Source organism: Rattus norvegicus, chromosome 3 (assembly GCF_021556685.1).
Source record: "Rattus norvegicus strain SHRSP/BbbUtx chromosome 3, alternate assembly SHRSP_T2T, whole genome shotgun sequence".
Taxonomy (NCBI): Eukaryota; Metazoa; Chordata; class Mammalia; order Rodentia; family Muridae; genus Rattus; species Rattus norvegicus.
The window spans coordinates 56,718,176-56,862,354 of NC_141536.1; the positions used below are offsets into that span (position 1 = coordinate 56,718,176).

Genomic DNA, 144,179 nt, shown 5'->3' on the forward strand with positions numbered 1-144,179 from the left:
TTCCCCAGAGAGCCACTGAGCTCAGTTCGAACGGTGACAAGTTATCGCATCACCAGTGAGAACCAGAACTGCCTGCGACCCACAGGATGTGTCCTCTCCCTCCTGTGTGTGACCCCCCCAGGGGAACCAGAGGTTTACAAGGCACAAAGGCAGGACGGCACCACAAACATCATTACGCTCACCGGTTAGAGACATGAGATTTGTATTTTATTATAAACACCCGCCATTCTTAGTGAAAAGTGGAGGAGAGACAACACCGTGTTTTGAGCATCCATGAAGGCTTCACAGCAAAGAACATGCTCTTGAACCCGCCGCTGCACCCCGAGGGCCTCCAGATTCTGGCAGAGAAAAAAATGTTAATGTTCATGGGGCTCTTAGCTCATGCATGAGGTCAAGGTGGATGCAGTCTCACCAGATCTCCTCAGTTTGTACAAACAGTAAGAACTGCTACACCTCCACTCCAAGGATGGGTGGACGGAAGCCCACAAAGGACAATTCTCCAGACTTGCCAAGCCTGACAATCACAAATCTGAATGGAGAAACCTGAATTCTGGCCCGACATCTGATTTATTTTTCACCAAACCATGCCACTTATTAAAATGCAAAAGACAGGAGAGCTTCCACTCTATGCTTAGAACTAAAATGGCATTTAATTTTTTTAATTGTTTATTGGTTATTGTATTTATTTACATTTCAAATGGTATCCCCCTTCCTAGTTTCCCATCCACAAGCCCCCTATCCTCTCGCCCCTTCCCTGCCCCTATGAGGGACATTTTCAATTCCGGGGTGGGGGGGATCCAACCGAGGTTCTCGTGCGTGCCAGGCAGACAGTCTAACGTTAGACCACAGCCTGAGCCTTGCTATTTATTTTTTATTTTGAGACAACTTCTTCCCATGGAGCATAAGCTAGTTTTGAACTTGCAATCTTCCTGCCTCGGCCTCCTGAGTAGCTGGGATTACAGGCCTGTGCCACTAGGCCCAGCAAAAATTATGTAGCTCATGAATAGTAACCATGGAAAATGAAGTCACATGGCGAATAGGTATGGAAGTGCCATAGCCAAACCTGTCGCTTCCTGTACTTACCCACAACATTGATTTTAACCAATTCAATAAAACCCATTAGGAAATAGCTAGCTGTGGTCTAACTCAGCCGTTCAGACATTTTTGCTGTATCCTCCCTTTGCTCCTGGAGAGAGCAAACCTGAGATGTACAGCATCTGACCCAGGGGGAGCATTTGAGGTCTTGAAAGCTGGAGAAGAATGGAGTGGGGGCTCTGTCTCCCCAGGTCTCCTCACTTCTCCTCTGGCTGGCCCTGCTGGAGGTCAGTCCAGGCTGAGGGCTGTTCCTCTGTTACAGAACCACCTGGCCCGAGGCAGGGACCATTACCCAGAGAAACAATGGAAAGTGAGCGGTTTGAGGAAGGACAGTGAGCATGGCAAAGCATTTACTATAGAGATTCAAACCTAGTACTTCATAGATGTAGTAAATCTAGGGTGCATGCAGGACATCTGGCTCTTAGGTGTGCTGGACAGACACACGGACACACACTGCTGTTGGGAGACCAGAACAGAGGAGGAAGAACAGTACAACCTGAGGAGAAAATGACTCCATTGTAGAGAAGAGTCTGGCTGGTGCTTTAGGGGGTAAAGAAGAGAATCTCTCTCTTTCCATATTACAAACAGCCCTAAATTAATAAATAAATCCCCTAGTCTATAGTGATCACCCTTAACTATTTCAATATTCTATTTTTTATAAAAAGTGCACCAAGGCACAGGCAGCACTGAGAATTGACAAGAACCAGCAACTTTCACTGGCTGACCCAATGGCATGCAGACAGACAGACAGACAGACAGACAGACAGAAACAGGCACACACAAACCCCTGCAGAGAACACAAGTGGCTAAGAGAGGTGGCTTGCCAATGGTTCATTTCCAGAATGCCCCGTTTTAACAATCTAAGGAATGAAAAGAATATTTTATCATTATTATGCCAGAATCATTTAGAAATTACAGCAAAATGGTTTTCACTTATTCCTCTGTAACCCAAATGAAATGTATTGGCAGTTAACAATTATGCTCTGCTATTTCTGCAGCCCACAGTAACTGTGGTGGACATTAATATTGATGTGTTACCTTTGCTGTTACCGACTGGGCCAGGCCTGGTCCCTTGGTCCTCATTTCTCTATTCTGAGAGACATAAATGGGAGTTGCAAGTGAGTATCTAAGGATAAGTTTTCAACTGCTATAGTTTGTCATTCTTCTAGTTTATGTCCTGAGAGCTTCATAACCATGAAACCAGCTCTCACTCTGGGAATGGCCTTAAATAATCGGAAACCATAAACCGACGGACCGAATGCCTCAGAGCCGTCCTTATCTTAAACAGCGAAGGCACGGCGCTGTCCTTCAGAAAGCACCAACAAACTATCTAACTGTCACTAAACTGAACAGCAGCTTGCTAGTCATCTCTCCGTCTGTCTGCCTGACCAAATGGACTTAGCTTCAGGTGTTTGCTTTGCATGGTGATGGGGGAAACAAATCCTTTTTGCTTCTCGGGTCTGCGTCTAACCCTTGCCATCTCTTTAGATGCAGAGACAAGAGCATCCCTTCAATGGGTCTGCTCGCTTCAGAGGCCCTTCCTGCTACTGTCAAACCTGCTTTGGGGAATTAGGAGATGCCTACATTTTAAAATAACTCAGCCTTCAGAAATATATTTTGCATAAATGCTTAGTTTATATTATGCAAATCCTAAGGTGAACTACTTGGTTGTTTTTTTAGAAAACAATCTTGAGTGTTTATGATGGATGAAGAACTCCTATCACTTAAGGAAAGTATTGTTATATCAAATGGTTTTAAAGTGATATCATATGTTGTTATTCTAAATTAGTAAATTTGTCATTTAAGGTGATGGAGGATATATATATATATGTACATATATATTAAAATAATGGGACATATGCATTTTATTCACATTTTAATATGTGTCTCAGTGCTTCCTTTTATTTTTTTATTTTAAAGTATTTTTTATTTATGAAGAATAATGAGCTGGACACCCATGAGGCAGAGGTCGATGGATCTCTGGGAGGTCAAGGCCGGCCTGATCTACTTAGTGAATTCTATGTTATCCAGTGCTGCACAGTGAAAGGCTGTCTCAAAAACAAAAGATAACAACATACCCCCGAAAGAAGAAGACTACACACAAGAACAGGAAATAAGCATGCATGTGTTTTAGTCATGTTTATGTCTTAGTGCTCATTTTATAAATTATAAGCACTGTGACATTTTGAAAACTCATTCTTTTTTTTTCTCCATCTTTATTAAATTGGGTATTTCTTATTTACATTTCGAGTGTTATTCCCTTTCCCAGTTTTCGGGCAAACATCCCCCTAACCCCTCCCCCTTCCCTTCTCTATGGGTGTTCCCCTCCCCATCCCCCCCCATTACCGCCCTCCCCCCAACAATCACATTCACTGGGGGTTCAGTCTTGGCAGGACCAAGGGCTTCCCCTTACACCGGTGCTCTTACTAGGATATTCATTGCTACCTATGAGGTCAGAGTTCAGGGTCAGTCCATGTATAGTCTTTAGGTAGTGGCTTAGTCCCTGGAAGCTCTGGTTGGTTGGCATTGTTGTTCATATGGGGTCTCGAGCCCCTTCAAGCTCTTTCAGTCCTTTCTCTGATTCCTTCAAAAACTCATTCTTGACTGCCGTTCTTTAATGGACTTGCGTGTGAGTCGTTAACCTGGCCTGAACCTACAAGCCCACTTGTTGTTCTAGACATGTACACATGCTAAACGGCATCCCTCCGGAGAATATGGTTCCCAGGCACCAAGCCTATTGCTCTGCTCCAAGGCAGCTCTTAAAATTCCGGTCAGCACTTCCCAATCAGATCTGGAAAAGTGACGAGGCGTCGTAGCAAAGTGGCATCAAATTAGTAGCTTATAGATAAATACATCCTCAACATTACCTGAAAGTAATAACGTGGGGGGAAATAAACAGCACGTCAAACAGTCTAACCCTTTAGTGACTTGAGGTGTTGTACCTATGTGCAGCCATTTTCTTTGAAACAACGCCCCTGCTCCCGTGGATGAATAAGTGTATAGAATACCTAATGCAAACAAAGACAGATAAAGCATCCTTCATAGTTCTTCAGATAAAAAGTACTCGAGGGGCTAAAATAACTTCTCTGAGGAATTGTGACTATTCCCCCAATGGAGTCTGAGTCCCAAGGCTTTCAACAGTGAAAATTTTCAGTGGACAGGCACAGTTTCAATTGGCCCAATCGTTAGGAGGCAAATACGTCTCCCCTTTCTCTGCTGTGATGTCTCTTCGGTTCTACCTTTATCCCAGAGCAACCCTGATGCTCTGTCGTATAACTCCTGTGTGGTGACTGCTGAACCAGAGCAATAGAAAACAGAAGCAGAACAAGAGAGTAGAGGTGAGGGACTCGAGCCATTGTTTGTCAAATTTGAATCATGTTCAGGTGGGTACACAGTAGTTTTTTAGAAATGATCATCAAAATTGAACTGTATGCAGGTTGTGGGTCAATGGTAGAGTAGCTCCTTTAGCACGTATAGGGCCCTGGGTTCTGTCCCCAGCACTGGAAAAAGAATCATAAAATGAAAAATCTCTCAAACATTTGCAGTCCCCATAGACTTCAGTTTGGTTCATATTGATTTAAACTTCTTCATGAGCGGTACCTATCACTGTCTTTATTTTTGTTGCAGGAAGTACTTAGAATGAGAATTTGTAGGCCGAGGGCTGAGGAGATGAGGGCTGAGAGCTCTGCTGCTAAAGGGTTTGCTCTGCTAACACAAGCACCTGAGTTCAATCCCCCAAACCTATGTAAAAAGCTGAGCACAGGGCCAGCCAGATAGCTCATTCCAACAAGTTGGACAACCAGAGTTGGATCTCCTGCACTTGTGTAGTAGAAAGACAGCACCAAATGTCCTCTGACATAAATGCAGAGAGAGAGTAAAACAGGAGCAAAGGGGTGGGAGGAAGGGAAGGGGAGGGAAGGGGAGGGGAGGGGAGGGTAGAGGAGGGGAGGGAAGAGAAGAGAAATGTAACTAAAAAAAGAAAGTAAGTAGCTATGTTTGCTAGTACATGCTTGATACATGCTAGTACATGCTTGGTAATTCCAGTGCTGGTCATTATGTCAGTGCTGGGGAGGTGGAGCTTGCAAGACAATCAGCATAGCCTGCTTGGTAAGTTTCAAGGCAGTGGGAGGAACTGTTTCAAACAAAACAAAGAGAAAACAATTCTGTAAATTGACCTCTGGCTTCCACATGATCTGATTTCTCTGTCTCTCTCTGTCTCTCTGTCTCTATCTCTCTGTCTCGCTCTCTCTGTCTTTCTCTGTTTCTGTCTCTCTGTCTCTGTCTCTGTCTCACACACACACACACACACAGAGAGAGAGAGAGAGAGAGAGAGAGAGAGAGAGAGAGAGAGAGAGAGAGAGAGAGAGAGGAGGGCTAGGCTGGGCTGAGAGGCGTAGTCCAGTACCCTGCCTGGGGTGCACAAGACCCCAGTACATTATAGACTTTCCAGAGTCAAGGAGATCAGAAGTTCAAGGCCATCATCAACTGTATGAGGGGTTAAAGGCAGCCTGAGCTACATGAGACCCCGTCTTTAATAAAATGTAGCAACTTGTTCTAAACTTAAAGTAGTCTTAAAGTTTAGTTTGGAAATTTCTGGGATACTGCTAGTTCTGAACTTAGTGACTACATGTGGTCATTACCCTCTAGATTGTAAGTTAGTCACATATTCTAAAGTAATAACTAAGCTTCCCGGATACCATTATGACTACACTCTTGCTTAAAGTTCTATTCATTCAAAGAGTTCCTACCCATTTCCTCGATAGTTTCTTCCTATTTTTTAAAGTAAAGGACTTGAATTCAGAATCAAAGTCTGGCCTGTGTAGCACTGTCCGGGCTGTTGTGACACAGCACATACGCCCATGGTAGTCTTCGCTGCTATTCTTAGGTGAGGGAAATGGTCCCATAATGTCTTCATGAAGAATCAAGACGTCAAATGATTTCTTCCCTCACACATGTAACATACCCCAACCCCCACAGGGTGGTGCCTGGGGCCATGAACCGACTGAGTCCCAACTGAGTGCATAGTGCACTGTAGGGCAGGGTTCACTCGTCCATTCCTGCCTGACCTGCCCCAAACAGCTCACTGACACGGTCATAGAAACACGTGATGTCTTGATCTGTGATAACGTGTGGTTTGCTCCTTTCCGAGTCTGGTTAATGACCAGCAGGGCAGAAGCCTTCTAAATGAGGCAGTGTCATTGCCTAGGGAGCATTGACCCCTCTCCTCCCTGACTCACATTAGCTGGTGATACCGTTTTCCTGTCTGCTTTTAAAATCCCCGATCTGGATCTGCTGCCTTCTCTTCAGCACAGCATTATGGGGCCCCACCCTCCCTCATTATGCTTGTCAGTGGGGTTCCTGAGCCACCCAAGCATCCATTTCTACATCACTGCGCTTTCCTGCCAGATGCCTGTCCACAGTTCAGTGAGTTTCACCAAGTAGCTCTGGGTTTGTTCCTTAACGTATGATGTCATACTGCATTCCAGGCCCATGGTCTGGACAGAGCATGTGTTCCCAGGCAAGCCACCTAGGACGCCTTCTCAACGCTTTACTCCAGAATGACTTCAACTTTGTCACACTCTGTACTTTTAATATTGGCATCCCAAGCACCCATTTATGATCTTTCTCTGCTACATCATTGCCAATGGTGTTTCATTCTGCTTTATGTCTAAAGCACTGTGTGTGTGTGTGTGTGTGTGTGTGTGTGTGTGTGTGTGTTTTCAAAACAAGCTTCAGTACTCTCATACAATCTCATTTTATATTTCACAATCCAAAGTTTCTTCTATAGCCACCCATCTCTGAAAGATCGGACCAAAGTTTAACGTCACCATCTGAGTCTCAGGGTTCAAATCCAGGATGCTCCACTTCTTCCTGTTTCCATGGCTCGCATCAATCCTTTTCTGTCTCTAGTTCTCACATCAGTAGACAGATACTTCTCAGAGGATAGCAGGGTCAAGTGAGATAACCACACAGGGCACGGAGGGTTGGGAGTGTGTACACGGTGTCGTGTGATGCTGGGTATTACTAGATAGCACTTTTCTGTCTTTACCATGAAATATTAACTCCAGCATGGTGAGCACAACTAGGGAAAATCCAACGTTTCTAGTAGAGTGAAAGTCTAGGGCAACAATAAGCTTGGTGAGTATCGTGGGAGAGTCCAGCACTTGCTCAGAGCCGCTCTGTGTTCATGTTGCTGAAAGCTAACTTCTAGCATGCTCTGTGTCTAATCGAGCCAGAAGGACAGAGGGCAGCTGTCCGGTGGTACTAATCCATGTCAGGATCCTCTTAAATACAGTTTTCCCAAAAAATGCAGCAGTGGTTTTGAAACTCACGTAGGTCTTGGTTGTCAGAATGGCTAGGGTTTTTACTTCTTCACGCTGGCACATTCTCCATCCACAGCATCATGGTTTGCAGCTGCTGTTTGTAACTCCCTGTGGGCCCTCAGCCCATCCAGACAAAAACTACCAGAGCCAATGTCTGGCCTGGGAACGCTGCTGTAGCAGGTGAGGGAACTGCTCCTTTCGAAGGGCAGCAGCCACTTGAGTGCAAACAGCATTGTTCAACCCACCAGCTGTACCTTATCAGGGCGCCAGTGGCCCACCAAGAAAAAGAAAGGCTCTCTGCCAAAGGTTACTTGTTGGAGAGCGGCATGGTTCTCCAAGAGAAGGCAGCCCTACCAAGGGGCTTAACCTGGACCCAAGCTTTCAGAGCGCCAGGAGTAGACACTGAGTTGCAAATGCTGCAGCTGTTTTCTCTGGCTAGAAGAGGAGATGCCTACCCCAGATCCAATCACAGCATCTGAAGGACAGCAGCATTCCACCCTGTGCAAGTCAACGGAGGAAGGTAAGGAAGGGTCAATGCCCTTTAGTAGTTTACAATCCAGTAATGAGCTAAGACAAGTTATTTTCACCGGCTTGTCCTCTGTGCCCACAAAAGGACCGAACCAGGAAAGGCAAGTGTCTTCACTTCTCAACAGGAGCAGACTCTCCCTCACAGGAGCGCAGGATGCAAGGACACAGACATGCAGAGCGACTAGAGTTCGTCAATGTGCACACAATGGCTTGTGCTGAGGGTCATTACTAGAAAGTTTTGCCTTCCTCTCAGTCTTTCAAGATGTCTCTGTGTAGCCCTGGCTGTCCTGGAACTCGCTCTGTGGACCAGGGTGGCCTCAAATTCACAGCGATCCTTCTGTCTCTGCCTGCCAAATACTATAATTAAAGGTGTGCACCACCGCTGCCTTGCACAACTTTCTTTTGAGAGCAGAGGTCTTGGGCGCTCTCAGACTTTGGGAGGTGTTGCTAGGGATCCCACCTTTAACTCTCTGCTCTGAGGGAAGAATCACAGCAACTCCTTGCATCATTTTAAACTTTTTATTGTGAAATCACTTTAAATTTTACAGGAAAGGGTGAAGAAGAATATACCTTATATGCTTTACCCAGATGTGCATGGTAACTTGCTTTAGCACTCTTTTTCCCACATGTGTATACATACATACATACATTCATACATATATACATATACATATTCTTTCCTATATGAATCAACTAAAAGCTAGTTGAAAACTCCTAAATATTGATAGCGCTTCCCTCCTAACATTTACACTTCATTAATTGTGCAATAATGGTCATAGCAACTGAAAAAGAATTCCCTCTGTGTTCTTTTGATTCAACCTAGGATTGATCGTATTTTTTGTTCATCTCTTTAGTTTCCTAACCCTGGGACACCCCTCCTCACTCTCTGACTGTCTTTTGTAACCTTGATGGATATGTATTTTTACACCAAAAGATCAAAGGCAAGATGTCTTCCTCGGGGAAGGGACAGGATGTCAGTGTCTTGTGGTCGGTGAGGCTCACTGCGTTCACTTGGTCAAGGTGGTACGTGCCAGGGTTCTTCACTCTAAAGATATTGTTTGATTTCCTGTGTAATTAATAAATATCTTGGGGAGAGTATCCTTGAAATCCGGTAAGTATCTTACCCTTTGAAACAGCTTCGTTCATCACCCTCGGATGATTCCTGCATGCATAGGGAATTACCACGATAGCTGCCACATTCTGTTGTTTCTAATTTTATCCTTATTCTGCCTTCATTACTTGACTTTTTGCTGGAAGCAAGTGATTTTTCCTTTCCTCCTATTTGTTTGTTTATTTCTAGCAACAAGTTCTATACCTTACAAATGCGTGCAGCAGACTGTGACCTATTACGTCATTACTTATTTTCACACTCAGATTGTGACATATTTGTCTACCTCAGACCTCTTCAAGGTGATTTCTGTGTGGTGGTTTTTGTTGTTGCTGTTGTTTTTGGTCCCTTCTTACTTTCTGTAACAACAGGATGTTCTGAGTCTGTCTTGTACTTTCCCTCAGTCTGTCATTGATCCTGTCAGTGGAGAAAGAGTTAGAAGTGACAATCTACAACACTGCGTGTGCTCATGGCTTCTGGGGTATCTCACTGGACACAACTAGGAAATATTTATATATTTGACGTTACACAGATAACTGCATATATGTATCTGCCTAAATATAAAAGGCTGTTAATTCAGCCCAATAATTTCTATTTTAGTCCAACAGCATGTTTATTTAAATCATTGCTCCTTCTGTAGTCATAACTCCCTTCTTCAGCTGTAAGAGGCTCTTGGTTTCCTTCAACTTGTCATCTATCTATCTATCTATCTATCTATCTATCTATCTATCTATCTATCTATTCATCTATCTATCTATTCATCTATCTATCTATTCATCTATCTATCTACTCATCTATCTATCTATTCATCTATCTATTGATTCATTTATCTATTGATCTAGCTATCGATTCATCTATTCATCTATCTATCCATCCATCCATCCATCCATCCATCCATCTTGTCTCTTTAAAGACGGGATTTCTCTGTGTAGCCTTGTCTGTCCTGGAACTTTTTCTCTGTAGACCAGGATGACCTTGAACTCAGAGATCCCCTGCCTCTGCCCCCTGAGTGGGATAAAAGGCGTGCTCCACAACAGCTAGCATTTTGTCACTTCTTATCCTTGCCTTGCCCAGCCTCCTCACTCATCCTCTTCCACTCCAGCTCTACACACTGAGTATGCCTCCCCCTGAGATTTTTCCTCCACCCTGAGAGATTCCTCCACCCAGGTCCTACAGCTCTTGCAAGCCTGCAGGTCCTGCTGCCTCACGTTCAGGGAAATGAAACCATGAGTATAGAGAAGAAGAAAGGAAGAAAAAAAGAATTAAACTGGGAAAGAAGAGTAGGAAGGAAAGAAAAAAGGGGGGATGGGACGGAAAAGGGAAAGAAAGAGGAAGGAGCTGGAGACTAAACAGGAAATGAAGCATTCAGGCTTTCTTCTTGTACCTATTCTTCTCTTTTATTAACATTAATTTCACTTTTCAGAAACATAATGTTGATGGAGGAACAGATCGTTACTTAGTAGGGTTGCAAAATGGTTGCAGCATCCTGGGTTGGTACAGACTCAGCCCCTAAACAAGCTGTCTAGCCACACCACAGCTGTGGCTCTGAACAAGGACAGGATATTCCAAATGAAGAATAGTTCATTGATTTGACTTGACATCCTCAAAAGACCTTCATGGAAGCCATGCTGTTCTGTGGCCTGTCCTTCAGCAGAGGGCCGTGTTGATGTCTGTGGGCTGTATTGCCACTGGAGACCAACGGGAAGTCCTTGATGTGTGCTCATGCTGGAGACCATGTGGATATTCATGGGCGGGACTGTTGCCAGGAACCATGTAGATGCCCAGGATCTGTGCTCCTGCTGACTGAAAAGGGCAAGGAAGCTATTGTTGTAGTAATATCGATGACTGCAGACTCACCGTTGAGAAAGAGAGTCATAGAAGGCTTCTGTGACAACCCCTACCTCCACCTACAACAGCCAAAAGGAAGCCATCAAAGAGAACTCTTAAAAATCATGATAGGGATGCAGAAGTATATCTCTCCACAATGGATGGCTTCTGGTGGAAGTGGTGCAGTGGGGAAGGACTCAGCTTTCCTCATGGGGCTGGCCACTGAGAGATTTCACCATGCTCCAGTGCTTATATGGGGGTCACACGGGAGTAGAAGTGAGGGTGATGGGTGCGTGATGTGAGGTCCCCAAATAATCAATAAAAATACTATGTTGGAAATAAAAAAAAAAGTAGCTGGCTGAACATGAGCCAAAGGAAGCCAGCATTTCTCCATGCTCCCTACTTCACTTCCCGCCTCCAGGTTGCTGTTTGAGTTCCTGCCCTGACTTCCCTCAATGATGGACTCTGGTGTGGAAGCCAAATAAACCCTCTCCTCACCAAGGTGGTTTTGGTCCCTATTCTATTACAGCAGCAGAAAGCAGGCTAGGACAATTGGGGACTGACTTATACAATAGAAAATTTGGTTTACATCCTTTAATCCATCCTATAAGCCATCCTAAGGATAATCTATTTCCATACTGGGTAGCCATCTCTCTGTGGGCAGGGCTTCAGAGGAATGAGGGATACCATCTGGAGGAGAGAGATTTGGGGACTTTAATCTTTGTAAGCATTGAGAAAAGAAGGAATGTTTCCTTCCTTCCTTCCTTCTCCAGAGTCAACAGAAAAGGGGCATCCAGCAGAGTCTTGAAAAGACCGGGAGTGTCTGGAAGGCAGAAGGTGTCTGTAGCGCTTTACACATTGCTTGAATGACTACCTTGCTAGCAGATTTGTTGATCTTCCCTATATAGCACCAGAGCAGAAGGAGAAAGAGAGAGTGAGTTGTCCTTGCTTCCAGAAGGATGTAGAACATGTTTCCTGTTTGCCAGGGGCCTAAGAGCTTATCATGAATTATTGATGAGTCTCAGAGCTATGCTTTGCCAGGGGAGTTGCTTCATGGAGGACAAGGAGGGACACAAACCAAGGAAAAGGAACTAGGGATCCTCTGAGCCTAGAAAGGGAGCCACTCAAGCCTAGTCAGCCTGCCAAAAGACTGTAGGCTCTGTCGCCTGTGCACCCGGCCCCAACACAATGGGAAGAGTGGCTGCAGCTGTGGCTGACCCCACAAGGCACCAACTCATCAGTCAGAGAGGAAATCTCCCCTAACAGGAAGAGGGAGATGGGTGGGCTGAATGCATTTGGACTGTCCTTAGGAAGAATATTCCTCAGTGCTCAAAGGCCAGAGTTGTTCACACTGACATCTGTTAAAAAAACAAAACAAAAAAAACCAAAAAACAAAAAACCGGTATTTCCTAATGCTGTTCCAGTTTGGACAATTCTGCCAACAAGCTTTCAGAACTCATCCAATCCAGCTATCTTCGATGAAATTCGAGAAGCATATTCCTGATCAAGTGCGGTGGGAATGGAGAGGAGGGAGAGATGGCTTGCATGTGGAGGCTCCCCAGCGCTCGTGACAATAGGAAAGCTGTTAGATTGAACCCAGATGAACCAAGCCTCTGACTTTGATCATCGTACAAGTGAAATTCCTTAGCTTCCTCCCCCAAGTCCAGGCATGTCCTGTACTCGCTGTCTCTACATGAAGTCTTCACTTTTGTTGACTTTGGTTTACTAGTCAGAACAGAGGAGAGTGGAGACCGACTCACTTTGAGTCTATTGTCGCAAAGCTATTTACATCTTCGGAGTGCATTGTGAGTGATTTAATGTAATTTTAAAAAAGAAAGAAGACTTGTTTGATGTGTGTGACTTTATACCTGGTGCTCACAGGAGCCAGAAGAAATGTCTGTGTCCTCTAGAACTGGAGTTACAGACAATTATGAGCCACCATGGAGGTGCTGGAAACCAAATCTGGTTTCTCTGCACAAGAACTGCCCATCTCTCCTCAGAAAGCATGTAGTGATTATTCTCCAGCACCGGTTCTAGCGGGTCTCAGCCTGCTCGAACTGGAACGGAAGGGGGCACTGGTTTTCTGTTGCACAGCTTGGTTTGCAGCTTGAACCTAACAACTGTTGCTCTGTAACATCAACTTATCATGATGCTCCTGTTCTGCTTCTTCACGACCTCGGATCTCAGTCCCTAAAGTTAGCTCAGCTATTTTCACAGGAAGGAGGAAAAAAAAAATCTTAAAATTCATATGAAACCATAAAAGACACCAAATCAGTCTTGAGTAAACGGAACAAAGACGGCAATCGCACTGCCTGGCTTCAAAATGTATTAAAAGCTGTGGTGATCTAAACAGCGTGTGCTGGCACGAGACATGCTAACCAATGGAACTAGTCAAAAGCTCAGAAAGAAACACATTCCTATAGGGAACTGGTTTCCAACAAAATTGCCACAAACACGCTCTAGCTCCAACAATACTATGAATGTGCAAGAATGAAATTGGACTTTTACGGCGCTTTTAGAAATTAAATGGAAATAAATCAAATGCAGGTCCTGAAGTGGCAAGATTACTTGAAGCGAACATATGGTAAATGCTCCGCGATGCAAAGCTATCTTGCATGTGAGATCCAGGGCATAGGTAACCAAAGTAAAAATGAAAAGATGGTGGGGTTGGAGAGACAGCTCCGTGCAGCATAAGAGTACTTACTGCTATGGATGGGACCCTGAATTCGGATCCTAGCACCCACTGGATATGGCTGCATGTGTCCTGTAAGCCCTGTGCTGTGTTGAGAGGAGGCAGGAGCATCACCAGGGTTTGTAGGCTGACGGTGAGCAACCTCATCTGAAGGGAATAAGGCAGTGGATGACTGGGCAGGATACCTGTTGACCTTCTCTGCCTTCCACCAGGTACACACACGGGTACATGCACTCCCCCTCCCCCACATACACATATCCACCACCCCACAACATATCACAGAAATAAAAAAGCTTCTATAGAGCAAAGGAAAAATTAGAGAGAGGAGGAAAAAACACAAACTAGGAGAAAATATTTGCAGACCACGTATGTGGTAAAGCTGATATCCTGAAACAGCTGAGATATGTGCTCTCCTCAAGCTCACGGCTCGACTGTTTGGTTTTCTGAGGTATTTTTAGAGGAACTTTAGGAGCAATGGCCTAATTGGAGGAAATGGGTCGTGGACGTGTGACTTTGAAGAGCATACATGGTCCTTGGTCCTATCCTCCATCTTTGCTATCTGTCCACCAGGAAATAAAGGTGCTCCTCCACTAATGTCCTCACAGTCACAACGTTCTACTCAAGCACATGAAGTCAAGAAACCATAGCTTGAACTCTGACAATGAGAGCCAAGATATCCTTCCTCCTTTAACTTGTTTGTGTCTGGTATTTTGGACCAAGTAAAGAGTCCAAAAAGTAACTAAGAGAGAAAATTGACGACAGAGAAGGGTCATTGTTGAATCTGACCACCTGACTCTTAAGCCTTAGGATTTGTGTTTAGAAGGATTTGGAAGTGTTTGCAGAAGCAGGCTAGCAAATGCTCCAGTGGCCGGAAGCAGAGCTTGAGCGGACCTGGTATGTCGCAGAAATGTGGCCAGTGAGAACAGTATGCCTAAAGTTTACGGCTGTAAAGGGCAAAGCCATAGGGTGAAAATAGTGCTTGCCAGAGACGAGGAAGGGGTAGAGTACAGGAGCCAAGGGAGAGGAGGTAGGCTACAGAGAAGGAGAATTCACAGGTGCTAAAACCCGCATGCTATGATTAGGATAGTGATTACATGATTATATGCATTCATTGGAACACCAGACTTTAAACCAGTAAAATTACATTAGTAATTTTCTATTAGCAATTTTTTAAAAGATAGCTAGCTATAAACCATGTGATACTCTGCGGTGCCCCGGGACTCTGTTCTTCCTCCAGAACTGTGGGTTAAATAAGCTTGCTTTCTTTGAAAAGTTTTTAACACTTTTTTTTTTTGCTTTAAATTTAAGACATAAGCTATGGACCTTAAATTTGACCATGCCTGAGAAATTATATCTGGGAAGTCCTTCTGTCAGACAAAAGACACAAATGTTCCAGCTGTAAGCCACTGATCCTTCGTGTTCTCTCAGCTAAAAACTAGGAGCCTACAGCTTCCAGTTATTTTCTCAACCGCCTGATGGCCTGGTGTGTATGTGTGTGTGTGTGTGTGTGTGTGGTGTATTTGTGTAATTGTATCTGTATGTGTTTGTGGAATGTATGGATGTATTTGTATAATCATGTGTGTGTATGTATGTGTGTGTGGTGTGTATGTGTTTGTGTGTGTGTGTTTAACTTTATTAATAGAACACTTGTGGCAGAGGAATTATGACTTCCCAACGTTTACATTTCACAGATAATCTAGGACAGATGTTATTACTATTATGTATTGTTGTATAACTCAATACAATCAATGATCTGAGGTGCTTGGGCAACATTTGACCAATTCTTTCTTAAGATTATTGTCTAAATAATTAACCCAATGTTCTTACTGGTAAATATTGGTGTTTATGTGAATTTATACATTTATATGTATTTTTATATATGTATATTTATATTATATTTTTATATACTTATATGTATCATATGCGTTTATATGTATGTAAATTGTTAACTGTATACATGTCCAAGTATTGAAATTTAATAATACCCATATAAAATGGCCTCACAGCAGAGAACTATGTATCTCTCCATATAATCTGTGTATGTTGCTGACCTTTTTCTATACTTATCTATATGAGAAGATGATCATGTGGTCTTATGAACAATTTGGTCAGTTCATGGACCTTCTTTGAGTGGATAAGAAATCACACAGAACCTGAGTGGACTCATCATCGCCTCTGTTTTCCTCTGCAGCAGCTCCAGAAAACCAATAGTGTTTGTGTTGTTGTATTTTTTTCTTTCAGAAGAAAAAATACACACAGGATTGGAATGTTAATAAGAGATTTGCAAATGTATATAGAAATATGATAATTTGTACTATTTTGTGGTAAGGATCCTGGCTGGCATTAGTGATGCATCCTATGATTGCATTAATTGCCAAGAAGAAACTCAGAATGGCATAATTGTGCTTGATGCTCAGGTAATAAAAATGGAATTTAAAGTGTCATTAGAAAATGGAAAACGTTACTGAGGGGAAGAGACTTTAAAAGCACAAGTGTAGAGGCAGACAGTTAGCACAGGTAACCCTGTACTCTGATAAGGAGTGCATGGGGAGCTCAATGGACTACTGTTGACCCAGCCGCTGAGGAGGGACAAGAGCAAGGTCAACAGGGTCAGCGGCAGCCTGTGGTATCTCTGAGCACTCTGGGAAGGTGGCTGCAGAAGTCATGAGGCTGAAAGTGACTGGGCTGCTGACTGTGGTCCCTCAGCATGGCCTGGTGGTGTCGTGTCTTACAGTGCATGCTCAGGGATAAGTTCTATGTGTGATCCATTGCTTGGGCTTACGTCTGCCTACGCTGATGTCCAGAGAGGTCCCTCTAGCCATCACTGTGTTCTCTGTTGGATGTTATTTGTAGAATGTGGAATCACTCTTTGATACTCGCTTCATCTAATTTTAAGGACGGAGTAAGTATATACTATAAAATTCTTGGGATGCCACTAGGCACATAGTAAATCTGTTTTTAGAGTTAAAAAAGTAGTTTAAGTTAGAGTTGGGGATGTAGCTCAGTTGGTAGGGTGCCCTTCAAGTGTATAGGAGCCCTGGGATTGATCTCTACTACTACATATACCAAGTGAAGTGGCTCATATCACATAAACCTAGGAAAGCGGCTCATGCCTATAATCTCAACACCAGAATGCAGAATAGGAAGACCTGACATTCAAGGTCATCCTACATACTGAGTTTGACATAAGCCTGAGTTATACGAGACCCTGTCTAAGAAATAATAAAATGCTGAAATGATTATAAAAATATGGACATGGTGTGTTTGTGACCAAAATAAGCTATCCTTGAAGCTCCTTCTGGGGCTCTTAGCTAATGAATTTTAGGGTGGGTACTGACCTTCCACAATCCGGATTAGATGGACATGAGTTCTCACCATGGTTAGCCACAGCTTTTCTCACAAAGAGGATTATAAACTCAAGGTCAGCCCATGCTATACAGGGAAGCTTGTCTAAACAGAAGTGGGGACGTCGATGATACATAGATAGATAGATAGATAGATAGATAGATAGATAGATAGATAGATAGACAGACAGACAAACCGATAGATGATGGATAGATGATAGAATGAGAATTGGAAGGAAGAGGAGAGAAAGAAGAGAGACAGAGATACAAAGAGAGGAGAAAGACTAAAAGGGAGAGAGAAAAATAAGAGTGAAACAAAGGGGGAATGGGAGGAGGAGGAGGATAAGCAGAGGAGGAGGAAGAGACTGGGGGGGGGGATGGGAGGCGTTTCTGGCATTTCCACCATCTTTCCCTCTATCTCCCTACTAGGAAGACAAATGGGGATTTCTGTTACCCCCATTCCCATGAGCCTCAGAACTCTATTCATCATTTCATAAAGTTGCAGAGAAGGAGGATCTAGTTCAGGAAGTAAGAAAGAAGAAAGCAGACATAGACGAGAGGGGAAGGGCAAGGCTCTGGGTCCGCTGCTTGCCCACTCAGACTGGAATCATTGTTCTGGTTGTCTCAGTGTGGGAGCGAAGCCTGTGTGAGCAGGGGAGATGCTATGGTTGTGCATGTTCTGTCTCCTGACACTCAAAGCTATGATTGTGGTCATCATGGACGCCACATTTCCACGGACCCTTGGTGTGCAGGCATTTGCCAAGACTGATGAGAAAACCCTAGGAAAGAGCATTACCTCTGTGATATCTGTTTGGTGAAGGTGTTAATGTTTCCAAGAGGTCATACTTTCTATTTGAGTCAGACTTTACTTCCAACACAGAAAAAGAGAGGTGCAGTGGAGGGAGAACGGACTCTTTAGCAATATAAATGACCAAGGAGCTGTACCATTTTCTTTCTTACCCAAGTCATGTATGTTATTCAACCATGTCTGCTGGAAATGATGGCATCAAAGGAAAGAGAAAAAACGGGTTAACCATAGTTCCTTATCCTTTCTGTCTGTCCTCACTTTTAACAAGCTGAAGATAGAAAGTTGGTAGAATGAACACTTACTAAGTAAGAAGCAAAAGAAAGACTCGTGGTGGTTTTGTGTGCTGCATAAAGTTTTCATCTTGAGGTAAGAATAAATTACATATGCATGCCATAGCTACAAGACACAAATTGTGTCATTTCAATGACTCCATGTCCACGGTAAATATTCTGATATTTGCATTAAAAAAGGGACATCACACAGAATAAAGATCTATGTCAACAATTTGAAATTTGATTTTTCTTTCTCTAGAATGACATTAACTAAATAAAAATTACCATAATGAGATAAAGAAGACCATGGGAGAAAGGAAAGTCTTCTCTCTCTCTCTCTCTCTCTCTCTCTCTCTCTCTCTCTCTCTCTCGCTCTCTTTGGTGTTAGTAGATATTAAAAAAAATTAATAATATTGGCAAAGGTCCAAATTACAAAAAATGCTCCAGAATACAGAGTGTTAAAAAAAATCTTAGAGATGAAATAAAAACTCATAAAAAAAAAAGCGAGCACCCTAAAAAAGGCGACAATCTTTAGGATAAAGGAACTATTCTATCAAGGACACTGAGCTTGTTTGCTAGAAGTACAGAGTGGGGCACCTCCATCCACAAAGGCGCACCAGGAGGATGCTGCCCGTGTGGTTCAAAGCACAAATGAGGCAAACCCCGGTGGGTCTGGCATGGACCACCTCCAGGTACCCAGAGTTTCCCACGATTCTCTTATAGGACGGAATTAATGTACTCTCTGACTGTAGGGTGCCCTTGGAAATGAAACCATGCTGGCATGAGGAACAGGAGTGACGGGTCCACACAGCAGGAGAAACGGGATGGGGACATCCCACATCACCCATGCATGCCGCTCCAGCTGTCATTGCACAGTGCCTGGTCTAGGGGGAGGGATAAGCTGTCTCCTTTAGGAACTACTTATTCCTTGGAAAAATTTAACAGTGCTATGTGACCAGCAAACCCAAGATAAGAAGCTAGAACCTCAGGGGTCCCCTACCCTCCAGAGGGATAGTGTGCTGCTGTTCTGTGTGAGCAGGAAAGTGTGAACCGAGGGGTACTGATCATCTGCTGGACACGTGCCCTCCTCAGCCTCATGTGAACAGGTGAGAGGTCCCCTCAACTTTGCAGCAGATGTGTTCGTGCTAGCTTCGTTGGGTGCTATTTGTTTTCCCAAGGGCACGACAGGGTATGCTTCATTTGGGCCAGATACTCGCATCAGTGTGTCTGCTCATCCTTACTAAGAACAAGAAGCAATTATTTATATGTCCTTCTAGCCCGTGTAGCGGCAAGGAGCGGCTACTGAAATTCTGTAGATGACAGAACTGACACTCCGGTACAGCCACCCTCACTGCAGAAATGGAGAGACATTCACCCCAGCTCCGTGGGCAGTCCCTTAGTTTCCAAATCAAACTAAATCAACAGCTAAAACCGATGTAGATCCATGTGACGGTAGAGAAGATTCGAAGTTTCATATTCTTTAGACACCTATGTGTGCTGTGCTATTAAAAAGTCATGAGAGACTTCAAGATGAAAGTTGGGGAGCCCCTTGGGTGCGTGTGCAGGGTGGGGTGGGGGGTCAGCTTCAGGGGCTTTAATGAGACGAAACTCATTGCCAAGGCTTCTGACTCGGTTGGCTATTAATCAAATCAGAGTCAACGACAATCTTGGTGTGAATTTTCTGAACGTAACCCCAGCCAATTTAAACAGGAGCCTAGCGGCCACTGTCTCCTTGCTGTCGTGGAATTTATCCAACATGAAAATAACTCGTTTATACCTGCCTGGATGATGACTGGATTCATTACATGGAAACAAGGCAACATTCATACTGCAGCCCTTTACATCAGCAGAATTCTTGTTCATGATGGCGTTCAGCTGGCCATGGTGCACATAAGGATATTTAGTATCCGACTTATTTTCTTCTGTTCTTCTCCAAGGCAACAGGTCATCGCCGCACCCATTTGGGATTCCATTGTACCTGATCCCAACCATCTTGCTTTCTGTATTCACGATGCAGGCTCTCACCTGGGAACTTGGGTCCTTGCTTCTTTGTGCCAACAAAGGCTCCTGCCATGAAATACTCCGGTCACCCCAGATAGTCATCCTGTTATTTTGCAAGAAATGTCACTCATGTTGTGTGTAGAAGTCATATGCCACATCTGCTACGCCTGGGTGCAGACTATATTCTCAGTGTCCACCCCACACTGCCGCCGCTCTGCGCCGGAAGGAAGTCCAGGAAAAATTTTTATGTTTTAGTGTTTAATGATGTTTTCATTTTGCACAGGGACCTGCAAATCAGAGAGCTAACCTTGATCTCTAAGATACCCTCTTGAATTGAAAGCCATGTTAATATTGGGGGACCATCCGGCACACCAGGGAGGGCGCTCTGAGCTGAAATCAAAAGGACATAGACACAGTCCCTAGGCAAGAAGTCAGGCAGGCCTTCCTGTCCAATAGAAAGGATTTGAACATAGGGACTGATGGATTAATGAAGTAGACTTAGCAGCTTCTACCTAAGATTGGAACAGACTAAGGACACATGTCTGTGCTCCTGAAGACTTAGAGGGATCAACCAGGCTTCTTTGACCACCCCCGCCCCCATATTGCTCTCACTTCCCCAGTCAGAGCTGACTAGTGTTTGGTAGCAAGAGGTCTGGGTCAAGCCTAGGAGATCTCAGCATTTGAAAGGTGGGAGGGGCCATCCTAGACAACATAGCTTTCATCCTCTTCATAGAGTCTCTGATTCTATAATTGAGCAGGAGAGGAAACTGACCTGGTCCGCATTTTCTTTCAGGGTATGTGACACTAGACAAGTCACCTGTCCCTTCCACTCTTCTATTTTCTTCACTTCAGATAGTGGCTGTTGGATCTGAAGTCTCCCAGGACTGGTCCCCTTCTGAGAGCTGGCATTTGAGTGTGTTTCATTGACCCCAAGCATTGACTCCAGGTGACATGGGGTAGAGCTGCTTCAGTCAAGCCTTCTCTCAGGAAGCAGAAGCAGCAGCAGCAGCAGCAGCAGCAGCAGCAGCAGCAGCAGCAGCAGCAGCAGCACAACATGCTCAAAGCCTTGACAGGGCTGCCTCAAGGAAACACCAGTCTCAGTCCAAGTCATTTGGCAGGATCTTGTCTATGCTTTGGGGAAGTCTCTATGACTGAGCAATGACACACCTGCCCTTGCAAACATCACAGCCTAAAAGGAGAGTAAGTTTTACGTAGATGGTATTTAAATGTATAAATGTTCTTAGTCAACAGGAGAATAGCAAACCATTAACCAATTCCCACAGGGAATGAGGTGGTTATCGTGACATGGTCAGATATTAGAGCAGTAGGGGTGTTCTGGTGGTCTCTGTAAGAAACCAAATAATGAGCTTTTTGTTTGGTGTGCCCCTGATGTGCTGTGGTGAGGACAGTCCAGGATCTGGGAGATTTTTGTAACTGGCTAATTTTTAAAATATTAGAAGAAGAAGAAGAAGAAGAAGAAGAAGAAGAAGAAGAAGAAGAAGAAGAAGAAGAAGAAGAAGAAGAAGAAGAAGAAGAAGAAGAGGAAGAGGAGGAGGAGGAGGAGGAGGAAGAAGAGGAAGAGGAGGAGGAGGATGAAGAGGAGGAGGAGAAGGAGGAGAAGGAGGAAGAGGAAGAAGAGGAGGAGGAGGAAGAGTGTTTCTATTTCCATGTCTCCTTGTTCCTAGAACAAACGTCATGGGTGAGCTTTCTTGCAGGGGGAAATGGTCCTTTTTCTCCACAAAGCTCTCTCGATGAGTGTGCTCACATTGGTTTAATTTCCTGTGCACCATCCTTGGCTCTTTCTGCTGTGAAGGATTGACAATGAACCAAATTCGGTAACTCTATAAAAGCAAGCTAATAAATCAACGAACAAGCACACAAAAATGCTATACTCTCAAAGCCACAATCAAGTACCTAAGTGGCATTGAGTGTCTATTGCGTCAAGTATTATGAATCGAAAAAGACTACTGAGGGCCTGAAGAGATGGCTCAGTGGTTAAGAACACTGAATGCTCTTAGAGGTCCTGAGTTCAATTCCCAGCAACTACACAGTGGCTCATAAACCTTTTTGTAATGGGATCCGATGCCCTCTTCTGGTGTGTCTGAAGATATCTACAGCATATGCCATATACGTAAAATAAGCAAATAATTCTTTAAAGAACACTATTGAGTTGCATGAGTATTGGCAGAACAGTTTCCTTCCTATGTAAATAGTTTTCTATTTGGATGAATGTGAAAAGAGATTGGTCTCTCTCAGGAGGAAAGACGCAAGCATGGTGTGCAATGTGCTGTGTTAAGAGGGTGGTGCCAAGTGTTGAAGCCTGAGGTTCTAAACCAGGCTCTGATAATTATTAACCATAGACCTTGGACCGTGTCCCCCTCATACAGCACTTGTGAGTTTGAAATGAGTTGATGTGTGCACTCAAAGCTTGAATGTAGTCATTACTTAATAAATACCAGCAGCAGCATTGCTATTTTATACGGGGAGGAAAAAAATGGAGTAGAAATTCAGAGACAACAGAGAGAAAGAAAGGATTTCTTAAAGTTGCGGCGAAGATCTAGGACAGAGTAAGATTCAGGAGAAGTGTACCTATGGTTTTGTTTACTAAAATCTAACATTCATTTCAAACTCTGAGGTCTTCCTCGGCCTAACTGTCCAGTTCCCCGAAGGCTCCACTTTACGATTGCAATTACGGTCAAGTTGGTACTAAGCCAGTCAAACGAGCCTGGCCCTCCAGTCGTACAGTACATTTCAATGTCATGTTCTCCCCTGCCCCCGCCCCCAATCCTTTAATTTATGGTATCTAATGTGTGCTCTGGATTCTCTATTAATTTGGCTCAGTTAAACCCTTTTAAAAAGTTTTAAGCCCTTCTCAAATATTGGCTGTATCCACCAGCTAGGGCGACTGGAAGGTGGAGGACAGCCAAGAGGGGGTGCTTCAGAATAGTGGGCCTTTATTCCTTTTGTCATATTTTGATCCCTTTAAAATTGCTAACTTGCATTTAAGTCCCTAAGAGCCATGAACATTATGTCGGACAGTGGCGGGGACTTGTGAAAAGGCCCCACAGAAGCGCCTGAAACCTTCGGGCTCTTGAACCTTTTTGCATCCTGAGACATCTGACATGCTTTGTGAGAGGCAGCCACCTGCAGGAGTTCGAAAATAGATGCTTCCAGCAAACAGAGAGCTCTCAGAAGTGATGTGTTAATATCATGCTCGTAACTACTTGACCTCTGACCTAAGTAGCAGTAGCAAGCTGACTCAAGCCGCAGTAAAAGAATTGGAGCTGTCATTCATATATTTGGGGCCACAACTGAGAAGAGGGGAGGGAAAAGACAACTACAGATTTTTTTTAATGGATCAGTTTGACAGATTGTCTACCCAACTGAAGTTCATCGAGTAATTAGTTAATCTCCGGGTTTACTTTTTATGAGTGTGTCAGCCTAGACACTCTCCTCTCTCTCCCTCTCTCTCCCTCTCTCTCCCTTCCCCCTCTCTCCCTTCCCCCTCTCTCTCCCCTCTCTGTTCCTCCCTCTCTCTGTCCCTCCTCCCCCTCTCTCTCCCTCCCTCCCCCTCCCCTCTCTCCCTCTCTCCCTCTCTCTCCCTCCCCCTCTCTCCCCCTCTCTGTTCCTTCCTCTCTCTGTCCCTCCTCCCCCTCTCTCCCTCCTCCCCCTCTCCCCCTCCTCCCCCTCCCCCCTCTTTTTATCAGCTTAGATTTTCAACAGTTTACTTACTGTTTGGGTGTGGTAGGAAGCCAGTAATGGATCAGGAGTAAGGAAAATGTGTATCTCAGTGATTTTGTTTATGGAGAGTTTTCAAAGCATGGAATAAAATACATAGAAATAAATACTGGTTCTTTCAAAAAAATGCTTAGAAGCCCTGGGAGAAGGGAAAAAAACCTCCAACATAATATAATGGAAACTTCATCAGAGCTAAAAAATTATAGTTCTACAATTCAAGATAAATCAGTAACATCCACTGATCAAACCAGGGCTCCCTATAAGGGGGTCACATCCTAGCTGCTTGCCTCCCATTAGACAAGGCTTTATTCTCATTCTCTCTCTCTCTCTCTCTCTCTCTCTCTCTCTCTCTCTCTCTCTCTCTCTCTCTCTCTCCCCTTCTCCCCCACCCCCCAAACTGTCAACACTGCAAAGCCAATCCAGCTGTGAAGAAGGCAGCTGTGTGATATTCTGCCTCCCACTTCGTCGTCAGCCAAATTGTCTGCTCAGTGCCCCCACCCCCCTCCGACCCTGTTGCCGTGCGGCTGCAGGGATAGAATCAAGCAATGGCTGGGAATGCTTTTGCCAGTTAACTCTGTGTTTCTCAGGCTTTCTCTCTCCTAGACTCCTTATCTCATCTTTCTTCTCCATGTACTCCGGTGTCTTCCTTTTCTTTTCCTTTTTAGAGAAAGATCATGTGCACGAGACCATGCTGGTTCCTGGTGCTTTCCTTAAACTCTAGTCATAAGCATGATTCCACAGCTCATGGCCTCCCTCTCTTCCCCTATGTCTTCTCCTCCTTTTCCTTCTTGGTTGATGGCTATGTAGTATCCCTACACAGACTGCCTCCACTTCGCCGTTTTTGGACTTAGCCATAAGCAATAGTACTGTGAATATCTCTGCACACATCCCCATCTTCATTTTTGACTATTTTCATCAGGAAGATTGTAAGTGGCACTGCTGACAAAATGGCCATCTACTTTCTAAAGGCTTCTCATGAATAGTTCAAAATAGCTTTCCTTTCAAGATCTATGAGTGTGTGTCAGTCTAAGCCATTTTTAGTGGCTGAGCTACATGAGAGAGAAATGTTTCCTTTTCCCTCAGGGATAATGTGGAAACCATTGCTCATTTTCGGGCCCTGTGTCCCAGTTGTGTCTGCTACAGTTTTGGAGTCATGGTGTCCCTGTCTGAGGACTCTAAGGCACTGGCTGGGATTCTGTCTCAGGACTTGGGACACTAGCAGATTCTCCAGGCATGCCTCAGGCCAAGAAGCAAATAGGTATTGGTGGAAATTGTGAGCACGCAGCAGGAGGGGAGGGTTAGCATTCAAGGTTCATCCTCTGAGACAATGGCTGGGAGTAGGGGATCAGGCCAACTTCCTTAATCAATCAAGCTTCTCACCAAAGGCCCTGGGGAGAGAGAGGATGTTAGTGGAGACTGAGATCATTTTGAGGGAGGATTTGAGAAGGGCCAGTGGAAGGGAACAAAATCCTTAGCAGGACTCCAAAGGACTGGCACAAAGCTTGCTGGCTGAGGACCTAAGGATTGTTTGAGTTTTCAGTTTCCACGCATTTAAGTACCTCCAATTATACCGACGATATTGACAGTTCTCATTTCAGGCACAGGGGTGTGACCATGTGCAAATGTGTTTGTAATACAGGCCACATCCTAAACATCATCTGTGCAAACTATGTGATTTCATTAGATAAGAAATGCATGACTTCCTTTCTAGAGAACCTTGAGACACTGGAGACAATCGTACAATTATCTTTAATCACGACCACCTAATGTACCCTCACTGCCTGTGCTATCAACTTGCTGTGTAAACTTGCATAGAGCCTGCCTTATATTTACATTCATGCCTATGCCTGACTAAAATGTATAAAATAATAATCAGTGTGGCCACACTTTTATTGATATGCCATGGTGTGTGCATTGTCTTGTAACTTTTGGGGGAGGACACACATTAAAATATTTAAAAATAGAGATAAATCTCAATTCCTAGTCAAATATAAGTTCCTTGTCAGTCATTCCAGTAGGAGTTCACTGCACTTTCTGGTGGCTTGTTCTCTCATAGTTTGAAGGGAAGGGCATCTCCAGCAGTGGGTTTGTACCCGCTCTGCATCCCCACTGGCTTGTCAGCATTGAATGTTACCATAGAATCTGAGAGCCAGAAAGATTTCCTGTTAACTCTCTGGCACGGCACATTTATGTATTGGCTGTGAAAATAGATCAGAGGCCTGATTTCAGGTCTTACCTATCACCTTGGTCTTGGTTCGTGTGATCCTTAGTTAGGGGTGATCATTTCCGAATAGATTCTAGAAAATTCCATGCAAGTGACTTAAACCAAAAGCATTCCTAGTAGCAACTTTGCTCATGGACAATCTCTGACAATCTCTTTCACCAAGATTTTGGCTTTGGGAGAAAAGCTTTAAAAAAAAAAAAAAATCTAAGCCAAGCAGGAACATGGAAGGAATCGAATGGAGGAAGAGTGCCAGCCTTGGGTTTGACTTCCTGATTCTTCAGGTGAGATGAGGCCTCTGCTTTACCTCTCAGGACCCCTCAGTGAGCAGGGCTTTTATTTAAGGCTGGCCATTTGAAGGTCAGCTCCCACCTTTTACTTTTCTTATGATGTCAGAGGCAGAGAGAGCACAGCTTGCCTCTTGAATTTCAGGTGCAGGACCATTTCAGAAATAAGCAAAGAGAAAAGAAAAGGAAACAAGAAAGAAGAAAAGAGGGAAAAAAAACCCTTTGGCTCACAAAGTAAGAATCTTTGAAATGAAAGTTGTGCAGACAGTAAATATGGAGGCACACAATACATCCAGCGCTGCAATTGAGAACACAGACCACTGCCGCTCTGCTACAGAAAGCCAAGAGATGCTATGTTCCTTAATTAAAACGGAGCTCAAGAGTCGGTGGGAGGCACCTGCACAGCCCCTACCTGAAGACGCCAATATACAGAGAAACTTCCAGCCGGGGGATTCACACAGAGGACGTGTGCGCAATTGTAAGTTTCTTTCAAACTTGGCCTCTGTCTGTCATACCTATGTAGTTACAAAATCAAAGGGGATAATAAAGTTCAATTGTATATTCACAGTTTGATAGTTCTATTGATAGGTCTCTCACACACAAAAACGCCATTTCGGGAAACTGAATCTGTATCCCTCCATGAAAAGCTCTGAAAGGCTCTCCTGGACAGCCCGTCCCCGCCCAGCAATCCCTCCAAATCTCAGCCTATGAAGTGTCCCCAGCGAGGTTCAAAGGTGTCAAATTGGGTCTCCTCTCCCCAGGTTCTGCCTGTGGTTTTAAAATATCCCTCTGATGGCGTGAGGGGAAGGAAAACACCCAGAGCAAGACACAACTGAATTAAAATCCAGCTCCCGAGTAGAGAGCCATTAACCCAACCATCGCCACAGCACCGAGGGGAGGACAGGACTCCTTGTGAGGTACCAGGCAGGGTTAGGCTGAGAGCCACCCTCCTTCCTGCCCAACACCCTTGCCTCGGGAACCAAGACCCTGCCAACTCTGAAGGGTTTTCTCATTTTAAAAACATCAATGTATTTTGCTACTACAGAAATATTCTTCAGAGGCACTAGAAAATCAGCACGCAGGTGCCTCCAATTTTTTTTGTTTTTTGAGATTTTTCTTGGAAAAGAGGAGTGGGTGTTTGACTAGATTCAAAACCAGGCAGTCTGTTCTTGTGACAGTGTATGGGACTAGGCTTACGGCAGAGTGGAGTGCATCTGAATGAAAAAAAAATTAAATGGAGGAACTGGGCGGGGGGCTGGGGGGAAACAGGTGCTCTTTTATTAAGGCTAAATTCCATATTTACCAAACTGATTTGCATGAGGCATGTTTTCAATGAAAATATTGCTACTCATTTTGCTGCATTTGTGCAACAGAAACCTAAGGACGGAGCAGCAGAGGAGGGGCGTGGCTCTCAAGCTGGATTCTTGTACCTTTCCCTCAGCCCACAGTAGACGCCACAGTCTAGAAGCTCGCTCTCCGAAGTGCTGCTCCCTCAGCCAGGAAGGCAGGACTTTGAGACTCTTGTGACCCCAAGACATAGCCTCTGGGTCACGTAGACGTGTACATGAGGGTGGTAGTCTGTCTAACCCCAACTCTTGAAGGGCCAAGGCAGGAGAATAGTGAGTTTTAGGCCGAGAAAAGCTAGAAGGGAAAAGAAGTGTGAACAGCCGTTTGTTCTGGGAATCCTTACCAATAAAATGGCTCAAGAAAAGCATCCACGTCAAGTCCATGTCTCAGTGATCAAAGCTAGTGGAGATCGTTATTGACTGCATTTCTCTCATCTTAAACTTTATTCTTGACCCCCCTCTCCATGTAATCCACAATGAAACAGGGCTGTCAACTATGTGGCATTGCGCTGCAATCTAAAATCGATCCTATAAAGAAATCATCCCCATTTTATAGATAGCATAATGGAGGCAGAGAGAAACGGGGAACCTGCCGTGTACTAGCGAGCGGCTAGCATTGAGCAGAAAGTCTATGTCTGGGCAGATAAGTCCAAGGTCTGAGTAACCTCACAACTATGCACCCACTGTTCACAGCACACTCGTGGTGACACAAGTGCCGGAGAAGTAAACACGAAGCAGAGGTGGGACAAGGCTGGGAGAAGAAGTGGCCCATGGAAGGTCCTAGAGCCATGCTCCAGACGGCCATGTTAACACCTAGGGTTGCCTATAGGGAGAAAGGCGGAGAGCTGACTCTATGAGCAAGGCCGGTCACTTGAGTATCTACTATTTCTGTTACCCCCAGCAGCAGACTGAACCTTCTAGTACTGGTTTAAGGCAATTCTCCAAAGGAGAGAAGAGTTCTGAGCTCACTGTGGAGCTCCTAACACTACCTGTGAATTTGTTCCACAAAAAGGTTCTTTTAGAGGCATTTACCAGGGGCAGGAGAGATGGCTCAGTAGTTAAGAGCAGGGGCTGCTCTTCCAGAGGCCTTGAGTTCAATTTCCGGCAACCACGTGGTGGCTCACGACCATCTGCTACTCCAGTTCTAGGGAGCTTCTAGATATCCTAAGACACCAGGCATGTGCCTGATGATCAGACCTACATGTAAGCAAAAACAGAGCATAATTCCAAAATATCTCCCTCCCTCTCTCTCTCTCTCTCTCTCTCTCTCTCTCTCTCTCTCTCTCTCCCTCCCCAGTTCCTTCTTTTGTTTTCTTTCTTTTTTGGAGACAAACTCAAAACCAGTCCAGGCCTCTTGCAGGATTTGGAGTCAGGTCACAAGTTTCTCCCCTTAAAGGTGTAGAGGTTCTAGGCAGAGCCTCAAGGGTCAAAGTAAGTTGGTGCCATCACAGACAGCAAATATGGTAGTAACTCCTGGCAGCCTGGGGGGAACACACTGGTGTTCTCCACAGTCTTGAGACTATTGGCATGGGATCTGGTATGACTATCTGGGGCCAAAGAGAAGCAGGATTTTCCCACTGCTCAACTGATCTGAGACAGACAGCCATCTTTTCTTTCCAAGCCACCGAACCAACTTATTTACTATCTGGTCTTCTTTTGTAGCTGTGCTACCCTATGCTGGGAGCCATGTTAGTGTAAAACTGAACGTGAGCAGAGTAGACTGAGCAGAGAATGTAAGACCTCCTCACAAGGGTTCTACCACTCTCAAATGCTCTTGGGTCATCATGAATTTGTCCTTTGAGACTTCAATACTGGATCTGGGATTCCCTGAGGGAAACTGTTAGGATGCTATACATGCACGAATGGTGTTGAGTGAATATTTTCAGAGGAGATTCTTAAACAAACTTCTACTTGTTAGGGCACCAATGACAGAGCAAAGAACCAATTCTATTCGTGTCTAAACTGTTGAAACAATGGGTTTTAAGTAAGTTTTCTTGCAGGAGGTTGGTGAGGAGTTACTTATGGACTCCTGAGCTAATTAAGGGCAACTACACTACTGAAGAAAAACAAACAAACAAAAGAACCTCCCTCAGCAATTGTTAACTGTGCACAAATCCTTAAGTGTTGAGGCCTTGTGAGCCCCCTACTGGATGAGGGAAAGATAATCGACCCTATCTCCTGGTTGTTTCCTTGAGAGCATCAAGACTGCTGACAGTTCAATAGGACAACAGTCGGGTCACTGCCAGAGGATGACATTCCAGGGGAAACGGTCTTCCTCATGAGGGAGAACCAAGCAGACTAATCAGGGTTTCGCTGGATGAGTGGCATGTGCCTGTGGTCCTAGAACTTGGAAGGCTGGGGCGGGAGGATTGCTGCAGCCTCGTGTCACTTGTGCTACATAGGGAGGATTTACAGCCTAACTTGGACTGTGGAGTGAGACCTTGTTTCAAAACAAACAAACAAAAAACACATTTTCTAGCTGTCTGCATCCTGTGACAAGCAATTTTGATTCTCCACAAAAATCCATGAATCTTGACAAAGCAGGCCTTCAAAGGTCCCTTGGGGATAGACAATTCTTAAAGTCCTTAAAGACACCTCCCTTCGAGACGTCCCGCTTTTATGATATATACAGCTCAGGTTGCAACCTGTTGTCATGGTTATCATTTCATCTACCTGTTTCTAAGTGGGAACTGATGGGTAGAAGCTTCCGTCCGTGTTCGCATGAAGTAACTGAAGAATGATGCAGTTTAAACATCTCCTTCTAACTCGCTCCAGAGCTTGTCACCCTAAACAAGTGTTAGTGTCTTTGCATTTGTTCTTTAAGGACATAGACTTTGGGCTGGAGAGATGGTTAAGAGCATTGGCTGCTCTCCCAGAAGTCCTGAGTCAAATCTCAGCAACCACAGTGATGAGATCCGATGCCCTCTTCTGGTGTGTATGAAGACAGCTACAGTGTACTCATATACATAAAATAAATAAATCTTTTATTTAAAAAAAAAAACAACATAGACTTTGAACTCTGGAGTTGGTGCTCAAATCCCAGCTCTGCAATGGAGGAGCTATGTGGCCTTGAGTAAGTTATCTAGCCTCTCGGGGCCTTGGGTTCTCTATGGCCAAAACTGGGGTATTAATAGCAATGTATTCTGGATGGTTTAATGACTGATCCATTAATATGAAGGATTTGGAACCCTGCCTGTAAAATAAATAGTAAAATTTCAGTTCAACATCTAATTACTGATTTTGTCAATTTTTCTAGAAGCCGTTCTGCTCTTAGCAGTTGAAAATTACTCCATCATATGGAAGCACACGAGCGTTTAGCTGATAGTTTATTGGTTTATTGGTTTATTAATTTGGATTGTTCCCAGTCACTTGCTGATAAAAACAAGACTGTATCATCCACCACCAAGCATAAATCCCGGAACATGAAGAATTCCAGATAATAAAATTGCTAAGTCTAGTCCTTTACCATAAGTTAGTCTTTCTTTGGGATAGCATTTCATTCTTATCTCAGATTGGCCTGGAAGTCATAGCACATACAGTCTAGCCTCAAACTTACTTAAGGCAATCCTCTTGTCTCAGCCTTTCAAATATTTCAAGTATGGGATTGGGGTCATGAGCTACCATGCTCGGCTTCATCCTTAAATTTTTGACAAACATTGACAAAGTTCTAGACACCCCTCCCCCCTTTTTATATGTCTCCTTGGTGGCAGCATGCTGGATTCCTGCCTGTCACTCTCAGATCGTCACCAGTCTGAAAGTGAGAGTGGTTAGACATTTGTATTTGGTTTTCAAATACAGTCCTCATTTTTTTTATAAGGTTGTTGGCCTTTTTCTCATTTAACCTTCTGCTATTGTTTTTTGCTTTGTTTGTTCTTGTTCTTGTTTTGTTTTAACCAGAGATCCCCCAGTTCCACACTAAGCTGACTGTGAATGATTAGAGGTGCCTCCTGATTGATCTCACTTAAAGTCTCATTAGCTTGTGTGAAAAGGTGTTCACGATGGTAATTTTATTCGAAATATTGAACAGAACAAATTTTGATTGCTGCAAAGACCCGTTAACACTCACGCAAGCTTATGTGCAGTGCTGGGAGAGTTTATTGCATCATAAAAATGTTACCTTACACTTGTGCTCGTATTGAAATTTTTATGAGCTCTTTCTAACTAAAGTTACCAATAAATAATACTCAAATCTTGACTGGACTAATCCTAGATTGATGTGACTTATTTGATAAATCAACACCATAAAGAGACTCACGGCTGAGTGGTCAGTCTGTTCAAGGAGGAAGACAAACTCTAACTCTGCATTACTAAGTCAGAATCCAAGATGAAGAGTGGATGGTACTTAACCTTCTGAGAGTGGCCGTTGTAGGAAAAGAGACAGCAGTGAGCTCTCCTTCCTGTAGTGTGGCTCTCAAGTCATCTCTCACCTGGGACACAGAGCTTGAAACTTCATCATCATAGGGGTTTCCTGTGGTCTCTGATTCACACTCAGAGTTCCTGTTCCTCTCCAAAGAGGCTAGGAACCTTCCAGAAAGAGTTACAGCCAGCATCGAACCATTACAGCCGTGGGGTTAAGCACCCTGATGCACACTGCAAAGATCCTCAGAATTATTGACACTTTCACTTTATAGATAGAAAATTGAAATTCGGGGAGTTGAATTAACTTTGCAAAACTCCACAGTGGGCAAGTAGTGAAAAGATCAAGGTTCTCGTGGGAGAAGTCCCTACTCTTTCTTCCTTGCTCTTCATGTGTCTCTGCAGGAGTTTGAAGATTAAGCACACAATCCCCCCTCAGCCCGCTGAAGTCCAGGACGACAGACATGCTTCACCATGCCTGCTTTCCCTACTCTTCATCGCTCATCATTGCCCACTAGAAGTCTCTGTGCCCTCAACACTTAAATTTTGAAGTTCCTCCTCATACAGAAGAGGTAAAATGATCTTGTGGAGCAAGAAGATTCAAGTCTGAGCATGCAGCTCAGTAGGACAGCCCTGCCTAGCACGTCTGAGGCCCTTCGTTAGACCCCAGCACTGCAAAAGTCTCAGAGAGTTCAAAAGTCAAAAGCTCTAGGCTGTCCCTGACTTTGAAATCCTATACCAGCTAGCATCCTTTCCTTCTCTTTCACTGTGAGTGTATGTACACGTTTGTGTGTACGTAGGTGTGCATTAACAATCATGGGGAGGGCAGAAGTCAATCTTAAGTATCATTCTTCAAGATCTATCCATTATGTTTTGCAGACAGGGTCCAGATGACTAGCCAGCGAGTCTCAGGGATCCCCTATCTCTGCCTCCTGAACTCTGGGATTATGTGGGATTATTCTGGGGGTGAAACTTGGGTCCTCATGCTTTTGTGGCCTGAGCCAGTCCCTCAGTCAGTTTCTTTAGCAACATCCTCTGCTTAAGAAATAGAAATACTGCTTCGTGTTATTGGTAAAACTTTGAATAAGTGTATATGTGAGTGTGTATAAATATAATTCAGCTAGCTGAAAATATGTCTGGCAGTGGGATCAACCTTAGGCCTGGTTGCGAACTCCTTAAACCATCTCAGAGCACCACAGGGCACCAGAGGAGGGTCTTGTCTAACCTTTCCCAACAACTTATGTGATGGACGATGAGGTCCCATGATCAGACATTGTAACATGAGACAGATCAATTAGACAGTGGTCACCTTGTTAACAAAGTAATGTGTAAGAATTATCATCATTAAAAGAAAAATCCGAACCTAGTGGATAAAATGACAGCTCCGGGGCTCCTGACCCCTAATCCCAGCAATCCTTGTGACTGTATAAACAATTGGTAGCAGGCTATCACTTCAGTTGTTTTTCCTGACTTACACATCCCCCCACTGTTTTTACATAGATGATTGTAGGTTAGTAGTTCTTGTTCCACTTTCTAAATCTTTAAGAAGGCAGTGGAAGCTAAGGGTCTTTTCCTCTTCCCCAAAATATGTGTGCACATTCAGGGATGTCCTTAAGCCATTTAAAAGTCACAGGCTACTGTATGTGAATTCCAGACCAAGAAGCCTGGACTATGGATCTCCAGTCCAAAAAAGCTACACTTTGTTTCTCTCCACTCTCCTTATCCACTTTCCCTGAGTCCTTCCGCCTAAAGAAGCCATCTCTGCCTTGGCCTTATACATCCCTGCATCATGAAACTCATAGTCAAAAAATCATTCTCCTTCCACTCTCCACAGTGGTCCCCAGTGGCAAATTCTGTCTTGTCTTTTAGCTACTTCTTCAAAGGAAGGAGTTCTTTAGAACTCCCACCATGATTCTGCATAATACTCATAACTGGCTTGTTGGAAACGCTCTGTTCAGTATGTACAAGCAGAAAATGCCTTCAGCTTTCTCCAGACATGGGCTTCAAAATGTTCTACCACTGAGGCATATCCCAATACTTTCAGGATGAAAGTCCCCCTCAGCATCATTTTAGAACTAGATCTCTACAACTCTTTCAACACATCCCATTCAGAGCTTCACCCTTTTGTCTGTGCAGGTCTGACCTCTAACAGAGGAATGAACAGTGACAAAGACAGAGATGGCCTATTGTTAATGTAACTTTTATCCTCTTGAGGTAATTGTCACCCTAGAGATTTACTTTCTCAGTCTGCTAAACTAGACCTAGTCCTGGAAGCTTCTGGCCTCAGTACAAATCTAAGCCTCTGAGACTTGCTGCTAAATAAGCTCACCCCTTCCTAGTTCTTTCTGATCTTTGGCTGGCTGGTTCAACTCAGCTGTTCAGGCATAAACTCTTCTCCAAGCTGACTGATTCAATATGGCTTCTCTCTCTCTCAGTCTCTTCTTAATTGCTCTGCTTGGCCTCATACCAACTTTGGTAATATGCTCTAATCTTCTGGCTCCTTCTCATTCTCTGGCTTGTTCTGTCTTCTTGTGTTTCTAGCTTGTTCTCACTGTAACCCATCTCTCTATAACTGTCCCAGTAAAACTGCTTCACTGAATCTCTCTCTGTACTGCCCCTTACGTAGCTTCCCTTTCTTCTCTCTTCTCCTGAGAGTTGGACGAACCTATTTTATAAAATCTTTCTCTGGTTCATCACTTTGTCTGCCACTCAATTAGATGTCACTTTCAAACTTGCATGTTTCCTTTTGCAAACTAATTTTACCTTCATTGTTTGGGATTAAAGGTGTGAACTAAGGGTGTGTCTGTATCCCAGCCAGAGGGATTAAGGCTGTTTGTGAACTAGAAACGTGGTTTTCCAGTAAATAACACAACCTTAGCATGATAAAATATCCTGCAACAGGCTATATATCTTAGTCAAACTCCAGAGGACATCAGGACAACTCCCTCCCTTGCAGTAAAAAACTCATTCTCTGTCCACTGCCTTGTTGGGCTGCAGAGCCCAGAATCCCCTGGTAGTTAACTCCATTCCATTCATCCAGGAATCCCTTCTGCGCTCCCCAGGGCTAGGTGCTGAGCACAGACCTGACTGGTATTCAGCTGAAGCTTCATACTATCCAAATATCTGAGAGACTTCTTTGCCCTGGACACACAGCATTTGGTTATAGAGGAACTTTTATTCAGCAACATGGTTTCTCTGGCAAGGATCACATTCAAACACCTAGGTCTGTGTGACCCAGCTGGAATGTAGTCACATCGCATACCTTTAATCCCTCTAGCTAGCATGTTGACATGCTCTTAGTACACACCTTTAATCCCTAACAATGACGGTAAAGTTAGTTTATAGACAGAAGCAGCCATGTTTGAAAGTGACATCTAATTGAGTGGCAAAGTGATGAATCAGAGAAAGATTTAACAGAATGAGTCAGAGATAGGATAAACCCAAGTCTCTGGAGAACAGTAGAAGAAAGAGAACTAACTTAAGAGAGCAGCAGCAGCAGTAGTAGTAGTAGTAGTAGTAGTAGTAGTAGTAGTAGCAGCAGCAGCAGCAGCAGGAGCGAGAGAGAGAGAGAGAGAGAGAGAGAGAGAGAGAGAGAGAGAGAGAGAGAGAGAGATATGCAGTTTTATCAGGACAGATTTACAGAGACAAGTTGTAGGTGAAGACAGAATGAACCAGAGCTTGGATATGACTCTTATCTCACATCCCATCATGTGAGGAAATAAAACTAACACATTTGGGAATCAGAAACAGACATATTTCTGTGAGTTCAAGGCCAGCCTGGTCTATATAGGCAATTCCAGACCAGCCCCCCACCAAAAAAAATCCCAAGAATCTCCTCTTGTCTCTGGTACTGCAAACTATTGGCCATCCAGTCTGTCATTGTGATAGTCCATATATAACTATCCTTCATTAGAAGTGCTCAAATGTGCATACTGTTTTGAACTCTGAATGCAGGAAGGCTACCCTTCCCCATTGTCCTTTGGACTACTGAGAGAAGCCACCTGCAGAAAAGTTCACTAACCATACAAGGCCATGTCATTGAATCCGGCCTAAGTCTATCCTCTTTCATGTGGACAAAAGGCGTTCCCGAGAACACACAGGTGGGAGTCTGTGGTGAGGCTTTGGTAACCAAGGCAGGCATGTGGTGGGAAAGAGCGAGCCCATTTCTGCGTTGCTTATTGATATCTTCTGAGTTCCATTTCTGGGTCATCAGGAAATGCTGGGGGCTCCACTTGCCATTCAATCACCCATGAATTTCCCAATAATTGCTTTTATTAAACACCAAAATGTGGAGGTATAGAGAGTGGATGGGGCCTGAGTAAATGTGTCTTTTAACATGGGAGTCCAAAGGCCAGGAACCCAAGGAACAATTGGCAAAGCCAACGTGACTCAGGCTCAAGGGAAACGGTAAAGCTTTGCTCTGGAGTCCTCGTATGAGAGGTTACGAACCACTGATTAATATGTGCAAAGACCAGGGGCTGCAGCGTCTCTGGATGCTTGCTTACAGCCTGAGGCTGCTTGCCTATAGAGAGGCCTCTTACTGAAACGAGCTAGCCCCTTCCTCTGTGCTGTAACATCCTGGGATTGCAGGTTGCAATAGTAGCATTTATAGAACCCAACCTGAGTTCAGTGTCTGTGTGTCTGTCCTTTCCTCACTACCTCACTGCCCTTAACCAGCATTCCAGGACCCATCCTGGATCGGACTCAGGCATGGGGCAAATACTTTTAGAGGAAATACACATGCCACCGTTTCCCCAGCATTGCCCAACTTTCATTCACACACTAGAATGTGTACTTGGTTTTGACTTTGCTATTAAGCTGCACCCTACTGTAGTCTCGTGCCCTATGAAAGCCACTGGCCTGGTTATGGCTCCAGTGTTTCACCCTCTGCCCTGTTTCACCACCTTCCCTATTAACTTGAGCCTTCCACTTGCTTCCATTTCACTCCCACACTGTTTGCCCTTGACCAGGAAGGTATTGTCCTCTCCAGATGGGTTTTCCTCCGAGCCCACATCCTCCCATCCTCCCTCTCCAAGACTTATCTTCCCATTGCAGCTGAATTACATTCAGTGTAAGCATTTGCCCTGTTGATTGAGACATAAAGAGATGTTGCTTTCTAGCTCTCAAAAAGCAGAAAGCCAGCATGAAAGCTATTTCTTCTCCTCTGCTCTCACTTGGGACACTGAGTGGTGATTATAATTACTTTATCACACAATAGGATGGATTATTATTGCAGGATAAAATGTTCCAAAGGAGTAGTTATATCCATCAAAGCATCCTTTACCCACATTTGCGAACTTAAATGAAGAATTGTTAACAACATATTCTCTCTCGTTTGTCAAGTGTCCTCTATGACTTCCCATAGTTTCACATTCTGAAAGGAAATTAAGGTGAAATTGTCTGAACTACCCATCTCTGGAACCAGACCACATCATTCCATACACATCCCAGTCCTTCTCTGTACTGGGACTGTCGGCACCACCCAGATCCTCTCTCAGTGAAGAACCTTGGGCTGTGGGGCACAGGAATGGGGTCTGTAAAAAGTTTGATGGAATTATAGGATTTCCCTGGGAAAGACAAAGTTCCCAGTGCCTGGGAGTCTAAGAATTCCATTTCCCTTAGCCCCAGCATGTATGGGGGAGGGGAGTGGGGTCAGAGAAGCCTCCTGAAGAACACAGGGTGGGGAAGCATCTCGTGTGACAGCAAGATCAGAAGGTGAGGCAACCAGGGCCTTTCAGCTTAGGAAAACCAGGAGCCATGCACTGAGCTGGGGGAAGGAATCAGAATCCTGAGGCTGATGCAGATATGGGGACAGGACACCACAGTGTGTGGTGGCATTCCCTGGATTAGATGATATCCGGGAATCCCTGGGAGTCTTTGAGAGGAAATGTGGGGAGGAGGAATGTGGCTGACATGAACAAGGGAGACTCTGGGGTGATCCTCTGCTAGTACAGGGTGAGTTGAAGTCAAGAATGATCAGAGGCAGAAGATTGGTCTATGACTTCAGCACCATAGTGGTTAGAACGGAGTCTGACTGTCACTGTAGTATGCAGGTCGCAGTTCTCCCACAGTACCTTCCTTTCCCATGCAGACAGGGCCAACTCCAGTCCTAGGACAAAAGAACTGGCTCAGGGAAAGGGTATAGAACAAACAGCCAAAGCCAATCAAATTCTGAGCAGGGAGCAAGCAGGTTAGAAACTTTGTCACTGACACCATGGAGGTCAGAGGGACATTCCCTGCGGTCTCCAGTCCTGGGGAGGTACCTCTATGGCAGACGGAAGTAAGACCAACCCACAGGTTGAGGGGTATTCATGAACCAGAAACAGAGAGACAGGGACATGTTGAAATCAGACAGCCTCAAACCTCACGTGAGTTTCTGAGGCCAGAGACCATCTCAGTTTTCTGTTAGGCCTGTGAGAAAATTACAAAACCTACAGTTGAAAGGCTCTGAGTTAATGCAGCTTTTTTTCTTTTTAAAGCCTCAATAGTATCTGCAAGGAATGGAGAAAATCAGAAATCAAACAACACCAAGAATTTTGTCCTGGGGCAGCCAGATTCGAGAATCACTGTGACCAAGCAGCAGAGACACCAGAGTTCTCCATGACTAAATGCAGAGGGACAGAGGGGCCGTCACAGTAGCAAAATAGCTGCTTTCATACGTAATATGTTCATGTTTTACATAGTTTTAGTGAATTAATTTCCCACAGACCAGGATCACACAGTTACATCTATCCCATCATGAAATGCTATCCCTAATTCAGAGAGGAGAGAGAGAGAGGAGACACACACACACACACACACACACACACACACACACACACACACACACACAGAGAGAGAGAGAGAGAGAGAGAGAGAGAGAGAGAGAGAGAGAGAGATTGGTTAAGGGTGAAGGGAACCAAGGGGGACAAGGTGTGGGTGTGCAAAGTGTGACCCTTGCATCTTGGGTCCCCTACAGGATAAAATAGATCTTGGCCTCATTGGAAGACTTCAGGGCACTGTGTAATTTGTCGTCCCAGAATACAGGTGTTTGCTTTGATTTGGGGGTGCAATCAGCATTTGAGTTGGGTCAGAAGAGAAGGAGAGAAGCTATGAGATGTTACCCAGCACCTCCAGGAAGCTCCCCAGGCCGAAGAGGACTATGACCATCCTGCCGAGACACAGGTCTACTCCTGTCATTCCGAGTGTGGCTAAAATCTTCCCCGTCTTGAACTTGAGCAAGTGTCCAACTTAGTTGCACCCAATCTAAGGAGGTGGCTGTGAGCACGTGGGGTTTTTGAAGCCTGTCTGGAGAAGCTGTTGCAGGCAGCTTCTGCCTCCTTCCTGCAACCCTGACCCTGGTCCTGTCAACGGCCAGGGAAGCAGAGTGACGACTGTTCCAAGGTCACCATGCTGTGGGAAACCCAAAGTAGCCCACAGCATCACACAGAGAAACTTAAGAACATAAGACTTGCAAGAGAGGAATATCTGTCCCCCCTGCCTGCTTTAGAGACCTCACAGGAGGAGGGTGGCTTGATCCTAGCTGCACCTCCAGACAAAGCTTCCTCATCAAACCCTTCCCAAACTCCCAATCCACAGAAAGGGAGCCAAGGCACCACGGTGCATGCCTAGTGCCCTAGCAGCCGAGGGAAGAGGATCACATCATGAGTTCAAGGCCCACCTGCATTAAGCAGCAAGACCACGTCTCAAAAAAAATGAAACCAAAGCAAAATTAAAGAAACCATGAGATGGCTTGTTCTTCATTAGCAATGGCCTGGACAGGCTATGCAGTCTTGGGGAGGAGGAATGTGGCTTGCTATGGGATCTTTGGATAGTCTGGGAAATTTGTCAGACCCCAGATCTATTTTGCCAATTCCTGAGCAAACCTTTTCTCAGTGTAATTGACTTCACCTGCTTCAAAGAGCCAATGCTTAGACTTATCTACCCCGGACACTTTGAGACACCCGTATTCAGCCCTCTGCTTCCACAAAGGGAAATAAAGGCTAGATTTCCACTGGAAGATATATCTCTGTGCAATTAGCAGAACTCAAATTCTAATGTAAATCGCTTGCATTTGGTTTTAATCATTTCTCTAATGGAGAGAGAGAAGAAAATAAATTATGTATTATGCTAGCCTTAACCACGAGAAGTGTAAAACAGTCATATATATACCAATGCGAGGCTTGTTATGGTCTTAATTTTCCAATAACAATGAAAAATTTTTGACAGTGCACAGATTAGGTGCTGGATAAATGTTCCGGGGAGATTACATTATGTAGCTTTTGTAACTCAATGTGGTGGAATATTGCATTTTCTGGCCACTGAAAATAGAGTGGAATGCAGTTATTAGGATCACTGCAATATCTATATGCATGTTCTCAAATATAAATGGCGTGCTATAAACATAAATCACCCAACTGCGGTATGATTATGTTGGAATAATACAGCGGAGACACAAATGAAGAGAAATGCCTTCGAACTGCTTTCCCTGCTAGGAGATTGGAACCTCTGGCACGAAGACCAGAATTATAATTGGAAAACTGAGTAAATACTGTGGCGGTAGTTTTAACCCGAGAAAAGCACCAATTTCTTCTAAAGTGAAATTGAAGCTGCACGGTCCTATTTATCTCACCAGGCACTTCCTCCACACTGTATAAAATAGCCAGATCACTGACGGGAATGAGTTAAGATGGCAGCTGCAATCGGTGGTAACATTTGAATCTGGCAAGGCGGTTAAAAATAAGAAGAAGCAATGGGTTGTGTGTGTGTGTGTGTGTGTGTGTGTGTGTGTGTGTGTGTGTGTGTGTGTGTCTGAAAGGTTTCAAGTAAGAGGCAAAATACAGGGGTCTTTTAATGTTTCATTATCTCCTTCAGCCCTCGGGAAAAGCAGAGGCAGTCGTGAAAAAGACAAATTTTGTACATTTTGCGAAGTGAGCGAACTCCCTGGCTGCCACCACGTCCCAGCTGTCAGACTCTGCCCATACCACACACCGGGTTGGAAGGCGTGGAAATTGCTTCTTGTCCGGAAGGGCCTGATTCCAATAAGACTATTTACGGTGTTGCCAAAGCACTGTGGTATTTTACCACAGAGGCCAGCAATGGAAATCCTAGACGGGGGAGGCAAGGAAAGAGGAATGACACAGAGTGCAGGGGAGGATATCAAAGTCATTTCTTTGGTAGCCTTCTTTATCTTATTGTTAAACAAACCAGTCTCACGTACGAGACCCATGACCACCCTTCAGGTTTCTGGACCTATCGAGCTAGCCCTTCTTACCAGCTGCACCCTTTCCCACCTTCAAATGTGACTGCAGTAAAGCTGATAAGGAAGTTCCCACAGTTTCTTCTTACTTACTCCAGGCATCGTTCTGGCACTGTGACAAATACCGAAGGTAAATCAACTGAAAAAGGAGGAGGGTTTATTCCGTCGTTACAGCCTCAGAGGTCTCCATGCGTGGTTGCTCAACTCCATCACTTTGAGTTGTGACAAGGCAGGTCACCATGGCAATGGGTACGCAATAGAGCATATTTTTTTCCTTTAACATCCTTTTTCCCTTAGTAACTCTTGTCTCTCTCCCTTCTGCAGCAGCTGTCAAGAATGTGCCCTTTTACCCTGGATGAGGCATGGGCCCCTCAGCCAGACTTCAGTGTGACCCGGAGACTCACAGCTGGAAATGTATTCATTGGACATTTTGGAAGCAGCAAAAACAAATATTCAAAAACTCCCAAAAATAACCAAAATCACCAAGACTCCAAGTTTGAGATGCCACAAACTGTCCCCATCCTGTTCCTAGGTCTCGTACACTCAGGATCATCCACAGCTTCCCCGGGAAAGTGACAGGTTCCTATAAGTGGACCGTGAAGCCTGAACTTGGAAAGGAGAACCGTGGGAGAGCAGACACCAGGGAGCAAACGCCAGCTGGCCACAGCTCCGAGGGCCTTCACGTGGGCCAACAATGCCATGCTTTCAAGCCACAAGGTTTGTCCTTCCTCTTGTGAGAAAACCAAGTATATGACTCAAGAAAACACTTTAGGCACTGAGGAAAATATGAGTTATATCAACAAATGAGCAAGGAAATGAAAGCAAAGCCAGAAGGTATAGAAACTTCTAGAAGGCTGCTTAGACAACCACACAAAAATCCTTCAAAAATCTGTACGTAAAAATCTGTTACCGGGGCTACCCACTTCTAGGGATGTCCCTGAAGCAAGCGATTGGGGACATTTTAAAAATACTTAGCTTAAAGTGTAGGTGTCCTATCAGTGTTTGTGATGACACACACATTAAACTTCACGTTCAATTAAACTAGATGTTTAATAACTGGAGATCATTTAAGAAGTTCTGGTCTGTACAAATAGTTGGGTCCTAGACAACCTAGGAAGTTATACATATAAGTCATACATTTGCTGATGTCACAGTACTTTGTTATTTTATAGTGAAAATGGCATATTATGAAAAACAGGTTAGGATCAGAAACAGCCAAGCAGTAGCCAAAATATACAGAGATGATATTCAAGATTCTGTGTGAACATTAATCCACAAAGAGTAGTGATCTCCCAAAGCAGAAACAACCAAAGGGCCTTACTACTTCCTAAAGTTCCGCCCTGGGAGTTTCTGGTCTTTGTACTCAAGGACTAGGTGCTCAGTCAGAGACAGATGAATTCTTGCATTGCAGAGGTGGACAAGAACAGAGACTGTACTCGATTTACAGGACAGGGCATCTGAAAGGACAGAAGGGCAAAAACAGGAACCTGCAGGGGGTCACCGTTGTCTTCAGTATCCACATGAGGAAACTGTCTGAGATCAGGGCAAGAGCCTCTCACAGAGATTACAAGAAAGCACTGAGGCATGCTCAGAGCCAGGGGCACTGGATTTCCCCCCGCACTATGCCGTAAGCATGAAGCACACACAGGCTTTGGGTATAGAGAACAAAAGGGCCTTGCTTCAGGAAAAGAGAAAGACTAGCCCCACATCACACACTGCTCTAACTCTGATCTTACAACTTGTAAGAGCTAGTGCTTACAAGATCGACCTGTTTGGAAGTAGCATCATAATCATAGCTCTGTAACCATGCATACATCACAATCGAAGCCCTGTAGAACCCACAGGATTCCATAAAGGAGACCTCGGAGACACACTGACTCCTTCTGCCATTTGAGGGGCGGTAAGAGGTACCACTGGGCAGTGGGTGTGTCAGCCTCTTGATATCAGTCTTCCCGGCCTCGGAACCATAAGAAATAAATTTCTGTCGTTCATATGCTTCTCAGCGTGTGGCACGCTGTTACAGCTGCCTGAGTGGACAAACACACTCCATGTTTACAAGGCTCCCATCTGTGCTTGAGAAAACTTGGCCAGGGGCTGCTGGATGGTGGTGTGAGGACTTCTGGGAGGTTGATAGTGCTGTTCAGTGAAGGTGTGATCTTACTCATTTCCTGTCCTCTTGTTCCCAAGGTTATTGAGAGGGCTCCATTGAAATCATGGGGTAGCATGGCAGAACTCCCTCGTTCTCCCTGAATTCCTTGCAATTTCTGCTTCACAGATATGGGGTTAAGGCCATAAACACTCAGAAATTTTATACGTTTGAAGGAGCTTCATGAAATGCTACATCTTATCTCTGATCATGATTATTCTTTGTTCCGAAATCTCCATTGCTCGACAGTAAATATAAGTCACCTTCCATCAAAATGTTGTTAGCACTTAGTGTCTAATTCTAATGGCATGGGTGTAGCGTCCAGAAGCCTCTAACTCTTTTGTGCTTTTGTTTACTTATTTCAAAATGTACTTAATTCATCATTTTGGTCATCAATCTGGTCTCTTGGGAAGGCTTTGAACTTCCTCTATAGCAGAATATGAGCCAAACCGATGTTCTCTTTGGCTTCTAACTCTGAATTCTGGAACAGCAGGCTTGTGCCACAACGCCCAGCTAAGTGTTTGCTTCCAATTAGCATAGCCTGATGCTATGGTCTGGATATTGTTTGAATGTGCCCGCGAAGGCTTCATGTGTTCAAATTTAATCCTCTTTGTGAGGTGCTGAGAGGGTGGAAGTGTAATTCACCATGAGACTTTACATAGTGTTGGAGACTAGGATTAGATAAGGTCCTCAGAGGGGGAAAAGTGGGGGAGGGTGGAGAAAGAGGGGGAGGAGTAGGGACGGGGCAGGGGAGGAGGGTGAAGAAATAAATACACCCTGGAACTTGGGTCTTTTACTGTCTGTGCCTTACACCTCCTCAGAGGTCCACCATCAAGAAAGCCCTCTCGAGTTATGACTTGCATGTGTGTGTGTGGGGGGGGGGGGATGTTGCTTGGTTTTTGTTTTGTTTTTTTGAGACAGTTTCTCTGTGTAATAGTCCTGGCTGTCCTGGCACCCACTTAGTAGACCAGGCAGGCCTTGAACTCACAGAGATCCACCTGCCTCTGCCTCCCAAGAACTGGGCTTAAAGGCCCGTGCCACTACTCCCGGCTTCCATCCCCTGTTGTTAGTAGTCCTCCCTTTCCTCCTCTTACATTCACTGCTACACTGTGTTTGTATAAACTGCCAAGTATCTTTTTTCCCTCTTGTGTAGGCCTTTGGACAGAATTCTGGGTATATTGTGTCACCGAGACTGGTCTTTCTCATCTTTGTGTAAATGCATATTTCTATCATGAATAATTCTCTCCCAGCAGCTAACTCAGATGCAGACACCCACAACAAAGAAATAGATGGAGCACGGGGACTCTTATGGAAGAATAGGAGGAAGGATTGAAGCCTAGGAGGCGATAGGAACTCCACAAGGGTCAACTAACCTAGACCCTCAGGACTCTCAGAGAAGGAACCACTGATCAAGGAGCACACACCGGCTGGACCTAGGCCTCCCCACACATATGTAGCAGATGTGCAGCTTGGTCTTCATGTGGATCCCAAACAACTTGAATGGGGGGTGGGGTGGGCTATCCCGAGAGCTGTTGCCTCTGTGTGGAATTCTTCTAGCTGGGCTGCCTTGTCTGTCTTCAGTGGGAGAGGAAGTGCCTACCATTACAGAGACTTGATGTGCCAGGGTGGAGAGGATACCCAGGGGACCTCCACCCATTCAGAGGAGAAGGGAATGGGGGTGAAGAATTATGGGAGGAGTGACAGGGAGGGGGGCAGTGAGCGGGATGTAAAGTGAAGAAGTGAAAAAGAAAACTCCTTTTGCTTGAAGGGTTTGTAAAGCACCTTTTAATAGTCTGCCAACCATGGACTCTTGGGTGTGGGGTCTTTCTTATGGCTGCACAGACTTTGGAGTGGCACTTCTCTCAGAGTTGACAGACTGCTCTCTGGAGCTTTCTGCAGGCGAGCCTCCTTCCCTTGGTCTCTCTCTGTAACTTGTCTCTATCCGCCTTTTTTTCTAGCTTCCTTTAAGATTTTCTTCTCTGTCATTGGTTTTTAACAAAATGGCGTACCTTGGTGGAGTTTTCTTCTTGTTTCTTTGAGTGCTTGGGTTCCACTGAGTTTCTTGCTTCTCTATGTTAATTCGTTTCATAAAGCCTGGGACATCTAAATATGATTGATGATTGATTCGAGTTCTTCTCTTAGAGATCCTGATTGCTCGGAGTTGACTTAAAGCCACTGAAACTGTCCACATTTCAATTTTTTTAATTCAATTTTCTTTTCACTGTTTTGTTTTTGATACTTTTAATACTGATGTATTTAGTTTTAATTTATTTTCATGAACACCAACTCTCATGACTGGAACTCAGTAGTGAGTAGGACAGTTTTGAGAAAGTGAAACAAGAGGACAGCTGCATAGTGACCTTAGTCTACCAGCAAATGGTTTATGCAGAGGAAAACTGAGCCTGAAGGAAGCTTCTAGAAATAAGTGAATTTAGTGTGGCCTCAAAATTAGAGACCTATATACAAGAACAGGATTTCTGTACACTAGCCAAGAACAATGAGAAATTTAAAGTGTATTTTGAAATTGAGAATTTTCAATGCAAACTGTTAGGAATATCCTAAAGGCCAACTAGACAAAAGTAAAAAAAGACCTACATACTAAAACCTATGAAATCAGGCCTGGGGAGGGGGAAGGTACTTTCTGTGTAAGTACAAGGGCCTCAGTTTGAATCCTCAGGACATGTAAAAGCACATGCATCTGTAACCTGCACTCCTATGGGGACAAAGTTGGAAAACCCCAGGAGATTGTGGACTAGCTGGTCGGCTCACACAGTGGAAGAGATCAGTAAACAGTAGGTTGGGGAATGAGACCCAACACCTGGGTTATCCTCTGACCTTGATGTGGGTGCCGTGACAAACACATAGATGCACAGGCACACATACATGCACACATCATGCGCGCACACAGACACTGAGACATTGAGAGAAATGTTGTATTCATGAGTCAGAACACTCAGTCATCGCGATGTCCATGCTTTTAAAACTTACCTGAAGTTTCGAAATAATCCTAGCCCAAATTCCATAGTTTCTTTTTAAAATAGAAATTGACAGTCTGATTCAGAGTTCATATGTGGAGTGCAAATCCAGTGGAAATCAGCAGAGCTGGAGGCTTGCGTTGCTTGACTTATATGGTGTTGGACCAGAAGGGATTCAGTCAAAAAGATCAGCACAACAGAATAATGGTTCCCAAAATAGAGCAACACACAGCCACAACCGATTCTTTTTTAAAGTCGACATTTTCCAACAAAGTGGCTCTCCTGAATAATGGATTCTGAACAAAAATGTAAACGTCAGAGAGGATAGGATTTTCAACAGTGATGCTAGGACAATAATCCTCTATCCAGAAGAGGGAAACAGAGACAAAGGAGGAAGAGGAGGAGGAGGTAGGAGGAAGAGGAGGGAGAAGAGGAGGAAGAACAGGAGGAAGAAGAGGAAAAGGAGGGAGAAGAGGAAGAGAAGGGAGAAGAGGAGAAGGAAGAGGAGGAGGAAGAGGAGACTGACACATATCCAGCATCTTTTTTTTCTTACCATGCAACAAAACCTTTATTAACATTTTTAACAGAGGTTCAGCTGTCATTGACACTGGTAATTTCTAAACTTAAATTGGGGCAAATGGCTAGAGTGCAAAGTAATGCCATCACTGCCCACCAGGAATACAGACTGAAGAATTAACAACCACCCCTCAGACAGAGGACCAGGGGCAGGGTCGACTCTTTCTGAATGTTGTAATCAGAAAGGGCAAGGCCATCTTCCATCAGCTTGTCTGCGAAGACGGGCCTCTGCTGGTCAGGGGGCATGACCTCTTTCTCCTGCACTTGGCCTTCATATTCTGGATGATGTCACTGGGCTCCACCTCTAGGGTGATGGCCTTGCCGGTCAGGGTCCTCACATGAAGATTTGTATTTTGACCAGTTAACGAATGTGATGAAACCACAAACCACCTAGCACGTCGAAACACCCCCACGGAAGAAACCCTCACAGAAGAAGCCCTCACAGAAGTGCAGAACTGGAGAAAGCCTCTTGTCACTTGTACCTAGCATCTCATAAAAATAAAAATCACATGATAGCCCTAAAGGAGAAACCTGAAGCTGTGGAATTTCAGGAAGACGGTGCAGATGAAAGCCTTCCCAATCTTTGGTGAAATAAAGCTTTCTTACATGTGACAGCAAAATCACTCTTTCAGATGGGTTTTATTTTTAATTATCTGTATGTCCGGTGGTGTTTATAACTGATGTGCACTCACTCAGAATATAGAAAGAGTCCTCGGTCTCAGTTATACAACCAACAAAGTACTTCAAAAGATGTGGAGAGCTTGCAAGACGGGAAACGAGCAGACGGGATGCTCGGTGCCATCCTTCTGAAATCCGTCCAGCTAGCAGCTGTGTCCATCCAGTTAGGTAGCTACACATTCAAGACCTGATTGCTCTAGGTTGGCAATAACTCCTCTACACAGCTTGTCAGTTCCTTGAAACATTAAACGTAGAGCAGCAGTGTCATTCAGGAATTTTGCTCCCAACCCATTTGTCCAAAAAGGGTGAGACAATATCCATGAAAAGACGGGCACAAAACTTCATGGAAATTTGACTTATCCTAAGGAAGAAACAAAGCTGAAACGAGATGCTGAAACGAGAGGATGAAGTATGCTGTGTTCACACTGTGGAATTCTGTTCATCTATGAGAAGAAATGAAGTATCAGTCATGGAACAACACGCGTGAATCTCAAGACAGTTAAAAAATTGTGAAAGGCCACGCTGGAAAAGAAAGGCACAGTGAGGAAGGCATTTACATGAAATTCTGGAAAGCTGAGACCAATCTATGTTGGGGTTTGGTCTGGTGGTGCTATGTATTCAAATGCTAAATTTTGTACCCCAGGATCTGGCTACCCCAAGCCAAGTGAATTCCCAAATATAACAGCCTTTGTTGTGTAAACCTTGCTCCCCAATTTTAAACTATTGGTTAAATAAAAATAGCTGTGGCCAATTACTGGGGAGAATAGAAAGAGGTGGGGTTTCAGTTACCAGGCTGGGAGTCACAGGTAGGAACCATGAGGAAGAAGAGGAGGAAGGGGAGGAAGGAGGAGGGGGAGGAGGAGGAGGAAGGAGGGAGGAAGAGTGGGATAGAACTGAAGGTCTCCATGAGATATGATGGACTAGGAGCGCATGCCTGAGTGAAATGAACCCCAAGGAGGACAAGCTGGAGAAGCAGAAATAGCCCAGGAAGATACAAACAGCGAGTATTGGAGGAGCAGCACTGGGGAAGTAGACAGTCTAGCTTATAGAAAGTTAGACTAGGGGTAATTCCCCCAGGAACTGAGAAAAGCTAAATAACTAAATCATAGTCCAAGCCTCATTCATTTGGAAGCAAGGAAGGGATAGGTATAATTCAATTCATTTTACAAATCTATATTGACAAAAACCAGACCTTCTATGCCTAAAGATGGAGTCACTGGGAATGGAGGGTGGAGTCGAAGAGAGGCAGGAGGATTGACTGTAGTCAGTAGTCACACCCTCATTGCTTTGGGGGTAAGGGGTTCACAGTCTTAACCACAATGGCTTCACAGATACGCATAGATAGGTCAAAACGTCGGTTTATACACGTCAGAAATGTGTGCTCCAGAGAGGGAAGGAGGGTATAAAGCTGTACCCTTAATTAAGAAGCTGTTTGCAATCAATACCTACTAGGAGAGAGAACCCATTTTCTCCAACGAAGTGACTGGGTATATCACCACACTCCACAGCGGGCTTCGCGCTCTATCACCACGCTCCACAGCGGGCTTCGCGCTCTATCACCACGCTCCACAGCGGGCTTCGCGCTCTATCACCACGCTCCACAGCGGGCTTCGCGCTCCGGACTCCTTGGCCAACCCAAGATGAGCTCTATTGGTTTTGTGTGTGCTTTTGTAGGGGGAAGGTTTTGTTTGTTCGTTTGTTTTTGCTTTGAGGGGTTGGGTTTGGGGGGAGTTGAGAGAAAGAAAAAGAAAGAAAGAAAGAAAGAAAGAAAGAAAGAAAGAAAGAAAGAAAGAAAGAAAGAAAGAAAGAAAGAAAGAGGAGAGAGAGAGAGAGAGAGAGAGAGAGAGAGAGAGAGAGAGATGAATTTGAATGGGTAGGGAGGTAGAGAGATAACAGATGTTCGGCTAACAGATGTTCTTCCTACCCCAGGGTAGATGAAGTGGGGCAGAGGCCATTTCTCCCTTTCTTCAAAGCTTTATTTGACAAGGGCAGTTGTTCCAAGATAAGGAAGTGTAATGCTCGAATGAGAAGGTGCCTACTATACCCACGAACGCTTAGGGATAAAGACGCATGGCCACCAGGTTACTCCTGTTTCTCTTTTCTCTCTTTCCTTATTGAATTCTGCCTATAGTTATACAGAATGTCATAGAAATAATGATATTTCTCTATAGAGCACATGGAGATTTTCCCAGTGCTTTTCTGCATGGGATCCCTCAGTGACTGGGCAGTCTGTCTCTGATGGTTAATTAGAACCCATTCTGCAGATGGGAGGACAGGGCTTGTCTATGGCTTGGTATTGGTATCCCAGGGGGGCCATGGCTGGATGGAGATCAGTGAGCCTCTCCAGCTCACCCCTTCCTCATCTGGATTAAGTGTAGCACCCTGCTAGAGTTTCTCTGACTGTGTAGAAGGCCTCTCTGCAGTTTCCCAGAGCAGAAGTACAGCCCTGCCTTTTACAGTTCAAAGTAATTCTTCTGGACACATTTTCACCTGAGAGCATGAGCTCACTCTGGCTTAACACCTTTTAATCAAGTGTTTCCTGAAAGAACATGTAAGTTCCTCCAAGATGAGGTGATGGTTCATGGCGAACACTGTCTTGCTTCCTTATAAATCCATCACAAGTTAGGCAACAGAAGGAGAGAAAGGCTTCTCCCTTTCAAATCGTCCCCAAAAATTCCCTGCTTTGGCAGTTTGGACTTACCAAGTTTCTCTCCTGCTGCAATGCCCACGTATCTTTAGGTGCTGGTCCACATTTGGGAGTGGCAGCAGCCTGTTCTTGTGACCCCTTTGTGGACAGATGCAATAGAATCTCTCAGGGTTAGAGACCGAGCTCCGTTGTAGAGGACGAAGCCCTAGGTTCTCTTTCTAGCACTGTATAAAGAGGGTGTGGTGGTATGTTCATAATCTCAGCACTGGGCGGGTGGAGGAGGCAAGAAACATAGACACCAAAGTCATCCTCGGCTACAGAGGGAGGTTGAGGCCAACTTGGACCAGAGACTCCGATGCAGAAAAGAAATAAAGATAGAAAAGGGAGGAAAGAGGGAGGAAAGGAAGACGGGAGGGAGGAAGAGAAAATGGAAGAGGGATGGAGAAGGGAGGGAAAGACAGAGAAAGAAGGCCAGAGAAAGAAAGAGGAAGGAAAGGGACAGAAACTTTGTCCCTGTATCTGCCTTTACATTCCATTTGTTCTAGAAACTAAATTCAAGTTCATCTTGTTAGCATCTCGAGCTACCTACATTTCAGTGACCCCTTACATAAGACAAAGTGGATATATTTATCTCATCCGGCAACAGCTGGGTCAAGGCTGCCAAGAATTCCTCCCTTCTCTGCTTTCTCCTAGTGGAGTGGCCGGCTGATCCCAGAGGGCAGGGACCCGAGCGAAAAGCGCTTTAGTGGTGGCTTTCAGCCCCACAGGCAGGGAGGGTTGTGCTCATTAAGTCTTCCGGTCCCCAGGAATGGCTGGAGGCCTTCTGGGGAAGCTGCTTAGAAGATTGCTGGGGGACTCCCGCTGTTACCGCTGTTACCCCGAGTTGAGTTTCTCTCCTTTTTCTCCCAGTTATCCCTTATTAGAGAATCCTCTAAAACCAGGAGGAAGGAGAGGCGAGCCTTCTGGCTCGCTCCCAGTCCTCCTGCCGCTCATTAAGGCTTCTTGCTCAGTGTGTTCTGTGATGTGAACTTGTGAACTCAGTACAGCTTACTCCGCCATCATTGTGAAATCAGCACTTAAAGCTATCAAGGACCCAACAGCAACCAGCTCTCAGGAGGCGCGAACAAAGGCGCCTGCCATTGTACTCGGGGCTACTTTCTCAGGCTCATGGCGGATGGCGTTTCAAGGAATAGGAATTGGACTATGGGATGCACTCTTACCCATCCTTGAGCTCCGCGTACCATGCACAGAGAGAGCCCTTGCGCTTTCTGAAATGAATTCTGAGCGCTTAGGAACAGGCGACTGGGTTTTACAAATCAGTTATACTTTGATCCGGTAGGAAAACCCTCAAGATTACGGTGGCGAACAGAGCTGATGTGGGACAATTAGGGCCAGAGTGAAACGGGAGGAAGGGTGAGAGGATTCCAGCTTAGGATAGCTCCGAGGATGTGTCGACCATGGTGGGGGGCGGGGACTGTTTAGTAGAGGTAGAGACTGGAGAGGATATGCTACCCTAGACTTTTGGTTTGCTCTTGCTTGTGTGACTCAGTCCTGGCCACGGTGTCTAGTCCCCATCTCTGTTTTTCTGATTCAGCCATGAGGACTAATTTGGCACTGCTATTATCGCAAGACCTACTGCAAAACACTTCTGAATCTAGGACAGAGGCTAGCCTGTCAGGTCTTAAGGCCAGACTCAGCCAACTGCTGATTTTTGTAATAAAAATAAAAAAGAAATTACTAGAACTCTGTGAGCCTTGTTTCTTCCGGGGTTTGTTGACTATGGCTACATTCATACCACAAAGACAGCAGGTATAAGATTAAAATACGTATCCTCTGATCCTTCATGGAAAACAGTTTGCTGAACGTTGGAATGGTGGCTTCCGAAGGCCAAGATGTACTCGCTGGGTTTAGAATGGCGTGGAACAAGTTATCTCACTTGTAACTTGGTAAGAAATGACCGTTGTCTTTGCTGCTAGATTTTTCTGATGAGGACAGGGCACGGTGGGCATGTCTGGTGTCTGGGTAGTGATAGGGGAGGTCTCAGCTAGAAGATTTAGAAGATGAGGGCTCTGCAGATATTTCCATGTGGCCTTTATGTGTGACAACTGCAGGATCCTTCCTTGGGGATGTGTGAAGCCATACTGCCCGTTATGACCTCATCCTTCAGGCCGCACAGGGTCACCGTTTTCCTTCTGATTGCTGCAGTAGATGGACATAGATGTACATTTCTACCCAGCCTCAGGGGAAGATAACTGGATCCCATTGTAGGTAGAAGAGCACACACACACATACACACACACACACACACACACACACTTTCCATGGGAAGTCTGGCGTGTGGGCTAAGGCTTCAAACCTGGGGAATTTCTGCCTTTAAAATACTTAGTCCTGATTCTGCTACCCACTCGTATTTGCATAATTTGAGTCATCCTTCTCAGGGCCCCCTGGGGCAGCCCAGCCTACAACCAGGAGCCACTGTCTTCTTTTAGAAGTTTGTCCTTTTAGAAGTTTGTCCCCATCCTTAGGCTGCTGTCGGATTTTCAGATTCTGGGCATCCCTACTGCTCATGTAATTATGGTCCTTCCTGGACTTTGTCAAAGACCCTATTACTTTTCTCAGTAGACCTCAAACACATGTTCCCGACCAATGCCTTTGGCCTGTTTTTTGTTTGTTTGTTTGTTTGCTTGCTTGCTTTATTTTGTTTTTGTTTGTTTGTTTCATTTATCCTTACCTAGTAATGGCCTTTAAATCCAAACTTGAGTTTCATCCATTTTATGAGCTCTTCCCGTCCATCCTGGTCTGTGTCTCTTAAACCATCCATTTGTGAGCACTATCTGGAGCCTGAGTGTGGCCCAGGTGGGCACTTCCTTGTGCACAGTGAGAGCTCTCGTCCCCCTTCTTACCGACATTCCTCTTGTATGTTCTCGATACAACATTTTTTGATGTTGCTCTGCACAGCACAGTTTTTTTCCTTAGGTTTCTACTGGATGACCTGCTATCAAATGCGCAGGCTTTTCTAATTCACATTTATCATTCACTTGAATTTATCAGGCGGCTGGGGAATCAGACGCAGATGTAAGATGCTTCAAAAACAAGACACTGACCTACTTTCTTTAGGGTGCCTTTGTCAATCTCAACACTTTAGATAATGCTCATCAAGTAAAATCCAGAGAGGACAGACAGGGACGGAGAGAGAAATGGGAACAGGAGCGAATGGCTGCATTTGCTCACACAGCTAAGACAACCTTCCCCTCTCCATTGCCTGTATCTTACCTAGAAGACAGTGAGATAGCTCTCTGAGGATGTTTGTCCATACTCTGAACTCTATACGGGCTTGTAGGGTAAGCCATGATGAACATTTTCCAAATGAGGGTGCCCCGTAGGTTTGGATGCTAAATTAGCAATCATAAAAGGTGGGGAAATATCTCCATTCCCCCTTCTTTCTCCTCCCTAGTTGTCTGGTTTGCCGTTTCTGTGCCCGTATGTAATAGTTTCTCTGTAGGTTGCTTTCGGTTCATTAAGGGGTTGCTCAATTTATTAGGAAGCAATCATGCATTTATACTTTCTTTTCTCTGAAGTGCACTCTTGGATGTGAGACCATACACTAATCACCTTGAATGTGATAATGAGCGCACATTCACGTTGTTACGGTAAACGGCGGCCCAGTGCACTCAGAGTGAGGATACATCTGAACTATGATTTGCCCTTTCCACTGCAATGTTGAACAGTCCCAGCAAGGGTCAGCATGCCGTTGGGAACGTCTCTGGGAGGAGTCGATCAGCTTAGAACCAGAAAGCAGTAACCTGGTACAGTAGGAAGAGGAAATAAACTTTGGGGAAACGAGGGGGGATTTTGTAGAGTACAGAAGGCTATCTTTTGATAACGCAGCAGAAAGAGGATGCACAGAGGGCCGGAACGGCTGAGAGTCTGACACAACATCCAATCAGAACTACTTTTTTGGTTCTATGGTTATTTGTTCGTTTCCTTTTGGGATAGGTTCCCATATATCCCAGACTGGCCTCAGACTTACTACACAGCAGAGGATAACCGAGAACTTCCTGATTCTTTTGCCCCCGCCCCCTCCTCAATGTCAGGATTATAGCTGCGGACCACCTTGCCTGGGTTATATGGGGCTGAGTTGATTTTAGACAAACTCTCTTACAAACTAAATTCCACCTCCAGCCTCCGGTGCATGGTTTAAACTTGAAAGGTGCTTATTTATAAAACAAAAACAAAAACAAAAACAAAAAACCAAAGTCATGAAGCCACTCATCTAGGAATCACTAAGAAGCCTGAAGTTTGTCCGTTGTTTCCACTTTGACCCCACTTGGCTTTGCCCCCCCTTGCCTTCCATTGCATACGGGGAATGTAAGTGTTGTATCTCAGGTCCTAGCCAAGAGTTTGAGCCAGGCTGTCACGAAAGGGTGGTGGCACATTTTGGGGACCTGATTTCTCTCTCTTCTGTCATCTCTACAGTGTGCTGGGCAAGTATTAGGAAAGAGCCCGTCTACATCTGAAATCCTGTGTCTTTCAGACAGAAACGGATGGAGACGCTACCCGGGTGGATCCCACTGGCACTTGATTTACAGAAACTCAACAAGAGTGGTCTCCTTGCTGAAGGGGAGGGATGCTGAGTAACCCTGTGGAGGATCGGCAGAAGTTTCTTAACCGAGTTAAGGGAAACCCAGAAGGAAACACGCCAAGTAACTCCACAAATAAACAGTTAGGTTCCAGCATGCCCTGGGGTGTTCCAGAAGAGAGAAATAGAATTCATGCCCATCTATGTAGCACCATCTTACTTATGTGTTTGCCCTATAGGCTGCTATTCAGACCATAAACTCCCACACAGCTTAACTAAAGCACATTTCTCAACGTTTCGCCTGGGGTGTAACTTGGTTTCACTACAGCGATGCTTTTTGGGCCAGGGAAACAAAGACAAAAAGAGAAAAAGACCACACAGTGTGTGTGTGTATGTGTGTGTGGTGGGGGGAGGGGCTGAAGGAGAGGGAGAGGCTGGGGAGGGGAGAGTAAGACTCATTTTCCCACTGGGGAGCTTCAGGAACGGAGTCTCTGCCTAGTCTCTGTGTAGTCCTGTAATTATCATCACCAGGTAATGCTTACTGGGCATCCTGGGGAGCTTCTCTCTGCTGACCATTTTGTCCTTACTTAAAACACCCCCGTTGCTATGCAGTAGAAGCTTACAAAGCGATGCACAATGGACAGTGAGTCCAGATGAGGAGTTCTAAGCGACTGTGGTCGGCTTGCTATGCGGGGCACATTTCCAGCAGGGAGGACCTCCGTTGGTGAAGCAGGGATGTGGTCTTCAAGGCCCACTTTAGCTATATGATTCCATTATTCTCGGTTATTGTTTGAGTTCTCGTTTATGAAGAAACCATACAATTCTAAAATTAATCAGGCATCATTGTGAAGTGTAACTTCTTCAAAAACATAACTCCACATGTCACCTCCTTTTATCCGTCCGACAATGCACAGATAACAGCTGGCGTGCTTGTGGGGCCTATGGGAAAATGAGGTTCTCCTGGCCACCTAGTAAGTGGGAGAGCTGGGCTCTCTGGAGCCTGTGGATAAGGCCACTGAGATCCACCACCTCCGCGCCCCTGTCCATCATCAGTGCTATGTTGTGTGCTTTACAAAGCAGTAAATGGTCAAAGCATACGGAGTGTTACTTGATCTTAAGGCTTTGGGCCCTCCAAGTAAGGGTCCACCCTTGCCTACATCCTTGACACAGATTCACTAGTTGTCCACTCTAACACAAAACTTTCATCTGCACAACCTCTTGGAAGCCTGAAAAAACATTTAGGTCGCTAAGTGATATTGCAACAGCTAATTCTTCCAGAAGAAAGAAAAAAATCATGTATCAACATTATCATTGATGAGGAATGAGATCTGGACTATTCACTCACTCAGATACAAGTTGATTATTACGTGAAAGTCATTCGCCTGTATATTCTGCTTTTTAAAAAAAATAACTAGTTTTATTTATTAGCTCATCACTGATCAAGTCCAAGTGCATTGAGAGTTGCTGAGACTTGAACTGAAACTTGGCCTGTCTGAAAATCTGTGAATTTAGTCTCGGAGACTCTCCCTCCCTCCAGGAAGAAACCTTCATTCTGGAATAAGAGATATTTTTTTTTCTTTTCTTTTTTTCGGAGCTGGGGACTGAACCCAGGGCCTTGCGCTTGCTAGGCAAGCGCTCTACCACTGAGCCAAATCCCCAACCCCAAGAGAGATATTTTTTACAGTATCTCCTGCTTCTGTAGTTTAAAAAAAATCAGTAGCTTTTATTCTTATTAAACCTCTGGTTCTTTTATTCAGTATTATTATTTTTGTTTCTCCCTCTGTTTCCTATATAATTTGGACTATTTTTATTGAGAATTATAAATTGTAAATAAGCAAATAAATATGTTTAAAACGAGGAGGAAGACGGGGAAAGGAGTAGAAAGAACCATTTTCAGCTTCTCTCTGCTATGTTAATGCACAAGGCAGTTTTCAGTTTTACCAAAATAAGGCCAAACTATTTCCAACAAATTCATTAATGAAGCATCAATAAAGCACACAGGGTTTTTATTTATTGGCTTAATGTTTTATATAATATATTTTGATATTTATATGTTTGATTCTTTTTATTGCTAAATATTGAGCCTTCAATTAAGGGCCAAGGAGTACTGAGGAGTAGTGGAGTCGGGGTAGCCCCAAATACTTTAATAGACCCTGCAATCGTAGAACTCAAATCCTGTTCTGGAATGGGAGACATTGGGTTAGGAAAAGCAAGAATCCCCTGTGAATGTTTGGTTTGGGCTTGAGCTGAGTCGCAGCAACGTATGACCTATCCCGTAAGTCCATCTCTGCAGTGTTTTCAGACAGATTGGCACATGGAGTGATGACTAGGAAAAAAAGAACCTCACTGCAGGTGGCACCTTCCAAAACAAGAGCTGTCTGTGCCCACCTGCCTTTGTTTCTTTCCGAGCTCCTGTGTATACCATAGTTGCTGCCCTTCATTCTCTGCATTCATCAGACTCTAGATTCTTCAGCCATTCATGTGCACCCAAGAGCAATAAATCTTCCCTTGGCTGTGTCCAAAGTGAGTGTGGTCCTTGGGAAAACATAGATAGAGGCGGTCAATGGGCCACACCATGGTCAGAGGAAGAAGGGGATATTAGTAATCAAGAATGGTCAACAGGCCCCTCCCAGGGAGGGGCGTGGCTATCTCACCATGGGAGGAAGTTAGAGCTAGTAGAGAATGCCCATCATGGCAGCCCAGAGATCTGCCAATTGTCCGCAGTACTTTGGCAAGTGAAGGGATGCTGTCTGCCTTTGTGTAGCAGAGCAGTGCTTAGTAGATCTAGAAATCAGAGGATAGTGAAAGGTACAGAGCTAAAGAAACACCAAGAGAACACCTTACCCACTTCATCCCACCCACAGAACTGGTGAGAGGACAGGCTTACTGAAGGTCCTCTTTTTCCCTAATTTGCCAAATGTTCCTATTTACTTATATACTGTATCTGGAATTTTCCTGCCAAAACCCTCTACTCTCTTCTTCAAATAAATGACTTGGATTTCTTACCCCGTTTGTTCCCCAAACTGCTATGTCTATTGCTGGAAGCCTGGCCAAAGCCCCCTAAACTAGCACAACGCTTCCTAGGGCACACAGACATGCAATTGTGCTGGCTTTCTCTACCCCACCCAGTCGATTTCAGACCTCTGCCCCATTCTAACAAGCTCTTCCATTTTCAAGACTTTCAGAGAGAGCCCTTGACACTTTTTTCTAGTTGTTGGATTTGCCTGTGTTCTTTTAGAAGATATATTCATTGCCTCGCCCTTATAAAAGAACATTTGCTGAGTGCTTATTGTAAGAGACAGCCATTGTTCCACACATTGAGTATATTGGGACAAACATACTGTATTACCAAAGGGTCTTTCTAGAAACAGAACCAATGTCTTACAAATAATAAACCAGTATTACTAGCCGGGCTTACACAACAGGACAAAGAGTCCAGCCGTAGAGGTCTGTACCTTGGAGAGACAGAGCCCAGAAGCTTTCAATCCCAGAAGCTGGGTTTCTCAACAGCCTCACTTAGGTCCTGAAGGCTTTGAAGATGTCTGCAGAGTCACTGGTGTTGAGTCCACATTGAATGCCTAAGGAGGTTGGACCAACTATCACACACAACACACACAGCACACTGCTCGAGGAGCTCCCACAGGGATCTCCAGCATCTCCAGCTTCATATGTGTTAGTTAGCAACCTTGGGAATTCAACCTTGGGCAGAACTAAGCAGTTTGGTTTCACTCATGCTTGGTTGAATATAGATACTCTCTCCTCTGTCTCTTTAAATCAGAGACTTCTTTGTCTTCATTCTCCAGCTCCCACATGCATGAGTGACACAGGAAGTCCCACCCTGTGAAATACAAGTCCAATGCTGAGTGACACAGGAAGTCCCACCCTGTGAAATACAAGTCCAATGCTGAGTGACACAGGAAGTCCCACCCTGTGAAATACATGTCCAGTGCAAGCTGCTGGGGAATCCGGTGCAGTTCCCTTTGCTGTTTAGCTCCTAGATACCAACACAGAAGGCAGTTCAGTCACTGGAGGGTGGCCAAGGTAGAGAACTTGTTTTAGGAAGTTAGGTCTTGCTACACCAAGACACTATCATTCTGGAGATAGAGATTGAGTGAAGGCTCTCTCCCAGGAAATTTTTAAAGATCCTGAAATTCAGTGGGTTTGATACCTTAGAGTTGGGAACTAACACAGATTGGCCACCTCTTTGCATCTGTCCACTCGCTTCTTCCTGGAGAATCCCAGGGTGACAGGAATTAGAACTTCAATATGGTTGTTAAAAGCCAATGACAGGGTGCCTTATCCCTATGTCCTTTCCTTTAAGGCCTTGATATTGAGGGACAGCCATCGGCAAACCTGTCTACCTTCATTTTTATGGAATCTCCTTGAGCAATGCAAACACCCTTCAAAGGTTTTCCAGATCCAAGGCATCGTGTCGGTCTGTGATCTCTTGGTGGTTTGGAGCCCCCCATAAGTCAGTTATAGCCAACTGAGTCTATTAGACCCATCTGGCCACTGGCTGGTGACTTTCACCATTTTAATGAGAAGACAAACTAGTCACATGAAATGAAGCAAGCAAAAAGACCATGCCCCTCTCTGGGATGTGCCAAAAGCTTGCCTTAACTGGCAGTATTAATCTCTGAGTTTGAAGTGGAAGCAAGAGCTGGTCTTTAAATGCACTGAATAAGCTCCCCAGTTGGCAAAAAATTCTCTCTCTCTCTCTCTCTCTCTCTCTCTCTCTCTCTCTCTCTCTCTCTCTCTGTGTGTGTGTGTGTGTGTGTGTGTGTGTGTGTAAAAGTAACCGTACCCAGCCAGGCTTGGAGGCAGTATCTACGTGTACCTTATTCTTGACAAACCCAGGGAGACTCCCTGCTCCTCCCTATTTTTGAGCCACAGTGTGTGCACACAACGGAAGCAGTTAGACATGAAGACAAAGCTTTCTAAAGGGTGGGTGCCTGCACCTGAATACCCACCTGCCCCAGAAATGAACACAACCCGCTTTCATTTTGTTTGTGACAAATCGGTGAACAGAGGGGTCATTCTCTGCCTTGATTTCTTTAAACTCCGTGTGTTTAAGAAGGATAAAATGCACATTAGGAACATGACAGAGCACAGCCACCACAATGTCCCAGCTCCTGCGATCCTATTCAACTCTTCTTCCTTTCCCCTTCAGTGAGCTTCGAATAAAGCTAACCCAAACCCACATGGGTTTCTATAACATCCCCAAAAGAATGACAATGAGTGATGGGCCGTAGGTGGAAACTGCCCGAGGAATCCTAAATTGTAACTGGGAAAAAAAAATTGACATTTTAGATTTTAAATGTTACACAGTTTTTATAAAGCTTCAGTCAATTTATTTTATTTATTCTAATGAAGAGCATTACAACTGCTTTACCGCGCTGCAGCAAGCATCGATCACACCATTAATCACACCGTGTGAATAGCCACAAATCAAGTCCCAACAGCAAGCACTGAATCAGGAGCAATGAAGCATAAACTCCTTCACAATTTATGATCTCTCCAATTGCATCTTTTCAACCATTAAATTGCAAGATACCATAAATTTTTATCTTCTTCACTTCAGTCACATTATTGATTCTGCCGTGTGAAATACAGAAGTGCCGTAAATCTCCGCGATTGAATTAAATTTAAAGTCTCGACTTTAGAAAAGAAACCCCACACGCTGCCATGGCTGTTAATTTACGCTGAGGAACAAATGATAGAAACATTAAAATTTAAATGGACAACAGGGATTTCTAAAAGCCATAGTTACTGTCAACCCCAGTCCTTGTCAACCTTGAGGGATTTTTTTTTATTATTATTAATTCAAAATTTAAAATATGAGGGAAAAGAATTTAAATTTTTTTTAAAGCAGAAGATAAGTAGGCTGCTCACAGGATCGGGCAATAGAAAGATTCCTCAGAAGGACTGGCAGCCAATAGGAGATATTCAAAAGGCAAGACAATGACAGCATTGTCTTACCCCATGCTCATCCCATGATAAACCCAAAAGAATCCATGTGCCCCATGCTTCTGGCTTCAGTAATGAGCCCACTGAGGCCCTGGAAGTCTTTAGGTAAGTGTGTTAGGTCTCCATTGCCTCTGACTACTGACCCATTTGCCACCAGTATGCTGTCCCTCTAGCTGCCCCAGGATGCTCTCCTTGCAACAACCTTGCTGAACTCCCCAACCCCGCCCCCGAGTCTTTCTGACTCCTGGTTATGTTTGGTCAATGGGAGGCACTAGCAGAGTCGTAAAATTCATGGTGAAAGAGAGGTAGGAATACCCCAACCCCATCCTTTTCACCCCACCCACCCCACCCTGCTTCCATTCCATGGTTTGGCACCGGTTGTATCTTGCCTTGACTTGTGTGTGTGGAGTCAGAGGGAGGCCTCTTCCCTTGGCTCAAGCTCCTCTTACTCCAATTCCCCTCTGTTCCTCCAGGCCAGGGACTTACAAAGTCTTCTCCTGCCATTTCCCTCAGTCTCCATTTAACCTCAGTACCTTTAACCCTGTCCACGGGTCCAAGAAGGATCTTTCTTCAAAGTCTCATCATTTGTGATACAGCTTCCTCTTGGATCCTTGACAGTATACAAGGTGTCAAGGCACAGAAAAGATCTAACCACCCCAGAGAGCAGCAGACAGCAACCTAGGCTTGTAGTTGAAGGTGGCATCAATGTTTACAAGGCCTAAGGTAGCCCCTGACCATGTGAAGACTGAGAAAAGCATGCTGTGCCTTGGCAAACAGCTGCCCCTGGTCGTCATATATTGTACCCAAAGAAGAGAGAAACTGAATCAAGTAAACTACAGGCAATCTGAGACCTTTCACTAAAGAGAAGGGGAAGAGGATGCTGAACTAGGCTGGGTAGACTTGCCTTCAGGCACACATCGTTACAGCCCAGAAAGGCGTAATCCATTGCTAGTTTCGAGGTTCAGGCTGGCCAGGTTCGACGCATAGCAGTAGACCACTAGAAAAGTCTTCCAGGAATGGGAACAGCCCTGAGAGGCGTGAGTTATAGTCTGATGTTTGCAGCTTCATCCACTACATAGATTTTTTTTCCCCAAATTGCCCTTTGGAAAAGCGAGGCAGTTAAGGAGGTTACTGCTGGGATGGCAACAGTTCAAGATAATGTTATAACAGCTGCCTTGTGACCTCCTTCCTTCCCCAGCAGAGGACTCCTGGAATTGTATATATGAAATAACAGGACCATCCCTCCTGAACTCCTGGAATTGTATGTATGCTGCCTTAGAGACCAGGATATACCCGAGAGCTACCGTGCAACCAAGTAGGGCTTCAATTAACCCTGCAGGATCCATACAGGCTACACAAGATTCCTGAGATCAGACTTGAATTTGCTGAAGTCCAAGTTAAAGTACAAAGAGCAAACTCCGATATGGTGTCTTGGTGCACACCCTTAATCCCAGCACTCAGGAGGCAGAGGCAGGTGGAGCTCTGTGAGTTTGAGGCCAGCCTGGTCTACAGAGTGAGTCCAAGACAGCTAGGGCTATTTGGAGAGACCTTGTCTCAAAGAAAAGGAAAGGAAGGAAGGAAGGGAGGGAGGGAGGGAGGGAGGGAGGGAGGGAGGAAGGGAGGGAGGGAGGGAGGGAGAGAAGGGAGGAGGGAAGGAAGGAAGGAAGGGAGGGAGGGAGGGAGAGAAGGGAGGAGGGAAGGAAGGAAGGGAGGAAGGGAGGGAGGGAGGGAGGGAGGGATGGAGAGAGAGAAGAAGGGAGGAAGGAAGGAAGGAAGGAAGGAAGGAAGGAAGGAAGGAAGGGAGGGAGGGAGGGAGGGAGGAGGGAAGGAAGGAAGGAAGGAAGGAAGGAAGGGAGGGAGGGAGGGAGAGAGGGAGGGAGGAGGGAAGGAAGGAAGGAAGGAAGGAAGGAAGGGAGGGAGGGAGGGAGAGAGGGAGGGAGGAGGGAAGGAAGGAAGGAAGGAAGGAAGGGAGGGAGGGAGGGAGGGAGAGAGGAAGGGAGGGAGGGAGGGAGAGAGGAAGGGAGGAGGGAAGGAAAGAAGAAAAGAAAAGAAGGAAAGGAGGAAAGAAAAAAGGAAGACAGAAAAGAAAGAAGAGTCAGGGCATTTAAGCAAGTGGAGTAAGGAAGTTCATAACCTGAGGTAGACCTGGGCTACACAGGGAAACTCTGTCTAACAACCACCACCACCAAGTAAACTGGAACAGTGACGTGAGGCAAGCAAGAACGTGAGCCCAGACTGTGTGAACTCTCAAGGTGTTCCAGACTCAGAGAGAGTCCCACAAGACCTGCCTTCTTAGTCTATCGCTACATGGCCAAAAGTCTTTGGGAGTTTCTGGTATTCGGAGAAATAACCAAGGCTCAGAAAAGGGGAAAGCTTCTGTTCAGTAAAACAGTGCATTCACTGCCAGACAAGTGCCTTTCCCGGGGCAACCAACACTACCAGCTTATCTCCCTACTGCGTAAATGCATTTATGTGTGCATGCTTCCAGATACACTCTTTTCATATGCAAACAGATGCATGTGTGCTTGGATATGCATATAAACTAAATATGAACATATATATACATACATATGTATATGCACATGTATATATGCATACTATACCCAGTTTTTTCGTTTAGCCCCAAGCCACGAAGCCTGTTTTAGGCCAGCATGTAGAGGAGGTCTCTTACTGCTCATTTAGGTGGCGCATTACTTATGTAAGATGGACCAGGTGATTCATTCATTCATTTCACTGTTGATAGACATTCGGTTGTTTCCAATCTCCTGCCATTAAGAACCGTACCATGGTAACATCAGAAACATGCCAGTCCACAGTTGCTGTATGGTAGTTTTTAAATTGATCTGAGTATATCAGCTGAGTGTTCATGGCCTTGGGAGGGCTCATGGAGTGCTGCTCTCCTGCCCCACATGAGCCTTTGCTTTCTCTTCCTGGCCACCGTGAACACTGGAAAATCATCCTGGCCTCGGACTGTGACAAGGACGCAGGGTGAAGCTCTTAGCTTGGAGATGCTCGCTGCAGGGCACCCTTTCCAACCTTCTGTCCCCTTGGGCAGATGAATTTTGGGATCCTCTGTATCTCTAACTTCACTAGAGAGCAAATTCTATGAAAACACCTGCATAACCCAAAGAGTGAATGGGTAGCCAAAAAGAATGAATTTTTAAAAGTTAGTCAAAACAAAAGGAGAGATGTCATCCGCAAACAACTTTCACTAGGATCCTCAGCCCGTCCCTTGGTGCTCTCAAAGCCTGCTGTCCTTTCTTGTCTCTTAAATTGCTTTTGCCACTCTGCTCACTACGTCCATGGCCTCCAGTCCCCTCATTCTCCATTTCAAACCAGAAGAAATCAGATTAATTTTTTATGTGTTCCTCAAATCCATAAATCTAATTTTAAATTCCAAAACAGCTCTAACATCTTTGAAATGTTAATAACCCTATAAAAATATTCACATTAGCCCAAATTATATGATTAATGTGGCATCTTCCCCATGAACATTTTAAACGACTTTAAACACATGACTCGTGGCCGTTACCGTGAGCCACGAATTTCTGTCTTAGAAAATAAGAAGCTGGATGGTATTACCTGATAGATGCAATTTCTAAATACGCCAACCGCTCTCCCCAGCTCTGCACCATGTCCATTCATTCTGCAACCAACGGAGTGCCACCACCATCGGGAACATTAACGTACACAAAGTGTGAGCTGGCATCACACTGCTTGGGCACTTTTGCCTGAAGCTGGCAAGTGACTGGGTAAGGGGCTGGAACTGTAGCTGAGAGGCAAGGCATCTGCCTGTTGTATACAAAGATCTGGGTTCAAGTCTCACAACTGAAAACAAATTGGGACTTGTTGGGGTGAAACCCTGAAGGTCTAGACCTGCAAAGACAGGAAGCACAGCTCCATTTTACAAGGAACAAGAAATGAAGATACAGACTCTTAAGAACTGGAAAACTGTCCAAAACTGTGATGCCCTCCTCAGCAAAGCCTCACTTTCTCTTCTCAGTTCTCCCAGAACATGCTTGTGTTTCTGAGATGACAGTGTGTTCTTAGTTTCTCCCTATATACAGTACAAGATGGCTGCTTTGCAGGTCCTGAGTTTCCTCACCCTCCTTCAGGTTCTTATAAAGATTGACACCATCAATTCCAGGTCCATAGTTTGTGAGAGACACTTGGATTGGGACATAGTAGGCCTAGTATCTGTTTCAGTCCATCATTCCATAGATGTACTGCTACTCAACACTTTCTTCTGTGACTTTCCCACTACATAAACCAAGGACAGTGTAGGGGGTGTCACTGTGAGTTACAGGAACCATTCAGACAATCTTGAGCAGCAAAGAGAAGCCTCTGGACAATGATGGACATCTCTTGGCTTCTATTTAAGAAGTCTGGCTTCACTCCAGATTTATTCTGAATGGCTCGCCCTCTATCCTGAGCACACCATCCATAGAGAAAGGCCAGGCACAGAGTCCAGAGCCCAGAGCAGAGGAAAACACCAAAGCCCCTTGTTCATCCTCTCTTAAGAGTTCAAGATGGACTGTGGACCGGGGCCCCATAGGATAAAAGGAACCATGGTTTTGGAATTGACACTGCCTGAAATGGAGAGCCTCGAGAAGTATGAGGGCCACACAAGCACTCCTAACAGCCTCTCTGATAAGCAAGTAATACTATTTTACCATTTAAAGATGCTAGCGGGGCTGGGGATTTAGCTCAGTGGTAGAGCGCTTACCTAGGAAGCGCAAGGCCCTGGGTTCGGTCCCCAGCTCCGAAAAAAAGAACCAAAAAAAAAAAAAAAAAAAAAAGATGCTAGTGATATGCTAGTTAAGACCGTCTCCCAGCACAGATAGAGGGCAAGTAGACACTGGCCATCTTCTTTTATTTCTACCACGGTCTCTTCCAGTCTTTGGCACATAGCAGGCACCTGGAATGCAAAGACCTCCAGAGTAGATAAGGAGATAAAGTGTTCATGGGCAGACGGCTAAACACTACATTCACTCCTTTGATGTCCACCCATTCGGGAAGCGCTAGATTTGTGTGGCAATTGAACTACAAGGCTTGTACATCCTCACAGTGAAGCCACACCTCCTGTCACTGTAAGTAAGTAACAAACCCTAATGTAGCTCCTGGGAGTCCTCCTGAACCCCAGCCAGAGAGCCAAATCCACCCTCATTTTCCAAGGATCATCAGCCCCTTCACCATGACAGATACTGTGTTTCTCTTCCATCAGGTGTGTGCTAATTCTCGGAGGTGAGGTGGGGGAAGGGGAGTGAGTTTTCTACCTTTTAACTTTAAATGCAATTGAATTAGTCTTAGCAGGAACATCTGGCCTTGGCCACCGGAGGGTTTGTGGGTGGAGGTGGTATTGGTTCCCCCTCTCTGTCCCAAGGGCATGTCTTTTCTAAGGTCAACAGAATAATCAAAACCTAGCCACTAGGGAAGGAATTCTTTGGTATGCATTTATTTAATTCTCAATCTACTAAACTCTACGCCTTAGTCAATCAGTTGTAAAATAAAGAACGCACCGCCAGAAAAGGCGAGCCCTGTGGGCACCTGTATCGAGGAAGTTAGAAATAGATTGATGGAGCCTGAGTTGGGGGCCAATCGGGCTTCAGTGGAAAATGCCCGGGAGTGGAGAGTGCACTCCCTTGTTATTGCCACAAACAGAAACCTCCTTTTGAAATGGCGAGAACCCTAGTTAACCAGCTTTCCAGTCCAGGAAATGGTCCAGATTGACAGGCGCAGGCTGTCAGAATAGGACAGCGGGGAGGTAATGAAGGGACAGCACTTTAGAAGCCACAGGCCGAGGCTCGCAGAGGGTGAGTTCTGTTCAGAGACACCAACCACTGCCCTGTGACCACCCTGGGCCATCTCCTCCGTGACCCGCCCTTCTCTCCTCCACACATCACTGGGCCGACCCATCTATTGATCTCTAATGCCTGCCTTGCTTAATGTAATTGGGATGTCAAAGAGTAAAATGTGGTTAGCTGCCCGTTATTCTCCCTCTCATGAAACTCACCCTTGGACAGAGAGCTCGGGCTTTGATGAGAGCTGTCACAGGGCTTCCAAAGGACGCTTATTTCTACATATTCACAGGGACCATTTGAAGCATTGGGGACACCAAGCAGAGCAGGATTTAAATGAGAAATACAAGGACCACCAGGGTACTTGGATATCCATGTGACCAGTGGCTATATGCGAGGCGGCTTTTTTTCCAGCCCACATAAGCTTTCTACCCAGAGGGTCTACAGATCCATCCTTGTTTACAGCCGGCACCTGTCCCATAATACCTTTGTTAAGAAGAATTAATTTTCTTCCCAAGGTCAGGCTGGGGACACCACACTTCCCTGAACAGCCAGAGACAAGTTCAGCGCCTGATATACCTCAGTGCTAAAGTATAGTGGCTCATTTATGAGTTCATAGGTTCCCAGGGGGAAATACATGCACAATAAAATGTAAGACACAGAAACAGGAAATGTCAGACCTACGTGTTCTAGACTCTGTGTCTGTGAGACGGGAAAAGAGACACCTTCACTTGGCTGGTTTTGTCTTACCTGTAAGCCATTAAAGAACATGGTGGAGTTCTGGAAGCCTGGGGCTAAGCAAAGGAATCTGAGGGAGAGAGGGAAAATGAAGAGAGATGACAGGCGTTTGGAAGAGTAGCCCCTGACCCTCCCTCAGCCACCAGATTTCCTAACCACTTCCCAGTACAGCTTGCTGGCAACATAGCACAGGTAGGAGAGCTATGACTTGTCAGAGACCCAGAGTGGGGGTCCAGAAGCACAGCTGCCCCTACTCACCCCTAGCTAGCAACCCACTGGGAGGTCTATAAGTCAGGGAGCTTTAGGTTCAAGAACAACGAGGCCCAGAACACTGTGGAAGATTTACCACTGAAATGGGTAGGGACCTAATCCACGCCTGTCCCACCTCAGTTTAGCCACAGACTTTGTATACATGCTCAGTGCCATATATTAGTAGGCCATCCATGAAAATAATCATAATTTATCTTTCTTTGCTTCTTGGGAAGAATAGTTTAAGCATGGGATAGTTTTTTTTTTTCAGTTTAGATGGAACTGTTCCTGTGATTGACCAAACACAGTAGTTACACGGTTACTCCATGGTAGGTTACATGGTAGGAGTCCAAATGGCTCCTCCAGTCACCTCTTGAAGCATAGTATTGAGTGCCTTAATGCGAAAGAGAGTAAACAGAGGAATAGAAAATCCCACCATCAAGCAGCCAATGTTTGCAGAATGGAAGCGACCTTCAAAAGACTGAATGGAGTATAGAGAGATTCGAGGGCCTAGTGCGAAGGACTCCATGTTAAGAGCTTGTAGACCCCGAGTTTTCATTATCTTCTAAGGCGGCACCTTACCTGATCCAGGAAGGCCCTCGAGGATGCAAAATAGATTCCTTACCGCTCAGGAGGAGAGTCTAGGGGAGTAGTCTGGGCTGTCAGGAGACAATCCGGTAATGAGTACCAAGTCTTCAATAAAGACACACAGAATAAAAGGGCCGTGTTAAAATTACCGCAGCCTGGCATAATAGCTGCCCGCGAAGATACTGCAGAAATGGTAATGAGTGCTACAATAGCCTGAACTTAGAGTGTTTTTATTTAAAAGATTCTAATTAACCAGAAAACGAGCATTAATCTTGGCAACTTGGAAAATAACAACATGCCATCCTATTGCTACCAGCCAAAAGGTTAGAAAGGGAACAAGAAAATCTCATCTAGGGGAAATCAGTCCTCTGAGAAACTGTCAATTCGAGGTGCCAGCTACAATGCGTGTTGAGGCTCAGGCTTGCTTCTCGATGGTCACTTTACCATCCTCAGGCTCTTGGGAAAACGCGGTTCTCGTCAGAGCTATCTGCTTTCCCAAGTTCGGCATGTCAGTGAGTTCTTAGTTATCCAGAATTTAGACAATAGCAGGATGAGTGTGGGTGGGCGTGGGGTGCCGTTTTTTACTCCTAGTATCTTAACACTTAGGAGATCCCGCAAGCTCACTCAGCAGCTGCAGGCTGCCCCTACTACAGCTTCTAAGAGGTGGCCAAGCTAGATGCCGAAAGGCCACCTGAATACCACGTTTTTAAGAACCTGGCAAAGGACACGATAACTCGCCGAGGTCACTGCTGCCTCCTTAATGAAATGAAGAGGCTTTTGGTGGAGGCTAATCTCAATAAGTACATTAGAAGCAAAAACAACATATGCTCAAAGTGTGTTTAATGTGGCTAACCCACTGAGCCTTACAACCCAGCTCACTGAAAAATGGTACCAACTAGAGACTGGCTAGGAGCTGCTGCAAACTGTCACCACCCTGAGTCATGCAGTACGCCCTGTCATTAGCCCAAGAAAGCATCAAAAGCCAAACTTTGAAGCCAGGTGTGGTGGCACATGCTTATAATCCCAGCATCGGGGAGGCTAAGGAAAGAAGATCATTGACTTGAGGCCAGCCTGGCCTCCACAGTCAGAACGTCTCAAAAACAAACAAAAAACCTCCAGAACGCCATTGCTACAGAAGTTTATCACTTTTGTGCCAGTGTAAATTTGGAAATTCCTAAATGAACCATGTTGAGTCAGGGACTGTCTGTAACTGATATTTATCTACCACAGAGGATGCCCATTTTTTCAGTGAAATAGGAACAAAGTGTCAAATACAAGAAGTGGAAACAAACTTCAAGATATAAATTGTTAGCCTTCAAGAACTGGAAAGCAAACTTCTAAAAAAAAAAAAAAAACAACAACAACAACAAGCAAACAAATATCCCAAACAAATCAAAACCTGAAAACCAACCAACCATGACAAAACCTCCACCATGTTCCCACAGCATGTTCTCTGTATTCAAAATGAAGATGCTTAAAATTTGAACACTCATCACTCATAGTCACAGGATACCTAGGCTTAGAATCATGAAGGCTGAACCCATACACACACACACACACACACACACACACACACACACACACACACACCCTTTGCCTTCCAGCTCATACCTTCTCTTCAACCTTTTCCTTAGGCAATGTACTGTGATGTCTGCACACTCTTCAAACTGGAGACCCCTGCTGGGTCATGAAGAATGGGGAGATGAGTGAACAGATATCTATTCACCCCAGGGAGGGCAAAGGCAGTTCTAGACAAGTTTCTTAACTGTCTTAGTTACAGGAACATGGCTGACTAAAGGCAGTTACACCTTTAAAACCTCACCCCAACCTGGGCATCTCTTCATGGAAACTTTATTACTGGTACTGCAGGCAGTGCCACAGAAGAGCTTCCCCCACCCCACGGCTTCCATAGCCTGGGTGAGGGGCCTGCAAGTCTGGCAACCCTCTTGTCAGGTTTTGGGGGCCTATCTTCCCTCCATCACAGTGGGTCTCGTTCTTCCTAATGCTGCGACCTTTCAACCCAGTTCCTCATATTGTGCTGACCCCAACCATAAAATTATTCCACTGCTACTTCATAACTATACTTTTGCTACTGTTACTGTATATATACAGTGTAAATATCTGATAGGTAGGATATCGGATAGGTGACGCCCAAAGGGCTTGCAGCCCACAGGCTGAGAACCAATGCCCTATAAGCTAATATTTCGATCTGAAACAAACAGCTACACATCTGTGAAGGAATCTATCTTACGAAGCCCTCATGAAGAAGCATACCCTAAAAACATCTGTTGACTCTGCCCTGATGCCATTCCCACCCCGTGTCTGCCTTCATTCATTCAGGAATTTCTCTGGTATACTAAAATGCCAACAATACTGAAAGATCTCTCCACTGCCTGATTCTACACATCTCCAGTTTCGTCTTCCTAAATGCTAGTGTTAGTTTCATACTTAAAATTTCCCCTTGACCACCAAGTCATCCTTCCTACCAAACCCTCTATGAGCTTGCCTTGGCTTCTCCTCTAGCTTCTTGCTCAGATTGCCTATTTAAGGTGCACTGAACATCCCAATAATATACTCGTGACACCAGGTTCTCATCATAGCTTTAGTAAGGGACCATTCCTGACCTGAGCAAAGAGGACCTCTACTGAGATTCCTGTGGTTTCATGAGGGGCTCCTGCTATGCTATTTCTCTGGCCACCATCCTCCACCAGGCAGGTAGCCCATGAGATGAAGGCCCCATGCTACCCAGGAGGTGCAAACCCACATCTAGACCACACACCGTCTAGATGAAACCCCAGACATCTAGTACCCAGGGTTGAAGACTGAGACAGGCTGACTCCATCACAGGTTCAAATTGGCAGTTCAGGAGACAAGGCCTAAATCTCTGTTTTAAAGAACGAAGCAAGTCCGGGCAAGTCTAGGCAAGTCAGTTACTGAAAAGAGGCCAGGCCTCAGGCGGCCAGTCAGAAGCTGTTCAGTCACCTGACCAGAGTCAAGGGCAATGAGTCTGCAACAGTTTCTAGACTTCCCCAGCAACAGTTTCCAGTCCTCCACTCCCCAGCAATGGTTCTGAAATGTCCCTAGAGATAGTTAACAGATTAAGAAAACAGTCACCTAGCCCTGACTTGGAATTCCCCTGATGTACTTTAAACCGGGCCTTCAAGCTCACTTGGGTGCCTCTATCCCTGTAGATGGTAGACCCCAACATGTTAGACTTCTGCAGATCTTGCTTTTACATACTGTTTGAGTCTGGGCTATCATTCTTCTGTGAATCGTGGACCCTTATAAGACCTCCTTATCCCAATATCCTAATATTGCTTCCAGAAAGAGCAGAAACACTGGAAAGTGGCTGGGCAGGCTGGCCGAGGGAGCTACCCTGAGCATCAGTGACAAGCATCCCATGAATGTGATGGGCAAGCTACGTGGCTCAGGGCATCTGAGTTTGCAAGTCACAGAGAAGACAGACAAGGGTGACTCGGGAGCAGCTAGCAAGATCTTATAGTGCGAATGGGAAAAGCGAAACGGCTGTCTTTGGAATAACCCAGAACTCACCTTCCAGGAGAGGATTGTTCCCTTGCTGTCCTGCTAAATAGCTCAATGATGTTGAAAAAGAGAGAACTGGTTTTGAGGGTTCAGTTATGTCTTGCTTATAATACATATATCCCCTGTCCAGATGAGTAAGAGTGGAGTCAGCCTTGGGATTTGCTTTTTCTCCTCAACTTGGGCGGTGGTCTCCAGGCAGTACTGCAAGGGCAGGAGCAGTTTTTGGCAGAGGGACTTAAACCTTCCGGCTGCCTCCAGGGAAGGCCCAAGCTCTGTACCCTGCTACTAAACAGGCTGTTAGGAAGCCTGTCAGTATACGGTTGGCATGTGTGTGGGGCTTTGTGGGGAGGTCTTAGAAACTCAGCAACATTCTCTACTAAGCAGAGTGTGGCGGCTACATCAAGGAACATTCCTGCAGAACACCGGAGAAACACCAAAACTGGTGGGGTAGGATACCAGTTTCTGTTGTTTAAGTTGAATGGAGGGATTCCTCTTTCCTGCCCCCCACTTCACTTGCAGCCGATATGGTATTTTGTAAAGACAGGTGGACCATTGTTTATGAATCTCTCTACCCACAAATCGCACCCCTGGCATACTGTGTTTCGGCAAAGAACACTTGAAGTACTCGCGTCATGAGATAAATTATATGACCCAGTTAATCATTTAACCCCCAGAAGACTTCAAGAGAATTTCTGTTGTTTGTCTTGCATCTTGCAGATCCAAGGAGAATGTGCCCTCTCTACCGGAGGTGACACCCGCCAAATGCTCCCACATCTTGTCTCACAGATTTCTTCTTCTATTCTTTCCCCCCTCCCTCTCTTTTTTAAATGTGTTGTTGTTAGTATTATTATTATGGGTTCAACAAGAACTTAAGAGCTTATTCTTTTCTCCTTCCTTTTGAGGACATCCAAGAAAGAAAAGGTCAGTTGGAGTGACACACTGCTACTCTCTGAGACAGGGCAGAAGTTCAGCTGCCCAGGGTGGTGGGGGTTGGGGGGGCGCTGACAGATTCAAAGTAGGGCCTGAGCACAGGAGCTCGCCCACACATTCGCTCACCTCTCGCTCGTCGCTCTCTCCCCAGGCTTCCTGGAAGGGCAAGCCAGTGTCAGTTAAAACAACAGCTCTGAGCCTCTGCAGAACAATAGATTTTGATTAGAAAAACGCTAATGCTATACCTATTAGTTAATTGTAGACTCTTAACAATTTCTGTCAAATGTGGGATTCTCTCTCTCTCTCCCTCTCTCTCTCTCTCTCTCTCTCTCTCTCTCTCTCTCTCTTTAATTTCTGAAGAGTAATCATGGGCTTCTGAAATTCTGTGTGAGCCCTTTTGGGTTCAGGCTTTTGTTTGAAAAAAATGTGGGGGAAGGGTAGGGGTGGTGGTGGGGGGGAACGGTAAGAGGACAGGATGGAGTATTTCTCCTTTCAAGGGTGCTTGAGACAACAAATGTTGCGCTTACAGTTTGAATCACAAAGACCGGAAGATAAACCGCCTAGAAAGCTCTGATCAAGATGTTTACATCTTTAATTCAAGCAGCAGACTAAAGAGAGCAAAACTACAGAGCGTAGGTAGAAGCTCTGATTTTTATTTTTACACAAGGCGCCTCAATTATTGTCTCAGAATTAGCACTTATTTACTGTCTACTCTGCTGTAATCGAGATAGAATAAGAAAACCATCCAAGAAGAAAAATTACAACCATGATAGAAAAATCATTGTTTTCTAGGTAAGAGAGGGAGTTTGGGTCATTCAGCTCCATAAAAACAAAAGAGTAAAATTAAATATCAAATAAAAGGCTAGCATAAGGCAGGAACATTGATCTGTCACTGGCCAGAGCTCTGTAAAGTGGGACATGATAGTCCTGAGCTGTCCGTGTTTGAAGGACAGTCCTGTGCTTCCTTAAGCGATTTAAAGAGTCCAAGTTGCCTAGAAATATTTGACAATTCGTTGAGACAGGCCAGCCAGAATTTTTTATTGTTGTTGGTACTGCCTGGATAGTTGAAGTACATAGTCCGACCGTAGGAAAGAAAAGTTCTGACATTCTGAGACTGCGTCGGTGACAGAGGGGGGGTGGGGGGGGAGTAAACGCAACGCCCTGTCAGGTTGTCTACTTGAGGCCCAAATTTGGCACATGACTGGTCCCAGCGGGCCACAGGATAGGACGGAGCGCTGGTCCTTTGTGAAGAACTCCCAGTTATAGTTCCGTAAACACCGCATGCGCAATGGTGCTTGGGGAAATCCTCAACAGGAAGAAGAAAATACCTTCTCCTCCTTCCGCTGAACCTTGGTGCTTTTAGTACTACTATCTTCGTCCAATGCCAGGGTCCAGCAAGGAATCGAGACCCGACCCCTCCCCCCCGCCCCCTATTGCCACCCAGATGTGGTTCACAACGCTTCTGCACACATCCCCTTGGGCTTCTCAAAAACATTTGTTAGGGATAGCTATTTGGAACAACCATAAAGTCCTATGTACCTGACTCTGCCCCTCAATGCTGAGATTATGGACACATGCAGCTATGCCCGGCCTTTTATGCAGATAAGGGTTTTAAAACTCAGGTCCTTGTGCTTGCTGAACAAGCGAACGCTCTTCCTGCTCATGTCTTCCTACCCACACCTTCAAAGTTTCAATTATTAAGTCCAAGAGCATAAATGAATACAATTGACCAACTGACAGACACACACACACACACACACACACACACACACACACACACACACACACACACACACACACACACTAGGTATACAAGAGAATCACAAAGGTAAAAACCAAGCACCCAAAAGCCTGATGTGACTTAGAATCTTATAATACTCTCTTCATAGGGCAGAGGGAAGCCAAGGACACAGGCAATTTTAAAGGAAGATTAATGATTTCTGTTAGAGATAAATGGGCTGAAAAAAAGAGATCCTAGCCAGAGAAAAGGTATATCTCTGCTACAGATGTGGTGTGACTCCATTTTTCCTGGAGAATGAAGGGAGATCGGAACCATTACTTTCTGTCTGGGGGAAACTCCTGTAAGGAGCTGAGGAAACTTCAGAGAAAACCTTCTTTTGTGCCTAAGGACTCACAGTTTCAAAACTAAAGCCGTGTGTTCAAGGCTATCATCTTCTTAGCCCCAACTATGTACGCAAAATAAACACTATTCAAAGGAGTTGTACAATACCTGAATCTTAGGCACAGAGCTTTCTTCTGTTATGCAATCTATTAACTCCGTTTCAACAAATCCAAACTATTAATACACAAGGGGAGGGTTCGTACTTGTATTCACTTGGAGAAGTTGCTCTTTCTCCTCCTGTACCAGATCCCGGCTGCTGCACGGCCAATCGCTGTGGAACGTGGAGCACCGTGATGTCTAAAATTAAAAGCCCGAGTGATCCAAGTGCTGACAGCAAATCTTGCACACTGCTCCAACTGGCACTCCCCACATTCTTCCCACATTCCCACAGTCGAGCATGCGTATGCCTGTTCTTCATGTCACCGAAGGCAAAATCCTCTTTCTATCAATTCTGAGAAAGTCTTACCCTACTTTCTCTTAAATTTTTACCTGGTATCCTCACAGGTCATTAAGCTCCAACTAAGGACTTCAAGGTCCTTCCAAATTCTGCCCTCCCCCAGTTCCCAAGATAGTGCGATATATTTTAGGCTTCATGATAGCAGCATGCCGCTTCTGGATACGCAAACCGGTCCCAGTTGTTCACTGGTGCGTAATGGATTAGACAAACTCGGTGGTTTAAAAATGACAGTAATAATTTATCAGTACTTCAGCACCTTCCACTTACGCAGGGGACACGCATCTCTGTTTCAGACATAAGCCAAGGCAGCTTGTCAGGGCCTAAGGGAGTCGGTGGGCCCAGTTCCCAGATGACCCATTTGCAGGTTGGGGCTGGCTGTTTGCTTAGATGTTTAGCCTGGGTTACGGGCCAAGGAAAATATCCTCCCAAGAAGGCCTCTGTGTGCCCTGCCTTCCTTATTAGATAGTAAGTGGAGCCATCTTGCCCAAACCAGTAAGGTAAAATGTGTATGTTCAAAGCCAACACAACAGAAACAGGTATACTCAGAGGGTCCTTGCCTGTTAGAAAGGTGTATTTGTTGTGGAATTGCTTCACATATGCCTTAGGACAGAGTTGATGCACTGCTGGCTTTCCGTAAAGGGACGAAATGGCTCTGCCATTCTCTGTCACATTAAAGATGAATTTGCAAGCTTGAATGGTTAAGTTCAGGCAAGCTCAAATTGACATCTTTTTTCAAGTGGGGTCCAAAAGTCTCCCACTTCCTGCCCCAGGGCATCTTTATCTGGACACAAGAAGCCTGTAGGATCTTCTGTGACCGCTTGCAGCCATTGAAAGGGATTAAGAGAGTGAATGACCCTAAGTAACTTACAACCAATGGGGGCAGAAACTGACAGAGGTGAGACAAAGGAACTCTACTACCTTACCCAGAAGGCCCTGGGAGATCAAATGCCCATCTCTGCACAGCTGGCCATCTCACTAGCACATGTGCTTTGGGGTTTTCCCTCCTCCCACGGTTTTACTCTCTCTTGTCTCTTACTCCTATTCCCCAAGGCCACTTCTCCAATTAACCAGCGTACCAGCTTCTATCTCAGACTCTGCTTTCCGGAGACCCCTGGATAGCACGTTGCCTCCAGAACAGATGGATCACTGAATTTATGCTTGAGGGTATCAAATCCCAACTTGAAAAATGTGTGGGGAAAACAAGCCTTATGCCGTTCTTGTTTTGTTGTTGTTCTTTACAATGGAAAGCATTTACAACTAATATAGGCGTGCTACGAGGAGAGGCAGAAGCTAAATCTGGAAGGATGGGAAAGGACCAATTAGCTCAGGGTTCCAAATAATGATTGGCATGTTTGTGGAATGAATCCAACCTTCCTTGCTGGGGACCGGCTGGTTTGAACACCCACTAGTACAGAGGAAGGGACATCTGGTAAGACAGGAGCCCTTAGAGTCTGAATTGAGATGTATTACATCCTCACTGTCACTGGTTGTGGCTGGAGAGCTAAGCTAGAGATGCTGAAGGCCACGGCTGTAGGTGGTTTGATTTAACTTTCCTGAACATTTGTCCTTCTGCCAAATCTCATTCAGACCTCTGCGCCTGTCAGGTCCCTTCCTGCCTAGACTCATTTTTGTAAATGCTTAATACTGCTTAATGATCGATTATGAGAAGCCATATGAGTCACAACAGTTTAGTCTCCAAGTGCTGAAAGACACAGTTAGTTCTAAGCCTGGCACAAGCCCTTAATCCCAGCACTTGGGAGGCGGAGACAGGCTGATCTCCATGAATTCAAAGTCAGCCTGGTATACACATCAAGTTCCATGTCAGCCAGGGTTACATGATAAGACTCTGTCTCAGATAGACAGACAGACAGACAGACAGACAGATAGATAGATAGATAGATAGATAGATAGATAGATAGATAGATAGAGATATCTAGAATACTATTGAATTCTCATTGATTGAATCTTTTTGAGGGTTTTTTTTTTTTTAAGTTTAGGATGATGTTGAACTCATATGTGATCCAATTGGCAAAGACATTCAAAGTGACTTGAAGTAATGTTAAATCTCAGACATATACCCCTAAACATGCACACATGCGCACATCAGTAGATACTCATATCATGAACACCACAGCAGATACTTGCTTTGCTTTAAGTAAAATATACAAAAATATTCAATTCAATTGGCGTTTTGGATAAAGGCGTTCACACACATTCTCCTACAGATGACAGAGGACTCAAGCTTCACACTTGTGATGGTTTGGATAAGCTCAGTGCAGGGCGTGACACTATTAGATGTGGTGGCCCATTGAAGTTGACCTTGTTGGAGTAGGTGTGTCACCGTGGGTGTGGGCTTTAAGACCCTGTGCTAGCTGCCTGGGACCCAGTATTCTGCTAGCAGCCTTCAGATAAAGAAATAGAACTCTCGGGGCTGGGGATTTAGCTCAGTGGTAGATTACGCTTACCTAGGAAGCGCAAGGCCCTGGGTTCGGTCCCCAGCTCTGAAAAAAAAAGAACCAAAAAAAAAAAAAAAAAAAAAAAAAGAAAGAAAAAGAAAAAGAAATAGAACTCTCAGCTCCTCCTGCACCATGCCTGCCTGGATGCTGCCATGTTCCCACCTTGATGATCCTGGACTAAACCTCTGAACCTATAAGCCAGACCCAATTAACTGTTGTCCTTTATAAGACTTGCTTTGGTCATGGTGTCTGTTCACAGCAGTAAAACCTTAACTAAGACAACATTCCTCAGGTCTCATTTTAAGGGTATATTAATATTCTCCCCTCTTCTCTTCTGGCACTTGCTGTGATGCAGAATACGGCCTTTCCTGTTTATTTAACAGCCAGTTCCTCAATGGTTGAGTTACATTTGCCAGGACCTCAGGAGAGAATTCTGGTGCACATCTACTTGTTCTTTCCTGAGTGGAAAGGAAGGATGAATGTCACTCAAGAGTAGCTTCCATGTACTTCTCTGACATAAGCCACTGTTATCCTCTCAGTCATTTGTGAAGCAAAATTAACCCTTAGTAGTCCAGAATAAATCCACACACCCAGAAAGACAACAAGTTAAAGATTGAGCACTTTATTATGCCCAGGTCTGAAGATTGAGCACAGTTCTGATTGCTTTTCTGTTGTTTTCTGCTGATTTAATTCTCCCACAAAATAGCCTTTTTCCTGTGCCCATATTCCATAGAGGAAAACTGAGGAAGACAGAGGTTAAGTAACTAGCCTAAGATTTCAAGCTTGGGAACCTCAGCAGTCTGGTTTCAAGCCTTAGGGTGTGTTGTTGTTGTTGTTGTCGTTGTTGTTGTTGTTGTTGTTGTTGTTGTTGTTGTTGTAATTTTAATTTTCTTCATGTAAGAGCATCAGACATGGAAGTCAGTTTGAAAGGACTCCCACTAACAAAATCATAAAAAAAAAATCATCAAAGAAATTACATCACAGCCAGGTATGGCCTGTGTAGCTCATACCTGTAATCCTAGCACCCAAGAAGCTGAGGCAGGAGTATTGTCAAGAGTGTGAGACCATCCTGAGCATAGAAGATGGCAAATCCCAGGCTACTGCATCAAAGCCAACGATAGTACAGTATTATAAAGCTGAGTTTTACCAGCCCATAAGAAAGGGAGGGAAGGAAGAAGGAGAGAAGGAGGGAGGGAGGAAGGGAGGGAAGGAGGGAGGGGAGAGAGGACTGGTTAATGATCTGTTGTGTGGGGATGTTCTTTGTTACATTAGACAGCCAATCAAATACAAAGGAACGAGAGAGGCAGGGAAGTTGCCGTTTTCTAACTACCACAGCAGTAACCATTAGGGGTGAAAGTTCGTAAAAGTACTGGGTACAAGTTTGAGGAATGGCAAGGTATTTCCATACACACAAGGTATCCTGCCAAGATACTTACTCACTACAAAAAGAAAATAGTACGTTTACACCAGAGAGGCTGGCAATTAGCACCTTAATCAAAAGCTCAGAATTAACATCAGCAGTAATGGACAAAGGAGTTTATGTGCCTCCGGCTTTAATTTGCGGCTTTAATTTTCTGTTGTACTCTTGCTGAAATTTTATAGTTTAAATCTAATCATAAGGAAACTCTAGACAAACCCAAAAGAAGGGACATAAAATAAGTTGCCTGTAATCTTAAAAAACATATATCACTGTTATGAATGAACAGTGACTGTTCCAGATTAAGACAAACTAGCAAGACACAACAGTGAATGTTGTAAGTGCTCCATTAATAAAAATAATAATAATAATTTAATAATAATAATGTCTTCTGTTGTCATTCTTGCTTCCTCTTCCTCTTCCTCTTCTCCTTCTCCTCCTCCTCCTCCTCCTTCTCCTTCTCCTCCTCCTCCTCCTCCTCCTTCTTCTTCCTCTTCCTCTTCTTCTCCTCCTCCTCCTCCTCTTCCTCTTCCTCCTCCTCCTCCTCCTCCTCCTCCTCCTCCTTCTTCTTCTTCTTCTTCTTTTCTTCTTCCTGACTAAAAACTCATTGCTGAAAACAAGTGGCAAACCCTAAGCAAGCTAATAGATGAAATAATAGCATTCTATTAATGCAAATTTCCCAACTTTGATAGGAAATCATGCTGTGGTTTTGTAGGAGAATGTTCGATTCAGAAAACACACTGAAGCATTTAGGAGCAAACGAATGTTGAGTTTTCAATTTATTTTCAGTCCACTTAGAAAAAAGTTGTACACATACACAGAAATTATAAGTATGCATCCATGCATGTATGTATATATGTATACAGAAAAAAATTAGAAAGCAAATGTACAATTGTTAATATTCAAGAGGTCTGAACAAAGTATCCACCTTTGTATGTATCCTTTGTATAATCCTTTCAATTTTTCTGTAATATAAAATTGTGTGAAACACATTTTTTATATATCTGAAAAGAAGACGGTATCAGCATCAAAATTCAGAGCCTCTGTGCCTGGGACTCTTCCTGGTCAAGTGATCAAAAATCTAATTCAAATTGACCAGGCAAAATATACAAAAAAAAATATTGTTGGTCCAAGCTGTCTGAGGGTAGAGTGACCTAAGAAAGAGCTGGGGGGTGGCTTGCCATTGTGTCTTGGTTCTTTTCCTCTTATTCCAGCCAGCACTGGGTTGGTTTCATTCTCAGTGCCTACCTGGAGGACCTGGAAGTTCCAGGTTCAGTATTCCCTTGGGATTAGATCCAGTTGGAAACACAGAGACCCTCTCCCTAGTGCAGCAGAGGTCGTACTTCCCTGGTGCATTCCATCAGCTTCCACACAGCTGCCTCCTGAGACATTTCATGATCAACACTTCTGGTTTAGCTAAGCTGAATGAAAAGCTCCCTTCTGGAACAAAGTCAGTCAGGTACTCACAGAGGTAGGCATGGCTCACGTAAGAACACCAGAGGTACCCACACCAGATTCCGGGAATGCAAAGACTAGACACCCATAGACTCTAAACTATCTATAACAGTGTCACTCGTCCCTCTAAACCCCTGGCTTAGAAGAACTATTATCTGTTTATGCACAATTACGATTTAGGAAGGATCCAGCAGGAGCAGTTCACCGTTGCTCCACATGGTGGCAGTTGGGTGGCTTGATTGCAAGGACTCCTGGGTTCATTTCCAAGATGGCTCCTTCACAGCAAGCTGAACCATCAGCTGAGGCATCTTCTCCATAGGCGTCTCTTTTGTGGCCTCTTGGGCCCCCTCATAACAAAACAGGATTCCAAGAGATAGAAAGGGAAGATGTCACGCATCTGAAATGTAAGGGGTTAAATCCCATATCTTGAGAAGAAATGCCCCAAACAGACTCAAAGGGGTGATGAAATGACTTCATCTCTTCAGGCAGAGTGACAAAATAAGTCCATCTGTCTTTAATCCATTCTCTCTTTTAATATTCAGCACTAGTTTCATAATGCCACCACAGCCAGTGTGAAAGCTAGAGTTCTAGTGACCCAATGCTCTCCTCTCAACAGCTGCCTGCTCTGGATTCTCAGTAAGCTCTGAGATACATCTGCGCTTGTCTCCCACACAAAGCTCTGACTTCAATTCCTACACCCACAAACAAGAGCATCAAGGACAAAGTCAGACTTTCTGATCATTAAAGGGAAGCATCCAAGTGTGACCGGAATCCAGGCACAAACTCATCTGTTGGCAGAGGCACTGGTATTTTGAGCATGTAGGAATATTGTCCCACTACCCACTCCGTACACACACACACTGATTTTCTTCTCGCTCTCCTGTTTTTAACAAAGGTTGAGTCCAGATGTGTATTTCTTGGCCACAAGTGGTGGCAAGCCAGGTGCAAGCGAGCATGTGAAAACGCATTTAGCACTAGGAAGTGGTCCAGGGGGGTGTCTTCTGTAGGGACAGATGTTATTCGGTTCTGATCCAACCACCTGAAAATTTTATGACATCGAAACTTCCATTAGAAGCCAAAAATTTGGAGTTTTGTATTAAATCTAAGTTGTTGGCTCATCTTTTAACACAACTCTTCTCCATTTGTTTATTTTATATGTGGTAGGAACTCAAATGTCACAGCATGTGTCTGGAGGCCTCAGGCCATCCATGTGATAGCCAGCTCACTCCTTCTACCTTGTAGGTCCCAGGGATTGAACTCATGTCACTGAGCTTGGCAGCAAGCACCTTTACCCTCTGAGTCGTCTTGCTGGCCCTGGTTAATCTTTTTAAAATCAATGTGAGGAAAACTCAGTACTGGACCACTGATCTTTGACTAGAGGTATCTGCTATCACTACTTTTACTGCTTAGCTTATTAGTACAATTATAAGCTAAAAGTAGAACTTAAAGGTAAAAGCTGGGCATAGTGCCCCACACCTTTCATCCCAGTACTCACAAGGAGATTTCTCACAGGTGGATTTCTGTGTGTTGGAGCCCAACCTGGTCTATATACATATCGAGTTCTAGAATAGACAAGACCATAAGTGAGATCCAATCTAAAAAAACCAACCAAGAAAAAAAATGGTCCCAGTTTGGCATCACACAGAGTAAAGATGCTTAATGTCTACCTTGAGGGCTGCATGCTGGAGTTGTCATGTGTGATACATAAAACAAATCACTAGCATACCATACAGTTTTAGGATAATATGTTCATATCTTCTGTTTTGCAATGCCCTGTACTTAGCTTATGTGTTGGGCAGGTAAGGGACATGACTCATTTAAGGCCAGAAAAAATAGATGTTGGTGATGTTAGGTTGTGGGGAACAAATGAAGTCCTGAGTGAATGTGTATTATTTACATGAACATGTCTATGCCAAAGACTCATGGGAAAGACAAAGCATTTCCTGGGTCAGCTTGGGGAGGAAATAATAAAGCCTTCCCCTGGTCCCTGTGCAGATGTTGACAGTGCATACAAGAAGGTATCATCCTACAAGATGTTCTCCTACAGGATAAGTGGAACCTGAAACTGCCCCCCCCCATATAGACTTCCTCCTGCTGAGATTAGCTCAAATTGCCTTCACCATGCAGATGTATAAAATAAATGCACTGTGTTTCCAGGCACTGGCGGATCTCCATCAGAGTGCATGGTTCACCCAATCCCAGCCTTTCTGTACAAATGTCGGTGTGTCCTGCCTTCCATACCTCATTGCCACAGTCATACCAACGCCAAAGCTGTGCAAGTCGCAGCCCTGGGCCCTTCCCCAACTCTATTTTTAAAGAAACATAGAGAGAGTATACTGTGCTATAGAGGAGGAAATACGATTTCAGAAATTAAAGGGTAAGCTAGTGAGCTCTTAGTGCTTTGAAAACTCCCTGTGCACTGGCATGATGGCTCAGTGGGTAAAGTGCTTGCCACATAAGCATAAGGACCTGAGTCCAGATTCCCAGCACCCACATAAAAGCCACATGGGGTGGCATCCTTCAGCAAGCCCAATCCTCAGAAGGAAGAACGCGTGGATCTCTAAAACTCATTGGCCAATGATGCTGGCTTCATCTATAAGTTCCAAGGTCAACAAGACAGCCTGTCTCAAAAACTAAGATAGAGAACAGCTGGGGAAATCACCTGATGCCCTTCCCATACATGCATGCACTGTGTACCTACTTACCTCTGTGCTAACATCCACATGAACATGTACATACATGTATACTGAAGATACACAAATGAGCAAAATTTGCTTTTGATAGCCAGGCTTAGGACTATGGCTATAAATGGGAAAGCCTTGGGTTGGCAGGTTTTGATCTTGATCCTGCTGGACAAACAGAACCTGTGGAAGTCAAAAGCCAAACAGGAGGCTGGGTGTATCCACTCCCCACCCCTGGCTCTCGATGTAAAAAAAAAAAGTGTCTTGGTTTCATCAGTCATTTCAAATCCTGCATTGTCAAAGCAATGCTCAGCTTCTGCAAGTACTCATTTTGCACTAATTATATTGGCCATTTTCACATTTTTTTAGCCTTGTGTTAAGCTAATGGATTTCGTCAGGGGAGCAGGCAGAGACTTGGGTCCTGTCAGTCATGGGAATGGCAGGATTGGAAGGAAGGTTCAGTCTCCAAGAAACTGTTCATCCCTGGTCTCTGCCTCATTTCCAACCACTGTGGCTTTAAAACCAAACTCAAAACTTGTGTGGGTCTCACACTGTGAGCAAAAGTCCACACAAATCCAAGAAGGAAGAGGGCAGATGTCCTCACAGAGCAGCCGTGGAAAGCTTAGAGCATCCTTCACTTGGTATGGAGGTAGAAAGTGAGGAGAGGTGACTAGACATCTGGGTTTGAAGCTTCACGTTCCTCTTTGAAGACAGCAATTCAGTGTTCTTTGCCTGTTACCAATTTGAGAACAGAAAGTCTTAAAGGAGCTTACACTGAGAATTACCTGGGGCCATGCTATTCCTGGAAGTCAGGTTCTCATTGAAAGCCTCCAAGGGGGGAGCTGAAGAAGCCTTGTCCAAATACATCCAACAATCACACCTAGCTTGAAAAGGAAAGCAGATAGAGAATGAGCAAGCACTCCCTGGAGGATAGAGTCAGGACAAAGGAAAGATGAATGGTAACTGTAGTGGATTCCCTGATGTATTTTGGTCAAGTCAGAGTAGACTGGAGGGGTTCTCATGGGGTCTGGAGGAGCCTCACAGGGGTGTTTTGAACTTGTGTGAGGGTGCTTTTTATTGCTAAAATAATTAGAGGAGGCGGTTTCTACATGTCTTAAGCAGTCAGGGTCTTGGGCCTTGTAAGTCCTGCCCTGTGCAGACATTCTCAAATGACAGCTGAGCCTTCCTTTGTTATACAGTAGTTTCTTCCAAATTGAAACACTCCCTCCAAGAGGGAGGGGAAGGCCCAGGAGACTCTGAGGTAAACAAAAGGGGAATGGAAATGTGGAAGATTCTGGAATGCCTGTCCCTGGCTTTGTATATGGAGTAAACAGTTGCTTGGGGAGGACTTTGACCAGCCAAGCTGCAGAGAGAGGTTCTCAGACTGCAAGCTGTGCAGAGAGCTCTGGGCATTCGTGAGCTGTCATCCGTGTTGGGTGGGACTTTTGGTGACGTGACTACTTTTGAGTCATCCCAACTTGTGCTGGCCTGTTTCATGTCAACTTGACACAAGCTAAAGCAATCTGACAGGAGGGAGCTTCAATTGAGAAAATGCCTCCACAAGATCCATCTGTAGGGCATTTATTAAATTAGTCATTGATGGGGAATGGACCAACTCACTGTGGGTGGGGGCCACTCCTAGGCTAGCAGTCCTGGGTTCTAAGGAAAGCAGGCTGAGCAAGCCATGGGGAGCAAGCCAGTAAGCAGCACCTCTCCCATGGCCTCGGCATCAGTCCCTGCCTCCAGGTTCCTGCCCTGTTTGAGTTCCTGTCCTGTTTTCTTTCAACGATGAACCACATTGTGAAATGTAAATCAGATAAGTCCTTTCCTCCCCAAGCTGCCTTGATCATGGTGTTTCATCATAAGAGTAGAAATCTTAACTAGGGCATTGTCCTGTAAGTAACTCCTTTTCCATACTCTTGTTAATAACTCCATTGTAACCTCACTGGACATTGGTGCAATTGTTACTTTGGTCTGTCATGGATTCCCCTTCTGGGGTGAGTAGACATGTGTTGTAGCTCCCCAGGAAAAGTTTCCCATAACATCTGTCCACACCCTAGACATTCAATTGATCAAATTCATTTATCATATTCACATACATTCATATATCAAAATGAATGCCATTTTTGTATTTTGAGCCTCGAATCCTCCTCCGTGTTACCTATAAACATAGCTTTATGTTTTTGAATTTTCCTGTTGGGTGGAGAAGAGTATTCTCTTTCTCTGCTTTGAGACGTTCACCCAGGAGTTGTCAGTGTTTCAGAATACAAGTCCATTGCAGGAGAGTCTCTCTTGTCATGCTGTCTTAGGTACCTGGTGCACTGACATGACAGTCTTGGGCCAGCCTACCTCCACAGCTGTCACAGACAGGATGACTATGAACAGTTTCCGCAGCTACACGTAAGCACTTGCACAAGAAAATGGTGGTTTTCTTCCATGTGACTTTTTTCTCTTCTTTTTTTTTTAACTGGATACTATATGATTTTTTTGGCTTGGAATGGAGTCCCATTCATATGAATGGAATTTGGTACAGAGTGTTAACAAAATGTTTTGGGTGGGGTCTGAGCCAGCTTTCTGTAACTGTAATACGCACCTGAGATAAATAACTTATAAAGAGGAAAGTTCTCTCTCTCATAGTCTGAGTTATGGACGTTTCTACCCACAGCTGATAGAGTGGAGTGTTTGGGCCCATGACGAGGCGGCATGGTATGACAAGAACACACAGGGGTGCGGAGACAGCAGAGAGCAGAGAGGAGAGATGTTTGGGATCCCCCAGTCCTCTTCAGCACATCTTCAGTGACTCGAGAAATTTCCACAAGGCTTTACCACCTCCCAGGAGCCCAACAGGCTGGGCCCTGACCTCTAACACAGGGGCTTGTGGCCATATTCTAGACCCAAACTATAGTAGATGGTGTGGTCCAGGCCTTGGGGCCTAGAGAACCTATTGTACTGAGCTGGAGCATCTAGGAGTTCACAATTCCTGATCTAAGCAGCTGTCTCCCGCCACCTATTCTCAATAAAATGCGGGGTAGAAAAGAGCAGAGTGTGCTGGGGTCAGAGTTTCATCCGCAGAGCAGAGATGATGGAAAAGGTCCGTGGGTGTCGCAACCCACAGAGCAGCCTCCCTGCCTGGTGGTGTTGGGGCTCAGGACACAGACCCTCCAAACTGAGCTCCCTGGAACTGAGGGAACAGTGAAGCAGAATGGTAACATTCACCTTTCCTCATTCTTTTCCCCAGAAGCAGACTTGGAAACCCAGAAAGATCACTTGCTGATCTTCCAGGTTCTCCGATTACACAAGTCAAGAGCTTTTCGTTCTCAGGGGACCACTGACCCTTTCCCATGCATCCCCACACATACACAACACATAAATAAAGAAATAATTAGTGTAAGAAAAATATACAAATAAACCTCTCTATCTAGTCTCTAAATTACTTAGAATGGAGATGTTGTGTAAATGCCCATGCAAAACAGTAGGAGTGGATGACACTAGGGTATGTCACTGTGTGAAAGAAAGTTGTGTAAACTACGTAATTCATTCAACATAACTTACTCAATTCCTTTCTAGCTGTCTAAGTTCCTTCTACAGGGTGCAGCCTAGTTTATTTCAGAGCTAAGATCTGACCGTACACTCTCTTAAGATTGTCTTTATTATGAGTCAGACTTTCAGACATTTGCCAGAAATTTAGACTCTCCAACTCTGAATCAGGCACTTTGTCAAAATAAGAAAATACCCCAAATTTAAAGACCTCATACCTGAAATGACACAAACGGGGGGGAAAAAGATTTGATTAAGAATAGGGCCTTCCCCAGTCATATGTAGCATGTCTTCATGTGGGTCCCAAACAGCTGGAACAGGAGCTATCCCAAAAGCTGTTGCCTGTACATGGGATATGTTCTAGTTCTAGCTGGACCTTGTCTGGCCTCAGTGAGAGAGGAAGCCCTTAACCTCACAAGGGTAGTGGGCATACTCAGGGTGGCCTCACCTTCTCAGAGGAGAAAAGGAGGGTGGATGGGCCAAGGATTGTGGGAGAGGGTGACAGGGAGGGGTTCAGTGAGTGGGATATAAAGTGAGTAACTAAAAGAGTAAAATTAAATTTAAAAAATGGGGCATGGGGGCTGGGGATTTAGCTCAGTGGTAGAGCACTTACCTAGGAAGCGCAAGGCCCTGGGTTCGGTCCCCAGCTCCGAAAAAAAAAGAACCAAAAAAAAAAAAAATGGGGCATGGACTACACCTCCAGGACGCTGTAAAATCACCACTCCCAGCAGAATATAACGCACGCAGTGCATGCCCCATGAGCCATGGGGCAGCACACAGCAAGATGTCCCTATACAGACTGCGTGCTGGAATGTGAACCTCTCTAGCTTTGCCAACTGTCTTTGGGAGCCAATCACCTACAGCACCACCCAGCGGAAACAGTGTCTAGACTCAGTCTGAGTGAGGTGTTATAAGGACATAATCTTTGAAATGGGAGACTATATATAAAAAAAATCCTTTGTTATGATGCCTCTATGGTTCAGATACCGTGATGACGTCTCCTTGCCATAATTACACTTGAAAATGAAAGAATGCAGACACGGGAGAGCCAGGCTGAGGTTAGGAAAGCAGCTGACTGAACCCAGCCTAAAATGAAACAAAGCCCACGAGGGGAGAGATCACAGAGGTGGTATTACATTTTATTTGCATAGCATGTGAAATGGCCAAGTCAGGCAAGAGAAGGTTTGGGAACTTTTTATTTTTTTAATGATTAGGTAGTAGTAGTCTTCAGCCCAGTCTCACATTCCAGGAAAAGCATGATCACAGAACAATGGAATGTGTATGTGCTCGAGAAAGAAAACTCAAGAAAAGCAGACACACTCGGCCCTACCCCGCAGGCATGGGCTCATAAACCGGTCAGATGCACAGCCATCTGCTGTGCTTGGAAGCCTGCTAGGAAAGGCAGGACCAGGAAACCCCTCCAGTCACAAGCTCCAGCGCCTGAGGGTGCCCCGATTCCACGGTGAGTTTGTGATGGCAGTAAAGGAAGAGAAGAATCACAGGGAGAAATAGGAAGCATAATAAAAGGGGTTCGCCCTATCAGTCTCCTTCTGACATGGACTGCGGCTCTCAATGCCAGATAACCGAAGCAACTTGAGGCCATGGGGAGAAGCGAAAGAAACCTGGTCTAGTTAATATCTGTTAGCCTCAGTGTTAGTGCCAAGTACACAGACTTCTGCATATGTTATCGCTGTTACTGTCCCCCACCCATAACTCATATGACCATGCTACTGTTAGCCCCTCATCTCACAGAAGGTATGAAGTCCACAAGTAGCTGAGCAGCTTACCCAGGATCATTGTCGAGTGTTGATGGCCTGAGCCAGAGTCTGCACTCCTAATCACAGAGCTCGCCTGTCTCCCACTCACATAACCGAGCCCCCGATACTACCTAAATAACAACATTGCCTTATGCTTGGGTCTTTGTCTACGGTGTACAAGGCATCTCAACCACAAATTCCCAAAGAATGCAAGGAGTTAGAAATCTCTATCCCTGGCTGAAGATAGGGATATCATAAACCCTAGTGTTTCTTCTAATCCAAGCACTTCTCCACCAACCAGTACAGCTAAAGACGCCAACCCAAAAGTCATAACTCTTTCCCCCTGTGATTCTGCTTCAGTAACAGGCCACAGCAGGAGGCCAAATACAGATGGAAACAGTGGTGTGCTACACTTTCATTGAGGGGAAATAAGAGTTGAGCAAGCTCACTCATTGTTCCCGGAGGAGCCAAGTCTACCATGTAAACCCAGTCCCCAGCTCACACCAGTCACTCTTACTTACCAAAGGAATGCAGAGGCTTCTTTTTTCTGTGTTTTCTTTTATCACTTTGCTTTCTCGAACTATATAGTGTCTCCCTACGAATCCTGGGCTGACCTCAAATGGGACATTCTCCTGCCTCAGCTTCTCAAGTGATAGGACTTGAGGTGTGCACCAAGTGACTCTGCTTTTTTATTGGGCAGATATCACTAGGCCCATTATTCATAAAGACCTCAGCTCTAAACACACTAAAGCTGCTGTCTGGGAAGAACTGATCTGGAATATTATAAATCATAAATAAATAATATTATCAAGTACCCTGATGATAGCTCTTAACCTCATAAAGGAATAAAACATTAAACTACTTAGACGCTCATGGCTGTGGTTGATAAGGAAGTCCCAAAGCCAATAGGGTCATGAGCATTCTCTTGCCAGGCAGAGTAATGCACACTCAAAGTCCCAGCATTCAGGGAGGTTAAGGCAGAATGGGACTCAAGTCTGAGCTAGCCTGGGCTACAGAGTAAGACCTTGGCTCAAACTAAAAACAACAGCCATAAGGGTCTCGTCTGTTCTATATTTTTAAAGGTTAAATTTTTAAAAATTAAATGTCTGAGTTTGCCTGTGTGTATCTAAGAACACTACACACATGCCAAGTACCCAAGAAGGTCACTGGGATTATAGCCCATGTGGGTATTGGGAACCCAACCTGGGTCCTCTTCAAGAACAACGCGTTTATATCATTACGTATATCCTGAGTATAGTACATAGCATAATACTGATAAGTATAATAGATGTGTGCTGTGTGGCTTATCTGCGTGGTTTTGTATTCCATATGTTCTCTTGCTATCCAGTTTCACTATGCAAACCCATACCCACACAGCCAGCAACATTGTTTCTCCATCTTAAGTTGCACTAAGATGCCGTGGCTCTCTCTGAGAAAGGTAGCTTGCCGATGACCAAGAGGCCTTATGTGCTGCAATTGCTAGGAAAGACACTAATCCTGAAGGATTTCAGTATGGACGATACGCGGGCCTTAGTTACCATTGTGGACCTCAGTAATAACGGCGGGGAAGGTACCAGTGGTGGTTTAGATGAAGGCATCTGCTTCGAATTACTGTAATTATTTTGGTCTACTTGTCTTTCGAAGTTCAGGCATGAGATTGCAAAGCCTGGAGTGAGTGGAGTTATGACTGACAGATCATCGTTCACTCCGAGGGAAATCCTGAATGCCATTCTCATCAGGCTGCATGGTAAGAGCAAAGTGAACCAGCATGTTCCAATGTCTGTGGAAAGGGGGGAATGCCCACAGAAGGGGAAACTTCCCGCACTCGGTAAGGTAAGAAAGATGTGTGGCCGTGCAGTATGGCCGAGGCCCACAGGCTGCAACACACAGGACCACTGGAGAGGTTAAGGGTGAAGGGCCTGGAGAGGAAGGACAGGGAGAGAGGATGTGCAGAGTCACAAACCCCAAAGCCCCAGGGCCAGGCAGCGAGGCACAGCGGGTGCAAGGCGCTGCAAATGCCTGTGAGCGCAGAAGTGTTCACAGAGGAAATGACACATCTGGATCTGCATCAGAAAGGAAACATGAAGGAGAGAAGAGTAAGAGCTACAGATGTGGCGTGATCAATGCTTCTGGAAGCTGATGTTGAACAGGTAGATTTTCTTACTATATCCCTTATTCCTTTAAACATTTCAACGTTTCCATAAACAAAAAGTAAAAGAAAACGCTTTAAATGTACACAGAAGTAGGTGCATAGGGCTGCCATTTTAAGCCTCTGTGACCGAAAACATACACGTGCACACATCAAAATGGCTGCCCTTTTGTATCCGATCACAAGAGGATGACAAGTAATAAGCTCATGACTGTGATTGATAAGGAAGTCCCAAAGCCAACAGGATCATGAGGCACGACAGCTTCCATTTCTATAGATCAAACATCGCTTACTACAAACAGAATTTGGGCCCTGCAGCATATTTAGATTCCCATACACAGCCACACACACCCATACGCACGTCTGCGCACTCACCAGCACCATCCCAGTGTCGAGACGCTTTGGAAAGTGGCCAGCTCCTTAAGAGCCAACCGGCCTTTCATGGTCAGCCTAGCCAGCCAGTTCACAGGATTCCCGGGTGTCAAGGTGAACATTTAGTCACGGCCGTACTTCCTAGACTACAGTAAGGAGTGGTTAAAGTATGTGTTAGGTTGATTGACCAAACAGCCTTTACACCTTAGAGACTTCATCTTGATGCTTCATAGAAAGTCTATACAGAGAAAATGAGCAAAGGAGAACTGTTGGGATAAAAAAAAAACTTTAATGTAATGTAATGTACATTATAGAAGGTAATCAGCAATGCAAAAAAAAAAAATACCTACGGGATTGGCAAGATGGCTCAGAGGAGAAAGGCACAGGCTACCAAGTCTGATGACCTGAGTTTGATCCCTGGCACCCCCGTAGTAGAAAGAGAGAACTGACTCCCAGAATGTCACATGTGTGTCCTGGCACACACACACACACACACACACACACACACACACACACACACACACACGGGGGAGGAGGGCGGAGGAAGTGGGGAGGGAAGGACGGGGAGGGAGAGGGAGACAGGGACAGGGAGAGAATGTAAAATAATGTTTTTAAATTGTCTCCCCAGATAGATATAAAGATGCTAGACACATACACGGACAGACAGGCTAAAACATGACTCTAAACATGTTTATCACATTAACATCTTCCAGGCCTGACTTTGAAGCTGCTCTAGTACATTCCAGGCCACATTCCCCACGGGCCACATAGGCTAGGACTAGAGTCACAGTCAACTCCCTTTTCCGAAGTGTCCGGGAGCGGTTGGAGACCCGCCCGTGCAGCATGACTCAGCAGTGTGGGATGGAAAGTTTCCGAGCAGATCCTGTCCTAATCAGGCGGGCATGGAGGATGGAGGTTGGCAGGTGAGGGCTCCCAGGTACGGGTGCAGTCAAGTACCCTTACTATGGAGGCAGTAGTGCTGGCTATCGAGAGCTGCCATCCGGCTCACCTGAGCTCCCAAGCCAGTTCCTGCTACATAGACAGGCAGGGTACAAGAGAGAGCCTGACTCAGCGAGTAACACCAAATCGGGATCCAATGCAAAGTATCCCCACCAACAGCCTTCGTTTGCACGCATCTGCCTTCTCTAGCCCGCCCTCCTCTGGACTCCTAGTAAGTGATAAAACTTTCCCGAAGCCAGAGCACACAGTACCCTCCCCGCCCCCGCTCCAGAGTCATTTCCCTGTGACTAAGACTCAGTAGAAACAATCGCCTTTCCTCTTCTTGGCTCAGCCTGACTTCGAGACATGACAAGTGACAGAGTAATTCAGTTGTGACAGGAGCACCACCAGGGGACACACTTGTCAATGGGCCCATCTGTCTACTGTCACTCTCTATCCCCTCAAAAGCTTACAAGATTGCCCCTCGGCTGGGAGTGTTACAGGCAGAATTACACTCACTCATCCCACTCCTGCTGCATCAGCCAGTTGCTTTAGAGAGGGGCTGGGAGTGGGGGACGGGGAGGGGCAGCCACAGGGAGGGCAGAGGGTGAGCCTAGAACTTGCAGCCCTCTTCCTGTGCTCTAGGGGTTTTCACAGAATGAAAATAAGGAATGGTGATGTCCTGCGCTTTTTTTCACCAAGGGTTGCCCAGTGGCCACTACAGATACAGCAAAGTGTAGATGAAGCAATACGATTCATGGGTGCTGCCCTCACTGAGCTGAGGGGCTTCTAAAGAAGCTACAAGCCTGTGCAGACTGTATGGTTACCAGGTCACCACATTTTATAACTCGGAAGCAGATGAGTAGCATAGATCCTAGACGTTGTGTGTTGGCTACTGTTGACACCAAACAGCCACAACTGAAGTCCAGCCGTGACAACATCCCTCCCTGTAGTTCCGTTCCTCAAATGTTGGATGGTCTCCTCACCCAGACTGGGATGTTTAAGGCTGGACCTGATCTCCCCTGTGTTCTGCAGGCTTCCCCATGCCTGGTACACTGTGGACTGAACAGTAGCTCTTGGTGAACACCTAACTTTGGTATTCTCTTAGGTATCCTTTGGCACCCCTGCCTTGGGTTTGACATCACTCGGCTTGTTCTACATTAGAATTAAGTTCTGAGAGGACAGGCATCTTCTTGCCAATCTCTGTCTTCCTGGTAGGCATGCCTAAGTGCACTAATTTAACAATCGATTATTGAAACGTTGCCCACAACCGTCATCAAAGCGGCCAGAATATGAAGAAGCCAGGCCTGATAACACGGGTCTGCCATTTAGTACTCAGGAGGCTGGGACAGGACAGTTTGGAGTCCAAGGTCAGCCTGGACGACAAGTGTAAACCATGTCTTGAAAAATTAGGCCCGCAGCTCAGTGCTACAGTGCTTAACTACTGCGCACAAAACCCTGAAACAGATCCCAGTTTTGCAGAAGAACAACAACAGAAATTAACTCGACAGCAAATAGACGCCAGTAAGAGAGGAGAGAGCCAAGCTAAGGATATAACTTAATATTAGAGCATTTGCCTAGCATGCTCGTGCCCCTGGGTTCAAATCTAAGCACTACCCTCCCCCTGAAAAAGATAAGAAATAAACGTCAAGTCTGCCAGTCCCCAAAACATACAGGCAATGTCATCTATACTATTTCTTTCTCCCAGTCACCTGAGGCTAACTTGGAAATCATAGGAAATGTCCATTTTTTACTGACAGTTGAAAAGCGCAGGCACACAGAGATCATTATTGGTTGCAACACCTGGGCTATCCTGTAGGAGGGTGGAACTCAGCCGGCATTGTTTTATTGTCTCCCAGATCCAAACAGGCGCCCCCACAAACACACTCAGACGATTCCAACTCACAGTGGAGCCACAGGTACAGTAGGTGAGACCTGACCTCTCTATCCCTTCAAGCCCTGCAGCATACCCTACAGGCAAAACTCCAAGGAGCAGAAGGCAGGAGATACCCATGTGCCCAAGCATATTTTATTTGCCTGATGTAATTGTTGTCTCTGAGGCTTACTGTCTCTGTCTGCTAATCTAGACCTAGTCCTGGAAGCTTCTAGCCTCCGTACAATCAAATCTAAGCCTAATGTATTCGGTTGCTGAATACGCTCACCCCCTTCCTAGTTCTTTCTGATCTCTGGCTGACTGGTTCAACTCAGCTGGTCTGGCTCAAACTCCTCTCCAAGCTGACTGATCTGGCTTCTGTCAGTTTCTCACTGAATTGCTCTGCTTGGCCTCACGCTAACGTTGGCAGTCTGTTCTAGTCTTCAGGCTCCTTCTCCTTCTCTGGCTTATGCTGTCTTCATCTGTGTCTAGCTTGTTCTCTCTTCAACCTGTCTCTGTAAAACTCAGTAAAACTACCTCCTTTCTCTAGGATGCTCTCTTAAATACCCTCTTTTTTTCCCCCCCTCTGTTCTCCTGAGAGACTTGGGCATATCCTACTCTGCCAGGTATTTCTCTGATTCATCACTTTGCCTGCCACTCGATTAGACATCACTTTCAAACGTGAGCGCGTCCTTCTACAAACCAACTTTACTGTTATTGCTTGGGGGGATTAAAGGTGGACGCTAAGGGCTGAACAATGCCACAACTAGAAACAGGTTTTTCCAGTAAACAGCACAGTCTCGGGGTTCGAAGTGTGATCAAATATCCTGCAACACCCATGCAGTTCTCTCTCTCTCTCTCTCTCTCTCTCTCTCTCTCTCTCTCTCTCTCTCTCTCACACACACACACACACACACACACGTGTGCCCACACAGAAAGAGACATATGAGAGGCATGCCAAGGCAGACCCATATTGCCAGGCCCAGATTCCAAACAGCTAGAGCAGAAAGTATCAGTTGGCAAGAGCAGGAAAGAGCAAGAGCCTCAGGATCGTGGCCAGGTTGACACAGAGTTCTTGGCATAACCACTCTGCAGCCCTTTTTTTCCCCCAGGAAAACTGGCAGTTGCTAGCCTCTCCAGCCCTTCCCAGAGTGGTGAATCCTAGCTCTGGAAAAAGAAGAATTCGAAGGGCCACTATTTGCCTCTTACTGCCTTCAGACTGCATTAAAATACTGTTCGCTTGTCTTGCAGTGAAGTATGTTTTCATTAATACAAACAAAGATGAAAACAGTAAGGGCCACTTCTACATTTAACCTGTGTTTTCCACCTCGTTAAAACACTGCGCCTTATAACATGGAGAACCCTGGACATCATTTATCCTAATGTCCTATTAACTGTATGGGAAATAAAGTCTCATGAAAGTCCTACAACTTGACCACCTCCCTCATGAGTGAGAGTTGTCCTAAATCCCAGATAGCACGCTATATTCTCCTCCATTCTGCCCCAACATTCATGCCCAAGAAGGTGGTAAAATCTGGACTATGATTTTGTGATATTGCACTCATAACTGAAGCTGCGTTTTGTGAGCTTACAAACATAGTTGTGTGCTGTGACCCATCTGTGAGACACATAAAGATATTCTGGGATCAGGACTAGGGCACGGGTGACTTCAGTAAATAAAGAGGCAAGAAACATAATGACCTTCTAAGAAATCTTCTTGGAGGTCGTGGCTGAAAACTGATGAGGTTAGCAGAAGGATGGTTCAAACCCTATTTCTGCCATTTATGGTTGGGGGGCCTGGGGCCACTTCTGTCATCTTTCTAAATCTTCATCTCCCTTCTAACATGAAAAGTGAGAGGGACCACCGAGGAGCTAACCTTGTTTTCTTACACACACACACACACACACACACACACACACACACACACACACATTTTTAGCACACATGAACAGTTCAATCCATTTTTCCCTAGCTACAGATTCTGGGCACTAGCAAAGTTTATTTCTGGAGGTGGCTGATCAAAATGTCGGTTTTACTGGTGGGGTTCCTTCCTATGGTGGGTTATTAACATTTATAAAGGCCCTTCAGACATTGGTCTCTTCAACACTCATCGTCAGATCAGGTTTGTCATCCTCTCCAACATCACCAGCATCTTCCTTACCAGCAGCAACAGCAGCTTAAAATGTCATCCCTACCTACAGCAGCAGCAGCAGTAGCAGCAACTGGAGTCCCAGGCACAACCATCTACAGCACTGGCCTCCAATGGTGAGGTTAGGCGTCTTCACAGAGCAGGAAACTGCTGTCTGGGAGCAGACATGGCAGGACCTTTGAAGGCGAGAGGATTGAGCATTTGCTTTTCTGTTGGCATGGGCGGAGCATTCCCAACATTAGAGAAAACCTCTCCAATTTTATTCTTAAAGGAGGCTGTGAACTTGGAAGAGCAGCCCTTCGCTCACCTGACAATCTCAGGAAACATTTGCCCCTGCTTCCAAATGTCTCCCTTTATTTTCATGAGGAATGTGTGGGGCTGCAGGCTGGATCTTTCCACGCTAAAACTCTGCCCCAATAGCCTTGGTTCTGGATACTCAGTGTGCAGACCCAAACCAGTCCTTCCCACCCCAACCCCCTTTCCCTTCTCAGTTCTCACTGAAACAGCTTTTGCTTCTATCAGGGGAAAAGGGGGCACCAGCATTTAATTGGTCCCTAAATACAGTAGCAATGTTTTGTTAGTGATGCTGGAGATTAAACCCAGGCAAGCACTCTAACCATATGGGCATATTCCCAGCCCTTGTTTTTCCTTTTGTTTTGTTGGGTTTTTAAGTGTTTTGTTTTCTTTTGCAGTTGGGTCTCATTATACAGCTCTCACTGACCCTGAGCCTGATAATGTAGCCCAAGCTAACCTTAAACTTCTGTATCTTTACTCCACAGCCTCCAGAGTGCTGGCATCACAGGCTTGGATTGTTCCCCATACACGTGTGTGTGTGTGTGTGTGTATGTATGTATGTATGTATGTATGAATGTTGTATGTATGTGTATGTATATGGACGTGTATGTATGTATATGTATGTGTATGTATGTATATGTATGTTTATATTCATATATGTATGTATATATGTATTGTATGTGTGTATGTGTATGTATGTGTATATGTGCATGTGTATGTATGTGTATGTGTATATGTGTGTATGTGTGTATGTGTGTGTATGTGTATGTATGTGTATATATATGTATGTATGTGTATGTGTATATGTGTATGTATATGTATGTGTGTATGTATATGTATGTATGTATGTGTATGTGTGTATGTGTATGTGTATGTATGTGTATGTATATGTATATATGTGTATGTGTATGTGTATGTATGTGTATGTATATGTATATATGTGTATGTGTGTATGTGTGTATGTGCATGTATGTGTATGTATATGTATGTGTATGTATATATTCATATATGTATGTATATGTGTGTGTATGTATGTGTATGTGTGTATGTGTGTATATGTATATGTATGTATATATGCATATATATGTATATACGCATGTATTTTCCCACACCCCTACATGCACACCAGCAGTAATAATCTTTTAAATGGCAAAGAAAATAAATATGGATAAGCCATTTAAAAAGTTGTTTTAATGACTATAAAAACTGATAAGAAAGAATGATGTTTAGTTTTTTTAACTGTGATAATTTTTTTAATCTAGAATCTTATTTCTATTCTTATTTTAAACATATTAATCACCCAAGGACTAGTCTGCAAGGACCTTAGCATAACCTTAGTGACGGGGACATTTACTCTAGATATCTTATTTCTATTATTCCTGTTTCTTAAATTGTAGTGCTTTTAAATTACTGGCTAATGGAGCTTTCAGTGCCATGGGCCACACTCTCCTCCCGTGATCTGTCATCTCCAGCAAGCAAACTGGCTCTGTCTGCAGGCATCTGCTTCACTAATTCGGGACAGTAAGCCAATTTTTCTAGATTTCCCTGGTGCTGTTAGCAATTTGGATTTGTCTCTGAGAGAGGCGACAAAGACTCAGAATATCAATTTAAATTCCTGAACTAAAAACTCGTAATAAAAATCTGACTCTCGAGTACTTCCCTAACAGCACACACAAGGTCTGCCTTTACCGGTTGTCTTATTAATGCTAGAAACAAAGTTATGGGGGTGTTTCTTCTTCTTGAGAGAGGAACAAGTGATTTTTGCTTCTAGCCTAATCTGCAACCTACTTAAAACCAAAGGTCTGGGTGGTACTCCCTCGAGGCCAAGACTAACAGTTGTTAGTTAGTGAAGGCATTCACCAGATGTTGCAGCCAGAGGCGTCCAGCAACACTGCTCAGAGCAGCCTTCACTCACCCCATTTAGAATTTACAACAAACTGAGCAGAAAGCCGTTAGAGCCCTTTCAGTATGGAGTCTTCCTTTGGGCCTCAAGCAGAGTTCAGCAACGGACGGATGTGCCATCTGCTCCAAATTCACGTCGCTCTTTCGCGGCCTTTCTGCCGAAAGGAAGGAGTCCCAGATACAGCCTAGAAACGCGGAGAGGTCACTCGCAGTCACTTGGGGAATATTAAAATCCCTAAGGGTTTCCAACAACACCTAGGGAAAGAACTCACAATGCCGTAATTGAATGGAATAATAACAGACCGTAATATAAGACATAAAATGAACAAACATTATGAATTAATCATACTTGGACAATTACAACCCATATGGCTTGTTAAACTCAATCTGCTCCCCGTAGGGATATGGACTGCGTACTGTATCGCTAACGCCGCGGCTTGTCCTCCCATGCCCCTCCCCCGGGGAGGCAATGGCTTAATTTTGTGAATGAGAAAACGAAGTAGAAACGGTGATATGCTCATGAGTTGGTGTCTGTTTAAGCCTCCCGTGTGGATCCAAGGTGGAGATGCCATTGGAGGTCTGAGACCTTCCCCACCCCAAGACAGCAAAGCTTTCCAACACAAACCCTCTTCTCTTTCCCACCCGTCCTGGCTTTTCCACTCTCCGCTTTGAGATCTCTACAGCGGAAAGCTGGAAAGCTGGCCTTTGTGTGCACCTTTTTTCGGGCAGCAGAGAAGGTTTTTGTCCTACCTAATAGGACACCACTGTCAGGCGACAGCAGCCGTTCACTGGAGAAAGAGAGCTTCGCTGTTTGTGTGGTAAAGTCAGCGATAGGACCTGGATGGCTGCCGAGACTTCCCATAGCCAAGGCTTCTGCTGATCTTTAGCAAATGCTTTAACATAGCTGACTGTGGGTTCCCACACCCATAAAATGGGGAAACCCTGATGTCCGCCAGTGTGCAACCGTCTCCTGAGTCTCTTAAGACACACTCTAGAGCAGCAATTCCCAACCTGTGGGTCTCCTCACTCCCTTTGGAAGTCAAATGAGCCTTCCACAGGGGTCACCTCAGACCATTGGATAACACAAATATTTACATTATATTAAAGGTCACAGCATGTCTTATATTATGGTTTGTTATTATTCCTAGTTCTTTTCCTAGGTATTGTTTTCTTAGGGATTTTAATTATAGTTATGAAGTATCAACAAAATAATTTTATGGTTTGGGTCACTGCACCATGAAGAACTGTATGTATTAAAGGATCACAGTGTTAGGAAGGTTGAGAACCACTGTTCTAGCGAGAATCTAATCCAGTGGCAGCCTGCGTTCATGAGATGGTGTTGAATGCCTTTTCTGGACACATGTGAAATCGAACTGTTTGAGAGAGAGTAAGGAACTGAGGAGAATTCTCTTAACTTCGCAATGGCCTGGGCTACCTAGCCACCTGTAGTGGAAGCCATTCTAGAGAACAAAACAGGCTCAGGCCTTGCCTCAAGAACTGGTGTACCTCAAAACTGACCATCCAGAAAATCCTAGAAAATTCCACTGAATGCCGTTGGCTCTCCCTACCTTGTAAATTCAGAAGCTGTGGAAAGTAAGGTAACCGGCTCAAGTTTCCCAAGTAACCTTTCCCAAGCCAGTAGCTGGCGTGAGTGTATGCTCCCTGACACTGAGGTGAGACATATCTCTGCTCCCGCTTCCCTGGGTTGAGCGGTCCTAGCATCCGTACACACCTTTGTGTGTGAGATCTGCTGCTGGGTCAACTGAGTGCCCTGGACCATGAGCCTAGTCCTGTTGGCCCAAAAGTAGCCTGAAGAATCAGCCTCTATGAACAAGCTTTAAGTATATAAGCATTATCTTGCATTATCCCAGAGCAAGTCCTGTGATGCATTTTCTTACAGACAGAGACATTTTCGGGTTAGCTCTTTGGGTCAGTATCAGCTGTAACATCCTTCCTGGTTGTTTTTACTATCCTTTAGCTAAATCATGGCTAAACTCTGTGTGGACTATGGTGGAGGGAGATGCTCATCTTGGAAGAGGTCGAAGTCTGTAGATTCTGTGCCCTGAGTTTTACCCACTCCTGAGAGAACACATAGACATTGCTTTCCCTCTGTCTGACCCTTCCGCAAAATCAACTCAAAATAAGGTCATTTAATACAGTTTTAAGAACTCAATGAGGATAAAAATCAAAGAGCTCTGACTTCCTGGAATCTGGGTGTGAACCCTGCTGCCCCTCTGTCTATATTGAGGAAGCACCTTCACCCAGATTCTCATCCTATGGGGTTGAAATTGGGGCAGGGCATTTAAGTGCTCAATAATATTACTTTTATTTATTTATTTTTTTGCCCAATTTCCTGCCTCACTTTCCCCTACTCTTCCTGACTGGAGTTGCCTCTGTCTCTTATCTGGCTTATCAAAAACCCTCTTGGGGGCTGAAGAGATGGCTCAGTGGTTAGGAGCATTGACTGCTCTTCTAGAGGTCCTCAAGTTCAATTCCCAGCAACCACATGGTGGCTCACATCCATTCTATACCGAGACCTTGTGCCCTCTTTTGCTGTGCAGGCATACACGCAGGCAGAATACTGTATATGCAATAAATAAATAAATCTTTTTTTAAAAAAATCCCTCTGAACTGTATTTTCTTCTCCTTTCTTCTTTTTAGACATGTCTCCTGGGCTGCATAGTCAATACAGCACCCATAATGGATGCATTTGTTTCCTTTGGCTGCTGTAACATATTATTGTAGTATCCATGACGGAGAATAACACAGTTGAACTCTGGAGCTACACTATCTCAAATGTATCTTAGTGGTCTAAAACCTGGGTATGGGCAGGATAAGCCTTCTGCATGCTCTGAGAGCCCACCCCATAGCCTTTCTCACTCTTTCATTGTGTCCCAGGGTATTTTCTTGTTGCTGAAATAACGATAGTAAAAAAGATTCTGGCCAAAGCAGCTCAAAGAAGAAAGGCTTCTAGCTCACAGTTCAAGATACCGTCCACCATGGTAGCAGTGTGAAGGCAGCAAAAGCTTGAAGCAGCCGCTCACATTATGTCTGTAGTCAGAAGACAGCGGTGAGTACAAACATGCCACTGCTCTGTGTGTGTGTGTGTGTGTGTGTGTGTGTGTGTGTGTGTGTTTCTCTACTTCTGTTTCTCTCTTTCTCTCTCTCCACTTGTACAGTCCCATCCACAGCTGAAATATACTTTCCAATCCATTAACATAACCAAGATAGTCCCTGACAGGCTTGCTCAGAATCCCCTGTGGTTCTTTCTGTCACCTTGACAAATGACAGACCAGCACAGCTCATGACTCCTTCCCTGGCTCGTGTTCAGATCCGGCGATATGGACTGAGCCATCTCACTGCCCCTTCTTTGACTCATCATCTGACCTGTCTGTCTTTCCTTATAAGGACATGTGTGAATACACAGGGGGCCATCAGGACAATCCAGGGTAATCTTAAGAATCACAAGTAGCAGCATTCATTCCCTCTTCCAAAAGAAAGACTAGTGCACAAACATTTCCGGGATCCATGAGTCTGTCCAGGAGAATGGTCCAGTTAAACAGGTTCTCACACCCTTTATGACTCAGACTCTCCAGTGCTAACCACATACTCACTGTAACTCATCAGAATACGTGTCCTTCCACATTCCTCTGACCCAATAAATTGAGCAGCCACTTGCATGATTTGTGCATATCACAAATGAAAAGGAGAGAGATTGTGGAGAAGGAAAGAAGGAAAGGGGAAAGGAAGAGGAAGATAAAAGAAGAGGAAGAGAAGGAGAAATCCAAAGAGAAAACAAGTCTATGAAAATGTGCTCAACTTCATGAATTATTTCATTTAAACCATGATCCAAAACAATGGCTAAAATCAAAAAGAAAATACCAAGTGTTGACAAGGACATGGAGCATCATACATTGTTAGTAGGGATGTAACTCCTTATAGCTACTTTAGAATATAGCTTAGCTGCATTTACTAATGCTGAACATATCCATATCCTGGAATCCAAGAAAATCACATTATATTTTAATCTGTTTTTTTTAATACCACCATCTCTCACCAACTGCAAGTGCCTGACAAGTTGAATCCTAGAATGATAGCTAGCATATAGCAGGTATTTGAAAAAAAATATTTGCAATGAGTAAGTTAGGGCACCTAAGAGAGCCATTCACAGGTCACAGCTGCATCCTCTGGCTTCATCCACCATCCTAACATTATCTTAGCTTCTCCTTCTTTACTAACTTTTGACATCTCGGTTGGGTAGTCAAGTTAAATGTCAGATTTCCTTCCCCTCTGCCTTCCTCCTGTGTAGATTCATCACACCTAGCTTCCTCCTCTGAGATTGCCCACACCTGATTTGGCTCCCACGCAGAGACCAGGCTTCCCAAAAGATCTGAGTGACTGAGCGAGGGAGAGCATGGAGAGAGACTTTGAACAGCACAGCAGAGATCTGGCTACATTTCTCAGACTCTTGGCATTTCTTTTGTCTCCAGAAGCTCCCTCGAGCCAGGGGAAGTCTGGAAGTGTACAGACGGTGTCTACACTGGCCATGTTTGTCTCCCTGTGACCACGTAGCAGCTCTCATTTTCTTTCCCTTGCTCTTCTCCAGGTAGAGTTCTACCCTTTACATATCTCCGTGTCATTGCTTACCTCTAAGTCCCTTCTTCCAGATGCCATCTCTCTCTCTCTCTCTCTCTCTCTCTCTCTCTCTCTCTCTCTCTCTCTCTCTCTCTCTCTAAGGCCCACTGAAGTCACCAACAGTGTCCTACAGGTTTCTATGGACCAATTCAGAATTCTCTATAGTCTTACGACACAGAAGTCCCTCGTTGTTCCTCCAATAGTGAGGAAGCCTGACTCTCCATTCTTTGTCACTTTGTCTAAATAAAAGGATTTCTGTATACCTGGCCCATGCTATCCATTCTCTCAGGGTTCAAGGGATGGCATTTTCCCAGTTCCCTCCCCTCTTACCTAACTTAACACAACCAAAATCCTGGTAATATTAGGCAGTAGCTAAGGGGTGTCTTCCACTGTTCCTCAGTAAATCACCAGCATGATTCTATGAGATCAGGTCTATTTTTAACTGCACTTAGCAGAGAAGGAAAGGAAGGCACAGACACACGAAGGACTTGTCTAAACTCAGACAGCCAGAATGTAAGGTAAAGTAAACCTTGCACACAACCAACTCCCACCACCCCACCCCATCCCACCAGTCAGTAGCAATCATGGAGGAGGAAAAGGCAATGCTAGCTTGCCGTGTGGTGAGTATCGGGCTCTGTTCTGAGTACTTAATAGCCAAAAACTTTTGGGATCATACAATGCCCAAGATTTGGATTTGTGGGGTTTTGTTGTTCGTTATTTGAGACGGTTTCATAGTGAAGCTCAGGCTGGCCTCAAACTCAAAATCCTCCCGGAGCCTCCTGAGCGCTAACTAGGACTGTAGATATATACCGCCACATATCAGATTATATATTTTATAAAGGTGAAGCATCTGATGGGAAAAAGTACTGCACAAACTCACAAAGTTCTTGAGTGGCCTCCAAACGAACCTTCTGCTCCTGGATCCCAGACCCCACCAACTCTATGAGAAGCAGCCATTGCCTGTGGAGGGCTGCGTGCTGGGAGAGCCGATGGGGGCGCGCTAAGAATGCCTGAGCATTCCTGACTCCAGTTTGTAGGTGTGGTTCTGACTCCATCTGGGATATTTGCTCACTAACAACTCACTGTTCCACTCCGCACAAACATAGAGATTATAGTCTTTAAGGGCCTTTGAGTCTCTCTGACCACTGAGATAGCCATCTTTTCTGCCTTTTAAAAAGACCAGAGCAGAGAATGTGGTTCAAAGTCACAGAGAGTGCAAAAGAGAAGGACCTGTTTCCATCCTCGCTGGCACTCTGCCCAGACTCTACAAAACTCCTGCCAAGACCGCTCAGTCGGGGAAAAGCGGTGGATTTCCAGTCTGAACACGTGGGTCTTCTCTGCGGTTCTCAAGGAGGGAGATCTACTTCCTGTTCAGAACTCTGTACTCAGGAAGAGGCCACAGACCATTTCCCTGGAGCTTCTGAGAAGGCCGAGCGCAGGCAGCACCTGGTCCCACAGTAAGCCTAGCCGACGTCCTCCAGCCAAAGCGTACTCCTTGCAGCCAGACCTGTTTGAAGTTTGCTGCGAAGTCATGGATAAGATAAGGAGTTTTAAAATAAATGTGATGAAAGGTAGGGACCAGAGGTCACACCTGTCACCTGCTAAGAAGGCGATTGTCAACAAAGTATGTGAAGACAGACACAGATAAACTTTCTGGCAAACATCCCAGAAAGCAAAAGGCCCCTTGCCAACAATTTCTCCTGAAATCTCAATTCCTGGAATCGCCAACACTATCAAATTACTTCTGTGTGGTAAAATGTAGCAAACCTTTGTAAGAAGGAATTGCAAGCCCCCGCCGCTGTGGAGATGCCAACGAAAGCAGAAACTGCTTGATAAGACTGTTTGGGTACACGACACGCACACTGTGATTAATGGATGAAGTTCTAATTTAAATGCTTTTCAAAATAGAACATGGGTTACTATTGGTGCAATGAAACACCATGACCAAAAAACAAATTAGAGAGGAAAGGGCTTATTCAGTCCACATTTCCACAGGACATGGAAGCCAGGACAAGAACTCAAGCAGGACAGGGACCAGGAGGCAAGAGCTGAAGCAAAAGCCATAGATGGGTGCTGCTTGCTGACTTGCTCAGCCTGGCTTGTTCAGCTTGCTTTCTTATAGAACCCAGGAGGAGAAGCCCAGAGGTGGCACCACCCACAATGGGCTGGGCTCTCCTCTACCAAACACTAATTTAGAAATTGCTCTACGGGCTGACTGATCCACAGCCTGAACTTATGGAGACATTTTCTCAATTGAGGTTCCCTCTGTTCAGATAACTCTATACCATGTCAAACTGATGTAAAACTGGCCAGAACAGATGCTGTGTGCCTGATGCTAAACTATTTTTTACTTTGTGAACCTGTGGAGCACATACAATGTTCAAGGGGTGCTCACTTTCATGCTCAACACCCCGCCTTTGCCACCATGTCTCCTTTAAGTGGAGAACAGCAAGTTGATGAGGTATTATTATTATTATTATTATTATTATTATTTTGTAATTGAAAAATAAATAATTCTGAACATAATGATGATAGAATAGAATTTTTTTCCTTCAGAACTCTTCAGAGTAAACAACCCACACTGCCCAGGTACACTGGCCCTTTCTCCTCTTATTGCAAACATAGACTTCTTGAGAAGCCAGTCTTGTCATATTGGATTCTGGTCTAAAGGATGAGGCCTTATGTTTTTTATCACTTTATTTATTTGGAAAGGGGTGTTCATATGTGACACAGAGGACCGCTTGGTGGAGTAGGTTCTCTCCTTCCCCCTTCTCAGCCCCAGTGACGGAACTCAGGTCATCAGGCTTGGCAGTGAGTGTCCTTACCTGCTGAGCCTTCTCACTGGCCCTATGCCCTACTTTCAATGACATCATGGCTATTATTGTTGAAGCAGCTTCAAAGACAAGCACTTAAAAATCAGATGAGCTGGGAAGACTTATAAAGACTTCTGTCTTTATTACATGAGCTGTATGTCAAAACAACCCACTGACATTTGGTGAGGGAAAGCTTGTCTATACAGTTCCAGATAATAAAAACAAAGGAAAAATGGAATCGTAAAATGTCGTCTTGTAACCCTCATGTAATAGCTGGCTAAGGCAGTAAACGTCCACAGGTGTGAAGATAGGACCAGATAAAATTAGGTGATCTCATTAGACTCTTTTAGTCCTGAGAGTAAAACCACAGGGCCCTACAGGAAGGGTCAGCCTCCAGCTGGACCTGCTGACAAACCTTGGCATTACTAAACTTGGATAAACCCTACATCTTCTACTTCCTGATGTGATATAAGGTGAAAAAAGTCAAATGTTGCACCTCAATAAATTAAAGCCTTCATAATTAAAACATAAAAGATCCTATATTCAACACCAGCTAAAACCAGAACCTGGAGCATCCAAAGAATAAGAGTCTTTTGAGAGAGGCCTGCCTGCCACCATACCACGCATGTCAAGCAGGGGAAGACACCTACAGCTGTCAGCTGCATGGCTGGCCTTCAGTGGAAGCCATTACAGATGCAAATATGTGGTAGAGAGACAGGAGAGAAAAAAGGGGCAGAACAGTTTAAACATTTCAAAGAAAGACAGAACTGGAGACATGAGGAGCAGTCCCTTGTGAGTGGCCTGCCCTGCCACCTGAGGCCATGGTGAAGTCCCAGCCTGTGTTGCCATTAAGGGTCATTTCTGGGTCTGTGGCCATGCAGTAGCAGGAGTCTGTGTCAATATCCATGGCCCATATTGCCACTAAAGACAATGTGGAAGTCTCTGGACTCAGCTGCTGCCTGGGCCATGTTGATGTCCAAGGGCTGGGCAGTGCTGGTCCCGTCCCTCACTATCTGTAGCACTTAGGAGAGTAGGCCCTGCACCTCACCTGGGCAGCACAGTAGAGCTGTCCCTAGTGGCATGGGTTGAGAGTGGGAGAGCTGAGCCCCAGCCTTGGAGGCTGCAGCATTTAATGAGCTGGCTGGGGTAGTGCTAAAGAACTTGCCCTGGTGGTGTGGTTGCGGGCGAGCTGGTGGGCGGACTAACCCAGATCCAGGCCTTTGTAGCACCTGCCTCATTTATAAACTGCTGGAGCGTGTAAAGGGGTTGGTCCTGCAGATCCAAAGCCGGAGGATCTCCATGACACAGGACAACAATAGGATAAAATGGAGTCCTGTGAGGATCCAGTATTGATTGTGTAGCAGAAGCCAGAGGGCTCTGACCAGACAAATGACTCATTGCAATGAACATTTGCAAGTAAGCATGTGTGGACAAAAGGGTATACTGTGGCACACTATGACACTTACATTTTGTTTATTTTTTTTCCTTTTGGGAGGGAGGTGACAAGGACAGAAGTCTGATACAAGAGTAGGATTTGAGTTCATGATGTAAAACTTATAAAGAATCAGTAAAAAAGGAAAAAGTCTCTTGAAATGAACAACATGATTTAGAGGAGAATGAATGAGAACTGTTTGTTGTAGATTGTGTGTGTGTGTGTGTGTGTGTGTGTGTGTGTGTGTGTGTGTGTGTATCCATACATGCAGATGCTAGAGGTTAATCTCAGATATTGTTTCTCAGGAGCTATTCACTTCATTTGTTTTAGAGAGAGACTCTCGTGGCCTGAAGCTCTCCGATTCGGAGAAGCTGGATGGTCAGTGAGCATCAGGGATCCTCCTGTCTCTGTATCACAGCCAGCATGACAGATGTGTACCACCGAGTTTGACCTTTTTACATGAGTCCTGGGGACTGAACTCAGGTCCCCAGGTTTGTGAGGCGAGCCCTTTACCACCTCAGCTCTCTCTCTCTATCCCTTGATCGCTCTGGATTTGAAGAATCCAGTTGTACAAACAGGTGACACATGAACCTCTTTGGGGTTTCAATTTGAACAAACGACTAAAATAACTGGGAGAGGAACTTGGAAAGTTTAATGTGGACAGGGCATTTTAAACAAAGGTAAGGAACTGTTATCAGGGTGTGTTATGGTTTGAATATGAAATGGCCCTCAAAGGATAGCATTCTTGTAGGTTTGGCCCCCAGGTAGGAAACTAAAGGAGGTGGGACCTAGCTGCAGGAAGTGGGTCATTAGAGGTGGGACCTAGCTGCAGGAAGTGGGTCATTAGAGGTGGGGCCTAGCTGCAGGAAGTGGGTCATTAGAGGTGGGGCCTAGCTGCAGGAAGTGGGTCATTTGAGACTATATTCTTGGGGAATGTACCTTATTCTTGATATCTACCCTACCTGTCCTGCCCTTCCTCCCTCCATCCCGTATCTGCCGTGAGGTAAGTACAACCATCTGCATGGACCTGTCACATCACAGGTCCAGAATTCAAATCCAAGTGACCATGGATTTGGTTATTTGTCCCAGTGATGAGAAACCTTGATAGCACAAAGTGCCATGAAGTTTCTCTGGTGATGTAAAGAAATGTGTCAACAGAGTTGAGCCACACCTAAAGGATTCCAGGGTGAAGTCAGTGTTTGAAATTCACTATATACATTCTCGGCCAAAGACAAGACTGGTAAATCACACATAGCAAAATAAGAAAAACTGCAAAGTGACGAGTGTGTGACGATTCGCCATTTTCCACTCTTCCTGAGTGAATATTTGAACTTTTTACAATAAGTAGATTTTAAATTGCACTAGACTCCACTTTGCTTTCTTGGAATCGAGGAAATAGGTGACGCAGGAGAAAACCCTTTAAAATGCAGTGGAAATGTTCATTTTTAACCATTCTTAGAGCCAGCTCCACTGAGGACCCCAACTCCACTTCCCAAGAATCCCTGCTGCCTTTCAAGTTTATTAATGATACGAACGCTACTAAAGTGGAGCTGTGAGATGTATAGCTAGTCCTGGGCTATACACCTTTTGTCTCGAAGTTTCTATAAAGAATCATTGTCCTCTCTAGTTGACCAGCTATAGTCAGAAAAATGAAAAATGCACATTCACTGAGCCATTAGCAAAAAAAAAAATCTAAAATCATATTCAATTCTCACCCTCCAAAATGAGCTATAAGGTTCTCTGAATGCTTAATGCTTCCCACGTATCAGGAACTAAGAGTTACAACTATGTCTGTGGTAACCTAAAAATGTTGGAACTGGAGATAAGAGTAATGGGTCAGGTAGTTGATCAGTTAATTTTTTATACTGTGTTTGGGAAGGTGCACATGGGAAGGGTTGTAAAAATTTTATGAAATATGTATTCACTGTATACCTCAACAGCTCTGAGCTCATCCGATGCATACACATTCGTGATGGGTCCTAGCTACACCTAATTGCAAACGGACCTCTCCGGCCCAGGCAATGGGAACTGTGTTGGTCTTCACATCAGGAAGTAACTAGATTCCTCACACTAGAGGAACTAGATTCGACTAGATGTGCTCATACACACCTCTAACCCCAACATTCAAGAGGGAGAGACAGGAGGATCAGGAGTACAAAGTCATCCCGGGCTACATAGGAAGTTTGACTTCAATCTGAGCTATGTTGGGGCACGTACCTCAGAAGACGAAGGCAGGATGGTTCTTAAATAAGAAAGAATTGCTCATAACCCATCATTTCTTAGTTTACCCCTGAAGTTACAATAAAATGACAGCTATGTATGCTATAACACAGTCAGGAAGAAGGGCATGATAGACCGTGTCTTTTGTATTGTTTACAAGAAATTCTTCATACAAATTGAAAGGGAAACAAAGCGACAACTGGGAAAATGTGTTACTTTACAAAATAGTTCTTAAGTCAATCCACTCGGCTCATGGTACCTGATAACCTAAGTGCAATTAGCCTACTCTGCTACAGACATGTTCGCCACGTGGCTACTGATGGACACAGCAAACGGGAGCTGACGGCAGCTACTGAGGACCGCGGAGCCGGAATCTCACCACCACTGCTCAGGTTTAACCTCAGGCTCTCAGAAAGGGCAATAATTTAGTCTCACCAATTTCTATTTGACTATGATTCTTCTGGCACAAGTAATCAAGACCCACGTAAGCAAACCAATGGTGAGATGGGGTATACCACAAGGAATAAGGTACATAAACATTCAGACAGAAAGTGGAGACAGGTCTCATAATGAATAGACCAAGACTAAGAATAAATACTTGTCCAGAACCAAGGTGGATCCTTTACCTCTAGAACAGAACCTTCTAGGAGCAAAGGTGTATGTTTGCTTTTATGATTTGTTGTTGTTTTTGTTGTTGTTGTTGCTGCTGCTGCTGCTGCTGCTGCTGCTGCTGCTTCTCCTGTTTTGCCAGGGTCTCCCTATATAGCTTTGGCCAGCCTGGATCTCACCACAGATTGGCCTTGAACCAGGAGAGATGTCCCTGCCTCTGCTTCTTAGATGTTGGGATACCACTTTCTAAAAGTCTGTGCTACCACATCCAACTGGATTATCTGCCTTCATGCCACCGAATCTCCAGTAGTACCATGCCCAGCCAGTATCTTTCTCTATACAGAGTCAAGCATGGCCACTCCCACAGCATCTGAATTTGCATATCTTTAATTAAATAGATTGCATAACTAAGTGACTCTATCAGAATTAATTCCAAGTTCCCAAGGGAAAAATAAAAATGTTGAGAATAATCCAGCTCAGACTGAGCATCTGGTCCTGATCTAATTGGCTATACTCTTTGGACTAATTGACCAAAATGTGCTGGACTGAAGAATACAGACCTGCCTCATGGGTATGAGCTATCCTTACAGGAAGAGCTCAGGCCTGCACAGGCATCCCGAAGTGTGCTACAGTCGTCCACTCCTGTGCAAGTAAGCAAATGTTGAAAGTAATGCTGTTACACTATTATAGTAAATTTACAATAAAGGAAAAAGGCAAAATCAACATAGAAAGATTAGTAGTTTCTCTGTTTACCAATGATGAACTTGTTATTTATAGTAGCTTAAAAGAGAGCAGATCTCCTGAGATGATTCAGTGCCTAAAGCACTTGCTCTGCAAGCCAATCTCGTAAGGTCTGGACTTCAGACCCTTCCCCCCAACCCTACATAAAAGTTAGGTGGGAAGGGCAGCATACTTATGATTTCAGAGTTCATGAGGCAGAAATGGGGGCTCCTTGGGACAAACTGGCTATCTAGATAATCGGGCAATTTGAAGTTTAATTGAGAGACCCTTCATGGATGAATAAGGTGGAGAGTGATCACAAGGAAGACACTTTATGTCAATCTCTATACATGCATGTATGTCAATCTCATATGCATGCATATGAGCGAGGCGCCCACACTCGCGCGCGCGCGCACCCCCCCCCACACACACACACTTAGAAAAACCCTTAAAAACAGGTAAAATATCTCTACAATGACTTTAAGACAGTGAAGAAAGAAAGATATTTCAGGAAGACACTAGAAGGTAGAAAGACATCCCATATTCACCTATTTGAAGAATTAATATTATGAAAATGGCTATAAACAATATACAGAGTCAATGTAGCCCCCATCAAAGTTCCAATGACAGTCTTCATAGATTTGTGAAAATGATACTGATATGTACAGAGAAACACAGAAGTCACCCCAGTAGCCAAAGCAATTCTAAACAGGAAGGACCAACTGAAGGCATCAGATGTGCAAACTATACTGCAGAGCTACAATCACACAAACAGCATGGCATCGGCACAAAACAGACACATGGAACAGATTGAAGGACTCAGAAACAAGTCCTTGCAACTACAGCTTGTTTCATTATTATTTTTCTTTACAAAGCTGTCAAAGCAGCTTTGGAATAAAGATAGCCTTTTCAACCTATGGTGTTCTGTAAACTGAAAACCCACAACTAAGAGTGAAACTGGATCTACATTGTAAGTGAAAATCAATTCAAAAATGAGTTAAAGACTTTGCTACTGACCCTGAACTTCTGAGCTATTTAGAGATAGCCATAGGCCAGATACTTCAAGACAGGGAGTCAGGCAAGGAGTTTCTGAAAAAGACTTCAACAGCACAGAAAACGTCCTAAAAAATGACCAATGAGATCACAAACAGGAGTACAACACGAGAAACAATCAGCAGAGTGAGAAGACAGCCTACAGTGTAGGAAAGCAAAGGCCCCTGATCTGCCCAATGGAAAAGTGGTATCTGGATCTAGATCTACAGAGAACTCTAAAAATTAAATACAAAGATAAATCAACCAATCAAACAAACATGGGCTAACAAATTAAATGGAAAAAATATTTGAAAAAAAGTATTCATGCTTAACCATCAGGAAAATGCAAATTAAAATTGCACTGAGATTCCATCTCCCACACTCAGAGGGCCTGTCATCAAGAAAATAAACCACAATAAATGCTTGGGAGGGTTTAATAAATATTGTATTTATGCTGCATTCATTGTTGGTGAGGACAGAAACCTGTGTAGCTACTGTGGAAATCAGAACGTTGGTTCCTCATAAAGCTAAAAACAGAACTCCCAAATGACCCAGCTATACCATTCCTGGGTATATTTCCAAAAAACTATAAGTTAGCATTGCACATTCATGTCCACTGCTGCTCTGGTCACCACAGTGAAGAGTTGGAGCCAGCCTAGGAGTTCATCAATAGGTAAGTGAATAGTTTAGCTAGAAAGAGTAAATTTGTGACATTCGTAGAAAAATGGATAGAATTCTAGATCACTGTGTTAAGCAAAATAAACCAAACTCAGAAAGGGAAATACAGTTTTCTCTCTTATATGGACTCTATTTAGATGTGTGTACAAGAGTACATAGGATATGAATCTATTTAGATGTGTGTACAAGATACATAGGATATGAATCTATTTAGATGTATGTACAAGATACATAGGATATGAATCTATTTAGATATATGTACAAGATACATAGGATATGAATCTAGAAAGGAGACTGAGAGGATCAAACAAGACAGGATGATTGAGTCTGACAGGAAAGCAGCAGGAGGAACTATTTGTTTGGAGGAAGAACTAGAAATTGAGGGCCAGGTAAACAGGGGAGGGCAGTGTGGGAGAGAATAAGAACAAATATGCAAATATGTATATAAAATCCCATCACTTTGCATGACAAGAAAAATTCATTTAAAAATAATTTTAAAAACTACAGTGTCTTGAAAGCTCTTCTCAGTAGATAAAAGTGCTTGCTATTCTCCCAGAGGACCCGGGTTTGGGTCCCGGCACTCACATCAGGTGGTGCACGGCTATCTGTAACTCTAGCTCCAGTGGATCTGATACCTACTTCTGGCCTCTGTGGGCATCCTTACCCTCATGCGTGTGCGCACACACACACACACACACACACACGCACACACAGAGATGCATATACACGGCAATTAAAACCAAGAATTATGAAGGGCTTCCCCTGTAGTTTCTTGCATGGCTTCTAGGTGGAGTACAAGATAAATAACTCTGAAATTCTGATATCAGGTAGAACAGTGTGGCCAGAAGGCCATCCTCCCCCCCCCCGAAAGATTATCTTTGAATTTGAACCCGAATTTCTGACAGAAATTGCTTCTCCATAACCTCCTCCATTTCTGTGACTTGCTGCACATATAGAGTGTCCTGCATTGTGGTGTTAACACTCTCCATCAGCGTTGCCCGTGCGTAGTGCCGTGGTCTGTAGATATCTCCCATTTCAGGGGTGAAGAATGGAAATTGGAAGAATGAGCGAGAGCACCAGGGATGTAATGGTGATATCAAATTCTCTGCCAAGTGAACAGCAGAGTTTCAGTGACTTGGGGACATCACATCTACCCACTCAATGTACTACAGGAAGCTGTGGCATTCTTCAGAAGAGGGCTCTGCCCTGGAGTTAGATACAATGGGTTTTACCGATTCTACTCTCCTTCCAGCCAGCAGCATGTGGATAGATGCAGTGGTACAGTTTCCTATACAGTGAAAATCCAGTGGCCGCCCAGGTCTTGTGAATTTGGGAGCTCGGAGAAAGAACGGAAACCTTAGGTGGAAAGTGTTCAAGCTAATAAAACATCCCACATCTAAGGACTCTTGACCATGGAAGGTCATGCATGATATTGAAACTGTTCTTCAGTGTGTATCACACACATCCTTTTCTCTGCTTGTTGTCTAAACTGGTATGCCGCTTCCTTTCAGGGTCTCACGGTGAGTATCTGGGTGTGCCTGGAATCCTTTTATCGCTAGTAATCAACAACTGGCCCCACAGCTCCCTTGCTCCATGGGAAATGCAGAAAGGGAAACCAGCTAAATTGGCAAAGGCCAAACCTTCCTCGGTGCATATTTGACAGCCATTTGCATTTTTCTAATTTTGGATTCTTGCTCCAGTAGTCACAGGACATTCTTGAGTGTATCTTGGCAACCCACACCCATGTTCACGCGTGAAGGTGTCTTGTCCCAGGTTGACTAATCCACTTGTGACCGTGGGATTGGCTGCTTGTATTCAGTTTAGTGCAACTACGCAGGACCTTTTGACATCTCCTGTTACACGAAGCACGTGTTAGGATAAATTGACTGACTTTCTCTACAAGCTCTTGGCTCTGTCTTCAGAGAGCTTCTCAGTAAGAAATAGAATGTGAGCTCAATATGCAGGATCCTTTTCTCTCCACTGGACTTGAAACAGGAAAGTCTAACCTGTCCTGCTCTCTGTGCTCAGACACACCAGAACCTGCAAGAAAAGGAAGGAAGCTCAGAGGGAAAAGTCACATTAATAACCCATTCTCCATCACACTGTAATGAGGTTTCAGATCTAGCCACAAAGCAGGTCCCCATCTGTTCTTAGATACCCTAAATTCCTTCTCCAAGGAAGGAAGCAGCTTGGGTTATAGATATAAAATGCAAATATCAATGGATGAGTCAGGTAGCATTCTGGGCTCTTTCTACGACAGACTGTGCGTCCAATACGTTAGATCAGAACTGAGAGACTGCCTAGAGTTCAGGCGAAGACTGTGGCATCTCTGAGGGCTTCCAGGACTGGTAACCTAGAGCAGGGCTGGAAAGTGGAAATGCCACCATGCAAGGAAAACAGCAGCTCCCCGTAAGTAACTCAGCATTAGCAAAGGTGCCTGCCTGGTAAGACTCAGGCAGCGGCCCTAAGCTAGAGGAGACTAGAAATTCTCAACACCACCATTGATCCCCATTGCCCCAGGTTTCAGTCATTGGGCAGCTTATCTTTGTTTTACTCTGGTTTTAAAATAGCCCCAAATGGATTAATAACCTTTTTCAGCTCTGGCCTCTGTAGATGCTAAACAGCTAGATTAGCAACTCTTTGAGACTTGGGGACACTAAACTGAGACCCCAATGCAGTCCCAGATAGGATCTTGCCATGTAAGGCTTGTCTGGAACTCACAGAGATGTGCCTGCCTCTGCTCCCAAATGCTGGGGATAAAGGTGAGCACCACCACCTCAATCCTGCAGAGAGCTGTGAAAAGTTAAAGCAGGGACTTACGGGAGAGTAATGTATTGGAGGAAAACCCAGGCAATGTGATCAGAAAGAAATCAAGGTCATTCTTAATGCAGAGGAGCCACGGGCACACCTGGGATAACCAAGCCCAGACACCAAGAGAAACAACAAAAGGAATCAGGAACCAAGACTAAGGGTCAGGACACTCAGATCTGGGTGCAATTGAGTTTGGGGAACAAGCAATGGGGACAGTCCCGGGACATTCCAGTGTAGCGTTCTCAAGAACCGCCTAAAGTCAGATTTTCTCTTGGGACCCAACCTTACCAAATCCGTGCTGCTTCCTGCTCTAAAGGTGCTTTGCCGTTTTCCTGTCTGAGGACCCACATCGGTCAGTACCTAGTTCTGTCGGCTGCTTCCCAGTGACCCTGACACCATCTTCCAATATGCTAACATCACCATCATCTTGCTCTCATTGAGAATCTTGATTCTTTATCCACCTCTCACTGCCCACGCCCTAGCCAGTCAAACTGAACTACTCCATGCCAAAGACTTCCTACTTTTAAACCCTTGCCCTCAATCACGCTCATGGCACATGAAGACTTTTGATAATACAATAATTAGAAATGAGATTTGGAGCACAGACATGTCTAATTTAATTCTTCCCCTAAACGTCAGTGAAGCTCCAACGGGAATTTTTTTTTAAAGCAAACAGTTTGACAAAAGCACAAAGTCATACAAAGAGGAACAAGTAAAATGGAGACAGCAGGAAGGAAACAAGCTGGTAACCAAGTGGGAAAATGATACTTGACTTCTCAGCAGACCAGGAAAGCCTTGACCCCGCCCAAGGCGTACTAAAAGGAGAGGACCAATCTGATGCCCCTGACATCATAATCATCCTAGTCCCATGCCACCCCATTCCCCCTGGAAAGCAGAGGGAGGTGGGCTGGTGAGGAACTGTTGAAAGGCTGTTAGGTCCCTGTGTCTCTTCTTTAGTATAGACAACAGGGCCAACCGTTCTGCCAGCCCAAAACTGAAGGGCTACTCTTTGGAGAGAGTAATAAAAGAGTTCTAGATTTGATAGCCCGAGGGACAGTAAAAGGTCGTCTATCGGATGGAAACAGCAAGTGCAGATCTCCATGCTTCCTTGTCTGTTCTCCAGCCTGCTAGCCTGCAGTACACCCTCTGTGGGAGGAGACATATTCCCTCGAATCTGATGGGCTAAGACAAAGTCCTTCCAAGGCAGGCTGTGTGGTACGGGCATGTAGGTTACATAGCTTCACACCAGGTCCCCCGCCCCTTCTCCAATCTGCCTGCATTTAATGAAAGCCCCATGTCTTCCCAATGTATGTTACTGTTGTCCAGTTTCTATGTATGCTAAACCTACTATCAGAAGTGCAAGAGTGTCACAAGTGTGTGTTCACCGATAGTATCTAGGACACATGATAAGCCTGCCACACTTTCATAGCCTGATGACAGTACAGGGTACATACTGTCCATGATGCTTGCTTCTAATTGTAGGGAGCCATGCTGTCTCTCCAGCCTCCCAGCCCTTGTGAGACTGAGGCCCTGATTGGGGACTCTGGGCATTAGCTCAGTAAGACCCCCTTTTACTACTCCCAGGCAATATCAGCTTAGTTAGCTAACAGGAAAATAGCACCCACATCTGTAACATGACTAACGAGCCATCATGGTACCACCGAGAGAAATGAAGGTACTGTGACCCTCCTCCCCAGCCTCAAAGCCATGTGGGTGGTATGGTGGTGCAGTAATAAGGTCTACTTTACTTGATTAAATAATCCCACAAGGGCTATGCTCTTGAAAGGCTGCCTAACTGACTTTGAATTATCTCACGAAACCAAAGGAACATCGGAAAATCCAACTCTGCAGGGAAAGACGCCTCAGGAAAGGAAGACGGCAGGAAGAAAAGTGGGAAGAAGGGATGATGCAAGAAGGAGGTTGTGAGGGTCACAAAACAGTCGTCTTGTCTTCTCTGTCTAGATGAAGAAGCTAATACACATATCATATCCAAACACATCCATTGGAAGGACAGGCGATCTCTGGTGGCCCCAGAATTCCCACCCAGGAATAATACATCTCACTCAACACTTGGCACTCAGGCTAACTCAGACAGGCGTAGTAGCAGCAGGTAGCAATGTGTTATGTTTCCTGGGTGCTGGGTACCGAGATTCTGGGTATCTCATGGGCTATTTCTCCTCTGTTAGTACATTTCCAAATAAAGTTTGACCCGGGGTGTGACATCAGCCTTCCACAGCACCCCACAGGGCAAAGTACAGCAGCGCCAACCACAATGATTCCAGAGCACAAGTGACATGGTTCTTAAAGTCAAACATGCCTCCCTACCAAACTCCTGTCATTATTTTATTTTAAGATTCCATTTTGTAGATTAAACGCTGTCTATCTGGCAATTAGGGGTGCATTTTTGTGTTCTAAGGAAAACAAAAACAAAACAAAACAAAACCCCGACTGTCTCTAAGAGGGTCATTTTGCTCTTTAGTTTTTTCACAGAATTGGACTAAATCATGGCAATTAGTGTAACGGAAATGTTTACAGCAATCTCCGATGGCAGTTTCGCTAATGTAATGATTTAGCTCAAGCCCAGTAAAACATGAGCCTGTATCATTAGGATGAATCAGAATCAAAAGCAAAGCAACTTTTTGCATACAGTAATTCAACATACATCATCTCATCAGCAAAGGCAACTATAAAATTAAGGATATACAATTAGTCAATCAGATGGTTCCTGAATTAATTAATTAAGCAAGGAAAATTAACAGGCAAGGACAGGACCACATCCAACAGCCTCCCCCAACCCCCTTCTCGAAGCAACCCTTTCCATTGATTTTGATCCAGTGAGCCAACAACACACCACAGGATTCCATCCCCACCAGCTCAAGTTAGGGATCAGATGCCTTCCAGACATCTGCACTGGTGATCGGTGAACACACTTGGTCCCTTGGTTGGGTTTTCACCTCTAAGAACAATTTGCTTTCTTCTCTGTCTGGCAGGGCTGTGTCACGAATAACCCCTCAAAGGTTCAAACAATAGCTACCATCGCAACTATTTGAAGACCAGCGTCAGAATATTCCTCCATTAGAAAACAGAGTGGACACAGGCCTTGGGTTTTAGTGTAAGAGATCTGAATAGACAGTATTTTCCGTTCCAATCTGGGACTAAAGAAAACATTTTATAAGGATAAAAAGGAAGGCATAATGGTGTACCTAACTGGGTTTTGTAAACAAGGAAGCAAAAGCCAACAATTACCGAAGCAAGTGGACAATGGCACAGCCATGGCTAGGGTATTTGATTGTATCCAGCTGTGAAAGGCCACACTTCGAAGAGTGATTCCTGACATAAGAAAACTTGATACTGTATTGTGGGAAACTAATTACAACGCGAGATCCCGATTAAAGTATGATCCCAATATTTTAAAGCATTTCCACTGAGCTATATATGTGCAAATGAAAGGTCATTAATAGTGATTATCTCTGCATGATATACATGGGTAATTTTTACTATCTTCTTCATATTTTCCAGTGTTTCCAATTTCCCTTACGTGGATGCATATTATTTTTATAATCGCTCGGGATAATATATAATCCCCATTTTCTAAAGTAGCAATTTTACTGACCTGAAAGTATGTATTATTGGTCTGATTGTAAAAAAAAAAAAATCAGAAACAAGTGCTCACTGTTAAATGAATCTATGAACAAGTCACAAGGAACAGCTATATTTTGGTTCCAAAACTAGCCTATGCAAGATGCTTTTCCATTCTTCTAATTCAACCAGCAAGAATCCTTCAACTAATTCAACTTCCAAAGGAATTTTCTATTTCCTCAGAAAGACAGGACAACGGGCACACCATCCATTGTCCAGGGGTTCGGAACTCTAGGAGGCATCAAGCCACAGGAAATATACCCTAGGCAGCTACAAGCAAAGAGATGTTAGCAGGGAGTTGGGAGACCTGGTTCCCTCCTGGGCCTTAAGCCTCAGGCCACCAGACAGTACCACCCCACCTGCAACAGGACTTTGGTAGCAGATCTGGCAACAGAGTTTGAGGAGTGAGCAAACAGGACGTCTCTGGTGATGAGCTGGATAAAGGTAGATAAAGAAAAAGTCTTCTGGCCAAAACCAAAAGCTTAGGAGGAGCAAAGAAAATACGGGATGGGAGGAAATCAACAGAATCCAGAGTCCTTACTGGGGAATTACTGGGATGGGGTGGGGTAGCAGAGGGGCAAAGCCACAGTATAGAAGATGGCTCAGTATCCTAGAGTTGACACTTGGTTGAACTGAGACCTCAGGCAGGTGACTCCAGCACCTGCCTGCTTCCTCACAGTGCCTGAATCCCCACTGAGAAATGGGAATGTGGGATCATGCTCCCTGTGTTCTATACTGTCAGGACACCATACAAAACACTGAAGGCTGCAGGTGCTGGTGGAGTCATCCGTCAGCACCCTCAGTATCAAAGAAGAAAGCACGACTAAACAATGTGCCCTGTCAATCATTTGTAGAGGAGGAAAGGGCAGCGTGAGGTGTACAGCTGACACACTTAAGGCAAATACATTGAAATGCTGCAGACTATAGAACAGAATGCTTCTCAAATATTTGCTTCCTGTAAGAATGGGTAACATGCAGAAGAGAAGCCAAGAATAATGAATAGATGACAATTGATTATTTAAGGGCCTGCTGAGGGCAAGGTCTGCATTTGTTCAAAATCACTGAAGCCCACTATCCTGGAGACATAGATAGTCCAGAGGAGACAGGAAGTTTTTGCACTGAGAAGTAATGGCTGGCTGGAGACACAGCTCAGCTGTTGAGAGCACTGACTGCTCTTTCAGAGGTCCTGAGTTCAAATCCCAGCAACCACATGGTGGCTCACAACCACCTGTAATGAGATCCGATGCCCTCTTCTGCTGTGTCTGAAGACAGCGACAGAGAACTACTGGCCAAGACATCCATTCTCAGGCCCTGAACTAATGTTCCCAACAGAAGACCCATATGATGGGCGACCATAGGACCTCAAGTCTCAGTCCAAGAAACCCACCTTCCTCCTTGAGGCACAACCTGCTCCAGAATCCCATGTGGATGCCTGCCTTTTAGGATGTTAAAAGAAAATTGGCTTTGTTTCTCAGTTTTGTAGCTTTCTGGACTAAATCATTTTAGTTTGTATTTTGCTTGATTTTTAAAATAAATTATTTTTTTCATCTTCATGGATATAATTGACAAGTACAAACAATATATTTTTAAGGTGTGCAACTTGATATGTTGAAATATATACATTCAGAAATGACTAACACAAGACAGATGCCACATGCATTGTCTCATGATTACTTCTGTGTGTGTACATGTATGAAGTGAGAGCAGCTAAGATCTGTCAAGTGTGCAACACTGTATGGTTATGAATCCCAGGTTACACATTACACCTCCAGAACTTACTCACCATGTAAAACTGGAGATTAATATCAGGCACCATGCATAACTGAATATTAATATTTGGACCCACACCTTCCCTTTTAGCACTCCCAACCATTTCTACTCTGCACATCTATACTCACTCATGGCATCACATGACAGAATCATCATCATCATCATCATCATCATCATCATCATCATCATCATCATCTTCTTCTTCCTCTTCTTCTTCTTCTTCTTCTTCTTCTTCTTCTTCTTCTTCTTCTTCTTCTTCTTCTTCTTCTTCTTCTTCTTCTTCTTCTTCTTCTTCTTTTCTCCTCCTCCTCCTCCTTCTCCGTCTTCTTCTTCCTCTTCCTCTGCTTCTTCTGTGTCTGCTGTGTCTGCTGCTTCTGCTGCTGCTTCTCCCTCTTTTGGTTTATGTATATGAATGTTTTGCCTGCATGAACTATGTGCTCCATGAGCATGCAGCACCTGCAGAGGTCAGAAGAAGGCAGCAGATCCAGTCGAATTGGAGTTACAAATGTTTGCAAGCCACCACGTGGATGCTAAGAAGCAAAACCAGGCCCTCTGTAAGGACAGCAAGTGCTCTTAACCTCTGAGCCATCACTCCAGCTCCCTGGGTTCCCTTCTTTTTAAAGATGATATAGTAACTCCATCAAACATTTACATCATATTTCCTTTCTCCATTCACCTTTTGATGGGCATTTAAGCTGTGCTTATATACACATCTTTATTCTCTGTATATGCTGCAGTGGATATGAAAGTGTGGCTCTATCTCCAACATGTTTATTTCATTTTCTTTGGCAGTGGCACTGATGGGTCATATGGCAATTGTATTATTAATGTTTTGTGGAACTTCATTATTGTTTTCCTAGATGATGTTCAAATTTGCATTCTCATCAACACTCTACCAGAGCTTCCTTTTTTCCACATCCTTGCCATCATTATTTTTTTTTAACAGTCGCTCTAAAAGGTATGAGATGGTATCTCATCATGGCTTGATTTGCATTTCCCTAGAAAGTACTGATTGCCCTAATTTACTTTCTATTGCTGTAATAAACACCATGACCAAAGCAACTTGGAGAGAAAAGGGTTTATTTGGCTTACACATCCCTTGCTGATCACAGCCCATCACTGAGGAAAGTCAGGGCAGGAACTCAAGCAGGAACCTGGAGGCGAGAATTGAAGCAGAGACTATGGAAGAGTGCTGCTTACTGGCTTGCTCCCTAGGTTCTTGTTAAGCTAGGAAAACCAGGATTGCTTGCCCAGGACTGATGTCACTCACAGTGGGCTGTGCCCTCTCATGTCAATCACTAATGGAAAAAATTCCTCTATGCCAGTCTGATGGAGGCATTTTCTCAGCTGAGGTTTCTTCTTCCCAGACCACTCTGCCTTGTGTCGAGTTGATATAAAACAATCAGCACAGTGAAGCTGAACATCTTTCGCTTATCTACTGGCTCTCTGAGTATCTGATTTTGAGGAATGTCTATCAAGTCCTGTGATGGCTTGCATATGCTCATCCCAGGGAGTGGCACTATTAGAAGGTGTAGCCTTGTTGGAGGAAGTGTGTCACTGTGGGGGTGGGCTTGGAGACCCTCCTCCTAGCTGCCTGAGGATGCTCAGTCTGTTCCTGGCTTCCTTCTGGTGAAGATGTAGAACTCTCAGCTCCTCCTGCACCATGCCTGCCTGGATGCTGCCATGCTCCCACCTTGATGATAATGGACTGGATCTCTGAACCTGTAAGCCAGCCCCAATTAAATGTTGTCCTTTATAAGACTTACATTGGTCATGGTGTCTGCATGAGACCCTAAGTAATAAGCAATAAGACCCTAAGTAAGACAAGCCCTATGAATTTTTATTTGTTTTTGTCTGTTTATTGTGATGGTGCTCTCAGTAACTCATCCCCAGCCTATGGCCACTTTTAAATATGAATTGTTAGACTCTGCTATTGAGTCATTTGAGCTCCTTATAGTCAGACTCCTTATATAGTTTCACCATGGATGTATGAACTGAAATACTCCCCCCCCCCGAAAAAAAAGCCATCCCCATGTTAAACACGTTGCCAGGCCAATTGACTGATTAGAACTTCAGTGCTTGTGGAGATTCAGCACACAGCGGATCCTGGCCCTTAAGTAGCCATTTATTGTCCACCTCTGTGTGTGACCTGAAATTCTGTAACTGTTAAGTAAATCCTACAGAATGCACAAACCCAACCCAAGGCTCCACCTACCCTAAGGCTGAGAGTGTCCTCAGGTAGCGACTGAGGCCTACAGCAAAGATTCCCCTACTTCACTGTATCTACCCTACCTCATATTTGCACTAATGTGCTTGGTAAATATCTTAATTCATAGCAAAAGGATTGTGCTCCTTTTACAAAACAAAACAAACAAACAAAAACAACAACAACAACAACAACAAAAAAGGTTCATGAAACTGCTACCAGGTTGGTAGTTGGAGCACTTGATGTGCCTTTTTTTTTTGAATACAGCCACTCATTTTTTGCTCTACAAATAAACCATCTCTTATTGACCTTGAGGTTATAGCTCTGTTTGTTACATCAACAAACCTTTATGAGATGTATGGTTTACAAACATCTTCTCCAGTTCACCTTTCTATCCTATTGATTATTTCCTTTTCCTGGTGAGAAATTTGATACAGTTCCACTTATCTGATTCTTCTTTTATTGAAAATTATGATGTCGTACTTACCATGCCAAATTAACACATAGGGCGGCAAAGTCAAGGTCTTCTGTAACTATCAGTCACATCCTACCCCACCATCACAGATTCTCTGATTTTTTTCTTCCCCAAGGGCAAACTTTTCAATCAGTCTGGTATGTATCTTTTAGAAGACACATAATAGATATTTATATACCTTTAGATACATACTGTATTAACTATACGGTGTTGTATTTTACACAAATGATGTCACACACTTGTGTGACACAGTGGCCTGTAACCTGCTTCATTCACTTGCAAACCTAACCTGAAATATGTGTGTTCTTGTGCATGCCCATGTGTTTATCCAGGCAAGGGCATGCCGTGGCCCATGCGTGAAGGTCAGAGGACAACTTTGTGGATTGAGTTCTGTCCCCCCACCCATATGTGACGTCCAGGGACCAGACTCAGCTCTTCAGGCTCGTGAGCCATCTGGCTGACCTACTGGAAGTTTTTCAGTGGCAGTACATGCAGAGTTAGTGTGGACAGTGGAGACTGAATACAGGCTCTCGTACATGCTAAGCACATGCTGTGCCACTGAGCTACACCCCCAAGCTATTCCACTCCTCTGACTGCTGCATAATTAAACTGCTGTAGAGCCTGTAGCTTCGTAGCTTATTTATTCCCTCCCTTACTTCTTCCTCCTCCTCCTCTTCCTCCTCCCCATTCGTCTTCTTCTTTCCTCCCATCACAACAGTAGTACAGCAGTAATGAACCTTATATGTAAAACTTTCAGAACCTATCCAAGTCTTCCTTTGGAACAAGTGGGTGTAAGTGGAATTACTCTGCATTACAACAGCTTGAACAAAATTATATTTCCCCCCAGGTCTCACCAGTTCACACCGTCACCGATGATAACAGGTATGTCCATTTCCCCAGTCTTCACCACTGCCAGGTATTGGTGGTTTTCCAGTAAGGACAGCAGATAGTAATGGCTCCTCACTAGTGGAGTTCTCAGCATTTTGAACATCAGTGAATCTGAGTGATGCTTGTAAATGCACGTTTCCTTTGCTGTCCACGTTTACAATTATGACAGTCTTGTGTTTTCTATCTTGATTTAAACTTCCATCCAAAATGTGTATTAAATCTCCATTAAAAATGTTTAGAACTTTGTATTCTCTTCCATTGATCTGTTACTATACTAAAAATGGTCTTAGCTAAAGTTTGATAACTAGCAAGACAGTGCGATGATTCTTGTAAACTCTCAGTGAACCACGACAGTCCGTCATCAAGACTATTCTCAGGTGATTACTGTCTATGCTGGGTTGCCCTGAGAGCCTCTCTAGGGATTGTCTTAAATACATTCATTGATGTGGGAAGACTCACCCTATGTGGCCAGGCTTGTCCCCTAGGGAGAGGCTTCTGAACTGTTTATGCATAGAGAGCACATGCAAGCAAGCATGCATCCATTTCTCTGCTCTAGACAGTAGGCACGATGTGGCTGGCACAGTGGAGTTCCTGCTGCCTGGGCTTCCCCACAGTGATGGACTACGGTGTGGACTTGTGAGCTAAAATGAACCCTTTCTCCTTTAAGTTGCTTTCTGCCAGGGTATTTAGCACAGCAAGAGAAATGAAACTTGGACAGATGGCATTGCCTGTTCTATACATTTTTGTTTTACAGAAAAAATCAGAATCAACTACACACACACACACACACACACACACACACACACACACACACACACACCAGGAAGGGTTAGATTTTCTGTGTAGTGGTTACATTTTATAGTTTGTTTACTACAGATTTTACATAGTCTTTAAGTTTCTATCTAAATTTTGCTTGCTTGTGTTTGGTTTTGAGTTGATGTCTGACCTGATGTCGGTTCGTGGCAGTGCACTTACTATTTTAACCACAATACAAATAAAGTTATTTTCACAGATTTCTCACAACTCATTTAGCTGTCATTCTGTTTCTTGGCTCTACGTTGTCAACTTAACTTGCTCTAGAAGTGGACAGTAGATTGATCAATGAAGACAGACCAAAGTCTCTTGACAATGGAGAATCTACTTCAGGGAACTTCCAATTTGTAAACCTCTTCTGGGATCTTTAGTCAACCAAACAGCAGTGTCTGGGGACATTCCATACACAATTATACTGTATAAAATTGCATTGAAAAGCAAACCCCCCTGATTTGGGGGTGGGGTTGAAAGTCAGCATGTAGGGGTGGCTGCCCTGAAGACAGCTGGCCATTTAGAACAAATTCAAGTTGCTTACTAAAAACCTGCTGCCTGGGTCCACATCCGTCCTTGTAAGGATTTGTGTCCTGCCACCTACCCCGTCTCCCTGCTGCTAACAGGCTCTGTTCAGCAACACCCATTTTCTTAGTTTCCAAACTTTCTGTTTTCATCCATATTCAACACAGTGCTTTGGCATTCCGGGTCTTCACCAGTCTGGCTTCCTATGCAGGCCATTCAATCACCCTGCAGCTCAATGAGATCGTCAAAAGACTCTATAGGCTTCACTTTAGAACACTCCAGTTTGTTTTTTAAAAATGGGACTAGACAGACAAAAGGAGAAATAGTTGCTGCTGTTGATCTAGTTCTGAGAGAAATTCTTTTCACCTAACTAAATGATATGTTCTGATTTCAACCAAAGGACATTCCAAGAAAGATGTGTGAATGAACGAATCAATCGATAAATAGATGGGCAATCTATTTTGATGCAACAATGTTGTCGGCGTAGAATGCTTTACTTAAAAGCCTATTAGAAACTGAGTGTGGAGCTAAAGAGACGGCTCATTGCTTGATTAAATGCTCACCGTGCAAGCATGAGGACAAGAACCTGGATCCCCACAGCCCACACAGAAGCTAGACAGGTGTAGCAGGTGCATGAAAATCCCGGCACTTGGGAGACATAGACATGAGATGCCCAAGGCAGACTAACTACAGTAACTGGAATAGGTGCATTCCGGATTTAATGAGAGACTTTGAGTCAAAGAAAAGAGAAAGCGAAAGAAAAGGGGAAGAGGAGGAGAGAACACTCTTTAATAATACAAAGAAAATACCTTTAGGAACTCTCTGTATTCTATATGTTTAAATAAGATTTCTATTTAAATAGAATATTCTAACAATGGAACCACAAGCATGCATATTTGCAAACACACATACAGAGATATTCACATGCACATACAAAGATATGATGCATGCATGCACATGTGCATACATACATACACATACGCATATACACATGCCCACACAGAGACACATAAACATACACACACACATACATCACACACACACACACATACACACGAATCTAGGTAAGCCTAGAACCTATCAGAAGAGGACTACAGTACTCTTTCTCTAGTCTTATATTTCAGAAATGCATGGATCAGCCACTTCCTCATGGTACCATGAAGATACAACACGTGGTCACTTGAGCCAAAGGCTCTCAGGAGGGGTAAGATATTTGGCACAGGACAGATATTAGTGACTTCGTTTTATTGTAATTTTTGCTTCAGTCTCTGCAAATAATTTCCAGAACTTACTATAATCAAAACTCCAAATACACATGACTGATAGAATGGACATCCATCCATTGCTCTCAAGGGGGGATGATTGACACACACAGCTCAACACTCTGCCTACTTCCCTAACACCCTCAGATCCAAAACAAACAAACAAACAAACACACACACACACACACACACACACACACAAATAAACAACAACGACAACACAGCAAGATGTTTACTGCACATGAAACTGCAGATATTAACAGAAGTCCCAAAGAAACTTCTCTCTGGTTCCTGCTGGGCCCAGGCATCATGGAGCCTCGTTCCACTTCCAGGTCTCTCTGCCTCCTGCATGCAGTTGAAACTGTGATCAACCAGGACCCATTCCTACCACTGTGCTTTTCCGGCCATAGTGTGGCAGGTAGGGACTCTGTCCATAATGGACTCTGCCCCTGAAAATCAAAGCAAACCCTCTCTTCCCTGAGCCACCTTCTCAGAGCGTCTTATCACAGCAACAGAAAATGCCTGCGTTCCCACCTTGGCTCTGCCACTTTGACCCTGGTGAGACTTCAGAAGTGAAAACAGCAACTCCAACCTTCCATCCCCGCCACAGCAAGTGGAAAGTCCTGCGTGTGCATGGGAGAGCTTGCTCAGGCCTCCCACTAGAGGTAAGATTGCTGGACCGTTTCCATAGTTTGAGGCCCTCCATATGTTGAAGGGCAAACACATGCCAGAGCAGGGTTACGAAAACAGCAGAATTCTTTTAAACGTTCTTGGCAGCGCTTCCGCATGACTACAGGTGGCTTCACTTGAGGATAATGTCAAAATGTAAATGTCAAGACTCTGCATAAACGCGAGCCCAGGACCTAAGGTCTCCTGGACACACCCTGTGATAAGCCCCCATTAATCCTAAATCCTCTCACCCTGATTGATTTGTGATGGTGTTGCCGAAACGGCTTGCTATTGTCCGGGCAAAGCACTTACTGCACAGGGTAGCTAATAAGCACTAATTATATTCCATACAACCTCAGCCACTGAATGTCAGCGAGGCAACAACAACGAAGAATGCCTTTCTGTCTAAAGAAGTTACCCTCCACCTCAAACCCATTTGACAGACCAGGAGACACAGGTGGTTGTCACTAGAGAAATGACAGAGATGACACATACGATGACTCGGTTCCAGAACATGGTACAGATAATGTCGCTAAGAAAGCCACAGTGGTTACGGCCACACATACCCTGCCAACCTGAGTTCCCAAGGAGGTGTCATTAGGTCAGCATGTGCAGAAGTGGGTCTGGCACTTACAGACCCACGAAGCAAATCGCCATAGCAACTCCGATGCAGAGTCTAGCTGAAATGGTCCCGTGTTGGAGGCTTAGTCTCCAACTTTGCACTTCTGGAGAGGTGAGAGCTAGTGGAAAGTCTTTAAAGGAGCTTGCAGCCTGCCCCTTGTCCTCTGTCCTTGTCCCCTGGTTTCGATATGAACAGTCTTTCACAACCAAATGGCCTGTAACATTACCTGTGATACCCACTCCCCAAAGTAATGGGGCTACTGGTCAGATGCAAACCCCAGTACAACAAACCCTTTCTTGTTATAAATCAACTCCCTCCCTCAGGTATTTGTTACAGTAACCGAAGCTGACTAATTTAGACTTCTGTTGATTTTACAATTGTTCAGAAATTGCCAGGGTTTCCTCTTCAGGTCAATAAAGAGTATTTTAATTACCTCTTCATAAAGCGCTATTAAAAAAAAATCCCTCGTTCACATTTACTTTGGGTCTTACCAGTTGATGGTTAACTTAAGAGTTGGAAAATCCCAAATCTTAGCTCAGTAATCAAATGGATGGCTTTGTATGTTTTTAATGACATTTTGTATAACAATAGAGTCTGTGGTTTGTCAACCTTTGATATTTATGTCTACCAAATTGCTGAAGCACCATGCTGAGGTCTGACAGCCCCAACGCTGATAGATTTATTTAACTCTTCATATCCTGAAGCAGGACTATGAACAATGGCTTACCCAAGGAAGCACATTTTCTAATTCAAACTTCAGGCAGTAGTTGGCACTCAAAACTCCATCCTCAAACCATTCCCTATTCATCCAGAAAATATAATAACGTTATAAAATCTTTAGGGATTATATGTTAAAAATGTGCTACTGGTCTAAAACTGATAATGCAGTGCCTGGTTTGATCCCAGCACCATAAACACACACATACACACACACACACACACACACACACACACACACACACACACACACACATACACACACAAACACACACACATACACATACACACACATACACACATACACACAAACACACACATATACACACATACACACACACAAACACATACACATACACACACATACACACACAAACACACACATATACACACACATACACACACACAATTTTTTAAGCAAACAATGAGAAAAATTATATATAAATCTCCTAAACACAACTTTCTCACTCAGAAAGGGATTCATCTCTGTCTATCCCCTCTATCACACTCACAAAACACACACACACACACAATACACACACAAACACACACACACACACACACACACACACACACTTTCATCTGACAGGAAACCCAGAAGACAGTGGGAATGGTTTAGGCCAGTACAAGTCCAATGAAAACAGTTAACCTCTTCCAAAGCAAGCATGTGGTCATTTAAAAGCAGCAGCCATTTCCTGAGCCAAACAGAAATTGAATTACTGGCTCGGTTAACTGGATGGCTCAGTCCTAATCTTAACAAGTGAACAACTTCATACTCAAGATACAAGCCAAAGTTAATGGATATTGCCTGTACATGTCTGCTGTCTCCATAAATACCTGCTCAGACTCTCTAGCACAGTTGTATCTCCTAAGAACTGTGTCAGTGACCAGAAAGCATCATTACACGGTCTCCATGAGCTCTACACTTGAGACAGTTCCATGGCATCACTTAAGTAGACTTTCCAAAGCCACACGTTTATGATGTGTTTCTTGGAATGTTGTGTGCACAGCTGTAACTCAGCAAACACCCAAGGAACAATAGGAAAGCACCCCACCTTCAGCTGCTCAGTGCTTTCGAGCTTGAACTGAATAAAAGAACAAAAGAACAAAAGAACATGCCTGCTTGCCCTCCTCCCAGTTAGCAGAGGGGAGATCCTGCCGTTGTCTGGCGCCCACCACAGAAAACCCACCTTGCTGATCTGTGTGACAGAAAAGGCTGCGGGCTAAGTTACTCATTGTTGAGCGACTCATATTAAGTGTATCATGGGAAGTTGACATTTTGGCATTGGACTTTAATGCACCCCTTTCTGGATATCCATGGCTTGCCTAATATATCTTTTTATATCAGCATAGTCTTAGGGTATCAAACTATCCCCAAGCAGGGGAGAGAGGGGAATGGAGGAGGCAGGGAGGGGGAGAGAGAGAAAGAGAGAGAGAGAGAGAGAGAGAGAGAGAGAGAGAGAGAGAGAGAGAGAGAGAGAACTAAATTTGAACCCTGAATCCCAAAGCACCAGGTCTAAGAATACATTCATTGTGCATCCTTTGGGGTCAAGGGACCCTTTCACAGGGTTCGAATATCAGATATTCTGAATAACAGATATCTACATAATGATTCTTAAGGGTAACAAAGTTACAGTTACGAAGTAGCAACTAAATAAGTTTACAGCTGAGGATCACCCTAACATGAAGAATTGTATTAAGGGGTGGTAGCATTAAGAAGGTTGAGAACCACTGACTTAGAGGGTAAACCATAGGTTGAATGCTCCAGTCTGGTAACTTTCATGATCAACAAGACTGGACCTGTGTAACTTCTATGGGCATCATTCTGTAAGGGTCAATGATTTGCAGAAGAATTATAACCAGGACTCAAATAGGGTCGGAATCTTACAATGTACGTGGATCTCCACAAGTTCAAGGCCAGCCTGTTCTACAGAGAATTCCAGACTAGCCAGGAAGACATAGTAAGAGTTTGTCTCATAATATAAAAAGACATAAAACCAAGTATTAACATTCTCAACAGATAGGAAGATAAGCCCTATCAGATAAGCCGTAATACATATCAAGATTCAAATCTTACTTTTAGTTGTCACTGAACTTTCTGGGCAACTTGGTGATGAAAATAAGTCCGGAAAATAAGTGGGCTCTTCCCTAAAAGTACAATATTAACAAATCAAATGAACAGACTGCCTCATGGCACAGAATAAGACATGAACTAACATTTTCCAGATGTATGTCAATGGCAGACTGATTAGGGAGCAACTGATATTAGCAGGGAATTAATGATGGACCGATAAGGCCATGTTCTGGCTTGGTGAAACCAGCATGTGCCATTTAAAATGACTACTGAGCTCAATGCTAATGAGTCCATGCTAGGACTACATCCCCATCTGTTCTAGAAGCTCCCCCTTCCATAACGCTACATCTCCAGGCTGCCTGCGTACCCACACACATGCACCCTCTATTCCACACCCAAAACTGTTCATGCAACAGAATCTCTATTCAGGGTCTGTGCAGAGGCCACATAGATGGTTCTTCAGAGCCGAGGGAAGATGAAACAGAAGGAGGTAATAAAAACGTTCTAAACCGACTGAATATATTAGGAACCACTGATTTACAACATCAAATTATTGCGTTACATTATGTATGAATTGTGAGATGCTTTGGAATGTATGTCTCTCGATGAAGTATCTTTGATGACTTTGGAAGTAGCAAGGGTATGGAAGGGGGAGAAAACAGATCTGAAGCCACACCTCAGAAGCTCAGATTGGTCTTAGGGAGATGAGTCCCACCCCAAATAGAAAGAGCCTGTCTCATAAAGGGGGGAAAATGGCACAAAACAAACCATTACAATTCTCAAAAGATAGGGAGATATAACGTGCCGGTCAATGGCACACCCACCCACTGAGTATCAGGCAGAAAGAGCCTTTGTCCAGGTAACTGAGTGCCTTACCCAAACCTCTTCAGGGTGGATTTGATTTACATGAAGATTCCACCCAGGTGAAGGTGGAAGTGAGCTGGCCTTAGCTGGTCTGAGAAAGACTGCCCTTAGAGTCTTTAGTCTCTGGCATCTAGAAGATTTAGTTAGCATGCGTCTCTGGCAGAACAGTTACCCTAGTCCTTGCCACACACCTCCTGCCTGATTCCTATCCAAAATTCTAATTAATAGTCATCCATATTTTCACACAGCTCTGGCAGTTTGAATATGCGAGTTGTCTATTCAATGCTCCAGAGACCCCAAGCACCCTTTCCAAACACATGGTTCTTTACAAGAGCTCCCACATCTGAAATGCAGGCAGTGCCTCCCCAGCACCCTCCTAACAGCGTGGCAGCTGTGCTCCCCAAAGCCAACAAAGTGGGTCCTGTGTGCAGAAGACTTGCCTCAGCTCCCAGCCACCATCTGCCTGGTTGGTGGGCGCCGAGCATGAACACAGAGAGACAGCTGCCCCCCGACAATGGGAGGCATAGCTGTGCTTCCTCCGGGCCGCTGGCAACAAGGGGGAAACGTCTGAAGAAAGAAAATGTGAGATTGCTGTAAATTTCAGATGCGGCTCCTATTATGCTTCCTCACAGCTAAATGAGCGCAACTCGAGGGATGGGTTCTGTTTAGCAACTGTAACAATTAGGCGTATTTATATAGAAAAAGACACTAACAAGGCTAAAAGACTATTGTCCGGGACAAAGAGTCCCTCTCCACTGTAATAAATGATACCTTTTTTAAAAAAAGCTTCCCAAACGCATCTCTTACACAAAACAACTATCACTAATTACTTTGTCATGGGTACAAATAAAAATTACTTTCCTTAAAGTTCTAATTTGAAATAAATTTCCCTAGTCACAATGACGTACCCAATTAATTCTTTATTAAGATTGTTATAAATTCTAAGTGACTGTCCTCAGGGGAGTTAGAGATTGCCAGAAAACACATTTACCACTTAGCTCAGTTGTGACAGCATAAAGTTCTAAGTGCTTTGAAAGAAAGCGGGGGGTGGGGAGATAAGGATGATTTAGACAAGTCGGTTCTCAGAAGACCAGGAAAAGCACACACAGTATAACTGTGAAAAGTCTGTCCTGGCCAGAAGCCATGGCCTCACCTGGGGCCGTCACAGTAGAGTCTCATTCAGAATATGTCATTCAGTCAGATCGGGGTGACCACAAAAGCACTTCACGTACTCCATTGCCTGTCCTCAGACAGGCAGAAAACATTAAAATCCTCATTATTATTAACTATAGCGTTTTGTCTTTTCTCTTTTTAAAAAAATAGAGTCTTCCTGTACACCCCTCTCTGGTCCAAAACTGACAGTCCTCCTGCCTCTGCTTCCCCAGTGCTGGACTGGACCTCAGATATGGATCAATATACAGGCGGAGTTTTTTATATATCATGTATACAATAACTGTATAGGTAAATACAGAAGCTGAGGTAACGTTTCCACACTGAGGACTGTCACTCTGAAGACACGTAGGTTCTTGGGCTGGAGGTTATGAGCAGACTGACAGGTGGATAGATGTCTCAGACCATGGTGGGTCGATGAGACGTGGCAAGAGAGGAGGTAGGACGTCTGCTTTTTTGTCTGTTTCATTGCTTGAGGGGTGCAGGGATTGAGCCCAGGCTTCCATGGTGTGACTACAGTACCACTGAGCTATATTTGCAGCCTTTCCTATTAGGTTTCCCCAGACAACGAGAGGTTTGAAGATGCAGTTAGAGTCTCAGCGTTTCTCAATCTTTGGGGTAGTGGTTGAACAACTCTGCATACCAGATCATATCAGATATTTACATTACAATTCATAGCAGTAGCAAAATTACAATTGTGAAGTAACAATGACAGTAAATTTATAGTTGGGTGTCGCCACAACATGAATAACTCTATTAAAGGTCACAGCATTAGGAAGGTTGAGAACCACTGGAGACCAAAGAGAAAGAAGGCCTGGGCTTCAAATGTTCCTGGGTTAAAAAAACAAGAGCAGCTTTTCAGCAGAACCCAGGCTCACCAAAACACGAGCTGCCGCACTTCTCCTCGCTTAGAGCAAGAGTACCAGGGACCACTGGGTCATACTCAACTTCTGCACAGTGATTTTCAGTATCTCAGTTGTTCATGTGCTAAATTTATATTGGTCTCAACTGGCAAGAGACTGAGAAGCCATGGCCCAGACACTCACCCACTGGAGTGGGAGCCACCCTGGAAGGCAGAATAGTGCCTTAGTGTGATAAGCGTGGGACCTTGGACGGTTGGATCCTACAAGCCACCTGAGAGCCTCAGGGAGAGACTCGGGGTTGCACACAGTGTCAAAGGAAGGACTTTTGCCAGCAGGTGGGCAAGTACTTCAGAATTGTCAGCACCCTGCACAGACCCCCTGGTTGCACACACACCAGACAAAGAAGGATCCTAAATGGATGGGGACATCTGGCTGTTCTGTGTCTTCCTCACTTTTCTGTTCTCACATGAGATAGAGTGTCCCCAGAATACTGTGGGATCCCCCCATATAAAGATTACTAGAGAAACTAAATACAGCACACAGGTAACCACAGACTCTCCCTCTGTGAGTCTAAATTGGCAAAAATTAGAGCCATCTTTAAAACCGTGATGTACACCGCAGACTCCTGGCTCCCCAGCAAGCACTGAATAAATGTACATTTTTCCGTCTTAATTCTTTTCAGACCACTGACTAGAATTACAGCACAAAAAGACCGCTGTCATGTTCGGTATACATTTTTAATAGACATCTTTAAACATTTAGACAAAATATTATTTTTAAATGCCAATTCTTTAACTGGTAAATGTAATTATCTAACTTTCAAAGGAGGGGGGGGACCTGACAATCAAAATATTCTGTTACTGTTTTACCGGAGCACCTAAAATATATTTTCAGCAAATGAAATGATTCTTTATTTTATTATGCTTTTAAAAATGCATTAGGGTAATTGCTGTGTAACAAACTCCTCTGCTCGAGAGAGGCTGCCACGTCTCTCACGTGTACGTCAACTGTGCACACTGTCAAGATAGCCTGATGATCACCAGGGGTGAGTCCTCCTACCAGCATGCATGTAAGAGTGTTCAGTTGAGCGATCTGTGAAATAATTATATTCCAATGGAGATATTATGCTGTGAAAAAAAAAATCCATTACATGTCAAGTGCTAAATGAAGCAGTTGTATACGTTTTATTGGTGCTTTTAATCAGAGCAAGTAACGTTTCTGCAATCTGATCGTTTCATTGTCTTCTTATGATTATCATTTGCTTCTTTAATAGCTATGTATATATTATGTACATATAATATACTTTTTAAACAATATATTTTTTTTTCAAACGACAGCCATCAGTTTACTTCTAGATGAAGTAAACACCAGAACTACACATTCTTGCTTTACCATGTCCATGTGGATGGTTGAATTCTGTTTCCCCAAAGCCCTCAGGCAAAAAAAAAAAGTACAGAAAAGACTCTTCAGAAAGGATGTCCAAAGTCCATGACTTCCTCAAGTCCAAAGAGAAACTGAGAGACCTCTGACCCCATCCGTTGGTGGCAGGAAAGCTGAGGAACTTTTGCTCTGGTGTGTTTTATTGTTCCTCTGGAAAGTTTAAAGTTCAGGCGCAGGAGCCTCTTTGTGGGCCAAGCATTAAACGCCAACGCGCTTTCTTTCAACACGCAGGTCATCACTTCCTTCACAGCGGGGTACCTCTGCTACCTGTCAGGACGGAGTTTTAAAAGGTACATTTGTATTTCCAGGAAATGTTTGAGTCTATAAAGAAGTCATTCCTTTAAACCTCAAAATGTAATAGAAAGCCATGAACTTTCACAAGGCAGACCGCAAACGTTTGACCTACGGTATTAAGGCAGTCCTCGGGAGAATCGTAGTCCAGGCTTCCTGAAGGCCAGCCATGAGTTGGGCCCTGGCTTGGGTCTTCTCTAGGCATATGCTCCCACAGTACAATGGTCCTGTGAAATGAATCCTGTGATCATCCTAATTTACACACGAAGAAACCAAAACTAGCATGGGGAAGGTGGTTTCCCAACTAATTCCCCTAGCCCTCCCTATAGAGATGCCTCTGACGCTGACTGACTCCAGCAAACCTGCACAAAGGTCTCCTTCCACCAAAGCCCTTTCAACTCTTCACCCACAACTCAACAGCCGCCATCTGGAAGTGCTGGTCAACATCTGCTGAATAGGAAAGTCTGACCAATCTTGAGGTCACCGGGAGCCAGAGCTCCGGGGTTTCCCAGAATCCTCTCCACTAAGGCATAACAAGACCTAGTCTACAGGGAAGCTCTGGCTCGCTTGCCTTCTCCCTTCTGCTTTTAATCTTACTTGAGAAAAAGAAAAAAAAGACTTATTTGAAATCCCATCCAAACCTCACGGTAGGATTTCCCTTTCTAATATCTGCCTGTTTTCCAAGCAGGAAGTGTGACTAATCACAACATTGTGATTGGAAGAGCCTGTGGAGGGCTCTCCGTGCCTGGCTCTGATTACACTCTATGCTTCTTCAGACTTGAGGGTGCTCCATCTGTACCTCACCCCCAACCCTAGCATCATAGGTCACAGTGAGGAAAGATGGTTGGGGGCGAGGGGGGTTGTCAGCTCTGGACAACCCAGAATTAAGACACTGACTATTCCGTCTCTACCCTCTACCGTCTGCTCTCACCCGCCAGCCCCCAGCACTGCCCACTTGTCACTGTTAAAACTGCACTGCACCATCTAGAAGGAACTAAGCGCTAGGCCAACGGCTTGAGTTTAGTACATCTGCAGAGATGCTGTGAATTCACAGCTTGTCCAGAACAAAGAGTCCTACGGTGCCAGGAACTACGGGCAAAACCTGCTTGGGAGTTGCAGGGGGTGGGGGAGGGGTGATAAGGATATGGATTTGAATTCGAGAGTGTGAGCAGTGGAGAGAGAGAGAGGGAGAGAGAGAGAGAGAGAGAGAGAGAGAGAGAGAGAGAGAGAGAGAGAGAGAGAGAGAGAGAGAGAGAGAGAGTTAAATCGGGAGTGGAGAGCTCTAGGAATGTAAACAACAACCCGATCTTGCCATTCATGAAAGTTAGATTAAGATTTTTTTTCCCCTTGGGGTCCTAAGAGTTGAATCTCTTCATAGCTGTGACACTGGGTAGTGACTGTATGCCAGACCACGTAAGTATTTCACATGGAGCCCAACACATCTCCTATGCAATGGATGTTGTAATTTTTGTTCTAAAATGAGGGAAATCGGAACTGAAAGACATTGGGCCATTAATTACTACAATGTCATCCAGCTAATAAAGGATCAACCTGTAAGTCAAATCGATCTAAACCCAGAGCTACTTCATTTTATTCCTAATACAAGGGAAAACCTGCTTCCAAATATTCACCATCATTTCACGGCTACACAAGACCTGGGCTACAGAGCTCAGGTGCTAGTGAGTAATCATCTCACCTGAGGATCTTATTGAAGAGCTGCATTACCCTGGGGCTGGAGGTCAAGCCCAGGGGCAGAGTCTGTGCTTAGCATGCTTGACCTGGGACATCTCCAGCATCAAAAGCAAGCAAGAAAACAACCACCCACACATCCCAGAAATGTGGGTTTCCCTTGCCTGCATAAGCCTAGGAGCCTGTGTCTACACCTAGGATCCTACCTCCTTCTGGAGCTCCTGTGCCTGGGCACACAGTCCAGGATATCACATACCAATATCTTTGAGATTCCTGTCCTTTTGGTACACTCAGTCAGCATCCTGCCTCACACCATTCAGACACTGACTAGGGGCGGCTAAGGTTGTCAGGAAACAAGACTCGAATGTAGCAAGGCCTGCAGAATTCATATTTTAACACAAACTTGGTGCAATTCTAAATTTGTAGAGGATAATATTATATTTTGTAGGATCTCTACACACATCAAAAATAAAAAGCAAGCTCGTTTATTATTCCAAGTTCTGTGAGAGCAAGTGTGGTACCTAGAACTTGTAGGCAGGCAACCAAATATGTACCAAATGGATAGTCGAAAGCAAAAAGAAACCAACCTCATGACTGGGGCATTTATAGGAACAAAGGAACTTGAAATCTTTAAAGCAGGGCTTCTCAGTCACTGCTCTGCTGATGCTTTTGATCTGCTATTTATTTGCTGCAGAATGGTCTCCAAGATGCCTCTGATTTTTGTTTTGTTTTGTTTTGTTTTGTTTGAGACTTGCTATGTGGCTCAGGGTAGCCTTGAACTCCAAGCAATCCTCCCGCCTCAGTTGCCTGTGAGCTGGCTCCAGTTGTGTACCACTCCAGGCATGTATAAAGAGGCTTTTTAGTAGTATTTCCACTTAGATAACTTTTCATGCTGCAACAGCACACCTGAGCACACAGGGACGCTTTCTTTGGGCTCATAGCCTCTGAGGTTTCCATCCATGAGCTTGTAACCCCACTGCTGGGAGCCCGTGGTAAGCTGAGCTTGTAACCCCACTGCTGGGAGCCCGTGGTGAGGTGAGCTTGTAACTGCTGGGAGCCCGTGGTGAGCTGAGCATGTAACCCCACTGCTGGGAGCCCGTGGTGAGCTGAGCTTGTAACCCCACTGCTGGGAGCCCGTGGTGAGGCAGAGCAGCAGGACCATGTGCGAGGAGCAAAGTTGCTCAGTGTACGGTGGCCTGAAAGCAGAGCAAAGAAAGGGAACTGTAGGCAACAGTGTGTCCTTCAAAAGGTCACTCCCAGCGACCTACTTCCTCCAAGCAGGCCCTGTCTCCCAATCGCATCACCTCCCATCCTCCAATCCCAACCATGCCATCACTATGGCTCCATCAGCAAAGAAATCTGTTGATAAAGTCAGAGCCCTTATGACCTAGCATCTTCCCCAAAGCCCTGCTAGCTGCAACCAAGCCTTTAATAGATGAGCCTTTTGAGGACATTGTATGTCCAAATGCGACACCAGATCTCTACCCGTCAGATGCAAGAGTCATCTCCAGACACTGACAAACGATTCCTTCAAGGCAAAACAGCCCTGTGCTGGGAACCACTCCTCTAAGGAATCAAAAAATCTTGAGGATTTTTTTAATATTTTAAAAACTTTTCTTTTAATCCCTTCGAACATTTCTCTCTCTCTCTCTCTCTCTCTCTCTCTCTCTCTCTCTCTCTCTCTCTCTCTGTGTGTGTGTGTGTGTGTGTGTGTGTGTGTGTGTGTGTGTGTGAGCGTGCACATGCACATGAATGAGTACAGGAGACTGCAGAGGTTGAAAACACCATCAGATCCTCTGGAGTTTGAGTTCTTAGCGGTTGTGAGCCACTGCTGGGAACTGAACTTGGGTCCTCAGGAAGAGCAAACAGTGCTCTTTACTGTTGAGCCATCTCTCCAGCCCCAGAATTTTCTTTTTTTAGAATGGCCTCAGAAATTCTGGAAACTTTGTGCCTCTTTTCAGGGTACTTTTAAACATGCTTCGGGAAACAGATTAACAGGCACAATAATCTTAAGTTTTAGAACATCAAAAGAAAGGAAGAAAGAAAGAAAGAAAGAAAGAAAGAAAGAAAGAAAGAGAAAGAAAGAAAGATCGAATGAAATAAGAGATTTTAGAAAGGAAAAAATACACATAGCAACTAATACTAAGAAAAACATACGTCATTAATTACTGTTTAGAATTTCATACTTCACCTAGTATTATTCGATCTATTGGAATGAGGCTTGAACAATTTTTATAAATATATAAGTAATCTGAAAATAGTTGCACCCCATGCACCCTTTCTTAGGAGCTTGTTTCTTGATGATGTTCTCGATAAACTAAGGTAACCAACCTGGAAGGGTGGTGAGCCGCGGCAAAGAGATGCTTCTTACATACAAAGGCTGGATGGATGATGGAGGTCTTGGTGACAGGAGTGTGTATAAAGAAACGGAAATGAGCATTTAGTCCCAGAGCTCCCAGGGACTAAACCACCATCCCAAGAGTACACAGGGATGGACCTATGGCTCCAGCTGCATATGTAGCAGAGGATGGCCTTATCCAGCAGCAATGGGAGGGGAGGCCCTTGGTCCTCTCAAAGCTCAATGCCCCCGTGTAGGGGAATGTCGGGGTGGGGAGGGGGATGGAGTGAGTGGGTGGGTGGGGGGAGCACCCTCATAGAAGCAGGAGGAGATAGCATGTTTCTGGAGGGGAAACAGGGAAAGGGGGTAACATTTGAAATGTAAATAAAAATATTCAATAAAAGAGAAAATATCCAAAACTGTCAAAAAAAAAAAAAAAGGAAACAGAAATGAGCATTTGGAACAGATTGTTTATTGACATTGATGGGCAGATTTGGAGAAATGTAATGATCCACATCACAGTGAAAGAAGTGAAAAGTAACGATAGATGCAGTAAGAAGCAAGCAAGCGGTGGAAGTGTCTTAGTTCGCTTTCCATTGCTGTGGCGAGCATCATGACCACACACAGCTTTGCAGAGAGCTTTGTCTCATCTTACAGCTGTGGCCCATCATGAAAGGAGTCAGGGCAGGAACCTGAAGGCAGGAACTGAAGCAGAGGTCATAGAGGAAGGCTGGCTCAGCCTGCTGGCTCACACTGACCTGCGCGAGGGTAGAACTGTCCCCAGTGGGCGGGGCCTTTCACATCAGTCAAGAAGATACCATGCAGATTTGCATATGGACCAATCTGGCAGAGTCAGTTCCTCAACTGACAGTCCCTCTTGTCAGATGACTTTAGCTTGTGACAAATTAATTGACTACTACTACTAATAAACTAACACACTGAAACAATTTGTTATAAGACATTACTGTAAAGATTATTTAAAAAATGTCGGTATACAAATAATGTCTGTGTGCATACATGCATGTGTGGGAGTGTGTGGTACCTATGTACATTGTATACACATACTGTGCACACTCTGAAAAGGTGTCACGTGTCCTGCTATATCACTTTCTCCTTATGCCCTTAAGAGCAAATAACAGAAGAAACAAGAGAGATTTGAAAGTGCCTGACCCTGGAGGAAAGGAGGAAGTAGGGGATTACCCCTATTTGCTATGTCCCCCCACCTCCAAACATGTACTAGCTTCATCAAGGTTAATTTATAATATAATATATAACTGTACTAGAAATGAACATACTTTGACTCACAATTCCAGGTTACAATCCACAACAGCAGGCAGGTCAAAGCATCAGGAACTAAGTCTTTCCCATCCACAGTCACAAACAGAGAGTCAGAGATGCAGGGATGCTTACTTACATGCTTACTTACATACATACTTACATGCTTACCTACATGCTTACTTACATGTTTACTTACATGCTTACTTACATGCTTGCTTACATGCTTGCTCGTATGCTTACTTACATGCTTGCTTATATGCTTACTTACATGCTTACCTACACGCTTACCTACATGTTTACTTACATGCTTGCTTACATGCTTACTTTTTTTTTTTTTTTTTGCTTCTTTTTTTCGGAGCTGGGGACCGAACCCAGGGCCTTGCGCTTCCTAGGTAAGCGCTCTACCACTGAGCTAAATCCCCAGCCCCGCTTACATGCTTACTTACATACTTACTTACATGTTTGCTTACATGCTTGCTTATATGCTTGCTTACATGCTTGCTTGTATGCTTGCTTACATGCTTACTTACATGCTTGCTTATATGCTTGCTTACATGCTTGCTTGTATGCTTACTTACATGCTTGCTTACATGCTTACCTACATGCTTACCTACATGTTTACTTACATGCTTACATACTTACCTACATGCTTGTTTTCATGCTTACTTACATGCTTACTTACATGCTTGCCTACATGCTTACCTACATACTTACTTACTTGCTTGCCTACATGCTTACCTACATGCTTACTTACATGCTTATTTACATGCTTACTTACCCAGCTCAGGTTCCCCTCTCCTCTACCGGCAGAACTGTTCTGTCCACCCATCTGTGCCGTCTTCCCACATCAATTATTGACACCATTCCATCACTCACAGTCATTCCCACAGCAGTCCCTTGTTGAGAGTTCTCTTCCTGGTCCTTTTTGGTTGTATCAAGCTGGCAATCAAAACTACCCATCACACCAACATTCCATCGAGGGGACAAGGGCCATGTCACAGTCAAGAAAACGGGCCAGGGATTTTCAAAAGACCTCAGAACCCCCAACCCCTATTAACATCTGGAGGATCTTGGGCAGGTTGACTAGTATCAGAAAGGAAACTATGACTTCTTCAAAGGGAGGAAGGTTGTCACCAAGATTAAAAAAAATACAGACATGTTAGTTCAGAGTCTGACACCAAGGATGGGTTTGGAAAATGTGTATTTTTTTATCATTTACATTTTGAAATTAGTATTCAGAAAGAAGACTTCTGATGATTTCTAGCAGAAGAGACTCGATCAACACAGACAAGCCTGGGAGAAGAAGGCTGTAAAGGGTGAAGTAGGTCACAGTGAACCCAGACTCAGACATGTAAATGAGGGCTGACCGCCATTCATCTAGCCTGAGGCCCTTGATCAATTAAGACACCATCATTTGGAGCAGAGTTCAGAAATGAAATGAGGTCTGTGGTACAAATCACTCAGTTTGACCCTGAAACCCTGTCACATAAGACACTGTTGAAAACAAATCTGTGAAAAGCATTTGTTTTATTCAGGCATTCAAAAGTAGTAATAATTTTGGATCAAAGAGATAGGTTAGTTTGTAAAGGTACTTGCCACCAAGAATTAGATCCCCAGGACCCACATGATTAATGAAGTGACTTCCACAAGTTGTCCTCTGACCTTCTCGTATAGGCTGTGGTGGCAGGAACATGCATATATACTACACACACACACACACACACACACACACACACACACACACACACACACGCAAGAATACTTTTAAGTTCATCATTCAACTTGGAGAACACTCTACAAAAAACTACAGCAGTAAATTTGATTACTAAAACCCAAAGCTGACCAGAGTTAGATGATTGAATAATTTATTTGTTCTGGATGTATCTTCCTATCTCCAGCCTCCTGTAATAGTCTGCAGCAGTCCGTTCTCAATTAGCTTTGTTCATGGAGGAGAACAGTGACACAGACAGAAACAAACCACAGACAACGAGACATGATTTACTGCTGCTCAGGGTCCAGCCCCTCCCCTTCCCCAAGGTCTCCAATCAGTATCTACAGCCCCTGGCTTGAGATGTCAGAAGGGGACAGTGGGTCACAAAGATAATCTACTCAAGGGTAATGGGTTTGACTACAATTTAGCATTGATTAATTATAGTGTCCAATTTTAATTCAGTGCTATTCACTAACTAATTAGATAAGGTTTTTCCATGTTCTAATTTTGGCACAGAAAATTCCAAGCCTAGGTACTTTAAAATTAGTAGTGCTGTTGAAAATTAATAATCATGTGTCCCCATCCTCACAATGAGTGTTGTGTGAGGGTCAGGAAACCCAGGTCCTTTCCAGTCCTAGGACAGGAACTTTGTGCCACCAGGTAATCCACTTGACCTCTAGGAGTGGCCCCTGGGTTTGTGAAATAGAGGTCTGGGCTTCATTCTCTTGTAGGTCATGATGTGACAGTGTTCGCTCTTAACCTGTGGTCACACATTAATCGTGGTGGATCTCAGACAGGAATCATTTTTGCTTTCCCCCCACTCCCACCCCTGATGACTTTTGTCTAAATCTGGATGTTTTTTGTTTTTTTTTTTTTTGTGATACCTAGGGAATTTGGATAGGAGTGGTACTCGATGTTGGCCAGGGATGTTGCTAGGCATCCTCAGCGTCATGGACAGGCTCCATCTGCAGCAAAGAATTACTGTGTCCAAATGAAAGCACTAAAACATAAGAAAATAGTTTGGTGCAGGTCTATGGGTTAGGAAGAGATCTATTTGCAGAGACAAATCACAATTTAAGTTAATACGGCACTAATAATAAAGTTGAACTTACAACGGAAGCACCGGAGGTCCTAAAAATATGCAATTTTTATTTCCACCAGGTGGAATCTCAGAGTCACAAAAACTAGGTAGCCAGTCCTGTGTGTGTAAGGAGGCTGTCTAGTAGTTGAAAGCACAGAGGGTGGAACTAGGAACGGTATTCCTTTGCCCTGAGCTGTTGCTGCACGGCTTAATTCTACCACCCACCAGGAAACAGATCACCTGCCGCCATTTTTAATTCTGCTTCCAGAGATTCTTTGAGAGTCCCAAGCCTTGTGGGGTGGAGAGTCCAGGAAACAAGCTATGCCAAGTGTGCATCAGCAGGAGAGGTGACAGCTGGACCCCTTCCCAGGCTTGACACCACAGAGACTTCGCACAAGAAGCAATAAAGAGCCTGCCAACCCCCCAAGGAGGGGATGACTAGCCGTGAAGCAAAGCGCCAAGGGCCGGCTGGGACCAGGTCCTCTCTGCCCTTCCCCTCTCCACCTCCTGATGCTCTGAAAGAAAATGAAGCTTTAGAAAGAAGAGGGCCCTGAACCTCCTCGCCAGAGTAGATGACCTGTGATGAGCAGGTTGTGGCCCAGGCATGAAAAGAAGTCTTAATTTTCAGTAGATACTGAAACAATGATTATATGTTATGCTGGAATATTATTTCTAAGTCAAGACTCTGTTTTGG

At 44.5% G+C, this 144,179-nt stretch overlaps 3 long non-coding RNA genes, 1 other non-coding gene and 1 pseudogene across 24 annotated transcripts; all 5 read right to left on the bottom strand.

Annotated features, from left to right (window-relative positions):
• Positions 1-19,606: 19,606 nt before the first annotated feature.
• Dctd-ps1 (dCMP deaminase, pseudogene 1) lies at positions 19,607-23,122 on the bottom strand (annotated as a pseudogene).
• A 17,100-nt stretch (positions 23,123-40,222) lies between these two features.
• On the bottom strand, positions 40,223-42,966 carry LOC134486381 (uncharacterized). 2 transcript variants are annotated; one of them, XR_015683573.1, is made up of 2 exons: positions 41,278-42,966; positions 40,223-41,032 (listed from the first exon to the last, which is right to left on the bottom strand). It is a non-coding gene; the product is annotated as an uncharacterized LOC134486381 (long non-coding RNA). The 2 variants fall into 2 exon arrangements; XR_015683574.1 differs by having other exon boundaries at positions 40,771-41,032; positions 41,219-41,402.
• Positions 42,967-47,501: 4,535 nt separating this feature from the next.
• Positions 47,502-51,226, bottom strand: LOC134486382 (uncharacterized). Its single transcript, XR_015683581.1, has 2 exons — positions 50,261-51,226; positions 47,502-48,002 (listed from the first exon to the last, which is right to left on the bottom strand). It is a non-coding gene; the product is annotated as an uncharacterized LOC134486382 (long non-coding RNA).
• Positions 51,227-60,429: 9,203 nt separating this feature from the next.
• LOC120101566 (uncharacterized) lies at positions 60,430-75,241 on the bottom strand. 15 transcript variants are annotated; one of them, XR_015683572.1, is made up of 7 exons: positions 74,924-75,000; positions 72,725-72,799; positions 71,678-71,869; positions 68,120-68,196; positions 67,301-67,358; positions 64,335-64,628; positions 60,430-60,487 (listed from the first exon to the last, which is right to left on the bottom strand). It is a non-coding gene; the product is annotated as an uncharacterized LOC120101566 (transcript). The 15 variants fall into 15 exon arrangements; XR_015683569.1 differs by having other exon boundaries at positions 74,829-75,000; XR_015683562.1 differs by having other exon boundaries at positions 60,430-63,867; positions 74,829-75,000.
• Positions 75,242-79,798: 4,557 nt separating this feature from the next.
• LOC120101442 (uncharacterized) lies at positions 79,799-104,273 on the bottom strand. Of its 6 annotated transcripts, none has more exons than XR_015683577.1 (5): positions 103,675-104,273; positions 98,173-98,344; positions 96,010-96,139; positions 83,211-83,918; positions 79,799-81,544 (listed from the first exon to the last, which is right to left on the bottom strand). It is a non-coding gene; the product is annotated as an uncharacterized LOC120101442 (long non-coding RNA). The 6 variants fall into 6 exon arrangements; XR_015683576.1 differs by lacking the exon at positions 83,211-83,918 and adding an exon at positions 83,972-84,066; XR_015683575.1 differs by lacking the exon at positions 83,211-83,918 and adding an exon at positions 83,972-84,070.
• Between the last annotated feature and the right edge of the window lie 39,906 nt (positions 104,274-144,179).